Here is a 127,839-nt window from a genome sequence, read left to right on the forward strand (position 1 = left end):
CTGTTGCTATTTGTGGTACCTGAACAGCCCTTTCATACCTCTGCCTCTCCTACCGGTCTCTATGCAGTTTCCACTTTTGATCCTCAGGTATCAGAGTTCTCTTCCATTGATTATTCAGGAAGTTTTTCTGTATTTTAGTTTAATTTCAGTTCTGTATTTTAGTTTAACTTCAGTTTGTTCCTGGGACACTTACTCTGCTGCCATTTTTTAATATCCCAAGGTTTAATTTTTTAATATTAAAAGTTTAAAGTTTATTAACCAATGTTACCCCAATAAATTTAATAAAAAGGTAAAATAAAAAGCCTAATTAAGTCTATAAAAAATGTCAATATCATAAAAAACAAAACAATAACAAAAAATTTTAAACCTGTCAGGCCTATTCCAGATTAAAGGTGACTAAGGAAACAGGACAACAAAATATGATTCTGGATAGAGGGCAGGTAGTGACAAATGTTATTGGGACAATGGGGGAAATTTGAATATAAATATAAATTAGATGAAAGTTTTATATGTTAAATTGATATGGTGGAAAATGTTAAATTGACATTATGATTATACTAAAGGCCCAGTGCATGAGATATGTGCATTGGAGGGGTTGGGTAGGGGTCCCTCAGCCTGGCCTGCACCCTCTTGCAGTCCGGGACCCCTCAGGGGATATCCGCCTGCCAGCTTAGGCCCAATACCCCCCAGGGATCAGGCTAAGCTAGCTGTCAGACATTCCTCTCTCAGTGCAGGGCTCTCGCCAGTCAGGACCCCTCGCTCCTTACTGCTCACCTGCAGCAGAGGCCTCTGGCTGAATAGCACTTCACTTTGTGGGAGCACATTGACCACCAAGGGGCAGCTTCTGCATTGAACATCTGCCCCCCGTGGTCAGTGCGTGTCATAGTGGCCAGTTGTTTTGCTGTTTGGTCAATTTGCATATTAGGCTTTTATTAAATAGGATAGGTTTTATTACATAGAACAGGAAAATCCCCTCTTGTTCTTTATTTTTTTTAAATATATTTTTATTGATTTTTTATTTTATTTTATTTTATTTTTTAGAGAGAGGAAGGGAGAGGTATAGTTAGAAACACTGATCAGTGGCCTCTTGCATGTCTCCTACTGGGGATCACACCTGCAACCAAGGTACATGCCCCTGACGGGAATCAAACCTGGGTCCCTTCAGTCTGTAGACCAATGCTCTATCCACTGAGACAAACTGGCCAGGGCTCCCCTCTTGTTCTTAGAATTTGATTTCTTTCTTTTTTTTAAGTACATTTTTAAAATATATATTTTATTGATTTTTTACAGAGAGGAAGAGAGAGGGATAGAGAGTTAGAAACATCGATGAGAGAGAATCATCTATCAGCTGCCTCTTGCACATCCCCTACTGGGGATATGCCCGCAACCAACGTACATGTCCTTGACCGGAATCAAACCCAGGACCCTTCAGTCTGCAGGCCGATGCTCTATCCACTGAGCCAAATGGGTTTTGGAGAGAAACCAAGATGGCGGCATAGGATAGACACCTGAATGCAGCCTACCACAACAAATTTGAATTTAGAACTGGAAAACAGGGGAAACATCGCCCTGAATCGCCGGATGGCTGGCTGAGAGGAGGCTCTACCATCTGGGAAGGAAAGAGAAGGCATGCTGAACCTCAGGAACTGTGAAGGTGCGGAGAACTGAAAAGGCGGCCACCTGACTTCGCTGCTGGCTTGCTTGTGGAGCGCAGAGAGGGTGGGCTGAGTTCGCTACTGGCTTACTCACGGAGAGGGCACCCTGCACGCGGAGAGGGCGGACAGCTAATGCGAGGCTAGCTTTCTTGTTTGGGAGGAAAACAGAACCACCCTATTGCTCTGATAGACGGCCCCAGACAGGGAGAGCCCAGACTGTCAAGCAGTGGGCAGAGATCTCTCGGAGGTGTGTGAAGCCAGCGGCCATTACTGCAGGACTCAGAAACCAGACCCTCGTAGGGAGGGGCTGAATAAAGCTTGTCTGCACCACCCCGAGACTCTGCCCCATCCATGCAGAAAACAGAAGCCCTTCCTGTGGCTAGCTTTGTTCACCTTGAATAGGACTCTCCTAGGGAGAAACAGAAAGGAATCCAAAGCTTGTCTGTGCCTATACCAAAGAGGTGCATGTGCCTGTAACCAATCTTCTGGGATTCACCAAAGCTTGGCTGTGCCCCCCGAGACTCCACCCCATCCAAGTGGAATACAGAAACCCTCCTAGCTGAGACACTCTGATCCTCATAGCCAATTGGCTTGGAGATCAACGCCTCCCAGTGATACCAACAACAAGCAAGGCTTAACAACAAGATTGCACACACAGCCCACAAAGGGCTATACCAAGACTGTCCACCTCAGGTCACTGGGAGGCTGACTCACTGAACCATATAGGACACCTTAGCACACAAAGACACCCTACCAACTCAGGGAAGCTGTGAAAATGCTGAGACAAGGAAACAGATCACAAAGAAATGGAGGACAAGAAGTGACTGGATATAAAGTTCAAAACCACGCTTATAAGATTTTTCAAGAATTTCCTAGAAAAGGCCGATAAAATAAACTAGACCTATGAGGATATGAAAAGGGGTCAACTAGAAATAAAGAATACATTGTCTGAAATAAAAAATATTATACAGAGTCCTAAAAACAGAATGGAAGATTGCAAGAATCAAGTCAAAGATTTGGAACACAAAGAGCCAGAGGACACTCCTCCACAGAAGCAAGAAGATAAGAGAATCCAGAAAGTTGAAGATAGTGTAAGAAACCTCTGGGACAATTTCAAACGAACCAACATCAGAATTAGGGAGGTCCCAGAAGAAAAGAGAGAGCAAGATACCGAAAACATACTGGAAGAAATTGTGACAGAAAACTTCCCCCACCTGGGAAAAGAAATAGACTTACAAGTCCAGGAAGTGCACAGAACCCCAAACAAAAGGAATCCAGAGGAACACACCAAGACACATCATAATTAAAATTCCAAGAACAGCTGAAACCGGTTTGGCTCAGTGGTAGAGTGTTGGTCTGTGGACTGAAAGGTCCCAGGTTCGATTCCAGTCAAGGGCATGTACATTGGTTGCGGGTATATCCCTGGTAGGGGGTGTGCAAGAGGCAACTGGTCAATGTTTCTCTCTCATCGACGTTTCTAGCTCTCTATCTCTCTCCCTTCCTCTCTGTAAAAAATCAACAAAATATATTTTAAAAAAATTCCAAGAGCAGAAGATAAAGAGAGAATATTAAAAGAAGCAAGAAAAAAGCAGGTAGTTACCTATAAAGGAGCACCCATACGATTGTCAGCTGATTTCTCAACAGAAACCATGCAGGCCAGATGGGAATGGCAAGAAATATTCAAGGTGATGAATAGCAAGAACCTACAGCCAAAAATACTCTACCCAGCAAAGCTATCACTCAGAATCGAAGGCCAGATAAAGAGCTTCACTAATAAAAAAAGAAAAAGAAAAAAGAAAAAAAGAAAAAAAGCTAAAGGAGTTCATCACTGCTGAACAAGAATTATATGAATTGCTGAAGGGGGTTATTTAGGAAGAGGAAGAAGATAAAGATAAAAATTATGAACAACAAATACGTAACTATCAACAAGTGAAACTAAAAACCAAGGAAATTAAAAAACCTGATGAACAATATTAACTGGTGAATATAATAGAATCAGAGGTATGGAAGGGGAGTGGACTGACAGTCCTTGGGGAAAAGGGGAGTGGGGGTGTGGGAAGAGACTGAACAAAAGCTGTGCACCTATGGATGAGGACAATGGGGGGTGGGGAAAGGACAGAGGGTGGAGTGGGAACCTGGTGGAGGGGAGCAATTGAAGAGGAACACATTTGTAATAATTTGAACAATAAAGATTTATTAAAAAAAAAAAAAAGAATTGAACAAAACTTCACATAATAGGGCCTAGCTGGTTTGGCTCAGTGGATAGAGCTTTGGCCTGCAGACTGAAAGGTTCTGGGTTTGTTTCCAGTCAAGGCACATGCCTGAGCTGCAGGCTCAATCCATAGTAGGGGTGTGTATGAGTCAGCTGATCAATGATATTTCTATCTCTCTCTCTCCCTCTCCCTTCCTCTCTGAAATCAATAAAAATATTTTTTTTAAACTTCACACAAAAAGGAAAGCCAAGGAAACAATGAACATTAATAAAGGTACTCAAATAGTAATCAGGGAAATGCAAATTAAGATTACAATGCACACTCATCAGAATGGCTAAAATGAAAAAGAACACCACCAAATGTTGGTGGGGGTGTGAAGGAGAGGGAACTCTCAGACATTAGAAATTTGTCCAAACACCAGGAGAACTCTTGAACATATCCTATGACCCAGCAATTCCACTCCAACCAGATGTGAACATTTATCTGCCAAAAGATAAATTCCCATCAGTAAACAAATGGATAAATAAATTGTAGCATCTTCACACACAGAAAACTATAAGGCAATAAGAATACAGCCCCATGCAACAGAGTGGGTGGATTTCTCACACACACACACACACACACACACACACACACAAAAAAAAAAAAAAAAAACTGGGCAGGCAGCAGACATGAAACAATACCTACTGTGTGGCTTTATTTATATAAAGTACAAAAACAGACAAAATTCACCCATGTTAGAAGTCCAGTTAGTGATTATTCTTGGGGGCATCCTGGAAGAGGCATGAGAGCCATCCTGAGGAGCTGCTCATGTTCTTTTCTTCAGCCGAGTTCTAGTTACCTATTGAATTCAGCGTATAACATTTCATCCAGCTCTTCATTTATGGCTTGTGTACTTTTCTGTACATATATTGTACTTCAAAACAGCTATTTTTATACAGACATACATAAATTCCCAAGATGCATCACTGAATGAAAAAACAAGCTGTAAAAACAGTATGTGCACTCACTTTGGAAAACAGTATGGTAGTTCCTCAAAACTTTAAAAATAGAATTACCATATGACCCAGCAATTCCACTTCTGGGTATTGACCCAAAAAAACTTAAACAGGGTCTTTTTTTTTAAAATATTAAATATTTATTAAATATTTAATATTTATTTTATTGATTTTGTACAGAGAGGAAGGGAGAGAAATAGAGAGCCAGAAACATCGATGAGAGAGAAACATCTATTAGCTGCCTCTTGCACACTCCCCACCTGGGATGCGCCCGCAACCAAGGTACATGCCCTCAACCGGAATCGAACCCGGGACCTTTCAGTCCCCAAGCCGACGCTCTATCCACTGAGCCAAACAGGTCTCGGCTTAAATAGGGTCTTAAGGAGAATTTGTACAACCATATTCACAGCAGCTTTATTCACAATAGCTAAAATGTCAAAGCAGCCGAAACCGGTTTGGCTCAGTGGATAGAGCATCGATCTGCGGACTGAAAGGTCCCAGGTTCGATTCCAGTCAAGGGCATGTACCTGAGTTGCAGGCACATCCCCAGTAGGGGGTGTGCAAGAGGCAACTGGTCGGTGTTTCTCTCTCATCGACGTTTCTAGCTCTCTATATCTCTCCCTTCTTCTCTGTAAAAAATCAATAAAATATATTTTTAAAAAAATGTCAAAGCAATCCATGTGTCTATCAACAGATGAGTGGTAAGACAAAAGGGAATGTATATAAACAATGAAATATTATTCAGCCTTTAAAAGGCAGGAAAATCTGCCTGGCTGTTGTGGCTCTACCTATGAACCAGGAGGTCACAGCTCAATTCGTAGTCGGGGCATTTGCCCAGGCTCAATCCCCATCATGCAGAAGCCAACTGATCAATGATTCTCTCTCGTTATTGATGTTTTTCTCTCTCTCTCTCTCCCTCTTCCTTCCTCTCTGAAATCAGTAAAGATATACTTTTTTAAAATAAAAGCTTAACAATAAAAATAAAAAGCAGGAAAATCTGATATGTGCTAAAACATGGATGATTTTTGAGGACATTATACTAAATGAAATAAGCCAGTCATAAAAGGACAAATACTAAATGACTCTGCTTATATGAGGTACATAGAGTAGGCAAATTCAGAGGAGAAAGTAGAATGGTGGTTGGTTACCAGGGGCTGGGGAGAGTGAAGAAGGGGAGCTGTTTTCTCATGGGTACAGAGTTTCAGTTTTGCAAGATAAAAATAGTTCTAGAGATTAGTTGCACAATTATGTGCAAACACTTAATGCCACTTGATCTGTACACTTAAAAATGGTTAAGATGGTAAATTTTGTTAGGTGTATTTTACTACAAATTTTTAAAAGTTACAAAGTACATAAATAAATATTCAGTGTGATTCTTATAAAAAATGTGTAAAATATGTCATTTCAGTAACAACAAAAATCATCAATAATAGCAAATATTATTGTCCTTCCCATGTGCCAGGCATTTGTCCTAGTAATCTATTGCTGGGTGACAAATTATCTTCCCAAACTTAGTGGTTAAAACAATTATTTATCACTGACATAGTTTCTGCAGGTCAGTAATCTGGCGATGGCTTGGCTGAGTGGTTCTGGCTCAGAGTGTCTCATGAAGTTGCAGTCAGCATGTTGGCAGACGTAATGGTCATCTGAAGATCTGCCTAAGGCTGGAAGATCTGCTTCCAAGATGGTCACTCACATGGTGCTGGTTGATGGCAGGATGCCTCAGTTCCTCCCCATTGACAGCTTTACTGTTGTTACATCATGATGGCTCACCTCTCAACATAAACTATTCAAGAGCGGATGCTTTTTATGGCTTGGTTTTGAAGTCCCTTAGCAGCACTTCTGCCACATTCTATTTGTTAGAAGCAACCTACCTAGTGCAGCCTATACTAAGGGAGACAGGAATTAGGCTCCATCCGGTGAAAGAATGAGAATCAAAGAACCTGTGATCATATTTTAAAACAGCTTCATACATTCATTAACTCCTGACAATAATCCAACAAGGTGGGTACCATCATTCATTCTCAGGTCCCAGATGAGGAAACTGAGGTACTGAAGGTCACACAGAAGGGAAAGAGCCAAGATTGAAATTCAGGCAGTCAAACTGGGAAGTTATTATTAATCACTAATATCAACCAACAGAAAAAAACTAATTGAAGGAAAAAATATTTAAGGCCCTGGCCGTGTAGCTCAGTTGGTTAGAGCATCATTCTAATATGCCAAGGTTGCTTGCGGGTTCTATCCCCATCAGGGCACATATGGAAATCAACCAATGAATGCATAAACAAGTGAACAACAAATCATTATCTGTCTCCCCTCCTCCCCTCCGTTCCTCTCTCTATATAAAGATAAATAAGTAAAATTTTTAGTTAAAAATATTTAAGAGCCGAAATCGGTTTGGCTCAGTGGATAGAGAGCATCAGCCTGCGGACTGAAAGGTCCCAGGTTCGATTCCGGTCAAGGGCATGTACCTTGGTTGTGGGCACATCCCCAGTAGGGGGTGTGCAAGAGGCAGCTGATTGATGTTTCTCTCTCATGGATGTTTCTAACTCTCTATCCCTCTCTCTTCCTCTCTGTAAAAAATCAATAAAATATATTTTTAAAAAAATATTTAAGAAGGAGCATTGACAGGACTTGATAACTGGTTAGATGTGAGAAGATATGGGATACAGGATGCACACATAGCCTGCATATTCCTTTAGCAGAGAGATTAAGAACATAAAATGTAGAGACAGAGTCAGGCAAAACTATGATCAGTTTGCTTAGGGCAAATAATTTTGCTCCAATTTCTTCATTTTAAATAAAGTTGATCATATTACCTACCTGTCAGGATGTCTGTGAGGATGAAAGGCCACTGTACATGCAAAACAATCAGTTTCCGGGGGACTGGTACAAAGAAGTAACTCAATAAATGGTAGCTTTCAAGTGAACTATCCTACTGAATTATTCATTTACTGTAGATAAATCTTATCCTATTGGAATGTTGCCCCTCACCTCCATAACTTTCTGTGGGTGACCAACTTTGGTAGCCGCATCTCTAGGCCCCCTGGCCCCTCGCCTGGGCTGGAGGACAAGGGACTCAGGCACGGCTCCCCGCTACGGGAAATGAGAGGGTGCGAGTGCCGCTGACTCAGTCACCCTCCTTGAGCCCATTACAAGGATGAGAAAACCGAAACCTAGAGCCTTGCAAAGTCACAAGACAGGTTACTGGCAGAGTCCAGGGTTTAGAATCGGATTTTCTGCAGATAAACAGGCCTCAGTTCCTCATTTCTCTTACCCACTCCCCACGCCCCCATCCTTGCTCAGAATCAGCACCGTAAAGAGCTGGGCAGCTTTTCTGAGAAGGAAGTTGGATTATCAGTCCCACGAAGCCTGGGGAACTCTAAAAATAAAGGAAGGAAAACCCCTCCCCAACTTCTTGAGTATCTGCGAATGAGGAAGGATTTTTTTTTTTTTTCTTCTAGTTATGAGGCAAGAAGATGCACTCTGCTGAGAGTCCCTTGGCTCCGTGGTCCACGTTGAGGGAGAGACTTGGGGGTCGGGAGGCACCAATGGGGATTCCTTTGTGAAGAGGCTACCAGGGAGGGACAGTTGGCGCTCAAACTCCCTCAGCCGCTTCAGATGGCGGCGGCCCGGCCACGCCCCAAGTGGCTGCGGAGACCCTTTTCCCAAAATGGAGAGCGGGAAGGGAGAGGACGTCCGCCAGAAGTTAGCCCCGCCCCCGGGGACAGCGAGAGCCAATTAGCAACTCGCAGGGCGGGCACGCGCGAGGCCAGGGGAGGAGGCTGCCGTTGCCCCGGCAACCACCGAAGAGAAGGAAGGCGGTCGCGGCCTGGGAGGGATCGCGGCGCCGCGGGCCTCTCCCTGCCGGAAAGGTCCCTCCCGGGAGAGCGCGAGACAGGCGGGGAGTCAGCGCCCGTGGAGAGCGGGACAGGTCAGGTCCATGAACTCCAATCCCCGAAGCCGCTTTCGCGCCTCCTGTTAGCGGTTCTGAAGTAGGCTTAGCGCATGCGTACGCCTGGAGGCGGGGCTTTGCGCCCAGCTCTTAGGACGCATGCGGCATTGGAACCTTTGCGCTGGTGGGGGCGGAGCCACTGGCCCTGGGCGGGGCTTTTCTCTGTCCTGAGCTGGAAGTTGTGGAGTTAGATGCCTGCCTGCTCTTCTGCCTGGCCCTATTCCCCTCTTTTTATTTCGGGCTCTCCTGGAGAGGTATTTAGGATCCTATTAAAAACCCAGACTTAGGCCGAGACCGGTTTGGCTCAATGGATAGAGCGTCGGCTTGGGGACTGAAAGGTCCCGGGTTCGATTCCGGTCAAGGGCATGTACCTTGGTTGCGGCCATACCCCCGGAGGGGGGTGTGCAAGAGGCAGCTGGTCGATGACTCTCTCATCGATGTTTCTAGCTCTCTATCTCTCTCCCTTCCTCTCTGTACAAAATCAATAAAACATATTTTAAAAAAAAGAAAAAAAAGAACCCAGACTTAGTGGTCTGAAACCGCAATCCTACTACTGTTCCTTATTGCCTCAGTTTACTCATCTGTCAGGTGGAAATAATAGTACACTGACTTCACAGGGTTGTGACTGTTTTTACCCTCTCAGGGCTATGGCTGAAGTGCACGTGATCGGGCAGATCGTAGGGGCCACCGGCTTCTCAGAAAGCAGCCTCTTCTGCAAGTGGGGCGTCCACACAGGTATTCCCGACCTGGCTCCTTCCCCACCGAACTACCAGCCTAGGGGTTCCACCTCCCTCCTGGCCCAGTCCCTGTACCTCATCTCCCATCAGGACTCCTGGACCTGACTGTACTGTGTCCATCTGTCTCATGCTCCTGCCTTATCCCTTTCCATGCCGTCTCTTGGGGCTCTGGCTCCAGCTCTGAACAAACAGCCCCTAAGATTATGGGACTATAGGCTAGACGACCCCCCCCCCCCCACACACACACACACACACTCCCAATCCTCAGAACACTAGACAGTCTTAACCTCATGGTTTGGACTTCATTCACTGTCTTAGGGGTGTCCTGGGTCCCTCCCCTGTCTTAATTTTTTGCTTAACAGTCTCCATTTATTGAGATCTTACTGTAAAATGGAAGTTTACATTCCAGATTTCAGAGGAAGACCACCCCTTGTATGCATAATTCTCTGTGAGAAAGGAGGAACCTGGTAATTATCCAAGCCCATCCGTATGGCCCAGGCAGGACCTCAGAGGCTCAATGTCTCCCATGTGAGGCAGAATAGTGTGGTGGTATGTGTAATGGTTATGGCCACCAGATCTGGGCTCAAATACTAACTCTCCCATCTATTAAAGTGTGGCCTCTGAACTTAACCTCTTTGAGCCCCAGTTTCCTTGTCTGAAAAACTAATAGCGGAGAGGTGTCAGTGTTGAGGTAAAGAGCACAAACTGCCTGGGTTCAAAACCAGTTGTTAATTAAATATGTTGATTTTGGCCACTTGTCTTTGCCTCAGTTTCCCTATCTGTACAATGGTAATAATAATAATAATAATAATAATAATAATACTTATTTCATGGGTGGTTGTGCGAAATAAATGAATAGCAACAGCACTTAGGAGAGGACCTGGCCTAGTAAGTGTGCAGTAAGCGTTTACCCAGCTCATGTGAAAGTTGGATGGGGTCTTGTTTGTAAAGCCCTGGGTATGTTGCCCAACAGATAAATGCGCATGAAACAAGTGTGGCTATTGCTGTCCTTATCTCTTCAGGCCCTGGGTCCTGGGTGGTGGGTGAGATTCTCTGGGAAATTGTGATCCTCCAGCTGAGCACATGAAGAGGCAGCTCTGGAGGCAGACTTGGTTTGCAGTCTGGGCTCCATCTGCCCTGTGACCCTCGGCAGGCGCTGTCCCTTCACAGGGCCTCAGTTTTCTCATCTGTGAAGTGGGTTATATTGTATATGAAGAACTGGACTCAAAGCCTGGTGCTTTCCTTGCCTGAGTCAGAGAGAATAGTCACTCCGCATGTCAGGGGACTGCTGGGGAGGGGCAGTGAGTCCAGCCGAGAGCTCCGAGGCAGATAAAGGGCTTGGACTCTGCATTCTGACCCAGCTCTGTCTGAATCCAGCTTCACAGTGGCACCTGGGTCTGCTGCAGGCCTGCTGTACCCAATGTGAACGGTGCTTGATGCACAGTAATGTTCATTAAGTGTTCATGGAACGAATGGACAAGTGACTTTCCTTCTCAGAGTCTGTTTCTTCACTTGTTTGGGCACTCACCTCCCATGCCCACTTACTTGTCCAACAAACATTTTTGAGCACCTTCTGTATACTAAGATCTGGTTTTGAGTCCTGGAAATTCAATAGTATGTAAATCCCTGCTCTCCTGGGGCTCACAGAAGGGGAGATAAAATAAATAAGCAGATAAAGAAATAAATGAGTGTAATGATTACAGATGGTGGCAGGTACTCAGAACCAATTAGGTGAGATAATGTAACGGGGCTTAGTTTCGGATGGAAGGGTGAGGAGAACCCTCTGTAAAAGTGGCATTTGAGTTGATCCCTGAAAGATGAATAAAAGCCAGGCATGAAGACATCCAGGAGCAGAATTTCCTAGGCAGAGGGAACAGCCAATGTCACAAAGGAAATAAAAATAGGATCAAGGAAGCTAGAGGTAGCGAGGGATGGGGAGAGTGATAGGAGATGAGTGCAGGAAGGGGGACAAAGGCCAGATACAGGGCTTTGGGGAGAGTCTGTAGTCTGGGGGAGGGGTAGGATTAAAAGTCCCAGAGGGTGGATTAAATGAATTCATCACTAAAGTGCTTAGCACAGGGTTTGACATTTGGTAAGCAATCAGTGCCTGTTTGCTATTATGATCACCCTCTGTAGGCCTGGTAATATTATGTGCCTTTCACAGAGTGTTCTTGCTTTTTGTGGAAGGGCATCCTTGGTCCCATCCTAGTCCTTGGACTAGGCCTCTAACTGCAGCGTGAGAAAGTGACAGAGTGATACTCAGCACTTATCCAGCACTTAGTATGCCCCAGGCACTACTCTAAGTGCTTTGTGTGTATTAGCTCTTTTAATCTGCTCACAAAATGACAAGGAATGCGTTATTACACCCACTTGACATATTGGGAGACTGAGGCAGGAAAAGGTAACTTGCCCAAGTGTGTGCAGGCTCTGAACCAGTCCTTTGGCTCCAGAGTCCATGCTTTGTGTCCCCTGTCCCCCAGTGCTGGAAGAAACTGGGCCTTACAGTCGCAATGGCATGCCTTCCTGACGGCTGCCTCTACCCCTCCTTGCCTCATTAGTGTCCTGGCTCTCATTGTAGGGGCGGCATGGAAACTCCTGTCAGGCGTACGGGAGGGCCAGACACAGGTGGACACCCCCCAGATAGGGGACATGGCCTACTGGTCCCACCCCATCGACCTGCACTTCGCCACCAAAGGCCTCCAAGGTGGGTTCCTGGGCTGGGCCCTGAGCCAGGCTGAGGGGATGGGGCTGGGGAGCGGGGTGGAGGGTGAGGGGGTGGGGAGGATGGTTAGCAACACTCTATGAGACTGAGAACACCAACTCCTGTCCCTGCTCCCTCGCCCTTTGGGTCCCTTTCCTGGCCAGGCCTGGCCCTGGAGAGACTGCGCTGAGGCCTCCCGTGGCTGGCTCTAGAGTGTGTCAGAAGCCAGGGGTGAGGGGAAAAGGGGAAGGGGGGACCAAGGGGAGAGGAGGGATGGCTTTCAAAGAGAAAAACCAAGAGACTCTTCAATCAAGAGGAAGCGGGAGGGTTTCTGAGGGAGAGGGAGGAAGGGCTGGTGGCTGTCCTCGGGCAGGGCTCCTCCGCTGTTCAGAGGAAAAAGGAGTCTGCGGGGGAGGAAGGGTATCAGAAAATCTTTTCTGGTGGAAAATGTGGGTCATTGGAGAGGAGTGAATTCCAGGAAGTAGCCTAGGTAAATATGCCATATATTTCAACAATATAAATAATAGTTGCAGCCAAAACCGGTTTGGCTTAGCGGTTTGACTTAGTGGATAGAGCGCCGGCCTGCGGACTGAAAGGTCCCAGGTTCAATTCCCGTCAGGGGCATGTACCTTGGTTGCAGGCACATCCCCAGTAGGGGGTGTGCAGGAGGTAGCTGATTGATGTTTCTCTCTCATCCATGTTTCTAATTCTCTATCCCTCTCCCTTCTTCTCTGTAAAAAATCAATAAAATATATTTTAAAAATAATAATATTTGCTGAGGACATGCCCTATGACGAGAGATGCCAGGGAGATGTCGGTGATTGAGACAGCTCGTGGCCCTGCTCTCACGGGATTTACCATCCCATGGGAAGACAGAGCCATTCCCAGACTGGCAGCCCAGCGTAGGCAGGGATGGGGTGGGGAGGTCTAGAGCTGGCTATTGGAACCAAGGGGAGGCTCCTGACTCTGCCAGGGAGTTCAGGGAGGGCTTCCTGGAGGAGGAGCTGTTGAGCTTTGCTGTGAGGGACCAGTAGGAGCTAATAAGGCAAGAGAAGGAAGAGGGATCAAGGCAGAGAAGTGTGTGGGAAGCCCAAAGGGTAAAGTGAGTGAGGGCATTTGGAAGATGGGGGGAGAGCAGGAGGACTGTGGGGGTGAGGTGACAGGGGATGGGACAGGCCATCCAGGGTCTTGAATCCCAGGCCCCAGAGCTGAGGCTGTCCCCTGAAGGCACCGGAAAGCCACGGCAGGTGACTGACAAGTCAGATTTTGCTTCTAAAAGACCCTCTGGCTGCTGTGGGTGAAGGGTTGGAGGGTGAGGCAGGCAGGCAGCTGTCCTTTTGCTCTTCAGACCCCACATTCTCCGCTGGTCCCCCCAGGCAGCTCCCACCCCAGGGCCTCTCCACCCGTTGTTCCCTCTGCTGGGAATGCTCTTCCCTGGATGTCTCCACGGCCCCCTCCCTTCCCTACTTGAAACATTCACTCCATGTCCCCTGCTCAGTGAAGCCATTCTTGATCATCCCTTTTCTAAAACGGCATCCTACCCCCACCCTACCTAGCTTTATTTTTCTCCAGAGCAGTCATCACCATCTGGCATACCCTATAATTTGCTTATTTACTATGTTCGTTGTCTAGGATGTCAGCTACGCAATGGCAGGAATTTTGATCTGTTCTGTTCACCTCTGTAGAGCAGGGCCAACTGCAGAGGGGCTCAGAAAGGAGAGTTAAATGAGGCTGGGTCTCCAAGGCTTTGCCTGCCAGGCTGAGGCGCTGAGAAAGATGCTTCCAGATGCCAGGAGGAAGGTGAATTGGAGGAGACAAGAAGTCCCTGAACCCGGAGAGGACTGGGTGGTCACAGTGTGGGAATCGGGGAAAGGTCCAGGACAAGGCTCAAGGTGTTTGCTTATCTGTGGACGGGCCTCCCTGAGCTGGGACCATGGACAAGGAGGACACAGAGAGGGAATCAGCAGAGGCTCGATCTAAAGGGCCTTGAGTGTTGAGGTTGGATTTTATTCTGAAGGCACCGGGGAGCCATGGAAGGGTTTTGAGCAGGGGAGGAGAATGGATTCAGAAATAACCATTGGCTGTTGTGTGGGAGCGGGGGGTCCAGAGAGGAGGCTGGGCAGACGCCAGGGAAGAGGACTGAACCCAGAGAGTGACCAGCTATACCATCCCCCTCTCTCCTGTCTTGCAGGCTGGCCCCGGCTCCATTTCCAGGTGTGGTCCCAGGATAGCTTCGGCCGCTGCCAGCTTGCAGGTTACGGCTTTTGTCACGTGCCCAGCAGTCCGGGCACCCACCAGCTGGACTGTCCTACCTGGCGGCCCTTGGGCAGCTGGCGGGAGCAGCTGGCACGGGCCTTCGTGGGTGGTGGGCCTCAGCTGCTGCATGGGGACGCCATCTACAGTGGGGCTGACCGCTATCGCCTGCATACTGCCGCTGGAGGCACCGTGCACCTTGACCTGGGCCTGTTGCTGCGCCATTTTGACCGCTATGGCGTGGAATGCTGAGGCACCCTGCCGCCGCGGCCCCCATCCACATACCTGGACGCCCATAAGGGGCAGGATGGTGCAGTGGTCAGAAACGTGGGCTCTGGAGACTGCCTTACCTGACCCAGCCACAGCATGGGGCAGCTTCTGTCCTGGCCAGCACCGCAAGCACAGAATCTCTCCCTCTGAAGTCCATTTTCCCCACCTGTGAAATGGGGTACCAGGGGTTTGGGGAGAAGAGGCTGCCTCACACATGGACGTGCTAAATAAAGAACAGTTCTGACAGGTGTGGGTGCCTTCCTGAACTCCCGACCTGTCAGCTGGCCTGTGCCCCATCCTCTCACTGACACCCTCCTTTCTCAGACCCCCATCTTCTTCCCCTTTCTCTGCCTTAAACTCTGGGTGACTTGTCTTCCCCTTTCTCTGCCTTAAACTCTGAGTGACTCCTTATGAGCTCCTCTCCTTGGGGGTTTTCCTCCTCTGGGCCCCTGGGCCCCTCTGCCCCAGTCTCCCACCCTCTCCATTCTGGGTCCCCTCTCCTGACATCTTGTATTCTGCCTATCCTCTGACTGAGCCCTCCCCACCAGGGCTCGTTCTCTCCGTCACACCCCCAATCCCCCAACCATCCCCATAGCCATCCAAGCCACCGCATTTGCTTTGGTAGCTGTCAGCCACCAGGAGGCAGCACTCCGCTTGGGGCGGGGCCGGGGTGCCCGCCCCCTCCCGGGCGGTTTAAGAGACCCCCCTCGGAGCCCGCCCACGCGAGCTGAGGACTGTGGCCAGGCCCCCCCTGATTGCCCTCCCCCCCGGGGGCCGCCCCCGCCCCGAGCGCTTCCTGGGTGGGGCCGGGGCGGCTTCAAAACCCCCCGCCCCTCTAGCCGGTCCTCCCGCCGCCGCCCTCCGCGCCCCGGGCCGCCCCGCTCCCTCCTCCCGCGGCGGAGCCTCTAGACAGCCAGGCCCCCGGCCGGGGGCAGGGGGGACGCCCCCTGAGGGGCGCACCCCCCCGGCTCGGAGCCACCCGCCGGGAGCGGAGGAAGGCGCAGCCCGAGGCCCCAGAGTCTGAGACGAGCCGCCCCCGCCGCCGCCGCCGCCGCCGCGGGGAGGGGGGAGGAGGAGCGGGAGGAGGGACGGGCTGGTGGGGAGAAGAGGAAAAAAGTTTTGAGACTTTTCCGCTGCCGCCGGGAGCCGGAGCGCGGGGACCGCCTGCCCAGCACGGAGACAGGACTCGGGGATCCCAGACCGCCTCGCCGCCTCGGACGCTCACTCACTCCCTGCGCCCCTCTCGGCGTCCCCCAGGCACCCCGATTCCGGACCAGCCCTCAGGAAACGCGAACCCGACGACCGACCGCGAAGGCTGGACCCAAGACCTCGGGCGCACCCCCTGCGCGCTCCCCGCCCCCAGCCTCGCTCCGAGCCCCAGCGCGCCCCGGACCTGTCCCCTCAGGGACCGGAGGCAGACCCGTCTCAGCGTCCGCGTTCAAGACCACCCTCCTCCGTTAGCGATCGCTCCCACCTCGGGCTTTTCCTAAGACAACCAGCAGCCGTTCACCAGCACCCCCTCCCTCCTCCCTGAGGACCTCAGCTCTGCCCCCCCCCCCCCACCCATTCACCCGCAGACAATCCCACCTTTCGGCGGGAGACCCCTACCCCCAGCCCCGGCAGGAGCGGGGCCTCCCTGTGCCCACAGCAGCCCGGCCCGCGCTCCCGGCAGAGCCGGGGGGGCGCCGCCTCCCCCATGCCGCCCTCCGGGCTGCGGCTGCTGCTGCCGCTGCTGCTGCCGCTGCTGTGGCTGCTGGTGCTGGCACCCGGCCGGCCGGCCGCCGGACTGTCCACCTGCAAGACCATCGACATGGAGATGGTGAAGCGGAAGCGCATCGAGGCCATCCGCGGCCAGATTCTGTCCAAGCTGCGGCTCGCCAGCCCCCCGAGCCAGGGGGACGTGCCGCCAGGGCCGCTGCCCGAGGCCGTGCTGGCGCTTTACAACAGCACCCGCGACCGAGTGGCCGGGGAGGGCGCGGCGCCCGAGCCCGAGCCCGAGGCGGACTACTACGCCAAGGAGGTCAACCGCGTGCTGACCCTGGACAACAACCACGGTGAGCGCGCCCGGGGGAGCCCCGGGGTGCCGGCGTGCCGGGGTCCGGGAGGGAATCACCGGGGGAGGGAACTGGCTGGAGGAAGTGGACCTCGGGGGGCGCCGGGAGCGCGGGAGGCCCCCCGCCTCCCCAGAGACTGGGTTGAGCTTCCTCCCCGCCAGGTGTCTGGTGCGGAGAGGAGACGGTGAGCGCAGTGACCTCCTCTGGAGGCGACAGGGATATAGGGGGCCGTGGGGTAGCCCCCCAGTGGGAGAGAAACAAGGGCGGGGGGAGCGCCTAGAAAAGGACTTTACCTCCGGGGTGCACCGGGGTGCGGGGGCTGCAGAGAGGGGGCCCAGCTCGCTCTGGGAGAGGCGAGACCCCGGTGTGGAGCGAGGAGAGGCAGCGGGGAACGCTGGTGCGGGCTCAGGGGTCCCGAGATGGGAAAATCCAAGGGCAGAAAAGCCAGATGAGGACGAACTCCCCAGTGCCCTCAGTATGAAGTCCAACCTCGACACAACCTCGACAGGCCCTTTGGAGGCTCAGGAAAATGGAGTGGGCCCGCTTGCAGAGGGTGCAAGGGACGCGGGGTTGGGGGAGCGGTGAGGAGGTGAGACATCCTGGGAGAAAGGGGCCGAGGGAGGGGAAACTAGCGGGAGGAGAGCTGGGACCCCCGGGGGGCGAGGGGGCGCGGTGAGGTGCCCAGAGTGGTTCGCAGATGGACGCGCGAGGGGACAGCCCGCCGAGGAAGCGGGCCCCGGGGAACCGAGAAGACGGGGTCGTGGGAAGGAGCGCTCCGGAGCGAGGGGCGCAGGCGTGGGAAAGGCGGGCTGGGGAGGGGGTGAGGGAGAGGGAGACGGTGCTGCTGGGAGCCGCGAGCCCCGTGCTGCGGGCTGAGTGAGGAGTCCAGCCGCAGGGGGAGCGGCAGGGAGGTGCAATCCACAAGGTTGGGGCGCGGAAGTCCCTCGTGGGTGCCACGCGCGGGGGGAGGAGCTGCGCGTCCCGAAGAAGAGTGGGGGGGACCCCACAGCTACAGGCTGAGAGTCTAGACCCCATAGTGCCAGTTCCTCCCCGCGCAGCTGGGGAAACCCCGGCGTCCGGCCGCCTGGCCCGCCCGCCCTCTTCCCTTCCTCCCCCCCGTGCCCCGGGGGTGGGGACCGCGCGGAGCCTGGGGCGAGATGAGGCAGGTCCGGTCCCCGCCCTCGCGGCGGCCGCCGCGCCTCCCGCCCTCTTCACCCCAGTTCCGGGCGGGACGGCCGTGGGCCCGCCCCGTCGGCGCCCACGCGGGGACCCAGGGGTCCCCAGGGGCCCTGCGCCTTGGGGCGGCCCCCAGCCTTTCACTTTCCCTCGTGGGCGGTGGACTCGCGGGTCCCCAGCCCATTCCTTTGCCCAGTTGTGGCTCCAGCCAAATACCGCCCATCCCCCCCTCACAGGTCCGCCTCACCTTTTCCGTAATCGCTTCACCCTTTTTTTGTAGAGATTTAACGAAGACACCTTCAATGCTCTCCCTCCGGCTCCCAAACCCTGTGTTCCTCTCCGTGTGTGTGTGTGTGTGTGTGTGTGTGTGTGTGTGGTCTTCCTTCCATCTCTGTCTTCCCATCTCTCCCTCCTCTTCATTAGTCTCCATCTCTTTTTTTTCTCTCTCTCTCTCTCTCTCTCTCTCTCAATACCAGGAAGCTATTTATTAACATTTTGGAATGAATGAGGGTACCAGTGGCCAATAGCATGATTGCATTTATTATCTCTTCTAACCCTGAGCAATCACCTTGGTGCCAAACAGCCCAGCTCTCATCCTTAGTAGTCTCCATCTCTTGCCTCTACTCCTCCTCCACACCTCCTCCTTCCTCTCCCCGTCTCTGGTCTCTGTGGTCTCGCCCTCCCTCCCTCTGTGGATCCCTGACCCCTTTCCCTTCCTCCCTTCCTCCCTCCCTGTCTCCCTTCCTCTGGGGGTTGCTGAGTAACCCCTGGACCAAAATAGTGCTTATTTGTAGGAGGCGGGACTGGTCTGGCTGGAGTGGGGATGGTAGAGGATGGGGGCCCACAGAAGAGTTTTCCTCTGACATTTCTCAGAGTCTGTCTCTGTTCTTACCTCCCCACTGCAGAGGCCTAAAGCAGATGTCCCCGTTTATCCAGAGTTCCCTCAACCTCAACCCCAAACTTTTCCTAGTCTAGAAAACACCTGCTAATTTTCTCCCCCACTGCTGAGCTATTCCTACCTAGAATAAACTTTGCCTTTTCTAACCAGCTGAGGGAGGAAGCAATTGCTAATCACAATAATAATAATAATATCGCATTAGCTTAGGGGTTGTCTCTGGAAACTATCTGCTTGAGTTTGAATCTCCATTCTGCAGCTTCCTAGCTATGTGAGGGGGACAAATTACTTGATCTCGTTGTGTCTGTTTTACTACCTGGAGAACGGGTGTAATAATAGTATCTTCCTCATGGGATTATTGTGAAGTTTAAATGCAAAGTGCTTTATCTGCTTCGTCTCACTTCACACTCTCATCTTGCAATCCTCCCTGTTTCACAGGTGAGAATCTGGCACAGGAATTCACTTGCTCAAAGTTACGCCAGCACTTCAGTTAGGAGACCCTGGGTAGGAAGGCAGGGAGCTTGATGTGGTTGCCATTTTCCAAAGAATAGCAGGAAACTGAGGCTTCGAGAAGGAATGTGATTTGCCAAGGTCACAGAGCTCAAAGGCAGCAGAGGCAGGGTCTGCTCCAAATGCCCTTGACCCTACACTGCCACGTGACTTGCATTTGAGGCTCCAAGTACTGGGAAGATCTAGCAAACAGCCACCTTTGGCGCTAGCCTGTATTGAATGGGCATTTGACAGATGATGGGAGAGAAGGGTTTAGAGAGGAGGAAATAAAGCCAGAGAGAACAAGCCACTCATCCACGGAAAGGATCGGACTCCCACCCAGGGCTGTCAGCTCTGGAGCCCAGGCTCCTCACCCTTGGGGTGTATCAGCTCCCCTTCCGCAGCCACACCGCTGACATCCCTCTTCTCTCCTTCTGCCTAGAAATCTATAAGACATACAAGCACAACACACACAGCATATATATGTTCTTCAACACGTCGGATCTCCGGGAAGCAGTGCCTGAACCCCAGTTGCTCTCCCGAGCCGAGCTGCGCCTGCAGAGGCACAAGTTGAAAGTGGAGCAACACGTGGAGCTGTACCAGGTGGGGGCATGGGCCATGCAGACAGACCATGGAATCATAGGGCTCTTTGTTTTTATTTTATTTTATTTTAAAAAATATATTTTATTGATTTTTTTTTTACAGAGAGAAGGGAGAGGGATAGAGAGCTAGAAACATCGATGAGAGAGAAACATCGACCAGCTGCCTCCTGCACACCCCTTACTGGGGATGTGCCTGCAACCAAGGTATATGCCCTTGACTGGAATCGAAACTGGGGCCCTTCAGTCTGCAGGACCCTTCAGTCTCTATCCATAGAGCCCAGACTCCTGCCGAAACCGGTTTGGCTCAGTGGATAGGGCGTCGGCCTGCGGACTGAAAGGTCCCAGGTTCAATTCCAGTCAAGGGCATGTACCTTGGTTGCGGGTACATCCCCAGTAGGGGGTGTGCAAGAGGCAACTGGTTGATGTTTCTAGCTCTGTCCCTCCACCTTCCTCTCTGTAAAAAATCAATAAAATATATTTAAAAACAAAACAACAAAAAAAACTCCAGACTCCTAGCACCCTAGAATGTTAACCACTTAGAAGGCTGGAATCTTAGCAACTGGATTCTAGAACGCAGGTAACGCCGAAACCGGTTTGGCTCAGTGAATAGAGTGTCGGTCTGTGGACTGAAAGGTCCCAGGTTCGATTCCGGTCAAGGGCATGTACATTGGTTGTGGGCACATTCCCAGTGGGGGTTGTGCAAGAGGCAGCTGGTTGATGTTCCTCTCTCATCGATGTTTCTAGCTCTCTATCATTCTCTTTTCCTCTCTGTAAAAAATCAATAAAATTTATTTTAAAAAAAAATAGAACACAGGTAACTTGAAAATTGAAATCTCTAGAACAGTTCAGGGTTCTGGACCTGCTCTGTCCCATAGGGAAACCTCTAGTTACACATGGCCATTTAAGTTTATTACAATTAAAAGCAAAAATTCAATTCCTTAGTCCCACGGGGCCATATTTCAAGCAGCCGTAGTCACATGTGGCTAGCGGCTATATGGGACACCACGGATCCAGAACATTTCCACGTCACAGAGGGGTCTCTTGGATAGCTCTGTTCTAGAACATTTGGAATCTTCAGGGAGATCGGGGCCTCTGGGAGAGTTGGGTTCTCTAGAAGGTCAAGTGGCCTAGAATCCGTGTCACGTGGAACGTTATACGTGACGGTAGATGGTAGACTCATACAACAAGGGAACTTTGTCTCCTGTTAACTTCTTGGCATCTAGAGAACCCAACTTCATGCTGCCACTCCTGGAGCATTCTGTCCAGAACCAGGGATCTCATTCCACAGGAGAGTGGTGCCTGCAGCTTCTAGGCTTATGGCGCGCCAGACTCCCAGACTTGTGGAACATTAACCTCTTAGAACGTCTTGGGCTCATTGACTGTAATTCTTGGGATGCTGTCAAACCCTGGAGTTATAGAATGACTTGGAACATAAGCCCCTAGAAAGTTGTAGACTCAGAACTGAGAGTGTCAAATGTGCAGAAATGTATGCTGAGTGAAGCCCAGGTGTCTGCAGGAAAAGCTGAGCAATGGGCTGTCCAAGCTCACAGGGGCCTGACATCTCACCAGCAAGGAAACTGAAGCCCAGAGAGAGAAAAGAATTTCCTCGGCTCCAAAGAGGATTAGGGTCCGAGGCTGAGCAGCTTGGGTGCCTTGACCCCCAGCCTGGAGCTCGCTGTGGCCCAGGTGGTTCCTGTAGGTCCCCAGGGCATGGATGGCTGGGAGGGGACTGTCAAAGGCCCATTTAGAGGAGCAGCTGGGGTGGGGGTGCAGGCAGTGGATGTGAAGGTGCATGGCAGCATCTACCCACCATCTCTCTCCTCCCATTCCTCATCCCCCAGAAATACAGCAACAACTCTTGGCGCTACCTCAGCAACCAGCTGCTGTCCCCCAGCGACACGCCTGAGTGGCTGTCCTTTGAGGTCACTGGAGTCGTGCGGCAGTGGCTGAGCCTCAAAGGTGAGGACCACTTACCTGCCCCACCCTGTTTTGCAAATGGGGTTGACCCCATTGTCCTGCAGCTACTCTGCCTAGCACACACACACCACCTCTCACCCTCCTGCCCTGTGTTGGTGCCAAAGAGCTGAGACCTGGCCCTCCGCCCAGACACTCAAACCTGAGTGATTAATGGTTTGATCCATTTCCTGAGCACCGGCCCCGTGCTGGGTGATTCTGGGGACACAGTAGTGATAAAAACAACTCCAGCCTTGCCCTCACAGAGCTCATGGCCCATTGTTGGGGTGGGAGAAGAGGATGGAAGTCCTGTAAATCAAGTAGTAATGACCCAGAATGGGTGAGCCTAGAATGGGGATCCCAGAGGAGGTGGCTGCACAGACTGGGATCCAGGAGGGCTTCCAGGAGGGGGGAGGGGACAGCAGAGCCAGCATCTGAGGGATGAGTGGAACCAGCCCAGGGAAGGAGGGCAAGACTGTTGGAGGCAGAGGGACAGGATATTCAAAGGCCTTTATTCCGGGAGAGCCTGGCGCATGCAATCTGTCTGGAAGGAGATGGCCTCTGTCCTGTCCCAGCTGAGCCCACAGCGTCCACCTCTCCCTCCCTAATCTCCCTCTTACTCATGCCGCCATTCAGTAAATGCTGGTAGGTGCCTGCTCTGTGCCTGGCCCTGGGTGGTGGTGCAAGGGAGACAGTGGTAGCCAAGCAGACTTCTAGGCGCTGTTCTCACCATTACTTCCAGGCACATGGGAATTCTTGCCAAAGCCCTAGCAGGCAGTGATACTAGAATGATCAGGGACAGGAGAGGGGAGCCCAGAGCAGATAACCAAACCCATCTGGAGGAGGTGGCCCAGGAGGGCTTCCCGGGATTAAGGGCGAATGTGTTGAGACTCATGGGGTCAGTGGTGGTTTGGCCGGATGAAAAGAGGGGGGTTAGGAAGCAGGTGGGCATTGGGAGGAGTGTCTGGGGCCACTGGACAAAGGTCATTATTTGAGCCTGGAGCCCTCAGTACAGGGTCCAGGACATAACAGGAGCTTAGAAAAAACACTCATTCATTCAAGAAGCTTTCTCTCAGCCCTGCCTTTCCGCACCTGGGACAGGTCACGTCCTCTCTGTGTGCCTGGGCACCCTCTTCTGGGAAACGGTGGCTTTGGTGAGGGTGAAAGGAGATCCTGCTCACAGAGTTTTAGAACATGCCTGGCACTCAGTGTACCCTCCTGCACTCAGTAGAGGTTTGTTTTTATCATTGCAGGCCAGCCCCTGCAGGGAACAAGAAAGCAAGCATCCCTGCCCCCATGCATCCTGCTCTCCACTGAGAACAATGAGGGAAATAAATAGCCAAATACCAGGGACCCGGAGGGTCAGTGCTGTGGGGAAAATAAAGTGGTGTGATAGTGGGAGTGGGGCCCGCATCCCGCAGGGCCTCTTGGAGGAGGTGACATTTGAACTGAGACCTGAAGGTGGAGAGAGAGGCAGCAAGGCAGAGAGCTGCAGCAGGAGGGTCAGTGAGAGGGCAGCTGGCTTGCGCCTTCCTGCCTTCTCCCCCAGGGGCTGGTGAGCCACACCCTCACACTGTGGCTCCCCTCTCCTCATAGATGAAATCAAGGGCTTTCGCCTCAGTGCCCACTGCTCCTGTGACAGCAAAGATGACACACTCCATGTGGAAATCAACGGTGAGGCCCACCCTTCTGTCTCGGTGCTTTGTGCAGTGTGTGTGTGTGTGTGTGTGTGTGTGTGTGTGTGTGTCCCCTCCTCACCCAGCCCATCCCCCATTCACCACCTGAGTGTGTGTATGTCTCCCCACCCCTCACCCCCTGACTCCCAAACTAAAACAGGAATCAGTATTGACCGCCGGGGTGACCTGGCCACCATTCATGGCAGAAACCGGCCCTTCCTGCTTCTCATGGCCACCCCGCTGGAGAGAGCACAGCACATGCACAGCCCCCGGCACCGCCGAGCCCTGGACACCAACTACTGCTTCAGGTGAAAACTGAGGCCTTCCAGCTGGGAGGCCTGACCAGTGCTGCGGGGTGGGCACCTGGATGGTACTATACTCGGGCTAGTATCTCCTTCAGCCTAGAAAACTTAGGGGATGAGGTTTGAGTCTTAGAATGCAGGGATGTGTGACCTGAGAATCCTAGAATGTTGAGATCATGTTGTTTTCTTGCTGGTGTGTGGGAATCAGAGGCTATTAGAATGTTGAACACCAAGAATGTGGGGATTCGGTCTTTGAAATTATTGGCAGGTTGGGATCCTTAGAGCAGAAGTTCTCATCCTTCCTAATGCCGCGACCCTTTAATACAGTTCCTCATGTTGTGGTGATCCCCAACCGTAAAATTATTTTCATTGCTACTTCATAACTGTAATTTTGCTACTGTTATGATTCATAATGTAAATATAAGTGTTTTCCGATGGTCTTAGGATCTACAGCAGCAGTTCTCAACCTGTATAAAGTAGCAACGAAAATAATTTTATGGTTGGGGGTCACCACAACATGAGCAACTGTATTAAAGGGTCACGGCATTAGGAAGGTTGAGAACCACTGTCCTAAAGTGTTCAGGTTCTAGGATGCTAGAATTCAGTGTTAGTTATTGAAATCTGACAGTGTTGGGCTCAAGGAGTGTTGGGATCCTAGAACCTGGGAATTCAGAATTGCCCTTTTGGATTCCTGTCTATTGACAGATTGGCATGTCCAGTGCTGGCAGATTGCAATCCTCAAATCTTGGGCTCGGAGGATAAAATACTGTTAAAATGTTAGCCTTCACAAATGGCATCTGGAGAAAGCCAGAATATTGGTACCCTAGAGTGCTGGGCTTGGTGTCGGCATGTGCATTCTGTGAAGGCCGGGATCTTGGACAGTGGCAGCTTGGCCCTCTTGAGTGATGATGGGCTCAGAACTTTGGAATGTTGGAATGCGGTAGTGAAATATTGGAATTCAAGAATGCCAAGATCCTCGAGAGTTGGAATGTGGAACTCCTAGAAAGTTGGAAGTGCTGTTGGAGTGTGAGTGTCTTGAAGGTGCTGGTGTACTGTAGTCCAAGGAAGTTGAAACTTGGATTTCTAGAATGTTAAAATTTAGAGCTAGAATGTTGTGAAATTAGTATTATAATCTGATCCTGTCCCTCCCTTTAATATAAAATAAATATACTTATTTATTTATATACTGATTTCAGAGGGGAAAGGAGGGGAAACATCAATAATGATAGATAATCATTGATCGGCTGCCTCCTGCATGCCCTGTACTTGGGATCGAGCCTGCAATCCTGACCTCTGGTTCATAGGTAGATGCTCAACCACTGAGCTACCCTGGCCTCTGCTTAATATGTTGATGGTGCCCCTGGGGTTTTGTCATATGCTAGTCCCCCGCTGGAAAGTCAGATCTTCTCTCAAGTTCCTTGCAGATCCTACCCTCAGCCCAGCAACTCAGTGAATGAATGAACAGATTGAGGTCTTGAGTGCCAACAGCTAATAACATTACAAAGAAAGGCAGGCAGCCATGTAAGCCTCCATTGAGAGGGACACAATGTCACCTAGGAAGTCATGAAAAAAAAAAAAAAAATTGAACCTGAAGTTGATCAAGATGGCTACCAACTTCCAATTTTCTAGAAATATAGGGATAGTGGAGCATGTTAAACACCACCACAGTCAGCAACATCTATATTGTGGGAAACCTGACTTAAGTTTCTTCAACACATACAATGCAAAGGTGGGAAATAAGAGATACATCAACCAAGAGCAATGTGTAAACCTTATTTGGATCTTAATTTGTGCAGACTAAAAAAAAAGATGTTTATGAAACAGTTGGGAAAATACGAACTATCACTAGATAATCTGATGATTTCAAGGAATTATTAATTTTTCTTATGTGGTATTATGGTTGTGTTTTAAAATAGTTCTGCATTTCTTGGAGATACGTATAGAAATATTTCTGGGTGGAGTGATATGGGGAGAGGAAGTGGTAGGGGTAGAGATACAATGAAACTGGCCATGACTTGCTAAATATTGAAGCTGGGTGATGGAGACATGAGGGTTCAAAAAAATATTCTCTGCTTTTTGTATGTTTGAGGTTCAAACACCATCTTCTTGTTCTTAGCTCAAATACCATCTCCACGGGGAAGCTTCCCTGACCCTTCCTTCCCCAGCGTCCAGGGTCCGTGTGGGGCCCTGGGTTTCTTTCACTCATCAGGCCCTGTTGGGTCCTGTTGGGCTGACTGAACGGGAGAGCTCTGTAAGGGCCCCGGCTGCGTGTGTAACTGTGTGTGTAACGGGCCCGGAATGCAGCAGGCCCTGAAGTATAAGTGCCTCAGGGCCACCTGGAGGGCTTGCTAAATCTGGCCTGCTACCTCTCATCTCCAACCCCCAGTTTCTGGTTCAGGAGGTGTGGGTGGGGCCTGAGAACTTGCATTCCCCACAAGTTCCTGGTGATACTGCTGCTGATCTGGGACCTCACATGGAGAATGGCTAAGTTGGATAATAGAATCACAGACTCTTCAGATCTTAGCCCTCAGAACACATCAGATTCGGCACACAAAGTAAAGATTATTCTGGACAGATACTCTTCCACTTTTGTGAGCCTAGGACCACACTGAGAAGCCAGAAGCCAGGCACCTTTCCTCCCAGAAGTATGTGCATATATACACATCTCTGTGCATATGGTTTGGGGGGCTCAGGACCCTCCCTGAGCCCACACATAGACTTCCTGATACCTCTTTGGCCCTCAGGTCACCAACACTTTATTTCTCCATCTTTGATGAGGAAACTGAGTCCTAACCAGACTGTGGAGGGACCGGCAGAGCTCAGGATCTCAGCTCCCTGACTCCCTTCTTAGGGCTCTGGGGTTCGCAGAAAGGTCTTGCCCCAGGAGACCCTGTGTCATCACTCCTTTGCCCTCTGCTGAGCTGACATGGTTGTGCTGGGCAGATGAGGCCACAAGCTCTGGGTGGCATAGAGTCAGCTATAAACCTGACCACAAGCTTCACCCCTTACATACTGTATGTGAGCAGGCAGCATTCTTCTCTGAGGCTGGTTTTCATCCTTCAAATGGGAATAATAAAAAAACCTGCCATGCAGTTTTGAAATGAATTGATGAGTTCTTTATTGATTACTATTTGAATACCTACCGGTAGGTAAATACGTGCATATGGACCAAACCGAGAAAGGATCTCAGAGACCCTCCAGCTCTAGTCCCCAACCTCTCGCTGAAGAGGCAGCTACTTTTATTATGTTTGTGTCTCCTTCCAAAGAGTATCTACATGAGGCACTTACAGATAGCCATATATTAATTTATTTTGTCCAAATGATAGTCTTATATTTGAGGGGAGTGAAGGGACTACAGTTTCTTTCCATTTCTTTTCTGATTCTAGAAGTAACACATATCCACTGTTAAGAATTTGGAAAGGATAAAGACTATTGTTCATCATACTAAATATAAATGCCATAGTAAAAATAAAAGATATTACTCATTATACCACATACAAAAGGTCACCATCAACATTTCAATAAATTTCCTTCCAGTTGCTCTATGCCAAACAGAATTTGGATCATACTGTACCTGTAGCTTTGCATAGTGCTTCTCCCACATGTTATGAACATGGAATATAAAGATCCTGTCTGCCCATAAGTCAAGCTTTTTAGCCAAGCTCTCTGTTCATCTCAGCCATGGCCCCAGGGTCTGCACATTTAGTGCCCAGGTCCTTTCATACAAGCAGAAGCCTGAGCCCCAACTTAGGAGGACTGGCCTTTGGATCTGAACATGGGATAGAGATCATGAATCCAGAACAGTAGCTAGCATCTTATTCACCACTATTCTCCAATGTGCTTAAAAATGTTTTTTTTTTTTTTTTTTTTTTTTTTTTTTTTTATTTCAGAGAGGAAGGGAGAGGGAAAGAGAGATAGAAACAATGATGAGAGAGAATCATTGATCGGTTGCCTCCTTCATGTCCCCTACTGGTGATCAAGCCCACAACCCAAGCATGTGCCCTTGACTAGAATCGAACCTGGGATCCTTCAGTCTGCAGGCCAATGTTCTATCCACTGAGCAAAACCAACCAGGGCTCCAATGTGCTTTTTAAAACCTAACACATTGAACAATTAATTTATACATCCAATATTTGCAGAGTGCCTACTGTGTGCCTTGCATTGTAGAGGTACCTTAGGAGATAAAACAGACAAAATGTCCTGTCCTCAGAGGAAGGCAGAAAATGAACAAATAAATCAATATCTAATAAATAAAAGAATTAATAAATAAGTTCTAAGAAGGAAAATAAATCAGATGAAAGGATAGAGATATTTGAGAGTATTTTTCCTATTCTAATTTTTATTATGAAAATTTCAAATGTATATAAAAGCAACCAGGATGGTATAATGAGCTCTTATCCAGCTTCCACAGGTTTTAAGGTTTTGTCTCACTTCAGACACAGGCATTTTCATGTTTTCTTGCATCTCTGCAATGCAGTTGTTATATGGAATGAAACTGTATTTTGTTTTTTTTTATTTTATTGATTTAAAAAATATATTTTATTGATTTTATACAGAGAGGAAGAGAGAGGGATGGAGAGTTAGAAACATCGATGAGAGAGAATCATCGATCAGCTGCCTCTTGCACACCCTCTACTGGGATGTGCCTGCAACCAAGGTACATGCCCTTGACCGGAATCGAACCCAGGACCCTTCAGTCCACAGGCCGACACTCTAACCACTGAGCAAAACCGGTTTTGGCTGGAACTGTATATTGGATTGGTATTTTGGGTAGGAGGGTCCAGCAAGGACTCTTTAAAGAGATGACGTTAGCCATGGCTGGTGCAAGAGGCAGCCGATCAATGATTCTCTCTCATCATTGATGTTTCTATATCTCTCCCCCTCTCCCTTCTTCTCTGAAATCAGTTAAACATAAAAAAATAAAATAAAAAGAGATGATATTAGTTTATTTATTGAGCACCCGCTGCATGCCAGGCAGTGTTCTAGGACTGAGGCTCCCTGAGTGAAGGACATTTAAGCATCAATTAAAGGAAGTGAAGAAATAAGCTGCAGCAGAAATTTGTGTGAATGGCAAGCCAGGCAGAGACAACAGCACGTGCAAAGGCGCTGAGGTAGGACTGTCCGAGGAACAGTGAGGGCGCTAGTATGGCGGGAGTAGAGTGGAAATGGAGAGGGAGTTGAGATTAGCCAAATCCAGTGGTGCCTTGTGGTTCATAGTGAGGGCGTCTGGCATCCGTCCTTAGCGAAGAAGGCCATGTTCAGAGCAGAAGAGCAACGTGACAGTCTGTCTCCAGCATTTGGCCCCAGAAGACAGGGGTTTCTGTCTGTTTTGTTTGCCCTGAATCCCTGTAGATCCCAAGCAGCTCACACTAATTCAGTAAGCAGTAGTTGCACAGGTAGAATGGACCAGTGGACATGGAGCTGCGCCGTTTTATGTTCCAGTGCATGGATGTGCCATGATTTATTAGCTGTCCCCTGTGGATTGGCTTCTTACAGGCTTGTTTTGAGCAGTGCATGAGACACTGCTTATTATGTTGCTCTTAGCACAGTGCTTGGTCAGAGGAAGTGCTTTATCAGTGTTGGCGATTATCAGTATTATAACTGTTGGCTATTGTTATCACAGTGGGTGCAAGACAGACCGAGATGGAGATGGTGCTGGGCAGAGTGAAACACACACACACACACACACACACACACATACACGGAGGGGCATGGCTAGCCTTTGCAGGCCCCTCTGTTGACCTGACTTGGATTCTTCATCCTGTGTCCCTGCCCGCAGTTCCACGGAGAAAAATTGCTGCGTGCGGCAGCTCTACATAGACTTCCGCAAGGATCTGGGCTGGAAATGGATCCACGAGCCCAAGGGCTACCACGCCAACTTCTGCCTGGGGCCCTGCCCGTACATTTGGAGCCTGGACACGCAGTACAGCAAGGTGCCTCGGGCCCTGGGCTGGCGATAGCAGGGACTGGGGGAGGGAGGGAAGGGAGAGGAGGGAGGGTTTCACTCAGAGGTGAAGTGGGGAAAGGAGAAACAGATAGACAGACTGGAGGAGAGGGTGATAAAGAGATGGGAAAGAAGCTAGAGGCCGGGTGGGCACAGCTAAAGACAAGGCATATGGGGAGACCCACCCGGCAGAGTATCTTGGAAGGAGAAAGAGAGACGGAGCGATGAGACAGAATGAAAAAGGCAGGAAGGCGCGGGGTGATACACAGAGACAAGGAGGTGGAAGGAGAAAGAATGATTGAGATACAAATCAAGAGAGGGACACGTGGAGAGGCGGATATCGACCTGCCGGGTGAGCAGAGGTGGAGGGAGGTGGGAGCAGTCTGACCCCTGCGCTGACCCGCCCGCCCGCCCGCCCTCCCGCAGGTCCTGGCCCTGTACAACCAGCACAACCCCGGCGCGTCGGCGGCGCCGTGCTGCGTGCCGCAGGCGCTGGAGCCCCTGCCCATCGTGTACTACGTGGGCCGCAAGCCCAAGGTGGAGCAGCTGTCCAACATGATCGTGCGCTCCTGCAAGTGCAGCTGAGCCCCCGCCCCGCCCGGCCGCCTCCCCGCCTCCCCGAGCCCCGCCGGCTGTATGTATTTAAGGACACCGCCTCCCCGCCCCTCCCGGCCAAGCCCACCTCGGGGGGGCCCCCCATTAAAGGTGGAGAGAGGACTGGGGTCTCAGTGTCTTGGCCTGACCGGGTCTCTCTACCGATGTTCCTGGGCTCCCGCTCCACCTGCCGCTCCAAATCTTCCCTTTTCATTTGCCCTCCTCACCATTTACCAAGCCCTTACGTTCCGTTCCGTGTACTCCTGGTAAGCACTAGACTTATTTATTGAGCACTTTGGGCCTTGTTCTAAGTGCATATGTTAATCAACTCACGCAGTCACCACAACCAAGCTCCGAGATACTGGGGATTCTAATAACGCCCCCTTTAAAGGTGAGGAAACAAGTCCAGAGAGAACAGTTCCTGCCCACCGGGAACCTTCTTCCCAGAAAGAGGGAACCTTCTTCCCAGAAAGAGGCCGGCATGTAAACGGCACGAAGGCAGGAAACAGGATGGAATGAGAGATGGGAGAGGGAGGATTTCTTTTTCTTTCTTTCTTTTTTTTAATATATTTTATTGATTTTTTTTGCCCCCCTCCCTCCCTCCCTCCCATACATACCCTCCCTCCCCAGAGTTTTATGTCCATTGGTTGTACTTATATGCATGTACACAAGTCCTTCAGTTGATCTATTATCTCCCCCAGATCTTCCTCCGAGAGGGAGGATTTCTTGGAGGAGGTAGCTTTTGGGACCTGAAGGCAGCTTAGGGAAGGAAGAGGGAGGACAGAAGGAAAGGCCTGGAAGTGAGGATAAACTGGGGTGAGGGAGGGAGGAACGAGGCCAGTGTGGTTGGAAGGGAGGGGCAAGGGGCAGGGTGTTGGGAGCTGAGTCAGTGGTAACACTCACAGGCCAGAGTGATAATCCTCCACGCCAGGTATGAATCTCCCAGCTCACTGCATTCTCCCCAAGGCGCGGCAGAGCAGGGGTTGGCAAACTACAGCCTGCAGGCAAATTCTGACCTGCTGCCTGTTTCTGTAAATAAAGTTTTATTGGAGCACAGCCATGTCTCTGGCTGTTTTAGTGCTACAAGGGCGAAGTCGAGAAGAAACTGTATGCAAAGTAAAAAATATTTGCTATTGGGCTCTTTGTAGAAAAATCTTGCCAACTCCTGCTATACAGACCACTTACAGATGGGAATAGTGTGGCACAGAGAGGCTGCTAGGCAGCGGGAGTTCAGGGTCTCTGCACCGGTACTGCTTGCCAGAGCACATCAGCCCTGGGGATGTGGGAACCTGTGAGGATCTGTACCCCAGGGGAGGATGGGCGTCATGACAAGATTGTGTATAAAGAGGGGATATGATCTGACTTAGGTGCTTAGAGCCCCTTGGCTGGTGGCTGAGAGGAGGCTGGAAGGAGCCGCAGGTGACTGCAGGGAGAACAGGATTCCGGTGGGAGATGCGGGTGCCTGCACTGGGTGGGTCCCCTCTCGGCCTTGTTTCTTCCCATCTGCTGTGGTTGCTTGTGAATCCTCCCTTGCTTCCTCTTTCTCCGGCATCTTGGTTTCCTCTCCTCCTTCCAGGTTTCAGTTCCCTTATCTGTCCCCTCCCCTTCCCAGGTCCCAGGCCCTGAACTACTGCTTCGCCCAGAGGTACCCGGGGGGAGAGCTGTGTGAGTTCCAGTTTCCTTTGCCCGTGGGCAGCACTAGGTCTGAATGAGCGGGTCCTGGGATTCTACCAGCCCAGCCTAGGCTAGCCATGCGGTCACTCCACCCTCAGGGAGCCGTGAGGGGTGGGTAGCATGGGGGCAGGAGGAGGTCACTATGCAAGGAAATGCAGCCATTGTCACTGGGCTCCTATGAAAGGACACAGTGACATGGAGTCACTGCAGCCTCTGAGGATGTGGCACACGTGTGCACATATTCACACATACAGGAGGTGAAGCCGGACAGCGTCCCACAGCCACACAAATGCATGCCCCTCTCAGAGCCACAATGAACACACCAGAACTCCTGCAGGACACATGGCAGCAGGCACAGCCCACATGTGACATCCCGTTACATAGCCCAGCCTGGAGCCTCACTGGGACCCAGCACAAGCAGAGATGTCAATAGGGACCCAGCAAAACACACCCAGCATCCTGTAGGGTCATGGTCACAAGCACCACACACCAGACACAGATTCAGAGAGACTGTCACACACCTCACAGGATAAGGAAATGAAACAGGCCACCAGCAGTTTACACAAACATCCTCTACGGATGGGGTCATAGTCACAAACGGGCACACGACCTGACTCGTCACAGTCCAGACACACACCATACATGGAGGTCTGACACACCACCATCTCACAGACTGCCCGGTGGTCATGCCCCCACTCAGTTTGACATTTCACGGCCCCACACACTCAGGCCTGGGGAGTCCCACATGGCCCAGCAGACGGCAGTTGACCCGTCATAGCCAGACACACTGTCACAGCCCGGCCTGGTCCCAGACGGAGCAGTCCCACAAACCCAGACACCTTCCCAGGGTTGTGGCCCTCACAAGCCCAGCTCGTGCCTGGGCCTCAGGACAAGTCCTGGCTGCACCCTGGGAATTCACTCACCCCCAGCGCTGAGCCCTGGCCACGCCCTCCGGACACACCCCACCCACCTGCCTGCTGCCAGAAAAACTCTGGGCTCAGCACCTTCTCACCACGTGAGCGCTGCTCCGGCCCCGCCCTCCTCACTGGGGTGGCCAGGCCCCGTAGGGATAAGGCAGCTCAGGCTTCCAGCCAACCGCATGGGCAGGACCCGGGGTTCAGGGTGTCCTCCCCTCCCCCAAAGCCTAGGCTCAGGGAGGGAAGTTGAAGGGGGGTAGCCTGGGTTCCGGCTGGAGCCCCAGCTTCCTATCCAGCCCCCAGAGGGCAGGAAGCTGGGCAAGGGGAGGCCAGCTCAGGCTTTCCTGCCCCCTCCCCCAGACAGGCTTGGGACTGGGGTGAATGGGTAAGAGAGAGAGAGACAAACAGCCCATTGCCCTCTACATCTCTGGACATTCCAAGCATCGGTCTCTTGTGTTTCCATTGTGAATTTGAAGGTGTTCAGGACCTTTGTGTGTGTGTCCCAAGTTTTGTGGTGTGAGTTTTATGTGCTTAGCATGGGGGTCTCCCACATACCAGCTGGGTGCCCACAGGCTGTGTGGGGATTGTCAGTGTGTTCCCAGCACACGTTATGTTCAGTGCTGGGTTCGGCCATGTTCCTGGTGTGTGTGGTTGCTGTACAGGTCGGTGTGCTCTCTGGGCTCTGTGTCCTGACACGTGTGGTTGGGGAGGTCTGTGTTACAACAGGGTCATATGCCTGGAGCGTGTTTTGTGTCTGAAATTTCTTGCTTATCATCTTTGCCACTTTCCTCCGGGTGTGGAAATACAATATTCAGTGTAATTTTGACTTGAAATGTGGATATTTTGTGTATGTTTATGGGCCTGGGAGAAAGATGTGTTTCCAGAGGTGGTATGTCTTGTTTCTTACACGAGCCGTGTTTTCCGTGTGTGTGTGTGTGTGTGTGTGTGTGTGTGCGCGCGCGCGCGCCCATTGTGGGGAGTGGGGTTTTCAGCCCCTGTGGGTGTCTGAGCAGGTGGCGTCCGTGTTGTGAGCAGTTGTGTGGGCTTCTATTTTGCTCGCCTTTAAGGGCATTTTGAGCTCTCAGTGTGTGTGTGTGTGTGTGTGTGTGTGTGCTCATGAGCATTCTGTGCTAACGTTTCCAGGGGAGGGGGGATTGTGCGTCCTCAGTGAAGTTGCTGGCATCCTGGGCAACAAGCCCAGTGGCCTCCGGGCTGAGTGGAGGCTGCATCTGCGGTATGTCCCCTTGCTGGCTGGTGCCACGTTGGCTCGGGGCTGGCTGTGGCGGGCAGGGCAGGGCAGGGGCTGCGGTGGGCACTGGACCCGCGCCCAGCCCTTGGTATAAATATCCCAGGCTGCCGGCGGCAGTGTTTACTCTGTCCCAGCCCGGGGGTGGTGGCAGCCCAGCAGGTCCTGGGGGCCAGTGGAGGGGGGTGGTGACCAGGCCACAGCACAGACACTTCCTTCTGGCCAGACAGGCTGTAACCTCACTGCCCTTCCCACCCCCTTTCTGGGTGGAGGTGACCCCTCATTCTGGGCTCCCAAGAGCCACCAGTAAACTCTAACCTGGATGTCTGCTCTGGGTTTCCAGGGTTTGGGAGCCAGAGAAGAGGACAGAGATTGAGATGATGCGATGGGGGCTGGCCAAGAGACAGGGAGAGGGATAGGAAAACATGAGGGCAAACAGAAGCAGGAGTGACACAGGGAGGGGACGCCCCAACAGAAAGCAGGGGAAACGGGGACATGAGACAGTGAGGGACACTCAGGGAGTGAGGAGGGAGGGAAAAGAGGCCGAGGCCCAGGCCAAAGGAGGAAGAAAGGGTAGACATGACAGCCAGAGAGGGGCAGAGGCAGAACGAAGGGGTGATGGAGAGGAGGGTGGGGGTTAGAGGGAGCGAAGCAGAACAAAGGACAGAGCAGGCAGGCAGGCCTTGGAGGCTCGTGGAGTCCTTGTCAGCTTTGGCAGGACGCAGAGGTGTCAGACGTGGGGGTGGCAGCCAGGACAGACAGGAGACTGGGGGTGGGGGCCGGATGTGCACGGACTCTCCCCCAGCAGGGCCCTCCCTCCCTGACTCAGGCTCTCCACCCACCCCAATCCCAGACCTGGGAGCGAGGGACAGGCCACTGGGGCACCTCCAGGTCTCAGCGCGGAGGCCGTGACCTTTGGGAAGTGTCTCTCCATCCCTCTTGACTAGCTCCACCTCCACCGCAGCTACAGATGCTGGTCACCCCATCTGACTCACCCCAATTCTTACTAACAGTGTTCACCTAAACACAAAATAAAGCAAGTTTATGTACGGCACAGTAACCACACATTTAATGACCGAAGGTGACAAATGTGCAGAGGGCCGATGCCTGGAATAGGAGTTGAGGGCATAAGCCCAGGTTCCAGGACACACGTCTCTCCCGTGAGTCAGCCTGCCGGGACGATGCTGGCCTCCTCCGGGAGGTGGATTATCTATACTGATAGCACCAGACGCACAGCACCCTGTGATGGTTGTGATGCAAACACTGGCTTCTCCGTCGAGATGATTCAGTCAGGTCTGTGTGCAGGACGGTGCCTGGTGCCGAGAGGCCCCCGAAGCTTAGCTGCTATCATCATCAAGAGCTAACTCTCTCGCCTTCCCGTCGGAGGACGTCTGTCTGTCCACTCTGCGTGCCCGATAGCTGACAGCAGGCCAGGAGAGCTCTCTGGGACGTGTGGTTCTTTCTAGACCGGCCTTTTCATCTCTGAAGGCTGCCCTCCTTCCTGGGCCTCCCCTGCCCGGTCTGAGTTGAGTCCCTAGTTCGCAGCGATGTCGGGAGGATTCCGTGCAATGTCGGGCACCTGGCTCGGGCCTGGCACGGGCTAGAACTGCTCAGAAATCAGAACTTTCCTTTTTTAAAGTCTCACTGAACAGCCTGAGAGTCCCTCCGGGCCCATCCAGCTCTCACTTTCTGTGTCTGGCTCTAATTCTGGCTGACCCAGAGGGCAGAGCTGTGGCCTGGGGGTCCAGCCATGGCCCCTGGAGGCCTCAAGGCCTCTGCTCACTAGGGACTACATGCCCCAAGGGGCAGCTTGAGGGGTCCTTTCGGCTTGGCTGTGGAAGGATGCCACTACTCCTGTGCATAGGGCTGAGGCCCCAAGCCCCACCTCCCTGACCCTTGGCCATGCTCTCCTCCAGCAGACGGCCCGTTTCCATGTGTCTACTGGGGGAGCATGAGCTGGGTGTGGGGGCCTGGGAAGGCGGGATGCCTGGGTTCCCACAGGCCGGTGGCTGAGTCACCAGGCGGCCATCTGGCTCCCATTAGCCGGGGAGGCAGGGGGCTCTGTGGGGCGGGCCTGTGGCTGGCTGGGGGCAGAGACGAGGGGCAGCCTGTGTGTGTGGGATGACTCAGGACCCATGATAACAGCCTGTGCGTATTTGGGGAGTGTAAACAAGTGGGAGAGAGAGGCAGAGGAAGTGAAGAAAGGGAAAATTGTGGCTGGGCAGAGGGGGGCTGTGGGCTGGGAGGAGAGAGTACCCCTCCCCCCACTCCTGAGCTGGCAGGCCCACGATACCCAGTGCTTCCCCTGCCCATCCCTCCCAGCCTGGGTCCCAGTGGAGAGGTGATGGCTGTGGCCACCTCTCTGGTCTCCACCTGTCTGCATTGTCTACTAGGGATGACACCGAAACCCAGAAAGGCTGGAAGATGGAAACGGACTGGCAGGAAGAACCACAGGCCCACAAGGCCAAAGGAGAGAAGGGGACTTCCAGAGGCAAGGAGAGCCTGACAAACGGGACAGTGAATAACAGGGTAGGGACCAGGAGGGGAGACAGCTAGCTGCTCTGGGGCCCAGGGATCAGCCTGACCCCAAGTTGGGCACTGGTGTTGACTTGGATGGTTCTAGCTATAAAGGGCCCTGCTGGACTTGGTCAGGGAAGGACATTCACCCTGTTGTGGGGACAGAGGCCAAGGCACAGAATGAGGAGGAGAAACAAAGGCAGAGGAAAGAGATCGAGGTGGAGAGGGAAACACAGAAAGCAGAAGACAGAAAGGCAGGGAGAAAAACAGACCAAAGACAGAAAACCCCAGAGGGACAGCCATGAAGACAGAAGCAGGGTTGGGTTGGGGGGAAGGTTGGGAACCGCAGACACAGCGGGAGGGGCAGTCTGAGATGGGACCAGACCCTATGAGGCAGCTTCGCTGGAGCCCCTGGAGTCTCTGAGCCAGCCTCTGACCAGCCGCCTTGTTTTGGGGGGCAGGGTGGCGGGTGGCTGGGCCGTCAGTCCCCGTCTAGCTCCGGGCTGGGTGCATCCTCAGGCTCCTCCTCATCAAAGTACCTCTCCTCCTCATCCCGGGCCACAATGTCCAGGTTGTCGAAGTCGGGGTTATCATCCACGGCGCTGCAGAGGGAAGGGGGTGTCAGAGGCTGGCTCTGCCTGGCCCAGACCCCTCCCTTTGGGGAAGCTGGGGAAATGGCTCGGCCCCGTGAGGTCAAAGGCCATATGCTGGCAGCTCTAAGATCCAGCCAACGCCCCTGAGGGGGATGCTGGATCTCTCAGGGCTTCAAACAAAGGCAATATTTTACATAAAACTTCTGACTTCTCTTGGAAAGTTGGAAGATTGTGACACCGGGGCCCACATTCCCAAGGCAGTGGTTCTCCACCTGGAAGGCTGTGTCCCCACAGATGACATCTGGTGATAACCGGAAACCTTTGGTTGTCACAACTAGGGAGCTGCTACTGCCGAGTGGGTGGAGCCAGGTGCTACTCACGTCTGGTGCACTAGGATAGGCCCCCTCACAGAGTCATGTTGTCCCAATATCATTAGTTCTGAGGCCCAGAAACTGCATTAAAGTGACAAGGGATCCTAACATGTGAGGAGCCGGACAGCACTGCAAATCCTCCCGCACCTCTCATCACGCTCACTTTGTGCAGAAAGCCCTGTCCATTCTGCCCTCCACTCCGACGGGACCTCCTACTGCTGCTCCCTCCTGCCCCTTGGGCAGCCTTGCTGTTCTTCCTTCTTCCGTGCAGCCTTAGGGCTCTTCCCCAATATCTGTCACCCCTCACTTCCTGCAGGTGTCTCCGCAGAGCCTTCCCTGGCCACCTTGTCTCCCCTCATTCCCTTTCCTCCCTGGCCCATCACCACTGAACACTTGATGCTTGTTTTCCTCACCACAGGGGGACCTCCTTCAGGGCTGGGAGTCCTCTCATCGGTTTTGTTTCCTGCTTTATCCTAAGCCTGGAACTCAGCATGAGGTGGCTGAACACCAGAGGGACCAGGTGGCCCTGCTGCCCAGCAGTGCCCCCCTGGAGAGGGCACAGGCTTTGCCTCCATCATTCCTCATTTCTCACACCAGGCCTGGATTCCTTGTGGGTTTTATGGCGGCAATGGTGCTCTCATTGAGGGCTCCCATGGTCTAGGCGCTCACCCACTTTTTCTGTGGACATTCAGGCTGCAAGGCTGGCCCAGGCTGGAAGTGACCACCTGGATCTGACTCCAGAGCCAGGGAGTCCAGATTGGGCCAGTGGCTGTTCTGATCCCCATTCAGCTGACGTGCCCCCAAGGTCTGCTTGTTCACATCGCATCAGAGTGTGTTTGAAACAGAGCCCTCTGCTGCCACAAGGCGAGACTGCTTCAGTGGACAAACCACTTATCTTTGGTTTTGATAGTTCACTCTCTTGTGTCCTCCCTGATAGCAAAATCCTTTTCAAAGCAGGTGGCCCACGCACGTTGGCCCTGAGGTTATACTGGAGGAGCCACCACAGGTCCCTCCCCGGCAGACATTAACGTTGCCAGGGATTACTTCCGGCAGCATGAAAAGGTGAGGGGGACATTTGGGAGGCCTGGGGTAGTGGCATCCTGCCTGGCCACCCCACTTGCCAAGTGAAAATGTTTCAATACCTTATCAATATTGAGCTGAATGTCAGCCCTGCTCATTCCCTCCTTACATTTGGGGAGAGGACTGAGGCTCTCGGATGGACAAGGCCAGTCCAAGATCACCCACTGATCTTTGCTGATCTGAAACCCTGCGGCTGCCTGACCCCAGGGCCATGGCCTGGAACTGTTCTGGGACCTTCTAGCATTACGAAGGGAGGCCTCCATGGAGAGGCCTGGGACCTGGCAGCGGCTGAGAGCTACAGGCTGCTGGGCTGGGGGCGGGGAGGTAGACGCATGAAGCACCTGTAGTCAAAGTCCCCGTCCTTGCCATCCAGGAAGCGCTGGTGCATCCGGCTGGTGAACTCTTCCCGCAGGATCAGCCTCTCCTCTGAGTCGGGGACCCAGGCCTCCGAGTCTCTGTCAGAGCTCTGGTCTGTGGGGGAGACACCCAGTGTGGGAGAATGAGGGGTGCACTCAGGGAGGTGCTGAACACAGTTCAGAGGGCTGCATCCTTAGTGCTGGGTGGCCCCGGGAACATAACAGTGACCAGAAAGCCCGCAGTCCCTGCCCTCCTGGAACACACACCGAGCATGTGACAACCAGTGCTCCGGGGGCTGCAGGATAGGGTCAGGACCCGACACCTGAGGGTGGTGAAGGGAGGCACTCCCGGCAGAGGGAACGACTGCTTTTGAGGAGTGGGGGCAGAGATGCTGGAGAGGTTGGGAAGGGCTAGGGCACACATGGCTCTTGGGTCAGGCAGGACAGGGACTCGATGTTCACACCTGCAGGTGGGCCCAGCCTGGAGCCATGGACTGAGGAGACACGCAGGCCCAGGACTGCCGAGTCCAATACTGGGGCTCTCCTGCTGCTGGTCCTCACCTTCCTTGTCACTGTCCCCTTCTTCCTCTTCCTCCTCCTCCAGGCAGGCCTCCTCCTCCTCCTGCTGCTGGAGCAGCCGTTGCTGCAGTTCCTGTTCCTGGTAGGATTGCAGCAGCAGGTCGGAGAGTGAGCAAGTGGGTGTGCCGGGGGAACCAGGCTTGGGTGGCTGGTGGGCTGGGGTGCGGGCACTGAGCTCCTCCTGGGTTAAGTACTGCCCTATGTACTGCTCATACAGCAGTGGAGCCCGGAACCGCATCTGCTCGTCACTGAAGTACTCGCCCCCTGCACAGAGGAGACAAGAGTGGGGTCAGGAGCCTAGGGGCAGGGCCAGGAGCTGCGTGCAGGGGGAGGGTATCTGAGCAGACGTGTGTCCATGCGTGTGTGTGTGTGTGTGTGTGTGTGTGTGTTGATGCTGGTAGGAAGACATGAGCACACAGGTGTGAGTGCACACATTCCAATACGTAGATGCCTGAGGTCCTGCGGCCACCAGTATTCACGCATGCATCTGAGCACATTTGTGTGACCAGGCGTCTACTAGTATCTGCATGCTTACTCATGTGTCCAAGCATGTCTGCACAGTAAGGCCCATGAATAGCCTGCCCCTGGGCACTGGTGGCCGGGGCCTGTGGACATATGCCAGGGCAGGACTCACAGTCTCCTGCCCCCGTGGGTGTCCACACACTGCCACAGGTACCTGTGTGCCTGCAGGCAGGCAGCAGGATGTTGCAAGCGGATGTAGCTGCAGCCTATAAGCTGTGCGTGCCTGTCCATTGAGCCCCATTCTGGCTGTTGGTGCACACATCTGGACACCTAAGTGTGTCTGGCATGTGTGAGCACAGGTAGAACATGGTCTCTGCCCAGGTGTGGTTTTCCTGGTGGTCTTCCAGACCCCAGACCCCAGCTCTCCCTAGTGCTCCTCTCTGCAGCCACCCCCCAGGTGGGCCCGGCATCCCTCACCCTAAACCTGGCTCCTCTGCATCTCTCCTGAGTGCCTGTTCGTGCAGGGGCAGTTCTGTCCTTCAGCTGACAGTTAAACCGAGCCTGGTCCCTCATGCCCTACTTTCAGAGCCCGGGGTGGGAATCTGCCGGAATCCTGGCTTCTGGAGCACCTCCCATCTTGTCCTCTCTTACCCCCAGCTTTTGTGTTTCCCACCATATTCTTTCTTTCCCTCTTTTCCTGGCTCTGTCACCCTCTCCTTCTCTGACCTGTTTCTGTCATCCTTCCTCCCCACCCCCCCTCTCCTGTTTTCATCTTGCTCATCTGTTGCTGTCCCCCGCTCTTTCATTTCCTTCAGCTCATGCCTCTTCCCTAACAAGAAACTTCACTCTCTCTCTGCTTCATTTGCTCTCATCTTTTACCTTTAGTTCTGGTGTCTTTGGTCACAAAAACACCCGTCATGTCATGGTAAACAGGTATTGACTGATGTTTTCCTTTACGAGTGTCTTGTTTGGAGGGCCTTTATGTCCCAGGGTCATAAACACACTCCCCGAGATTCCCAGCAATGTCTCTGTGTTCGGAGTGAGGGAGGTTTAATTTTCCTGACAGACAACCAGTTATCACGGTTCTGGGCACTGTGTCCCTGGTTCACAGATCTGAAATGGTACTTCGGTCATTCCCATTCTCTTTCCCTGGGTCCCTATTGTGTAGTCTACCTAATCTCACCCTGTCACTTCACATCTGTCTGTCTCTCCCTGAATCCCTGGCTCAGCACTTATCCCCCAGGATCTGTCTGTGTTTCTGAGTTGCATCCTTCTCATTTGCTCTGCCAGGCTTTCCCTTCCCGTCCAGCCCACCTGCCCCCACACCTTGGATGAGCTCACGCAGGGCAGCATAGCGCCGGTTACGCAGGCGGGTACGCAGGGTGCGGGGCCGGGCGGTGCCCTGCCGGGCTACCTCGGCACAGTAGAAGTCTGCACGGTGATCACCACGTAAGTGGCCGAAGCAGGCCAGGTGCTCCTCGCGGAGGCCTGTACGGAAACGCTCTAGAAACACCAGTGGCTTCTCGTGATACAGCTGGCCCAAGATGGCCACCTTCTCCTGCTCTGTCAGGTCAGGCTCTCCTTGCTGCTGGCTGCATACAGGCAGGTGGCTGGCAGCCACGGCATGCAGCATGGCACTCACTGCTACATTCTCAGCCCCAGAGGCGTCACTGCCCAGGGCCTTTGGTGCTCCCTCTGCTGCTTCCACCTTGTCCAGGGGTCTAGATGGGACTGACATCCAGCTCAGCTCCCCCCAGTGCCCAGAATTGGGCTCTGTGCAGCCTGTGGATAGAGGGGAGATTTCTTAATCCGGGATGGGGGTGAGGGTGAATAGGAGGGACTGGGTGCTCAGTCCCTCACTCCACATTTATTGAGCACCTACTATAATTTGGGCACTGTGTTAGGCCCTAGAGATACCACGATAAACAAGAAATTGACATTTAGTGGGAGACAGATAATAAAAAACATTTACATATAGTGTGTGGTGGTTTGAGAGCTATGCAAAAAAATACAGAGGGATGGAAGAGGGAATAGGGGGCAGGGAGGAGAAAGGTTACAATTTGCTGAAACTGGTTTGGCTCAGTGGATAGAGCATCAGTCTGAGGACTGAAAGGTCCCAGGTTCGATTCCGGTCAAGGGCATGTGCATTGGTTGCGGGCACATCCCCAGTGGGGGGTGTGCGGGAGGCAGGTGGTCGATGTTTCTCTGTCATCGATGTTTCTAGCTCTCTATCCTTCTCCCTTCCTCTCTGTAAAAAAATCAAAAAAAAAAAAAAAAAAAAAAAAAAGGCTGCAATTTTAAGACAGAAAAAGCTTGCCTAAAAAATCACATTTCAGTAGAGACCTGGGATGGTGGGGAACTGAACCATGACATTTCCGGGGGAGAAGAGTTTCAGACGGGGGAACAGCCAGTGAAAGGCCCTGAGGCAGGAGCGCATTTGGGGTAGTTACTTGGTCCTTTACCACTTCGTTCATTGATTCACTCAATTTTTTGCCTTTTCATTTGTTCACAAATGAATTTAACACATTCAAAATTTAATACATTCGCTAACTTGTTCCCTCATTTATTCATTCTCTTCCAAACTATTCATTTTTTATTTTTACATTTATTTTTTATTGATTTTTTACAGATAGGGAGAGAGATAGTTAGAAACATTGATGAGAGTGAAACATCGATCAGCTGCCTCCTGCACATCTCCCACTGGGGATGTGCCCACAACCAAAGTACAAGCCCCTGACCAGAATTGAACCTGAGACCTTCCAGTCCTTCTCAGTGGATGACGCTCCATCCACTGAGCGAAACTGGTCAGGGCTGTTTTTGTTTGTTTAAAAATATATTTTATTGATTTTCCACAGAGAGGAAGGAACAGGGATAGAGAACTAGAAACATCGATGAGAGAGAAACATCGACCAGTTGCCTCCTGCACCCCTCCCCGCCCCCCACCGGGGATGTGCCCGCAACCAATGCACATCTCTAGACCGGAATTGAACCTGGGACCTTTCAGTCCGCAGACCGATGCTCTACCACTGAGCCAAACCAGTTTCGGCAGGGCACAGTTAAAAAAATATATATATTTTTATTGATTTCAGAGAGGAAGAGAGGATAGAGATAGAAACACCAATGATGAGAATCATTAATTGACCCCCACACCGGGGACTGAGCTCAAAACCCAGGCATGTGCCCTGACTGGGAAACGAACTGTGGCCTCCTGGTTCATAAATCCCAGCCAGGCACCGGAAGATTTAAATACACAAAAATATTTTTTAAGGCTGACCGGGGTAGGGGCTATCAAAGAGGGGACAAGAGGAGTGGTGGTGAGAAAGATGTCTGGGCCCGGCTGGCATGGTTCAGTGGCTGAGTGTCTACCTATGAGCCAGGAGGTCAGGGTTCATTCCTGGTCAGGGCACATGCCCAGGTGTGGACTCGATCCCTAGTGTGGGGCGTGCAGGAGGCAGCCGATTAACGACTCTCTCTCACTATTGATGCTTCTCTCTATTCCTCTCCCTTCTTCTCTGAAATTAATTAAAAATATTAAAAAGAAAAATGTATCTGGGAAGCCAAGTACATAAGCCATGGGGCTGAAGGGCTGGAAGGTAAGGGAGGTATCCAATTAAGATCCTGGGCTCTGCCCCCTGAACTAGTCAAACTGTGTCTGAGACAAAGACATGGACAAGCAAGTTTGAGGGAAGATGCTGACTTCAGTTCAGGACATGGAAGGTAAGAGGGAACTAGGGGACACTCAGGGGAAGCATGTAAGAGACCATTAGTACACGGGACTAGAGACTTCTCAGGAGAGAAGTGCTGGGCTGGGGACAGAGTTGCGGGGGTTATAGAGTCAAGACAATTAAAGCTGAAAGAAATTAGAGGTCATGGGGAGGGCAGGGGCAGAGACATAAGTGAGATGAGAAAAGAGGGATTAGGAAAGAGCCCTAACTGGATGGGGAGAAGATATGTCTATGAAAGATTCTAAAAAAATGGTCTCCAGCCGAAACCAGTTTGGCTCAGTGGATAGAGCGTCGACCTGCGGACTCAAGGGTCCCAGGTTCGATTCCGGTCAAGGGCATGTGCCTTGGTTGTGGGCATATCCCCAGTAGGGGGTGTGCAAGAGGCGGTTGATCGATGACTCTCTCATCGATGTTTCTAACTATCTCTCTCCCTTCCTCTCTGTAAAAAATCAATAATATATATATATTTTTAAAAAAAGTCTCCAAAAAGACAACCATGTCTTAGTTCCTGGAACTTGTTAATGTTACCTGGTATAGCCAACGACAATAGCAACAAAAGGGTCTCTGTCGATGTGATTAAGTTGAGCATCTGAGATGGGGAGATTATCCTGCTTTATCCAGGTGGGCTCTAAAAACCATCACACGTGTCCTGTAAGACTTGACATACATGGAGGAGATGGCAATGTGAAGACAGAGGGAAGCAGAGATTGGAGTGATGTGGCCACAACCAAAGAATGCCAGGAACTGCCAAAAGGTGGAAAAGGCAAGGAATGGGTTCTTCTTAGAGGCTGTGAGGTGCCCTCCACTGTCTTGCTGAGGCCTAGATACCAGCCCAGTGATACTGATCTGACTCTGGCCTCCAGAATGGTGAAAATAAACTTCTGTTGTCTAAAGCCATCCCATTTGTGGTAATTTGCGGCAGCAGTCTTGGGAAACAAATAGAGGCTGAGCTCGATAAGAAGGAAATCGGAAAGAAGGGTGTCAGAGAAACCAAGGGAAAACCTTAAAGAAGGACGGAGGGGTCAATAGCACTGTATTCTCCATGTCATCTAATAAGAAAAAAACTGAATGGGGTAACACAGGGAGGTCACTGGAGACCCTAACCAGAGCAGTTCCTGAAGGTAAAAGCCAGATTGCAGTGGGTGGGAGATGGGGAAATGGAAAAAGTATGGATGACTCTTTGGAAAAGGTAGGATGGTTTCTGGAAGGCAGCATGGAATTAAGAGATAGATTTTCTCTTTAGGTTAAAACATTTTTTTTTTTTATTATGGAAAATTTCAAACATGCACAAAAATAGAGAGTACAACCACTCTAACCCCCCAGTAATCCAGCTTCAACAATTATCAATTTCTGGACAGTGATGTTTCAGCCTCCCACCCACACTTCACCCCACATGGGGCTACTTTGAAGCAGGGGGATGGAATTTTGAGATGAGCAAAACAAAAGCATTTTAGACACTTATGGGAAGGCATCAGGAGAAATAGATTTAAAATGCAATGGAGAGAGATCGGGGAGCACAGAAAATGATTAAGCACCCTGAGGTGGCAGATGGGGCTGCGAACTTTGGGGGGAGAATTAGAATGAAATGGAGGAAACCGACAGTCTGAGGTAAGTAGTTTGCATGGGGCAGGAGGAAGGCTAGTCTGGGGAAAGGAAAGCATCAGCTACACAAATGAAGGAGGAAATTTGAGGAACAGGGTTGGCTGAGACACAGGTGAGGTAAGCCAGGGGCAGGGGAGCGGTTAATGTTAGCTGACCTGAGAATTAGCCAGGAGGAACTGGGACACGGAAAAGGCTGGCCTGGAACGAGTTAGAGTTTAATTTCGGGGAAGGGGACCCAGTAAAGGAGGTCAGCCCGCAAAGAGAGGGGTTAATCTGGACAAAGTGGTGAAGGGACAGAGTGGTGAAGGGACAGGTAAGATCGAGGGCAGGTGTCCCTCTATAGAGACCTCCGTCGCGATCTGGGAATCATTTTCCAAAGACACCGCAGCCCCACCCTTCCGCCGCCTCCGCGTCGCCTTGACCTCACCTTCATCAGGTTCCCTTGCCGCTGCCGCCACAGCCTCCATCCAGACTTTCTACGCTTTTTAACCGCCGCGGTAGGCTCAGCACATTTAACTCGGCCCCAATCCCTAAGCGGCCTCTTCCGGTTGAGCACTCCACCTGAGGTCCCGATGCCCCGCTGCACCCAGAATCAAAGTTCCGGGCCGAAGGCGGACCTTCCTATGCGCATGCGTGTCTCGCTTAAGCTCCACTCTCCGAAGCCAGGAAGGAAGCCACCCGGGTCAGAGGCCTAACATTTGGTTCCTCCACCTCCAACCTGAACTTCTACGGACCTGGAATATCTGCAGGAAGATGGACCATTGTTCAACCTGTTCACTGCAGTAATTCCAAACCCGGCATCCTTCACTTTGGGGTGGATGATTGGGTGAATGAGAAACCCTTGAGGGCTTCAAAGGGTTTGTGCTCTAGTTTTAAATGCCAGCCTTTCCTTTTATCTTTTCCACCATTTCAAATATTTACTAAGCCTTGTCTCTGCGCTGTCATCACACCCAGTCCCTGGTTAGCATGAGATGGGTGGTGAGGACTGGGGCAATCTGCGGGCATGGAGAAAAACGTGGCCTTAGAACTTACTAGGTAGTAAGTACACACAAGTCATTAGTGACTGTCCTGAAAGTTCAGGGCTCTAATGTACTGAGGGGGCTAAGGGAGCTGCCATCCATTCTGGAGGACCAGGGAAGGCTTCTTTTGGGAGGATAGGATGTCCCAGTTGAGATTTGAAAGATGATTTGTAAGGTAACCAGACGTCCCGATTTTAAACAATTTGTTCCACAGTGTTTTAAAAAAAAGTCCCGATTTTTTAAAAGAATCTTAAAAAAAATATATATATATTTTATTGATTTTGTACAGAGAGATAGTTAGAAACATCAATGAGAGAGTCATCGATCAGCTGCCTCTTGCACACCCCCTACTGGGGATATGCCCGCAACCAAGGTACATGCCCTTGACCAGAATCGAACCCGGGACCCTTCAGTCCCCAAGCCGATGTTCTATCCATTGAGCCAAACCGGTCTCGGCTAAAAAGAATCTTTCAAAAAATCGGGACATTTTAAAACACCGCGGGACAAATTGTTAGAAATCGTGATTGTGTCTAGTCACCTTAATTTAGGGCTGAAACCAGTTTGGCTCAGTGGATAAAGCGTCGGCCTGCAGACTGAAAGGTCCCAGGTTCGATTCCCGTCAAGGGCATGTACCTTTGTTGCAGGCACATCCCCAGTAGGGGGTGTGCAAGAGGCAGCTGATTGTTTTTCTCTATTCCTCTCCCTTCCTCTGTGAAAAACCAATAAAATATATATATATATATAAAAAAGATTTAAAGCAAGAGGAAGGCTGGTAGGGGTCTCAGGTAGGGGGATGGGCGAAGCCAAATATCTAGAGCACACACATGGATAGTTCTGGTTGCTATAAAGGCTTCATATAGAATGGGAGTAAGTTCTAACTTTAAGGCCTTGATTGGGCGGCAGAGAATTGAAAACCTCATGTATATTTACCCAAGATTTCACATACACATGAATTTGGATCATGGCATTTTTATATTCAAATGACTTGACTCCCCCCAAATCACTGATCCAAAGTGCAAAGAGGGAACAGCAAAAGATGAAGCCAGTGAGGTAATCAGGAGCCAGGTATGAGGCCTCATAAGCCAAATTAAGTAGCTTGAGCTCCTTTATATTTTGTGGGTTTGGGGCAAAGGGTTTCAGGGGGACTGGAGGTAAGGGAGCTCTGTGAGGAGGCAGGTGCAGTTATCTAGACATTGGCCAGGACCAGTTTGCATTCCCAGCACATATCTCACACAGGATAGTAGATGGGTACTACACTTAAATGTATGGAGGCCAGCAGAGGGAGCTATTGCTCAAGGCATAGACCAGAGTTAGTAAGATTTTCCAGGCTAAAGGCACTTACTCTAGCGTCTTTCAGTCCAAGTAGCCACCAACTTCTACCCCTTATGTTTAGATATCCCGCCCTGACCTCAAAACAATTTGCCTTTCTCCTCCTTTTTGTAGTCTGTGTCCTTTCCACACACCGAGATACTTCCTGTGAGGGAAGGGATGCGGCTGAACTGGCTATTCCTGTGCTCGCTCCAGCATTGCCCCTCACAAAGGGCCAGGAACACAGCCTATCCAGAGGGAATGGAGAAATGACTCACATTGCTGGGGATGATGAGCTGTGGGAATGCAATCAGAATTTCCTTTAACTGGCTCACTCTAGGGAAGCCCTCACCATCATCACCACTGTAGGCTCTCATAGCTGACCACTATGTGCTTATCACCATTTGATGACAGGCCATTGTTACTTGTGGACTGGGAGTCCTGGGAGGGCAGGGTCCACCATGATTGCCTTGGTCACGCTGTGCCTCTCAGCGCCATCCAGACCCAGTGAGGAACACAGCAAGTTCCTAACCTAATGGCTGGATAAAGAAGCTCCTGTAATCTCCACGGGACTGGACCCAGACACAGACAGGAACTATCTTACATCCAGCTCACAGACCAGGCCTGAGGTGGATGAGCAGTGATACCCAGTGATGACTCCTCCTATTAGCCTTACACTCCACACCTAGGGATCTGGTTCCATACCTTCCAAACATGTTCTTGGAGACTTGGGACTGAGAATGGACTGGAAAGGGCAGGGACCAGAGAACCACTTCAAAAACGAACTAGTGGGCTTTAAACTAAGGGTCCCAGGTTTAAGGTGGCATCCCCAGCACCAAAAATGGGGCTAGGCATGAATCCTTCAATAAGTGTTTAATGAGTGGTAAATAATGTCCCCTTGAAAAGGCCCTCATCCCAATGAAAGGCCAATTGCACTTCAAGGTTTCAACCCTTCTTCCTTCCTGCTAGGAGGTGCCATGTCATTTATTGAAAGAAAAAACAAAACAAAACAAAACAAAACAGGGAAACACATTTCTTAATAAGTGCAGTCTGTTAAAATCCTGTTAAAACATATGGGTCAAGGGCAAGTAAAAATAATCAGAGGTCACTGTAGGAAAAAGCTTTAGGTCTGCCACCTGGGAGATCTCTGGAGAGGAAGCATATTCTGAAGGGGACACCCCTCCCCCATTTCCTTCTTGCCGGCTTAATCCCACCAGAAACTACCAAGACACCTGGAATAAAAGGTTTCAAGTTCAATAGTCACACTCTCTCCAAATACAAAAAGCAGTTACAATTCAACTCAACACAGAAGCTCATGTGCAAAGTTACGGGAAACTGAGACATTGTATAAAAAGTTAGGTTAAAGATGATTTTGTGGTTTTGTTTTGAAGGTGTGGTTCTTCATTGGTTGCCTGAACTCAGCAAAGAAATGGTTATCCTGATGAAGTATCAACAGCCAACCCACAGTAAAAACAGACAAATTCTAAAAATTAAAAAAAAGCATAATTACCAAAAAAATATCTGTCACTGCTTCCTCCCTCCATATTTTGTTTTTAAACTTTTTTTTTTTTAATTTTTTGATTTTTTTTTTAAATCCTGAAAAGTAGACAGTTAAAACAGCTCCTGAAGAATTTACAACCAACTGCATGAGGGTCTGGGAAGCTGAGGGTCTGGAGCAGGGCTGGGAAGAATGGACAGAAAGGGGTCCTGCGCTCAGTCATTCTAGCATCACTGCATGACCAAGGAGGGGGGGGTATTTAGTCAAGAAGGACGGAAAGAGGGAGAGGAAGAAGGCAGGGAGAGAAAGAGAAAATAAGAGTTCATTGTTGCCTGTTTGAATCCAGAGAAAAAGGCCCAGCCCTGTGGTTGAAGAAGCCCCTCAGAGGGGAGGCAGTGGGCTGGAGGGAGGCAGCCCTGGGATGACCTGTCCCCAGCACCACAGGACCCGGCGGGGGCAGATGAGGGGCCATGGTGGGCGCTGGTGGAGGAAGCCGGTAGGGGCCTCCGGGGTACACTGGCTACTGAGTGCTTGTGCCCCCCTGTGTGTTCCCGGTGTAGCTCCCGTAGTCGTAGTTCCCGTAGTATGGCGGCCACTGGCCCTGGTTCTGATAGTACTGGTTCCACTGCTGAGCATACTAGGGAGAAAACAAAAGTACAGAGTTGGCCCTCATCTAGACCTCCATTTGGTTCCTCCCCTCACCCCACTTTCACCCAGGGGAGAGATGGGTGCAGTGACAACAGCTGACACATGGGTCCCCTGACAGAGAAATCAAGGCACTCAGGGAGGACAAGGGACTGACCTGATGCCACATGGATGGGCAACGAGGGACTGAAGCCCAGGTCGCCTGGCTTGCCAACCTAAGGCCCTTTCTAGATATAGGTTAAGTACCACATTCAAAATACTTAATCACGGGTATGGTGACCTAGCACCACACTGGCCATGCTGCTGAGGCAGGATCTGGAGGCTACTGCTATACCCTTGCCTTGCTGCACTGGGGAGAGGAGCTAGGATATCAGTTGTTGAGCAGCCAGAACAGAGGTGTTCACCTAAATGGACTGGCTACATCAGGTGAATTCCTTACAGGCTGCTCATCTTCATGGGATAAGGACTCTGGGAATACACACTGCAAGGGGACCTGAGAGTCTCTCCATTCCATTGCCCCCAGCCTCCCTAACCCATGCCCTCATTTGATACCTACCTGCTGATACTGGTTATAGCTGGGCTGAGGGTAGGTCTGTGCAGTAGGGGGTGGTGGTGGGGTGTAAGGGGCTGGGGTGTAGCCGCCGTAGCTCCCATAGTTGTAGGCAGGTGGTGGTGGAGGTGGAGGTGGTGGGGCTGTATAGCCCTGGCTGTAACCTCCCTGGTTGTAGGGTGGCTGGTTGTAACTCGGCTAGAAAGTAGGGGGAAAAACCAGGGCTCTGTGAAATAGCCAGTTCAGCTGGGATGAAGGAAAGGCTTTTGTAAGCAGTGGGCCCATAAGGGAACTTCCTAGGTGGAGGTGGAGGCGGAGGGGGAGGTGGGTTAACATCATGGCAGGAAAGGCAGGGTGGGATACAGAGCTGTTATAGACTCTGAGACCTTGGGGAGCAAAGTACAAGGCATCTCTTGAAATCCCAAGTTTTCCTGCCCTGTAAAACAAAACTTACAACAACTCTTTGATTATCTTGTGTATTCAATAAGCTTGCAAACACAAACCAATGGGTATTCAGTAAATTGTGAGTCATTACGGAAAAAGTTACTGAGAAAAAGAGTAGGTTTGGCTCAGTGGATAGAGCATTGGCCCGCAGACTGAAGGGTCCTGGGTTCAATTCTGGTCAAGGACACATATCTTGATTACAGGCTCAATCCTTGGCTCTGGTCAGTGTGTGTGAGGAGGCAACCATTCGATGTATCTTTCTCACATTGATGTTTCTCTCTCTCCCCCTCCTTCTACTCTCTCTTAAAGTAAATAAAAAATATCCTATGGTGAGGATTAACAAAAAAATAATTAAAAAAGCTTATTTATATAAAGAAAAATAATAGTGGTAATTTCTAAAGTGCTTCCCATGTCCAGGCTATCTCATTAACTAACCCAGTCCCTCCCACCAGCTCTGAGAGGTATACTCCATCAGCCTCGTTTTATTGATAAGGAAGTACACACTCGGGGAGGTTAAATCATTGATTGTACCCAAGAGGCAGAGAGCCAGGACTTGACCCCAGAACTGTGGTCCCATGAAGCTATAATGCCACCAACCATCTCCCACAACAAGCCTTGGGATGTGAATTCTATGAACAACTCTAGTACTCTATGAGAAAAATGAGGTCCAAAGAGGTAAGGCAGTCCAAGATCACAAAACCAGGATGTTTTAGGGTGGGGTCTGAATCTTTGCCTGCTCAATTACTGTTCTAGAAAATATTCTTGTTAGACCAGGAGTGGGAACCATTCATCTGTCTCTTGGCAGCTGTTCCCAGGCCTGGCATGTGAAAGGTATTCAGGAAACGGCTGCACAATAAAAGGAGACATCCTCTGGTTGACAGGGGCCTGTGCATTCCAGAGTCGGAGCACTGGCTTTCAGAGAACTGGAACTGAGTCTGGAGCTGCTCTGTTTGAAGGTCTCGGAGCAGAGGCCAAGTCCTTATCAAGCTTAGGGCTTGTTTCCACATCCTGAAAACAATAGCATCAGCCCCTTCCAGCGTGGGCAAGGGGCAACTCTGAGTGCTTTCTTGGGGATTCAGTGAGCCAGTGACACAGCCAAGAGAAATACACTTGCTGGATGGACCTGGAGTTGGCCATCCTTGTCAAAAGCAATGTCTGAGAGAAAGAAGAGTAGGATTGGGGGAAGGAGTGGAGATGGGCTGAAGCAGGTGTTGGAAATTTCCCTGATCCCACCTCCTCTCACCTGTGGAGGGCTGTAGCTGCTGACAGTGGGGGTGCTGGTACTGACGCTCGAGCCAGGGATGTTGCTGTTCTTGCTATAGCTGCCGATCCCTGGTGGATTCCGAGCTGGGCTGTAGCTGGGTGGTGGCGGGGGCTGCTGTGGTGGTGGCTGTGGTGGTGGTGGCTGCTGAGGGGGTGGTTGCTGTTGGGGAGCTCGATTGTAGCTGCCTCGGTTATTGGAGTTGTTGTTATCCCGGCTATTGTTACCCCAGCGGTTCTGGTTGTAGCTACCACCTCCACTGCGGTTGAAACCTGCATTGGAGAAACCAGATGAGAGGCCTGTCCTTCTCAACTTGGGCCCCTCAAGAGCTGGGCTGACTTGGTGACTGCTGCAGCCCAGTGTGGGTCAGCTCAGTCAAGTAAATAGAGTACCCTCTCTGAGATTCCCCAGACCCCTAGGTGCACTCTGCCATGCAGCCCTGATAACACTTGGTTATCACTGTTGGCTGACAGGATTGTCTTGGTTTCAACTGTGTCCTCAGCACCTTGATAGCTGTTGAATAAATCATAAGAGATAATCTGGAAGAGGGGATGCCAAGCACTGGGGACAGTCCTCATTAGTGTTGTCCAAATGGGCCAGTCTCTCCCAAACCCTCATGCAGTTGTTTCCTGAGCATGAGACTCTTCCCTCTTCCAACTCCTACTGGTCTCTAGACCTTAACTTAGGCTCTCAGGAAGCCTTCCCGCTCCCCTACAGATTGTGCCATCTAAAGTCACAGTTCCGCTGGGCTTTCCTATTAAGCTCAGAATCCTTCTGGACTGTCACTACAGGGTAATGCGTCTGTCAGGGTCCGGCTGTGTCCCCAAACTTTGCAGCATAGGACCAAAACATAGTAGGGCATGCCAGCTAAATTATGATCATGCACTTTATTGCAGACAGCAGAACTTAGTGACTAAGAACTTGGAATTTGGGTCACTTGATCCCAACTCTAGATTTAGTTGGGCAAATTCTGGGTAAATTAACCTTTCTAAGCCCACTTTCCCATTCATTTTAAAATATAAAACACAAAGCAGTTCTAACATTTCGCTTACACCAGGTCCTGAGCTGGGACCCAGGACTGACAGTAACTTGGTCTGGCTCATCTTCTCAAGCTGAAGGCCAGATGAGGAAGATGCACAAAAATGACAGCAATGTGACATACAAATGGGCAAGTGCCCTGGGGGAACAGGATAGTGAAAGCATTTCCCTGAGGCCCCCAGACTTCACCTACTGACTGAATAAACAGTTACAAAGCCCAACCCTGACCCAGAAACCAGAAAGAAGTGTGAGAGCTCACCTCCTCGGTAGTTGCCTCCTCCACCACTGCCTCCTCCTCGGTTCTGGAAGCCTCCTCGGTTGCCCCCAGGGGGGCCTCGGTTGTCATAGCGCTGGAAAGTGCCACCACCCCCACGGCCCCGGAAGCCACCACCGCCTCGGTTGTCAAAGCGCTTTTCAGGGGGTGGCCCGGCTTTACGGCCTTCCTCGTTGTATTGTCTCACCAACTTGTCTGCTTCTTCTCGCTGCAGCTCAATGAACAGTACCTCATCCAGGAAGTCCCCAACATCTGGCAACGTGAAGTTGGCTAGAAGGGAGGTCCCCAGAGGGAACAAATAGGTCAGTACTTTTTGAGGTGTGGTCCCCTCCACACCATGACACTGGAGTAGTAAGCAAGAGACCAGACAGGATCCTAACCTTAGATTCTGACAATGGCCAGTGGCTAATGGAGACCTCTTCTCATATCCTAAATAGGTAGCTAAGACCCAACAAACCAGTGTTGATAAATGCTCCCTGCAGGAGCAGGCGAGGCAGGTAGAATCAGGGAGGCAGATTGAGGCTTGCTCACAGTCAGCTCACTCAATGAGGGCCATAGGCAGGTGAGCATGCAGGTTGCTAGCATTTGTTCCCACACATTATCTCCATCACACCCCATTCCCACTTGTCTGAAAACCTTGCAAAAGAGATACGGGCAGCTTTTCCATTCACAGCTGTACTAGACAGGGAAGAAACAAAGCAGAAGCAAAGAAAGAACAAGATTAAAAAAAAAAAAAAAGGAGCTAGAGGAGATGTTTCTGATTGAGATGATCCTTTGGGAATCATTCATTTCCTACCTTTCATTTCCAAGACAGCATGATCTGGGACATCCTTCCCTTCTTCGTCGGTTCGTTTTATTGTTCGGTCTTTTAAGTCCTCATCAGTGGGACAAATGACAATAGCTTTGCGCTGGAAGCCTTCAAATGGTCTCATTTTTCGTCTCTGAGCTGACCCATAAACATTTGTCTAGGGTAGGTGACAGAAGAGGCAAGAGATGGCATATTACAAAATGGTTTTCTCATCTGTGGGGCACTATGTCAGCCAAGGACTGAGAAAAGGGCACTAGTTCTTATAAGCAGAGAAACACAAGAAACTGCTCTTCTTCACTTTTAAGATTTTTGAATTCACCCTCAGAAAATGAACTGACTCGGAAAAGCAATTGCTGACACTCACAGGACAAGGGATTTCAATGGTTGGGCTTCGCACTTTAATCCTCTTTGTTCTCGTTCTTTGCTTTACAACTGCCCCCCTCCCCACAAGTAATATAGGCCTCGTTTTATTTAGCTTCACAGATGTTGTGTGTTTTACAAATTGAAGGCAAGACTCTCCCACCAGATCATGACTCTATTGCAGTGGTGGTCTAGAACAGAACACACAATATCTCAGAGAAATGCCCGTACATGTTCATCATAAAAAATTCAGAGTAGCCGAGACCAGTTTGGCTCAATGGATAGTAGGGGTGTCGAACTCAATCAGAGAAGGGGCCAAAATCTAAAATCCAGCCTAAATCGCGGGCCGAATGGTTTACTGAACAGTCATAAACTGTCATTGTGATGGAAACGCAGCGGAGTGCAGTGATGACAGCGAGGTGCGGGCCACATTGCAAGGCCTGGTGGGACGGATTTGGCCCGCGGGCCTTGTGTTTGACACATGTAGGATAGAGCATCGGCTTGGGGACTGAAGGGACCCAGGTTCGATTCCGGTCAAGGGCATGTACCTTGGTTGCGGGCATATCCCCAGTAGGGGGTGTGCAAGAGGCAGCTGATCGATGACTCTCTCTCATCGATGTTTCTGACTCTCTATCTCTCTCCCTTCCTCTCTGTACAAAATCAATAAAATATATTTTAAAAAAAAATTCAGAGTACAAGTTGTAAAGTTTAGAGTAAGAATCCCTTCATCCACTACTTCCAATCTTATTTCCTAGAGATGATTAAATTTGTCTTTTTAAAAAAAATTTATAGCTCTAACCAGTTTGGCTCAGTGGATAGAGCATCAGCCTACGGACTCAAGGGTCCCAGTTTCGATTCTGGTCAAGGGCATGTACCTTGGTTGTGGGCACATGCCCAGTAGGGAGTGTGCAAGAGGCAACTGATTGTGATGTTTCTCTCTCAGCAATGCTTCTAGCTCTCTATCCCTCTCCCTTCTGCTCTGTAAAAATCAATATGTATATTATTAATTATATAAATTATTAATTTCAGAGAAGGGAGAGGGAGAGAGAGATAGAAATATCAATGAGATAATAATTGATCGGTTGTCTCCTGCATGTCTGTCCCCATTGGGGATCGAGCCCCCAACCTAGGCATGTGCCCTTAACTGGAATCAAACCGAGTACCCTTCAGTCCGAAGGCCGTCACTCTATCAGCTGAGCTAAAACAGCTAGGCAAATTTATGTCTTTCTAAAAACATATGTGTGGCCCAGCCAGTTGTAGCTCAGTGGTTGGGCGTCAACCTATGAACCAGGTCTATTCCTGGTCAGGGCATATGCCCAGGTGGCAGGATCAATCCCCAGTGTGGGGCATACAAGAGGCAGTGGATCTATCTCTGTGTCCCTCTCCCTTCCTCTCTGAAATTAAAAAAATATATATTTAAAACAAATTAAAAAATATACTTAATAAAAACATCTGTGTGATTTTTTTAACATGAATGAAATCATACTATACATTCTTCTGAAGCTTTTTTTCACTTAACGTTTCTGTAATGTTTTTCTGTCCCAGTGTTTTCATTTAATGACTGCATAACATATATAGAATGAATATCATAATGAACCACCTCTTCTGACAGTTGCGTAAATTGTTTTCATCAGCACTGATTCTTTCATTCCCTCAGTCCTTCTCTGAAAAATCAGCCTCACCCAGGAGAATCCAAGTTGGCTGCACAGGTAAACACCCAGCTGCAGCCGCACACAACAATTTCAATAAAATACAACTAAAATATAAAATGGACATTACCCAGAATTACAGGAAAGTCGACTGACTGGAAATTCTACAATGAGAAGCAAGGAGAAAACCAGAAGGAAGCGCCCAAGGTACGGAAACAGGCGAGGAGCGCAGAGAGGACAGAGCCGGAGAGGAGGGAGGCTGAGTGCCTGGCTGGCGTTCCCTAGCAGGAAGGAGATAAAAGTTCTGACTATGCTGGGCCCCAGTTCCGACTGCTCTGAACCCCAGTTCTAGGCCAGACCCCGGGGACCCAGGCTCACACAGAGGGAGCTGGGCTGTAAGGCAGAACCCCGGGGGAGCGGAGAAAGGAGGTCCCGGAGGCGCGCACATGCGTGCAGAGAAGGGCTGTGCTTGTGGGATTGCCCTGGTGGGAAGGAGACAGGGGCTCCAGACTGCTCTGAACGCCACCTCTAACTCCACTTCCAGCTGAACTGAACCCCAGTTCCGGGCTCATTGGGGGAGAGCCTAGACTGTTTGGTAGCAGGTGAAAATCCAGGGCACCTTTCTCTCGGAGGTGCTTGCAGCGAGTACTGAAGGACCCTGAGGAATACTGAGACTCAGGAGTCTCATAGGCATAGGGCAGTGCTGACAGAAGCCAAGGCTGTAGGCTCCACCCTGAAACTCCACCCCATCAGGGAAGCTGCGAAAATGGGACAACGAAATAGATCACAAACAAAAGAAATGGAGGACAAAAAGCAACTGAATATAGAGTTCAAATCTACGATTATAAGGTTTTTCAAGAATTTCCTAGAAAAGATCAATAAGACCTATGAGGATATGAAAAGAGATCAACTAGAATTAATAAGGAATCAATGAGAAATGATAAGGGATCAACAAGAAATAAAGAATACATTGTCTGAAATAAAAAATATTACACAGAGTCCTAAAAACAGAATGGAAGATCGCAAGAATCAAGTCAAAGATTTGGAACATAAAGAGCCAGAAGACACTCCTCTGCAGAAGCTAGAAGGCAAGAGAATCCAGAAAATTGAAGATAATGTAAGAAACCTCTGGGACAACTTCAAGCGAACCAACATCAGAATTAATGGGGGTCCCAGAAGATGAGAGAGAGCAAGATATCAAAAACATACTGAAAGAAATAGTGACAGAAAACTTCCCCAACCTGGTTAAAGAATTAGACTTACAAGTCCAGGAAGCGCACAGAACTCCAAATAAAAGAAATCCAAAGAGGACCACACCAAGACAAATCATAATTAAAATTCCAAGAGGAAAAGACAAAGAGAATATTAAAAGCAGCAAGAGCAAAGCAGGTAGTTACCTATAAAGGAGCACCTATATGATTGTCAGCTGATTTCTCAACAGAAACCATGCAGGCCAGACGTGAATGGCAAGAAATATTCAAGGTGATGAATAGTAAGAACCTACAGCCAAAGATAATCTACCCAGCAAAGCTATCACTCAGAATCGAAGGCCAGATAAAGAGCTTCACTAATAAAAAAAAAAAGCTAAAGGAGTTCATCACCACCAAAACAGAATTATATGAATTGCTGAAGGGGGTTCTTTCGGAAAAGAAAGTAAATAAAGATAAAAATTATGAACAACAAATACGTAACTATCAACAAGTGAATCTAAAAACTAAGGAAATTAAAAAAAAAATCTGATGAACAATATTAACTGGTGAATATAATAGAATCAGAGGTATGGAAGGGGAGTGAACTGAAGATTCTTAGGGAAAAGGGGAGAGGGGGATGTGGGAAGAGACTGAACATAAACTGTGCACCTATGGATGAGGACAGTGGGGGGTGGGGAAAGGGCAGAGGGTGGGATGGGAACCTGGTGGAGGAGAGCAATGGAGGGGGGTGGGGGTGGGGGGAAAGGAACATTTGTAGTAATACGAACAATAAAAATTTATTTAAAAAAAAAATCAGCCTCATCCAAAAGTTTCTAACTAGGAAGCATGACAAGGTGCAGATTTGCTACTAAAGTTCTCTTCCCTGCCTCTAGGTCATGGATGGGAACCTTTTTTCTCTGCCAAGGGCCATTTGGATATTTAGAACATCATTCTCGGGCCATATGAAATTATCAACTTAAAAACTGGCCTGCTATATTTGGTCAAACATTTAATTAACTCACCCCCAATGCTGTGGCAGGGCCAGAACAAATGATCTTGTGGGCCTTAAATGGCCCACAGGCTGGAAATTCCCCACCCTTGCTCTAGGTGAGGAGCAGGTGTGTTCTAGGCTGGTGCTGGCACAGACCAGTGCCCTAGGACACATCTGAGCAGTAGTAACAACAGCTTCCCTTTACTGATTATTTCCGATGTGCTAGGCCCTGTGGGACTGGGGAACAGATCTGTCGGACCCCAGGGCTCCAGACTCAGCCTGTGCACCTGTGTCACCTGGACACCATTGAAAGAGAGAGCAGCCCAACCCCTCAAGACTTCCTGAACCCCAATCCCTGGAGGTGGGACCCAGGCTACTATTGGAGAACTGCCCTATCCAAATTCACTGAAAAGAACTGGAATGATGAGGAATACATTCATTTAAACAATTTTTGGTGGCTTGATGGCACTGGGAGAAGTTGCAGAGAAGTTTTAAAAGGGCATGAACAAACGGACACAAAGTGTGCATTTTTAAGACTCAGCCTGGCATAGTGAAAAAAGCCCAGGAAAAATCACTGGTGTGACCATAAACTCACTCTGGGCAGTCCCTACAGTTGATTCACCTGTAAAATAGGAACAAAAAGCTTCCCTAAGCCTCCCCGCTGGGCTGGTGAGGACTGAGCAGGAAGACCACAAAGCACTGACTTGGCATGAGGACTCCTTGAGTGGGGGCTATGAGGAGGCCTCCAGAGTGGGAAACACCTTGATCAAAGGAGGCCTCTCAGAGGGACAGCCTGGAACACCCCAGCTGTTACCTGACTTGGCCACATAACACCTGTGTGGCCCTGGGTGAGTGACTTCCACTTAAAAGCTTCACTCTCCTCGTCTGTAAAGTCAACTTATTGTGTATTTACTGAGTCTTAAGTCGTAGATGGGGAAAACAGTAGGAATGTCTATTATTTGCTCGCTATTAAGACTGAAGGAGTTCAGGTAAGTAAAAGCTCTTGGTTAGTCCAGGGCCTGGTTCACAGCCAACACTCAACAACTAATAGCCACTGTTGATATGGCCATCACTGGGTGGGGTGCACCCAGTGATGGCCATATATTTTAAAATATATTTTATTGATTTTTTACAGAGAGGAAGGGAGATAGAGAGTTAGAAACATCACCAATCAGCCACCTCCTGCACACCCCCTACTGGGGATGTGCCTGCAACCAAAGTACATGCCCCTGACCTGACTCGAACCTGGGACCTGAGTCCACAGGCCGACGCTCTATCCACTGAACCAAACCGGTTAGGGCTGGATATCCTTTTTTTTTTTTTTTTTTTAAATATATTTTATTGATTTTGTACAGAGAGGAAGGGAGAGAGATAGAAAGCTAGAAACATCGATGAGAGAGTCATCTATCAGCTGCCTCTTGCACACCCCCTACTGGGGATATGCCCGCAACCTAGGTACATGCCCTTGACCGGAATCGAACCCGGGTCCCTTCAGTCCCCAAGCCGATGCTCTATCCATTGAGCCAAACCGGTCTTAGCAGGGCTGGATATTCTTATTGTAAGGTTCACTCGAAGCAACTTAGACCAAGGGAAGGTCAAGCTATAGTGTCTTTTCATCAGAAGGCAGGAACTGTGCGACAGGGTAAAAAAACAAAAAAAACAAAAACAGTTTTGTTTTTTTTGTTTGTTTTTTTGGTGTGCGTGCTTAAATTGATTTCAGAGACGAAGAGAGAGACAGAAATATTAATGATGAGTATCATTGATTGGCTGCCTCCTGCATGACCCACACTGGAGATTGAATCTGCAACCAGGGCATATGCCCTGATTGGGAATGGAACTGTGACCTCCTGGTTCATAGGTTGATACTCAACCACTGAGACATGCTTAGCTGTTTTTATTGAGAGGGGAAGGGGAAAGAGAAATGTTGATGTGAGAGGACAACATTGATGGATTGCACCCCCCACAGGGATTGATGTGCGGGATGATGCTCCAGCTATCGGAGCCACCCTGCCAGGGTAAAAGAACACAGATTTTGGTGAAGAAGCTTGAGGCTGAAATCCAAGCTATGTTCTTTACTATCCGTGAGACAAGTCACCTAACTAACTCACCTAATCAAATTTCTTCATCTAAAAGACAGGGATTTATATCACCTTTCTCCTAGCTCTGGTGAGGATCGATGTGAAAATGTCTGGTACGTGCCAGGGAAACAAGTCAACACATAGAGGGTAGATCTGAAAATATGGCCAACAAGATTGACACTGTTCTAGGAGAGGACCAAGGAAAGTGAAATTTGAGGAAAAGATGAGGCACAAAAAGAACAGGAAGTTGGGTTGTGGGTCAGCCAGAGACCCCAGTGCAGTGAGTATAGCTACTCTCTAAATCAGGGTTGGGAAACTTCTGGCTGGGGGGCCATATAAGGCCTGAGAAATAATTTGATCTGGCTCTGCCAAAGCATTAGGGGTGAGTTAATTAAACGTTTGACCAAATATAGCAGGCTAATTTTTAAGTTAAAGATTTGTATGGCCTGAGAATGATGTTCTAAATATCCAAATGGCCCTTGGCAGGAAAAAGGTCCCCCACCCCTGCTCTAAACCAATATCCAAGTGACACTGACTCATACAACAAAGATTTCTTCCCTACTCCCCAGGGAGTGTCCCCACTTTCATTAAGGGGAGGGAGAGAAGTGTGTGGTGGGCACACAAATGCTGTGATTGGGGCTCTCAGCACTGGCCTAAATGGTTAAAAAACACATCAGGTTAGAGGGAATAGTCAAGTCCCTCGCCCCACTGCTGTTCCTGGACTCTATGCCTAAAAAACAGAGGAGAAAGTGGCATCTGGTCATAGGAAGATGAAATTTGGCTTTCTCTAGCTAAATAATAAGGTTTTCTCTTGGCACAAAAGCCAGAGTGGATGAGTGCCAGAAAGAATGTGCCCCCAGACCATTCTATGGACAACCCATTCCATGGTTTATTTGCCCATAAGTGATCCTATTTTGACTCCTTTGAACCCTGCCGACAGAGATAAAACCTCCTGGAAGGATTCTACAATATAAGGCAGACCTGCTGGGTCAATGTCCTAATGTGGAGACAGCAGAGAAGCAATACTGCCAGGAGGGCTACTCCCTAGTTTCACAGGATGGCATGAATGGGGGCGAAGCAGGCTGGACTCCTAAAGAGTTGGCCTCCGTTCTGAGAAGTGGTTAGACTCTGAGCAATGCCTCGTCAGACACTCTAGAACCGAGGTGCAGAGAACCATCTTGGTGACCATTTATTAGATGGCACCTTCCTTGCCATACCTCATGGTTTGGGGAAGAGCGTCTAAATCACACCAGCAGACATACAAATACTTGCCTTTTCTGGAAAAAAGGGAGTTAGCTGCCAGTGACTGTTGCCACAGCAAACACAGTGAGGTCAGAGACCCTAGGTTGGCCCAGGACTGTCGTGGTCACTGGGGGGCTGCTAGTGTCTGTTGCTAAGAGAGACTAGCACAACAGCTGGATCAGCTTTCCCCAGCTGTGTGAGCTCCTTCTGCCTAGTTCCACTTCTTCCAGTCCCACCCTGCTTGAAGCTGCTAACTCTCAGGTCTGCTGGGACTGTGTTCCCTAACCCTGGGCCACCCCCAATTTCCAGCAATTTTGGCCAAAGGACAGGAGTTAGCTTTCTCAGAGGTGCTGGACGGGCAGTTTTGGTGCGTGATAGCCTGGGGGAGTAAGGGAGGAACTCAGCATGCTGCTCACTGACCAGATTCTGTAAGTCCCACTGACCCATGTACACTTTCATCTGTCCTCCATCCATAGCTCAGTGGGGTCAGGTGGCAGTGGGAGAAACCTGGCTGGATCCCAGAGGAACAAATGTAAATCTGGTGACAAAAAGAGTTCACTCTGGGCTCACAGTAAGGTAAACCTAATGGAAGGAACCCACATATAGAGTGACAAACAGCTGGAATGTTACTATGGAACTGGCTGAGGTCCTGGGGACAGGAAGGGTGAAGGAAAGAAACACCCCTTTTCCCCAATGCCTGCCAATAAGAGGAGGTCTGGGCCTCTGCTCTACCCCTGGATTTGTTTCAGACAAAAATATGGCAAGGTCAACAGGGATGCAAAGCAGGACTAGAACCATAAATTCTGATGGTTGAGGTGAGGGCAGGGATCACTGATTGGCCTGGCTCTGGACTGATAGAGACCTAAGGGAGCTCCCTAGCCTGCAGCCCTCAACTCTGCCCCCCAGAGACTTTCTCAGAAGCCTCAAGGAGGGCAACTCTGTTGCCTCAGAGGGCCAATTCCTGCTCTATACCAACTCTTTAAAAAAAAAAAATGTTTAAAAAAATATGTATTTTATTGATTTTTTTTCAGAGAAAGGGACAGGGATACCGAGTTAGAAACATCAATCAGCTGCCTCCTGCACACTCCCCGCTGAGGATGTGCCTACAACCAAGGTACATGCCCTTGACTGGAACCGAACCCAGGACCTCCTCAGTCCACAGGCTGACATTTTATCCACTGAGCCAAACCGGTTAGGGCTGCGCCAACTCTTGTGGGACCTTGGTAGGCTAGGGATAGACCAGGCAAATGCAAATCTCATTCTTGAGGTTTTTTCACCAGCAACAGAGCCACTTGAAGCAATGTGGCCTACTTCCCCTTTCTCAAGTCTTTTAGTAGGCAGGCAAATTTAACATATCCCTCCCTGATGAAAACATGGTCATGGCTCCTCACTGCCCACAGGAAAAGCCTCAATTCTTTTTATCATCCTCCATGTCCTGGCCTAGACATCCCACCTCCCAATTTCCCACCATGACTCCAACTATTCTGGGCTGTGGCCATCTGGGAAGTTAGCAGAGACATGTTCTATCAGTAAATCAACAGCATGACTTTGAACAGGTGTCTTTTCTGAGGCCTGTTTGCCCTGTGATCCATCTCTTCTTTTTCTCCTCAGATGTTCCACAGCTGTAACACACATGATCTGAAGAAGATACTCAGGTCATCATGGAATGTATGTCAGAGCTCAATAAAACCAAGAGCTTGTGCCCAATGAAACATAGCCTGGGGTAGACACTGGGGCCCTAACCATACATAGGCCAAGTCCTGGCTCTCACAGCCTCACCTGCCTTCTGCAGGCACATTCTGCTTTCCTCTCAATAATGGGCATTACCGAATCCAACCTATGTAATAGGAGATTCAGAGGAGCCAAATGCATAGATGTCTAATCACCTGGGAAGAACCAGAGAAGGGAAAAGATGAGCTCCAGAACTGCAGGGAATTCTATCTAGCTCAGGAGACAGTTACTCATCAACTTATCCCTCATAGCCAAAGCTAGTGAGTGGGAAGAGGTGCTCTGAATCTTTTACAGCACCCCCCCTCCTAACCCCCCTGCGCCCCAAGGATTTCTTAGAAGCCACATTTGGGGCTTAAGCCCAAACATTTAAAATCACTGGCTTCAGACCTCTTCCCAGACTTGCGTAATTTGAGTTTGAGGCCCCAAGTCAATCCTCCAATCTATGGTTAACCAGAGAACCCTCCTCCCCCACCTTCAGAGTTTAGGTAGTTTTGCCTCACTGGCCTGGATCACTTGGCCCAACCGGCGTATCTTTCCATCAGGACAGCCCTGAAGACCACTGTATACCTGATAAAGCCCTGGACCCCTCCCATTAACAAGCCAGCATATACTCAAAAGACCAATAGTGTGTTGTTTACAGAGCCAGCTCTACTGGGCCTGGCTGAGGAGCTGGAGCCTGACCTCCAGAGAAGACCCACTTTTAAATGTTGGACAAAAATGTTAAGATGATCTATCCCTAATACTGTAATCCTTCGCCACTGAGCTACACATTTGAAATGGGTTTCACAGCTAATTTAATCGACAAAATGACAGGCAGGGAATACTTACTGGGTTAAAAAACGAAGTCTTCGAAGAAAGAAAAGGCTGGCTATATGCATTACTGATGGGGCTGAGCTGGGGCAATAGCCCTGGTTGGCTTTTGGACTATCCTGTGCTCAACAGTCCCATCCAGTCCCCAGAAATAAATATTTGAAAGATTAGCTGTTTGCATTAAAATTTAGTATTAGGGGATCATGTACTGTTTTCTTCACAAATGTGAGAGTCTTTAAGGACCAATCCAATCGCTGCAGAACCCAGAGCAAATCTCTCATGTCCACCATCACAGATGAGGGCCACGGTAGGGCCCAGCCTTAGTCAACTTTCAGTTTTCTTAGCTTGGCTGTTCCATCAGCACACAGCACATGTAAACTCCTAACACCTGTCTGGCAAGACCATTTAAATTAAATTGTCTAGCCCTGGCCGGTGTAGCTTAGTTGGTTGGAGCTATTGTCCCGTACACCAAAAGCTTGTGGGTTTGATTTCCAGTCAGGGCACATACCTAGGCTATGGGTTTGATCCCTGGTCAGAACATGTGTGGGAGGCAACCCATCTATGTTTCTCATATCAATGTTTCTCTCTCTCAAATCAACAAACACATGTAATAAGTTCAACAATAAAGATTTTTAAAAAATCAAATATATCCCTGCATGAGGATTTAAAAAACTGTAAATTTGCCTATCAAGAACTATCACCAGCCCATAGCCTTTTTACTTTCTGTCTTTAAGAACAAAGTTCTTACTATGTGCTTCTTTCAGATGTTGGATGTAAGGCATCATTTCTTCACTGTAAACATAGATCACTAGTTTATTATGAAAGGATGCATTCAGGACCAGCCAGATGGAAGAGATGCATAGGGCAAAGTTATGTGAGAAGGGCGCAGAGCTTCCACACTCTCCGAGTGCACATACCGCTCTCCCACATCTCCACATGTTCATGACCCCAAGCTCCTGCTCAGTTGTTTCGCATAAGATGCCAACTCCCATGCACGGGCAACTTGGTCCCCTGGAGTTTCCAACTCCATTCTCACCAGGAGGCCTCAGAACCCCGTAATCAAGTACCGGCACACTGGGAAGGCACACCAGCAAGGCGGCCAGGGTAAGGGTGCTACTCACCTTACGTATTTGCACATTTACAGGTTTTTAAGAAAATCATGAATGCAAGGCTTAGGGAAACAGAGGCTTGTTCACAGATCCCCAAATATAGGATTTGATTCCCTCAGGACACATGTCCAGAATGTCGTCTCATAGTTGGTAAACACAAGAAACTCATTACCCTGAGACAGGGATCCTTAACTATGTTTGGGTCAATTATACTTTTGGGAATGTTGAAAGCCAAGGACGATCTTCCCATTCTAAATTGAAACTGTCTAACTTTTTCGTTTTTTAAAATAACATGCTTGCACCTGCATACAAAATTGTATTTAATTTCAAAGGCTCCAGGAGGAACCAAGATGGTGGCATAGGTAAACACCTGAAACTGCTGTCTTGTACAACCACATCAAAACTATAACTAAAAGAAAAGCGGTTATCATCCAGAACCATGGGAAAGCTGGCTGTGTGGAAGCTATACAACAAGAAGGAAAGAGAAAAGCACATCTAGACTGGTAGAAGGTTTGGAGGTGCGTGCGGAAACATGCTGGCAACTGGGTATGCTGTGGTCTTTTTTAATCGGGAGGGAGATACAAATTCCCAACTGCTCTGAACTCGTTTCCAGCCAGTCTCTGGGGACCCAGACTCATATGGAGAGAAACTGGACTGTCTGGCATTGGGACAGGAATATGAGGGTGGCTTTCTCTCAGAGGTGGTCACAGAGTTCATTCTTCTTGCACGGGGCTGTGGGACACAAGATACCCAGGGACCTACTGGGGCAGGGCCATCACTGGTTGCACCATCCTGTGATTCCCCGAAACCACGCCCCACCCAATTTAAAACCCCACACAAGCTGTGTGCAGAGACGTTTGCATATGAATGGCATGGCCTTTTGCAGCCTAATCTAACAAACTGCAGCTGGGTCAAAGAACCCCAGAGCTTTCTTTCTTTCTTTCTTTCTTTTTTTTTTTTTTAATATATTTTATTGATTTTGTACAGAGAGGTAGGGAGAGAGATAGAAAGTTAGAAACATCGATGAGAGAGGGTCATCGATCAGCTGCCTCTTGCACACCCCCTATTGGGGACATGCCCGCAACCAATGCACATGCCCTTGACCGGAATCGAACCCGGGACCTCTCAGTCCCCAAGCCGACGCTCTAGCCATTGAGCCAAACCAGTCTTGGCAGAACCCCAGAGCTTTCAAAAGATCAAAGGCTTGTCAGCAGCCTGCATAGCTTCAAAGCTGCGCCTCATCTGAGCACCTCTAAACCCCAAACCAAGAGGAGGAATCTGCAGATTTCTCTGTAGCTCCTGCTGGATGGCCTCAGGCAGCGACTGACTTTGCACCTCCTTGGAGATCCAAGAGCCAGTGCACCCAGTGGTCAAAGCAAGACTACATCAGATTACAATTCTTCAGATCCAGTAAGAGATACACTCAGGGGGCAGACTCAATGAGCACCAAAGCCCCACTGAAGCAAGTCCTGCCCCATAAGGGTGTTTCCAGCCAAGCAGTCCTCCCATTGTAGACACAACTGGTCCTCACAGCCAATTGGTCTGGAGGTCAATTCTGCCCAGTGATACCAACAGCAATAAAGGTTACAAGACTGTGCACACAGCCCACAAAGGGGTGCACCAAGAATGTCCACCTAGGTGACTGGGGAGGCTGAGCCACTGGGCCCTATAGGACACCTAGCACACAAAGCTGCTCTATTAATACAGGGAAGCAGCCAAAATGCAGAGACAAAGATACAGGTCACAAATGAAAGAAATGGAGGGAAGCAAACGACTGGATATAGAGTTCAAAACCACAGTTATAAGGTTACTCAAGAATCTTCTAGATACCTCTGAGAAATTTAGTGAGGCCATCGAGGATATGCAAAAGGATCCACTAGAACTTACTAAGCATAACTGACTGAAATAAAGAATAACATACAGAGATCCAAAAGCAGACGAGAGAATCCCAAGTATCAAGTCAAAGATTTGAAATATGAAGAAGCAAAAAACACCCAATTGGAAAAGCAAAAAGCAAAGAGAATCCAAAAATATGAACATAGTTTAAGGAGCCTCTGGGACAACTTCAAGCGTATCAACATCAGAATTATGTTGAAGAAGAGAGAAAGATACTGAAAACCTATTTGAAGAAATAATGACATTAAACTTCCCAACCTGGTGAAAGAATAGACTTACAAGTCCAGGAAGCTAAAGAAAAACCAAACAAGAGAAATCCAAAGAGGACTACACCAAGACACATTTCTAACTCTCTATCCTTTCCCTCCTCTCTGTAAAAAAATCAATAAAATATATTTAAAAAAATAAATAAAATGCCAAGGGCAAAAGACAAAAAGAATATTAAAAGCAGCAAAAGAAAAACAGTTACCTACAAGGGAGTACCCATATGACTGTCAGCTATTTCTCAACAGAAACTAAGCAGGCCAGAAGGGAATGGCAAGAAATATTCTAAGTGATGAATAGCAAGAACCTACAACCAAGATTACTCTACCCAGCAAACTATCATTTAGAATTGAAGGTTAGATAAAGAGCTTCACAGATTAAGAACAAGCTAAAGGAGTTCATCACTGCCAAACCAGGATTATATAAAATGCTGAAGGGTATTTTTTTAAGAAGAAGAAAAAGATAAAGATAAAAATTATGAGCTGAAACCGGTTTGGCTCAGTGGAAAGAGCAGTGGCCTGCGGACTGAGGGGTCCCGGGTTCGATTCCGGTCAAGAGCATGTACATTGGTTGCGGGCACGTCCCTGGTGGGGGGGTGTGCAGGAGGCAGCTAGTCTATGTTTCTCTCTCATCAACGTTTCTAGCTCTCTATCTCTCTCCCTTCCTCTCTGTAAAAAATTAATAAAATATATTTAAAAAATAGCCACTTATTAAAAAAAATTATGAATAACAAAGTGACAACAAATACATATCTATCAACAAGTGAATCTAAAAATTGAGTGAATAAAAAAATCTGAGAAACAGAATAAATTGTTATGAATATAATAGAATCAGATGCATAGAAAGGGAGTGGACTGACAATTCTCGGGGGGAAGTGAGTGTGGAGGGTACGGGAAGAGATTGGACAAAAATCGAACACCTATGGACGAGGACAATGACAGGTGATGGTGGTAAGGGCATGAGGTAGGGTGGGAACGGAGGGCTATAGGAAGAAAAAAAGAGATACAACTGTAATAATCTGAACAATAAAGACTTATTAAAAAAAAAAAAAAAGTTCCCAGATTACCTGATATGAAGAACCCTGCTCTTAAACAGGTACAAAATACATTTAGATATATACCTGACAGTCATCAAACATGCTAGGAGAAACTGGGACATACTTATTCTGTAGAGTAATAAATAGTAATTTCCAGTTACTACGGTATGTGCCAGGCCCTGTGTTAGGGATGTGGGCACCATTATAATCTCCATTTTATAGACAAGATTTCAGATTTGAAATATGAAGCCAGCTGTCTGTAGACACTCAGCTAGTAGAAGAGTTGGGATTTAGGCCAAGTCTATCCAGCTCAGAAACCCAAGCCCGTCTCACTAAATGGCTCTTACCTGATAATGTTCTCTTGGACTGCTAAGAACATGAGTGAAGTCTGGATTACGGCCCCAAACCCCACCTACATACAGGGCTCAGAGAGCTGTGCTAAGAGCCTGGGACTGTGCTGTCATGTATGGCTGACCCCCTTACTAGCACTGCAGTCCATGAGCATTATGGTGAAAAATAAGAGGACAAAAGGGTAATATCCAGGCACCCAATAGGCTTCTTCCCTCTCTAGGAGCATGATGGTCACCGGTAAGTACCTGGTCTAGGATATAGTTGCGTTTCTTGCGGGCAGCAATCTGGATGAGGCGGTTGAGGCACTGGGTGGCCTGCTGGATCAAGACGTCCCAGCGGCCGGCATAGTTCCGCTGCCGACGTAGGCCCATCACCTATGGGAAGGGGGTGGTGAGGGGTGTATGGTCCCAGTTGTAGGACAGCACAGCAGGGGAGGATGAGGGAAGTGGCTAAGGAGAGACCAGGTGCTGCCCTTACCCGCATCTTATCCATGATGGCATTGGTACCCAGTATGTTGTACTTCTTGGAGGGGTTGGAGGCTGCATGTTTGATGGCCCATGTGGTCTTACCAGCAGCGGGAAGGCCCACCATCATCAGAATCTGTAAGAACATGATGGAGAGTCACTGATGCAGCAGCAGACACCACCCTGATTCGCTGAAGACCATGAGGGTGACTCTAAATTTCATGGTCATCTCTAGGAAATGAAAGCAATAGCTTCTACCTCAGTGTTGTTGGGATTCAAAGAGATGAAGCTCATCAAATCCTCTTAGGCCTGGTATGGGATGAATATAAAACCAAGAGCTATTATGACCATTTACATTTTTTGCTTAGCAGAATTCAGTGGCCTCTGACAGGGAAGGCCGTGCATTGGGAATGGTACACAGAGTGGTCACAGAAAGTGGTACAACCTTCCCGGAGTTTGAGATGGGGACAAACATCGTATCTAATCAGTGCATTTAAAATTTGCAGAAACCAGCTGAGACTGGTTTGGTTCAATGGATAGAGCGTCGGCTTGGGGACTGAAGGGTCCCGGGTTCGATTCCGGTCAAGGGCATATACCTTGGTTGCGGGCATATCCCCAGTAGAGGGTGTGCAAGAGGCAGCTGATCAATGACTCTCTCTCATCGATGTTTCTAACTCTCTATCCCTCTCCCTTCCTCTCTGTACAAAATCAATAAAAATATACTAAAAAAAAAAAAAAATATTTGCAGAAACCAGTCACAACCTAATGCCCAATAAGAGGGAAATGGTAAACATAGGTATTTACAAAATAATGTTAAGTGAAAAGGGTCGAATATCAAAATGCTTATAACCATAAGATCTCAAATATAAATGTGTTGGTGTATGAAATGAGCACTTAGTATGGCAAAAAGAACAGGATAGAATTTAAAACTTTGGCCCTAACTGGTGAAATGAGTTTCTGCAGCTAAATCATCCCCAAGGCCAGTAGTCATTTTTGTTCTTAGACAGCTTCGAGTGAGTGTGAGAAGCTGCACAATCTCCTTGAAGAACACACTCACCAGGAAGTGCCTTCATATCCTCTTGTCCTGTTCTAAGATTCTGACCTCACCCAAGGAGCCGTGTGGCAATTTCCCTCTGGGAACCTTTCCAAGATTTAAGTCTCTTATCATATCCCCTCCTTCTTTGGCCTAAACCACACCCACAGCCCTCACGTCACTCTCACAGCAGCTTTAAACTTGGTCCAGCCCTGAGGAGTTAGGAGGAAGATTACGCATGCAGGAAGGTGGTTTGCTTTCACCATACCCAGCTGCCATGTCTCCCCTCTGCCTTAGCAGTAAGGTGGCCCAGGAGAGACAGCCATTAACTTGTCTTCCAGGCCCACTCACCTCACACTCTGACTTGGTCTTTGGTCCGACAGTGCCCCGGATCCGTTCACTCAGGGGAAGGTGCTGGATGAATGTAAAGCCAGGAAGGACAGAACAGTAGGGCTCTGCCCTCTGCCCGAAGTTGAACTCCACAGCACAATTCTTCACCAGGACATGAGGATAGAGGGCCTGGCCCCCCAAAGCTTCTTTCTGAATTCGGAAAGCAATGCCCATCCACTTCCCATTCTTGGTGAAGGAGAGTTCCACGTCATTTCCACATTCAAAGTCCTAGAAGAAAAAGCCAAAGGAAGAGAACCTTAAGCCAATGCTCAGCTGAAGGCACTGAGAACCAGTTGGAGAGAGCAGATGCAGAGAGAAGAAATACAGCCAGCTTCCCTGATTTAGCTGTAACCCCACCACTCAACATACAGATACAATGGGCAGCACCAGGGAACCGCTCAGAGAATGTACCCCCAAACCCTCTTTTTAAGACTCAAAGGCTGGTGGCTATGAAGCATATAATCTTTTTAAAAAAATACATTTTGTTGATTTTTTACAGAGAGGAAAGAAGAGGGATAGAGAGTTAGAAACATCGATGAGAGAGAAACATGGATCAGCTGCCTCCTACACACCCCGTACTGGGGATGTGCCTGCAACCAAGGTACAAGCCCTTGACCAGAATAGAACCCGGAACCTCTCAGTCCGCAGGCTGATGCTCTACCCACTGAGCCAAACTGGTTTCGGCGAAGCATATAATATTAGGAAGGCCCAATTATTTAAGCCTTGTGCCTAGCCTGAGACGAAAATGAAGGAATAGACAATCCTGTGAATCCTTAACTCAAGAGCAGGCTGTGAAGAAAACAGATGGAAAGAAAGCTACGTCAGTCAAGTCCAGCTCCACAAATGAAATTCACTGCTACTCTGACACATGTTCTCCAAGTTCCTGCTCTTCCTGGTGCGTATGTCTATGGTGATCTGGGCCTAACAAAGGTCAGGGCCTAGTGGGGAACAGATAAGGACACTATCTTAATTGAGTAAGAGTGCCTACAGAGGAGCAAGATTCTCTGAAAGGTAGGGACTTATAAATCAAGTCCTAAACAAAATGAAATGAGCCAAGTTTGGGGAAGGAGGAGAGAGCCATAAAGAGAAGTGTTATAAGAGAACACAGGGTCAGGCTGTCTGAAGCATAAAGGATGAGGGGGAAGTGATTTCAGTAGCTGGAGAGCCAGGCAGTGACCAAATATATTCAGTAATTATTCACTGAGTCCCTACTGAGCAGCTGAAGTTTAGTGGTTAAGATCCTGTTTTATAAGGCAGGTTATTTCAGTTCTACCATTTACTATCAAAAAGGGAAGGCCATGGTAAGATACTCCAGTGCACAGGATTGTTCTGAGGAATAAGTGGGTTAGTGTGTTTATTCCACAGCGAGCACATAATGAATAGGGGTTCTCACTCCAAGATGCTAGGCACTATGCTGGGCTGGAGTGTGAGAAGAAGACATGGCTCCTGCCCTTGGCATGTGAGGATCTCTCTGTCACCTTAGGAGTTAGAGCTTCATGCTGATGGCAGAGCAGAGCCCCTGACCTGTTTCAAATATAGAAGTGGCCTGGTTTTCAAAAGTGTTTCAGAAAGATCACTTTGGGTACAGGCTAGAGGTTTACGATTAAGCTCAAATCCTGGAATTAGACAGCAGAGTGTACCAAAGTAAAGCTCAGGTTCCTGATTTAAAGTATAATATAAGATGTGGTATTCTTTTCTCGTGACCTGCCCTTTAACGAAGTGAAAGCCCGTTCTCCCAAGGAGTTTTCTCACCACCCTCTTCCATGCTCACAGGGCATAGTTCTAACAGTCCTTCCTATCTGTCACCTCAAAGTGCCTACACAGCTCAAGACCATGCAAGGCAGACATGTAAACATTTGCTAGACTAAATCCTGCACCAATCCCTACGTGGCAGTGAAAGCCCGTTCTCCCCAAGCTGATGCTCTATCCATTGAGCCAAACCAGTTTCGGCTAAGTGTGCCATTTTTGTAGCCTCATCTGTCACATCTCCTGTTGTCATCCTAAAGGCCCCACCTATTGTTTGAAATGGACTATACTGTTCTCTCTATCTGCACATTTTGTGAATGTTGAGAACTCAAGAACTGACAAAAGTTTCCTCCCCTAGGTTCCTTCAGGTCACGGATTTTTACACCTCCTCCAACTTTTCACCCTGAGCCTTTTAAAAATTCATGGCATCCTTTGAACAGAGGAAATTGCACATGGAATCTTAAAAACAGAAGTAGAGATGATGTGGTTGAAGCAAGAGTCAAGGCCTGGAGTTCCATATTGCCACACACGGACAGAACCTCATGCTCAGATGGGACAGAGTCTAGGGAATAATGTCACAGATAATGACAGGTTAAATTGCTGCAACCTCTTTGGAGTGCACTCTTGGTGGTAGATATAAAAATTTAAAAATATATCTTTGATTCAGAAGTTATGCTTTTAGAAATAAACACAACTACATTCCCACAAAAACATATAGATATGCAAACTGCTCACTCCAGCACTGCTAAAAGTGCTCCAATGGGGAAGTGGGCCACACAGGAGGCCCTGGGTGAGAATACAAAAAGATCTTGAAAATACTGTAGTAAGTGGGAAATACTGCAGCATCAACCACTCCAGCAAATAACTTTCAGATTCACCAACAGAATGGACACTTGCATCAGAATACTATACAGACCAGGCAAGAAACTAATCTAATGTCCACTAATAGAAGAATGATTATATAACATAATTGATCTACATAATGATTACAGAATATTCAAAGAACAAAGAAGTCCTCTAGAAAGTGACATAAAAAGATCTCTAGGATATATATTTAAGAAAAAAAAGATGTAGAACATGTATACGCTAAGCTGCTTTAGATGAAGATCTGAAGAAGACTTTACATTGTGTACCTTTTTCTATTTCTTGGTGTTTTAGCAAACCATGTGAATTTATTCAAAATTTTCTTTTAACTCATTTACATCTATATTATCTGTATAGATAAGGAGAAATAACCAAGATTTACTGTTAAATGGAAAAAAAATTCCAGGTTTAGAATAAATATAAACATGGTTTTATTAAAAATACAATGAGGTTATAAAAGATAAAGACTGAGAAACTGTTTCAGACTAAAACGACATGACAGGAGAATGCAGTAAGTGATCCTGGATTAGATCCTGAACCAGAAACAAAATTGCTCCAAAGAATATTGTCAAGACAACTGACAAAATTTAAATGTAAACTGAGGAGTAGATAATAGCATTACATTAATGTTAAATTTAATAACTACTGTGTGGTTAAATGCTTGCTGAAGTATCTAGAAATAAAGATATGATATAGGGATCACATTCTCAAATAGGTTAGACAAAAATCATATATTTGAGAAAATGGTAAAGCAGATGTTAGAATTGGGACAAGACTCTATGAGAATTCTTAGGGCTTTTCTTTAAGTTTAAAATTATTTCAAAGTAAGGAGGGGGGGTGGGGAGAAGAAAAACAACCCCCCAAAAAGGAGCATATGTGTACAAATCTGAGGGAGGGAGAAAACAAGACTAAGAGGAAGCATCCACCTGGGCAGCCACCCCTTGTCAGGTTCTTGTGGCACATTTCACAAACATCTATAAATCCTAAAGGTAACAGTACTAAGTAGGATTTACTGAGAACACACCATGTGCCAGGCAATATTGTCAGTGCTTCTGAAAGATTAATTTAATGATCCCACATGAGATTCTGAAGTAGGTGCAAAGATTCTCATTTAAGGAAGAGTGAAATATAGGGAGAGTAAGTTGACCATGGCTGTGAGTGGAAGAGCAGGGACTGGGGTTAGGGAGTCTGGTCCCTGAGCAGATAGCCAGAGTCTACAGCACTGTGTGGGTCACTGCTCTTGGAGACTGAAGTTCGGCAGCAGCTCAGGCACCCTCTACCTTATTCTGTTTTATATCCACTCCTGCTGTCCTATGAGGCAGTGCACTGTAGGAAGCCTGCTTCAACCAATGTGAGGTGAAAGAAGAGAGAAGTTTAGGGATGAGATTATGCCAAAGTGGGCAATCACCAACACCACTATCTTTGAGAGCAGCAGGCTATTTGGCAGCAAAGAAAAGCAAGAAATTCCTGGGTTTAGAAAATGTCACTCTGGTATCTAGGAATGGAGGAAGGGTGTGCAAATCAACAACCCCAAAGTTCTTCAAGGTGCTGTCTTATAGGTTTGTACAAAAGATCAGGCAAGTAGAATGGTAGATTTATGCACAAAATGACAGCAAACATTCCAGTCTGTCAAAGAGAGACAAAGAGGTATGGCGAGAGTGGCTGGACATGGTGCAGACAATGGACAGAGTATTCTGAGGGGGGGAAAGTCTGCAGGTCCACCTAATAGGACCAACATTTGGTTCTGCCAACTCCCACAGGCTGCTGGCACTCACCGCAAAGCAGCCAATCACATCATTCTCTGCAAACTTGTCTCCGTAGTTTTCAAATCGGCTATTGGTGGACTTCTTCCCAGTGCCTCCATAGCCATAGGAGAAAGGCTCTTCGCCTGATGAAAGAAATAGGCAAAGGCAGGTTAAACCTGCGATGGTCACAACAGCCTTTATGATTGTCACACACTTTAAAAAAGAAAAAAATATTTTTATTGATTTCAGAGAATAAAGGGGGGGAAAGGAAGGGAGAGAAACAGAGAAACATCAATGATGAGAGAGAATCCTAATTGGCTGCCTCCTGCACACCAGGGATCAAGCCCACAAGCTGGGCAATGTGCCCTGACCTAGAATTGAACCGTGACCTCTTAGAACCACTGAGCCATGCCACCCGGGCTGTCACACACTTTTAAGGAAAACAAACAAACAAACAACTTTCTTTACTATTTTACTCATCAGATACTTTTTGGGGGACAGGGGAGAGGGAAGGTGAGGAAGATTCCATTGATAGGAAGCCCTTCATTGCATATGCAGAACACCTGAGGGCTTGATGGGTTTAAAGTCTGCGAACAGGAGCAGAACTGAATTGTTCTGCGCAGAAAGAGAGAATCTGGAAAGAAAGGGAGGGGAAGAAAGGAGCTGGGATTGAGGAAGGCCGTGTGCTGAGATGCAACCCTTCTCTGTGACACTCAATATTCAGTAAATCTAATGGCATCAATTTTTTGTGCCAGGGGATTTGGGCAGCAAAAAGCCAAGAAGCTGGATTTTGCTTCTGGAAACCATGAAGTCTAACTCATTGGAAAGACACTGGATTTCCTTAGGCTACAGAACTGGAGGCTGAAGTATTCCGACTGAGATCCCAAGAGCCCTGGATGACACCTGGATTATACAGAGATCCTTGGCCAGGAACCCAAGGAGCATCCTGCCAGAAAAGCAGGAGCCAACAAGCTTAGTTCCTCTATGAACCAGCTGCTTGACCATACTGATCTTTGAATCTTCATCTGTATCAACAACCCACCACTCACACATTAAACCTTAGACAAAAATAAAATGAGATATGCAAAAAACATTAATATATATCTGAATAAAAACTGTACACTCCTTCTGACCTAACATTTTCACTTTCAAGAATCAGTCTTAAGTGAACAGTCAGAACAATTATGTCTCTCAGGTTTAGGTTTTTTATTTTCCTTTATTTGTATGGCCTAAATTTTCAGCAGCAGCATATATTACTTTTGTAATCAGATGATTATGACCAAGGCAGAAGGTCTCAGCATTGGTTACTGAAATCAGTTACTTGGGGCAGACAGCCTAAAGCCTGGGGTCCTAGGAAAATTCAAAACCTCTCACAGGGTAGCCCCTGCCTCTGCCAACCAGTCCTGCAGGGATCCACTGTTCTTTGTTTCCTCTTTTACTCCGAGTTAGGCTCTGGACAGAAAACCCTAGACAGAACTTAACGGGGCTTGAGAAACTTATTTTTATTTCCAATAAAGTTTGAGGACAGGAGACAACTGATCTTTTTTAAAGAGAACTTCGAACCTTCTCCTAAAAGACGGATAAATTTTTCATAGAAAAGTTGTTATATAACTGTGGTTGGATCTTGTTTGCCCACACAGGCAATGGCATATACCTAATCCTTAAGTATGTTCCACCCCAGGATAGTTCTGTTGATTTCAACACTAGGAAGAGATTTTTAGGAAGCACAAGAATCCAGGGATAGAGGCAACTGCTCTTCTCTGGATTGCTTGGCTGCCCTCCCCTTACCTAGCTGGGTGCTGCAGGAGTCAAGGGACCAGCCGATACGGACAACATGTGGGTCAGGCTCTGTGGATGGAAGGTGCTTCACGGAGATTTCCTCATTGATCTAGGGACAGAGAACAAGAGGGCTCAGACTGATTCATTCTCTGGAGGCAGGTGGTTTATGAGGTAATATAGGAAGAAAGTACATAACACATTGAAAACAGTGATGACTTGCCTGGCCAGTGTGGCTCAGTGGTTGAGCATCAAACCATGAACCTGGAGGTCAGGATTCATATGCCCGGGTTGCAGGCTCAGTCTCCAGTTGGGGGTATACAGGAGGCAGCTGATCAGTGATTCTCTCTCACCACTGATGTTTCTCTCTCCTTCTCCCTTACTCTCTGAAATCAATTAAAACATATTATAAAAAACAAAACAAAAAAAAACAGGAATGGCTTTTGTTGTTGGGAAAAAGGTCTAAGCTGCTCTGAAGTTAGGTCCTCTGAAGGGCTCAGGGAAGTGCAGAACCACAGATATGGGTTTTTCAAAAACAGTTATTTCTATTTACTTAAATACTTTATTGATTTTTAAAGAGGAAGAAAGAGAAACATCAATGTGAGCACGAACCATCGATAGGCTGCCTCTGCCACACCTACCAGGGATTGAGCCTGAAACTTGGGCATGTGCCCTGACCAGGAATTGAACTGGCCCGACCAACTGAGTCATACCAGTCAGGGCTCAAAAAACAGTTATTTTTAGTTCTAACACTTGCTGCAGGGAAACAAGTGCTCATAATATTTGGTATAGAAGGATAAATTGGTTCAACGTGTTTGGAGGACAATTTGGCAGTCTCCATTTAAAATTGCAAATGTACAAGGCTGTCCAACCCAGCAATTTAGCGTGGCACTGTTTATATTACCAGAAACAAATAGAAAAAAAAAATCCACAAGGCTCTGGTCACATTATGGCACATCCAATGAATATGGCACACCACAGATTATGAGAATATGATGCAGCAGTAAAAAACAAAAAACAAAACAAAAAACATAAGCCCTAGCTGGTTTGGCTCAATGGAGAGAGCATCAGCCTGCAGATTGAAGAGTCTAGGTTTGATTCTGGTCAAGGGCACATGCCCAGATTTTGGGCTCCATCACCAGTAGGGGGGATATAGGAGGCAGCTGATCAATGATTCGCTCTCATTGATATTTCTCTCTCTTAGTCTCTGAAATCTATTAAAAAAAAAAAAAAAAAAGATAGGAAGGTGTGGTTCAGTGGTTGAGCATTGACCTATAACCAGGAGGTCACAGGTTCTGTTCCTGGTTGGGACACATGCCTGGGTTGCATGCTCGATCCTCAGTAGGGGGCATATAGGAGGCAACCAATAAATTCAATTATTCCCTCTCACCACTGATGTTTCTCTCTCTCTTTCCCTTGCTCTCTGAAATCCCTAAAAATATATTTAAAATTGATGGGATAAAAGGGAACTTTGTTCATTTCATTGGCTGTGTTGCTCTATGAGCAGCACACAAAATGGGTAACTTACAATCAACAGTATCTACCGTCAATGAAAACAATAACCCTAGGTCTCAGCTTCTACCTCTAAAAAAATGGATATAATAGTTCCTATTTCATGATAGCACTGTGAGAATTAACGGAGATATCTGTGTAGAGCTTTGCACCATATCTTATGCATGCAGTGTTCCATTAATATTAACTATCATGTTTTGATACATAAAGGCAGATACTCAAGAAATTGTTGCCCTAGCCAGTTTGGCTCAGCAGATAGAGCATCAATTCAGGTCAAAGGTACATAATGTAGTTGCAGGCTCAATCTGTGGTCCAAGTTGGGATGCATGCAGGAAGCAACCAATCGATGTGTCCCCCTCATATCAATGTTTCTGTCTCTCCCCTTCCCTCCCACTCTCTCTAAAAATCGATGGGAAAATAACCTTGGGTAAGAATTAACCAAACAAAAAAGGAAACAAAACCAACAAAAAATTGTTAATACAAGTTACCTCTGGAGTGTGCAAAGGGCACCGGGAGGATGTGAGCACAAATTTTGCTTTTCCCGCCCTAACCAGTTTGGCTCAATGGATAGAGTGTTGGCCTGTGGACTCAAGGGTCCCAGGTTCTATTCTGGTCAAGGGCATGTACCTTGGTTGCCGGCACACACCCAGTGGGGAGTAAGAGGCAGCTGATGGATGTTTCTAACTCTCTCTCTTTCTCCCTTCCTCCCTGTAAAAAAACAATATATTTTTTTTTTAAATGCAGGCAAATAAAAAATTTTTTGTTTTGCTTTTCCCTCTATACTGTTCTGTGCCACCTGAAGCCTGATGACAAAACCTTTTTTGTCCTACTCTCCCTTGAAAATCCCTCTAACTGGTGCTGCTTAAGTTCATTCTTTCTAGCTCAGTTTTTTCCCAAACTACTCCTTTTCTCAATTCTACAAACATGTCACCTCTAGAATGGTTGGCTGTATAATATCTGGGTCAAATCCCAACAAGGAAAAAACAGCTTAATGAAGAAATGTATGGTAGGCCTGCTGATATAGTGTTTAGCAATGGTATAGTTCTCTAAGTTCACTGTACTTTTTTAGCATGGACACAAAGTCTATGCTCAATCAAATCTCTTAAAATTGTGCTCTGGCCAGGGAGGCTGATGGCAGGCTATTCCAAAGGATGAACCTACTTTCTGCCCCCAACCCCTCTGTTGTTTCCACTCACCTTCATCTCAAAGCACACACGGCCCCTTCTGACCCCATAGCTGGCACGGGCTCCTGACCACAGGTATGCAAAACCCTCAATTGTAAGTGGGTAGCCACTACTCCGGTCTCGGGCCACCTTGAAGTGGAGGTCACAGTTATCTGTGGAGGAAAAAGCCTGGAGTTTGGTTGACGTTTCAAAGGTCCCAGAGAGACATGCACAGGCAAAAATTAAGGTCCTTCAGAACGTTAACGAGGAGTACACAAGCTGACACATTGTGGGGACAGGCTCATGAGAAATCGACCACACTGCCTAGCCAATCTCCCTTTCAGTCGAAAGAGTACAAACTACTGCAAACTGGCCTGCACAGGATCAAAGCAGCCACTTCACATAGACACTGGGGTCCTTCACCTGGATGGATCCAAAGATAGTCTTTGGGAGGCACCTTTGGAAATTGCACACGAATGTCTTTTACAAAGATGGACACTTGTTAGGGCTAGGGTCCATATCCTCACCAATTTCAAAGGCTTTTATAATGATAAAAAAGACCAATCCCCACTGCCATTCACTTCAACCATCTCCCTGTGCTAACACTATCAGTAAGGAAGTCAGACTCCCACCACCAACAGCTGCACAAATATCTGACCCTGACACACATGACAAGGCACATAGGCTCCCACCTCCTCCTGTAGGCCTAGGACTAGCCTGCTGTAGCTCAGGACTAGCCTGCTGTAGCTCAGACTCTTCCCACTCAAGAAGCCAGCCATGCCTCTAAGTATCTTTCCTGACCCCATCCAGCTGCTCTCTCTTTTCTCTAAAGGCTAAATGCCATGGTCTGCACATACAGCATTTGATCAGATGCTGCTTCATGGACCACTGCCACCCAATACTTTGACAGGACTTCTATAATCATTTCTCTAAGTGTTTAGATACGTAGTCAAGGGGAAAGCCACTTATCCAGTGGAAAGAAAACTGAACTGGAGGACAAAGAGCAGGGCCGGCCAGGTTAATGCCTCAGAAGACAAAGTGGCATTGGTTTCACCAGGAACATGAGCAGCTAATGGAAACTGGTTGCCAAAGAGTTAAGTTTCCCTAGAAGCACTCAGGTTCCCTTCCTGATTAGATTATAACCTCCACTGTGTACAGGGTGTTGCAGGGGTTTCCAAACCGCTCTCACATCCTTCCTCTGCAGTGTCACTGGAAGTTCTTTGAGGTATTAGGGTAGGATTACTCCTCCATGAAGAGAAGCTCCGAGAAGTAGAATGACTTGCTCAGGATTCCACAGTTTGAGCCGGGAGCAGATCTTGTCTCCAAACCAGCACTCTATCTGGACTTACACTGCCTCTGGATGGTGCTGGGCAGAGATCCTGTGAAGGTCAAGGCAGTTTCCAAATAGTAACTGGAAGGCAGAATCAGATAGGCACACAAAGACTCACATGTGTCGATGGCAACAAGGGTGTCATCAAAATCATCTTCATCCTCTTCAGCAGGAGGCTGAGGAGACCGGCCCCTGTGCCAGAAATAGGGGTTAAGTCACATGAAAACAGTTGAATGAGCGCAGAGGAAGAGAAATGAAGGTTCTGCTGGAATGTACAAGTGGCCTTCCTGCATTTAAATTTGTTCCCACAGAGATCAGCGAAAAACAAACAAACAAAAAAACCCCAACCCTCTATTAATCCTACATCCTTGCAATGAGAGCAATGATTGTTAACTCCTAGGGTGGGGACGGGGATCAGAGAGGGCATGCTCTGCTAAAGAGGGCCATCAAGAGTCATTTAGAGAACTTTTCCAAAGGAGATCTTCTCTCACAACCCAAGATTCTGACCCATAACCTTGGCATGCCTTCATATTGAACTACTACTGAAGAGAGGTTGTAGTAGCTCAAAGGGTACTGGTCAAGGAAGGGAAATGTGCAAAGGCTTGGATAAACCTCAGTAAATACAATGTATTTACATATCAGGCTTCCTAAAACTTAGTATCTGAAAGGATATGAAATGACCCATATTTTGTCTGTCTTTCAAAAATGTCCTAAATTATGAACAACATTCATCTTCCTAGCAAAACACAAAAGGGGACTATATTAAAATACTGCTAGTTTCTAACATGTAGGGAAGTGGTAGAAGGGTGAGTCTAATGTCCAGGGTCCTGCCTGGGACAGTCTGGATGACCTTAGTGCACTGTATGCCCAAATCAGGCACCCCATGCCCATCTGGCTACTGGCACTCCCTCAGCAGCAGGCTTTCCTCAGGCCTTCCAGCCTGCCAGTACAGAGCCTGATCAAAGAAAGCTCATCACACGGTGAGTCCACTCTATTATGCTTTCCCTGCCAGCCTGGCCCAGACCGAGCACTCCTCCTCTGCTCTGTGGGGCAATGGAAGAAACTCAGGAGAGTTCCATGTCCTAATTTTAGTCATAGCCCATGAGACCCGGGCCCTGTTTTAAAGAGAATCGTAGCTACTTAGAAGATGGTTCAGTGGATAGAGCGTCAGGCTGAGGAGTGAAAAGTCCTGGGTTCAATTCCAGTCAAGGGCACATGCCCAGGTTATGGGCTTGATCCCCAATAGGGGGGTGTGCAGGAGGCAGCCAATCAATAATTCTTCTCATCATTGATGTTTCTATCCCCCCCCCTTCCTTTCTGGAAAAAAAAAAATAGTTTAAAAAAAGAAGATTGACTCCCCCAGGTAGAAAACAAAATGTCATATGACTAGTCCAGATGAATAGAGGAATGGTCATTCCTACTTTCTGTGATTAGAAAAGGCTTCATACAGGAGCTGAAGGAGGGTAGGAAGAAGTAGGACTGGACTTAGGGTGAATGAGGGCGGGGGGTGGGAGGGCCTTATCTGAAAAGGGAAAAAGCAAATGATCAGGACAGAGAAGCCCTGCCCTCCTGTGAACTTCTAACACTCACACTCACCCCGACTACTGAGGCTCACTTGTACATGTGTCTGCCTGAGTCCCTTCATTAGCAGCAACAGAAAGACAAATCCACTGTCCAAATAATCTCTTTCCCCAGTGTCCAACCCAGAGGTGAAAGCACTATGAGCACTGACAATGAATGAATGAGTAAATGGATGAAGGGAATGTTTTTAAGAGAAGGGTGAGGAAATAGATCCCCCCTCCCCCAATCAAGGGATACTGAGCAGCCGTTATGAATAGGACACTATGAGGACTGCAGGGCAATGGGGCAAAGACTGAAAGGTAAGCTGTTATCTTACTCGTGAAAGGCTAAGATGTTTGGACTTGACCCTGTAGTTACAGAAAGGACCAAAGTTTTGGGAAGTTGAATTTGACAGTGAGTGCAGGAAGAAAGGGGGAGAAGGGGTACAAGGGCAGCGAGAACCCTGCTCTGCCTGCTCCTCTTGGTTAGTACAAAGGCCCTAGGAGGCACTGGACTACAGACATAGAGACCTACTGGAACAAGGATGACTATTGCATCACTCTCACCTCCTATCCTCTCGGTGCTCAAAGTACCCCCTTCCCCGGTTTTCTTCATAAGGCCTCTTGCGACTCTGGAATTGCTGTCTGTCTGGCTTGAATTGAGATGCTTCAGGCGGGAGGAAGCTGGTGGGTGGTTCTTGCTTCATCTCTGTCTTCCCTTCCACTGTCAGGACAATTCCAGATGGTTAAGACACTCAGAAATTCCTCAGTTATCAGTTTTCTGGTCCCCTTTACCTTAGAAGATACTGGCAGGATCCTGACTGCATTGATAAAGAGCTGGGCCCAGGCAGCTTGCTGAGTTCAATGGAAGCCTGCTAAGGGAGCCGGAAGGCTACTGAAGAACAGGGTTAGGACAAAGGGAGGCCGGGGATGGCTGCCAGGCACATCAGCACTGGCAGTTGATGAAATGACAGTTGCCAGATAACTCTTAAGCTTCATGAGGAGGTAGAGGGGACTTTAACACTAAATAAGAATTGCTCTCTAAAGACCTACCTAAAGCTGGCATGGTTGCTTGCCTTTGGCTAATCTGCTAAAGGGCCTAAGACAGTTGGCAACCACCTTGGCCTGCACCCTAAGATCCCTTTAACCTGAGATTTCACAAGTCCATTCAATTTCTCCTCCCAAAGAATTTCTCCATCTCAGTTCTTATAAAGCTCCTTCAATCTTACAAGGAAGGGGGGAAAGGTCCATTCAATAGCGTATTGTCATTCTGCAGCTAACTCCACTGGCTTTAACCACTCCAGAAGGGAGGGTCTTCACTTAACACATTGCAGATGGATTATGAGAATTGTCGCTTCATATTACATAGTGTTTTACAAAGTATCATACTTTAAATAACTTGAAAATGCAATGGGTATTTAATTTTAAAACATGCCTTTAACATTTATGTAAAACGTCTTTTGTACTGATTCAATAGAAACTTATCTGGTCACTGGGTAAAACTAGCAATAAAACTACTGGTCCGCAATGTGTTAAGCCAGCCCATCAATGTGATGGCCTCAGTGAATCTTCCAGAGTAAAAAGTCAGGATGAGATAACCTGCTGCGGACCACAGGAATGTCCCAATCTTAGGCAGACTCCAAGAATCAGTTCCTAATCAAGAGCAAACCCTGGATTCAACCTAACTTTACTTTTTTCCACAGCATCTATACCTCATGCTGTAGATCACTTACATCTACTTGTCTCAGCACGCAACCCAAGACCACCTTGGATCATGCCCTAGTTTTGGCATGCAGACCAAATTCCTCAGAGAAGTTCTCCAGGACAGGGATGGTGTTCACCCATCTGAAGAGGGCCTCCCTGGTTCCCAGCACAACACTGAGCTCACAGGAGGCCCTGATGTCTACTGATAATAATACAAAAAATACTCTCCTTGGGCCAAATGACACCACAAGTCTCACAGAGCCTGAATAAATCTGCAGTTTAACCCACAATTATTAAAATCTTGACCCACCCACAAGAAATTTCTGGGGATTTTACTTTGTGGATGAACCAGGATGGAATTACATAGTCAACTAGATTCACTATGGCACAGGGGCCACAAAATAGTGAAAGGAGCACACAAGTAGGAGTCAGTCCAGGCTCTGTCATTACTCAAGAGTAGGACTCAGTTTTCCAAACAGTAGGACACAAATGCAGTGTTCCAGAAGCCAGTTTCCTAGGTTCTAACCCAAGCTCTACCATCAGACATGTCACATCCCCAATGTATAAAACAGGGAAAGAACTGGATTACATGTGTTTTCCAAACTGGCATAATGATAATCTTTGTTCTGCAAAGATATATTTACATGTTTAGGAAATCCTGGGCTTAAACCACGATAGAACTTTTTTCAAACCAGGACTTCTCAGAGCTTTTAATGCTCTAATGAGCAGTGACTCTCCCAGAGGCGATAAAGTATATGCATATTTCCAGGTATGTTTAGCCAAGAAACCCTTTCTGAGAAGGCCCTAATGACAGCTCTTGGAACAATATTCTTCAGAGCTTGGGAAATACCTGACTAGATTTAGAAGGTGCTTTCTGGCTTCCACATTCGAAGATTCTAAATACGACCTAAGTATCTGCTTCCAGGTCTAAATTGTCCAAGGTGCTGACACTAACATCTAAAAACATAACCATGAAGACTCCCGTCTTCTAACACCTGGAAGCGGGATTATGTTCTTTCTTTTAAAAGAATCTTGCCGGAGTGACAAAGCCCGAATGGAAGATGCAGTCTCTCTGGAAAGATGGGATCTATGTAGAGGGTAAGGGCCACGCACGTATACAGGGTGGCAAAAGTAAGTTTACAGTTGTGAGCATGCAAAGTACAGAGTTTATCCTTATATTATTTATTAATTATTGTATTTGCCATACAAAAAATTGTAAACCCACTTTCCCCCTACCCTATAGATTCTATTTCCCTCAAAAGAGATGCACCATGTGTACTTTCCTACCTGGGCGATAGGCCTGCTGCTGCTCCATTTCCAATGGTCTTCTCTCATAGCTTGACTCGTTCTCCTGTTTGATGGCCTGAGTCTCATAGAATTGGTTCTGCCTGGTAATATTGTCCATGACATCTTAAAACAAAAAACAGACATTTAGAAGGGTTCTTCTTGGGACTAGAGGTGGCTTTTTTATGCTACCTTGGGGACAGTGTCTGCCAGAGGCTAAAATGTGTGACAACATCTTCCGATGGAAACCTATCCTGGCAGTCAGCAGTCCCAGCTGCCTGAGGACATGCTCTCTTGCCCCACAAAAGATTGAACATCAATCTGTGTGACTGGGTTCTACAGAATCCCAATACAGAAAACCAATGGAAGCAGAACTGCTCTGGTTGAAGCAAGGAGACAAGAGGATCAGAGAAGGGGCCCAACTTGCCTTGTAAGACTCTACTCCAGGGTGGAAGGCAACTCAACAGACACATAGTAAGTACCCTGTAGAGCACAGCTGAAAAACCAAAGGCCTACTGGGGCAGGGAGAGGGGGTCAAGGCAGGGTGGAGGGGGCCAATGGGGGATTAAAGGGGACATCCATAATACTTTCAACAATAAAGAATTAAAAAAAAAAAAAAAAGTAGGCCTACTGTTCTGTGACAAGTTATAGTGCTTAGGGAGCTACCTTCAGGGAACAACCTTTAAGTTTAGAGCACAGGCACAGGACCTAAACAGACAATTATCCAAAGAGGACAAATGGCCAAGATACATATGAAAAAATGGCCGAAACCGGTTTGGCTCAGCGGTAGAGCGTTGGTCTGCGGACTGAAAGGTCCCAGGTTCGATTCCGGTTAAGGGCATGTACGTTGGTGTGGGCACGTCCCTGGTGGGGGAGGGGTGGTGGTGGTGGTGGTGGTGGTGCAAGAGGTAGCTGGTACTAGATGTTTCTCTCTCATCGACCTTTCTAGCTCTCTCTCTCCCTTCCTCTCTGTAAAAAATCAATATATTTAAAAAAAGAAAAGAAAAAATGTTCAATGTCACTGATCATCAGATGCAAATTAAAATGACAATGAGGTACCTGTCAGAATGGCTACCATTAACAAAACAACAAACAAGTGCTGGTGAGGTTGTGGAGAAAAGGAACCCTAGTACACCGATGGTGGGAATGCAGACAATCACTATAGAACACAGTGTGGAATTTCCTCAGAAAAGTAAATATGGAACTATCATTTGACCCAGTAATCTCACTTTTAGGAAAACATCCTAAGAATCCTGAAACACTAATCAGAAAGAATATATGCACCCTATGTTCATAGCAGCATTTTTAAAAATAGCTAAGATCTGGAAACAGCCCAAGTGCCCTGCCCCTCAGTAGATGAGTAGATAAAAAAGATGGTACATTTACAGCATGGAATACTGTGCAGCTGCAAAAAAGAAGGATCTCTTATTCTTTGAGACAGCATGGAGGGACCTGGAAACTACTACACCAAGTGAAATAAGCCAGTCAGAGAAAGACAAATATCACATGATCTCATTTATATGTGGAATCTAATGAACAAAATAAACTGATAAACAAAATAGATCCAGAGTCATGGAAGCATACTACAGACTAATGATTTTTGGGGGGGATGGAGGGAGGTGGGGAGATTAATCAAAGAACTTATAAGCAAAACTCATGGACTCAGACAACAGTGTGATGAATACCTGGGGAGGGGAAGGGAGTGGAGAGGAGGGAGGTCAATAGGGGGTGGGGGGTGGGAGAGAGAAAAGGGGACATTGTAATACTTTCAATAATAAAGATAAATTTTAAAAATGAAATAAAAAAGATTTAGAGCACAAATCAGTTCTCAGCCCAATTTAATATTCCCACCTGCACAACTAACCCCCCTAAGACTGTCCTCCACCTTGCCAATACGGTAGCTGCAAAGATAAGGGGTAACCGTCTCAGCTGAAAGGGGAATGGGGAGAGGGGAAAGGAATTGTTAAGAAAACAGGAATCATGTCCTGAAATATTTGGAGTTAGGTAGGAAGATTCTGGGAAAGTGTCTTGTGGGTCCAGCAGCTTAGATGAAGGGTGGTAAGAATAACAATATTAACTATTCATGGAGTGCATACAACACACCAGACCCTGGGATACAGATGAGAATAAACTTGTTCCACTGAAGCCTCTAGTTTAAGACATACCGACATTAAACACACACACACACACACACACACAAAGTAATTATGGCTGTGTTAAGGGCTACAGAGAAGTACCGGGAGCTAAGACTGGGATTAGACAAGTAAAGGTAAGTAATGAGGATGGAGAAAACATTCCTGGGATTGGGATAACACTGTGGTCGGCAAATTGTGGCTCGCGAGCCACATGTGGCTCTTTGGCCTCTTGAGTGTGGCTCTTCCACAAAATACCAAGGCATGGGCGAGTCTATTTTGAAGAAGTGGCGTTAGAAGAAGTTTTAGTTTAAAAAATTTGGCCCTCAAAAGAAATTTCAATCGTTGTACAGTTGATATTTGGCTCTGTTGACTAATGAGTTTGCCAACCAATGGGGTAACACATGTGAAAGCTCACAGGTGAGACTAAAACCAGAGTACTAAGCCCGAAATTCCCTCAAGAACCTTGCAGTCAAACTCAGAAAGAAGTTTGGAAACCTAGGATGAGCAGCCACCAGGCTCTCCACTCCAGGGGCAAGCTTGGCTAGGTGCCTCTAGGGCCCTATAAGTGACTGCCGGGACTGTGAGGCACAACCACAGCGAAGGAGACTCTTCTGCCATTTGCTAACTGACTGGATTCTTTCTCAGAGGACAAACACCTCTGGGCACAAACCAGGTGCAGCTCGAAGGGAGGGAAGCCACAGACAACATGGCTTGTAACAGGTCTGCTTACCAGAACTGAAGAATGCTTGGAGGGAGGCATGAAGAGGGCTCAAAGGGTTTTGTTGCAGGGGATGGGAGAGAAAGAGTCTATCTACTTAACTGGAACACTGGATGCCCCTTCAAACCATTCTGTTTCCCTCAGACTCCAAGCATAGTGCTCTTCCTACAGCCTTCCATCTCTTTCAGAGAATCTCTTCTGGGCCACAGAGGCAGCCTTGTGAGAGGCGCTGTGATTCTGGGGTCCTTCTCCCCTCTCTAAGACATCCAGCTCCTAGTAACAGGCAGGCCCAGGGCTAAGCTCCTTAAACATGTGATCTCGTTCCTAGCTACCCAGGGGGCACTATTATTATCCCTATCTTACACACAGGAAACCAGGACTCACGGAGGTGAAGTCACTTGTTCGTCATGGAGCCGTATCTGAAACAAAGCCTGTCTTGAATCTAGAAGCACCTAATTCACTTTCCTGAGGCACCACTGGCCACTGGCTCTTCCCAGGCATCCCTGCCAGGGGCTCTCCTGCCCCAGACCTGCATGCTGGGCCACTCCCTCCTTTCTTCACAGAGCTCTTCAATGGAGCATTCTTCCCAGCATTTGGGTGCTGGACAACCCTCAGGCCACCTTCCACTCAAATCTACACTCAAGCTGCCCCCTCCAGGAGATCCCATCTCTCAGGAACAAGTAAGTACCCAATACTAACCCCATCTTTTCTCTCCCATGACCTCCTTCTTCTCTTTCTCTTAGCCTCAAGGCCCAGGGTGCCCTCTTTTCAAAGAAATAACCACAAACCCTGGATGCGAGTCCTTACTTACTCCTTAACCTCTCTGATCCCCGTTCCCCAGTCCTGCTAGAAAGCCACCCTTTTCTAACCCCCGATTTACTCCCTCCCACCCCAAGCTTCCCTCTCTTCAGACAATCACAGATGTGTCCTATCCCTCACTCCCAGCCATACCTTCCGATGCTGCAGAGGTCCCCTGCTACCTCTTCAGCCACACACAAACCCTCAATCCCCAGGCACACAGGTAACCACTTCGGGGACCAAGACCTCTTTGGGACACACTCAGTCCTAGAAACACTCCTCCACTCCACCCTAAGCACCCATCACCCCACCCACTTTTCCTCCTCCTTCCACATCATATACACACTCCCTTTCCCAGATTTACTAGATCAGCTACACACTCCTATACTGGACACAAGGATCCTGTCCCCCAGATGCTCCTACGAGTTCAAATTCCTACTTGTTATCTGCCCCACCCCAACCACCATGTTTTCCATTCCGTTAATCTCCAAGACCATTTGGCGCTGGCCACTGAGTGGTCTGTCCTCAGAGCCTTGTCAGCTCTAGACCTTCAGGTCCTGGGTCCAGTGAAGTATCCTTTCCTCCCCTGCCAGCTTCTGGACACCAGGACTCCCTGTTCCTCCTCTAGAATCAGCCAGGGCTCCAGGTTTCCCAACACCAAAAGCCCCTGCCTCAAGGTTAGCCTTCGCTCTGGATCTCACAGTCCCCAGGCTCTCTTCACTCAGATGTGGGTCCCCCACAGCCCCCAAATGCTCACCAGCTTATGCCAGAGCAATCTCCCCGGCCAGACATCACCCTCACCCCCATCTCCCCAACCCTCCTAGGAAATGAGACTTCCCGCTACCCCATCCAGCAGCAAACTCCAGGATCCTCCATCCTGAAGACACTCCCAGCCCCGGACACTGGTCATTCCGTCCCCAGCCCCGAAAACACGGCTCCCGGGTCCAACCCACACCTGGGCCAGCTCAGCCCCCGAGCCCACCCAGCTCCACACGGCAGGATCACCATCTCCAAGACCCTCCTGGTCCCCAAGAGACAACCTCTTGTTCTCCCGACGCCCCTTCCCAGAAACCACGGCTTCGGGTCTCCGAGCCCCAGGCTCCAGAATCCTCCACCACCGCCCTCACCCCCCGACCGTCCTCATCTCCGGAACTGAGAGCCCCCGCTCCCAGTCTCTCTCAGGACCCACCCTTCGGTTGTCCCGAGGCCCCGGTCCCCAGATCCTTCTCGGCGGCGGGTAGCGAGATCCCACAGCCCTTCCTCGGCCCGGACACGAGACTCCCCGGCCCCCCGCCCCACGCACTCTCACAATGTCCGTCCGGCCCCGAGTAGCCGCCAGGTTCCGGATGCGGCTGCAGCCCCGGCGGCGGTGGCTGCGAGGTCCCTTCCAGCTGGGAGCCCCCCTCGGTCTCGACCTCCTCGTTATTGTGCCCAGGTATCTCCGGTTCCTCCTCGGCCTCGAGCTCCGGCTCGTCTTCGGGCTCCTCGGCCTCCAGCGCCGCCTGCAGCCGCTCCGCAAGCTCGGCCTTGAGGCCCCGAGTGTCCAGGCCGCGGCGCTGCAACTCCTCCCGAAGTTCGTTCACCTTCAGACGGCGCACATCCATGGCCCGGGCCCCCGGGGTGGCCCCCGAGCCCGGCCCGGCCTCCCAGGGTTCTGTCCCCCTTAAACCTTTACTGTCAGGAGACGAGGGGGAGAGGGGGGGCTCACTCCAATGGCGGCAGCAACTCAAAATGGCCGCCGCCACCTCCCCCTCCTCCCTGGTTCCATGCTGTGCAACACGGGTGCCAATTGGCCACAGTCTGGGAGCAACGGGCGCGGGCCCGAGACTCGGCCAATCAGAAAGCGCCTTTCAAAAGCTGGTCGATGAAAGAGCGCAGGAGCTGCCGGGGAGGAAGCGTTGGCCTACGTCGATTCAGCGACCCCAGTGGAGGGCGGGAAGAGACGGGAGGCGGAGCGCGCGGTGATTGGGTAGCGACCCTGCACTCATTCCCGTAGGGCCGAATGAGGGGAAGGGAGTAAGAATTTAGGCCAATCAGCGATGAGATCTCAGAATGAGCGCGCCTCACAGCCTTTCCTGCGCAGCCCCAGCATCAAACTAAGGTCTCTGTAAAACATATCCTGATTGGTCTACATCTCCCGCCCCTAGAGGAGTCCAAGCGGGTAAATTCACTAGAACCAATGAAATGAAGGGTCAACAGACACCTCCCCTCTCTTTCACTATTGCCTTTAAGAAACAGGAAGGAGATGAATTCACGAGGGACCCGCCCCTTACCGTTAGGGCGGTTTCAAAACAATCTGTCCACCAATCGCAATTATTTTCTTATCTCACTAAAGCTCATACAGTTGGGTCGCTTTAGGAAAAGCTAACCAGATTGGCTATTCTTCAAGCCTCACAAATTTCATGTGGAGGGAGGTATATGAAATAGTGATTAAGTAAATAGCGATTAAGTTATTCTTTTATTTAAAAAATATGTTTTTATTGATTTCAGAGAGGAAGGGAGAGGGAGAGAAAGAAACATCAAAGATGAGAGAGATTCATTAATCGCTGCCTCCTGCATTCTCCACATTGGGGATCGAGGGGGCAACTTGGGCCTGTGCCCTGAGCGGGACTCCAACCGTGACTTCCTGGTTCATAGGTAGATGCTCACCCACTGAGTCACTATGGCTGGGCTAGATAAGTTATTCTTGATCTGGAAGGTACTAGTTGACTTCAGTGAGTCCTGAAGATTTGATAATAGAGGCTAGACTAACACCGTGAGAAAAGTAAAGAAAATCACACCCTCTCCCCTTGAAAGTAAATCTCAGGGCGCCTCCTCCCACGATTATAGCTTCGCTGCCGTCTCCCTCTATGGCTGTATCCTATGTGGAATGGGTGCTCTGCATGTGACCATAGAGCCCCCCCCCCCCCCCCCCCCAGGGAAGCCCTCCAGAAATTCTCGGGTCTCTACCCCAAATCCTTTAAATTGCTGTTCAGTATATCTGGGTGTTTAGTGTCTGTACTGACAAGCTCAAACACACAGGTCGGTGGTAGCTAAGCCTGTGTGTTTTGAGCTAAATATACCGTTTTACAGTATCTAACCCTGCACCACCTGTCGCCTGGAACTGAATGGACACAAAATTTCTGTAAGATATACAACTGAGATACACATGTAAGCGCTGGCTGCCCACTGGGTCTCACCTTAAACCCACAAAAGCCACACACAACCTCTGTGGACACACACAACACAGATAAACACATCACGGTGAGGTCCGATCACATGCATCAATTCAAGGGACAACACACCAAACTGCAGTCCGCTCGGACAGGGGGTATTACAATACAAGCTTACACGACAGCAACCTAGACACACAGCACCCACTCAGAAGCGGGACAGACACTCACGTGGGCGCGGAGGTTCCAATCCAGACACCCCGCCCCTGGCCAGCGTCTGACTTCCTCTCTCCTCCCAGCTTCCCACAGATTTATCCTAAAAAAGTTTGTGGCCCGGATTGAACTGTTGTCAGTGTCCAGGAGCTGCCACCGGGGGGCGTCCGGGCACTGCCAGTTGCTCCTCCATTTGCGGTGGGACACACCCAGGAACTTGTGTCTGCCCTGCATGCAAAACACAGTGTGGGTTTGTCTTGGCAGAAGTTCCTTTGTGGGCTGGAGATTGTTGGCGATATTCTGTGCCTGTGTTGCTATGTGAATCTGAATGTTTGGGTCTGTGAGTACCTGTTGTACTCTATGTCTCTGTGTAACTTTACTCTTTGTATTACTTTAGTTTCTTCCTAATGTTGATATCTGCCTGTGATTCATGTTTATTTGTATCTATAATTTTGTCTGTTACTCTGTGTCTGAATTTCAGTATCTCTGTATTTGTGACCAGGTGTATGCCCATTAATGGGTGTCTCTATGTGACCTTGTATTTATGTGCCTATTCCTCAGTAGGGGTTTTGGAGACTCTGCTTTTCTTTGTGTGACTTTTTGTCTATGTGTATGTTCATTTCTATCTTCTTTAAAGGGGAGAACTTCTGGATCCCATCAAACACTTCCTTTTATGATGGGGAAACTGAGTTCCAGGAAAACCACATGACTGTGGAGAGAGACAAGAGATAGAAGTGTGGTTACAAAATTTTATATGATATAAGCCCCTTTGAAGGTTTCAGAGTCCACAATCTGTACAGGGGGATACGAGGGACTGGCTCAGGGGGGCAGCATGGCCCAAAAGGAGGAAGATTGTCCTCTGGGGAAAGAGGCATCCCTAATGCATTGCACAGGCTTAAGGGAGGTAAACCCCCACATGAGGGGGGGAGAAAGCTGAGGTGGCTCGGGAGGGTCACACAGAAGAATACTATAAAGTTAGAACCTCAGAATCTTGGAGTTCAAGACCTATAGATCTTTAAAACCTTACATTTGAATTTTAGAACTTCAGTGCTTAGAATCTTAAGATTTAGAATCATGGATTTTTGGACCCTTAACTAAAATCCTAGAAAGGCAGAATGCAACATAGAGCCTAAAGGTGTCCAACATTAGAAATTATTAGAACTTTGGTCTCTAGTTAATCACAACTAACTGTAGAGTCTTATACCCTTGATGCTGAGGACCTAGAATCTTGGACCAATAGAATCTAGAGTGCCTTGAAATACAGAACTGAAAATTAGAATCTTAGATTTTAATAATCTAGGACCTTGAAACATATGATCTTGAGTCTTAGACACAGAAAATTTAGGTTCTTAGACTAAATCTTAGAATATCACATCTGAGAACATTAGATTTTAGAAAATCCCAAAGATTCTTTGAACTTTTGAATTGCAGAATCTAGAATCTTAGATCTTTAGGATCCAGAATCTCATAACAAGAGCTTCATGGATCATAAAGCCTTAGAAACTAATTGACCATCATTAAAATCTTACAACTGAAAGGATAAACTCTTGAAGCCCTATGCTAGAGTCAGCTAGGGGATTTATACTCTAAGAGGCTTAGAACATCAAATTTTAGAACATTAGGCCTTAAAACCTCCATATCTAGAATTCCAGAATTCTACGTAGAATGTAGAGTCTTATACCCTAAGGACAATGAAATCTAGCATCTTCAAGTCTTAATTCCTATGCCTAGAATAATAGAACTTTAGAGCCCCAAAAGTTACAGGTTTTATCGAGATTCTTAAAAGTAGGAAACTCTAGTACTGTAGAATCTCAGAACTTTCAAATATAAACCTTAAAGTCTGGCACTTTAAAATTAGATAATTTGGAATTACAGGTCCTTAGAATCTAAGACTCATAACATCTTTGAAACCTAGAACCTAGACTCTTTAAACATTAGAATCAAAATCTTGAAATGTTAGACTTAGGAGAACCCTTAGGGATTGCAGTCCAACCCATCCCATATAACCCCTCCTCACACGGGGGACGCTAAGATGTGGAAAGGGAGAGGATTTGTGCGAGATGGAAGTGGAATTGGTAGGAAGAGAGAGCTTCAGTTGGGGGTAAGGTCTGGAATGGGAACATAGGTGGCAGTGCCTAGCTTGGGTCCTGAGAGGAAGTCCCATGTAGAGGGTTGTCTCAGGCTCCATCCTCCTGCCCTGGTGGTGTTGGGGAGCCCCTGTCAGCAGGTAGGGTGGGGCCAGGGGCTGTAGAAGGGCAGAGGACATAGCGCCCAGCAGGATGGACCTCAGCCGCGGTGAGGCAGCTGCAGGAATCCTTAGGATCAGGCTGGGTTGGGGGGTCAGCTCCTCCAGCAGCTCCAAGTGGTTCAGCATGACTCCCACCCTCATCCATGTTGACATAGAGGATTTCATCAGGCTCTTGGGCAGGTGGCAGGGTCTTCAGTGTATTCTCCAGATCTTCCCGTAGCTGTGAAAAACTTGGCCGGTCCTGGGGGTTTAGCTCCCAGCACTGAGACATCAGGGCATACCTAGGACAGCAGAGGGGTGGGAGACTGAGCAGAGATTTAGAAGGGGGACATTCTGAGAGTTTGGGGGAAATTGAGGACACTCAGGGGACCAACGACATTTCATGGGGCTCGAGGGAACTATCACAGTTGGGGGCATCTATGGGGACTGAAGAATTCTCAAGAGTTCCTGAAGGATTTCTGGGATAGTCGGGAGCTGGAAAGGGTATTGGAAAACCTCTCCACATATGGGATGGTATTCTAGTGATAGTTTGCTACAGCAGAGCTTTCGAGGGTGGCTCCCCAGAACACATTGGCATAAAAAACTTGCAAGCTGTGTTGATTTAAAATGTGTTCAAATTCTTTGACATTCTTTTTTTTCAAAAGCTAATTTCTCTTTCCATTTAGTGTGGACTGGACTTCTTGACTTGATTCTGACTTACAGCTGTGATGTTGTGTGTGACTTTTGAGACTAGCCTGTAAAAGGCATTGTGGTTTCCTCCTTGCTTTTTCCCATAGGATGCCCATCTGGGGGAGGCCAGCCACCATGTTGTGAGGAAGCTCAAGCAGCACTATGGCAGGGTCTGCGTTGAAATGAACTGTGGCCTCCTGCCATAGCCATGTGATTGAGCTACCTTGAAAACAATCTTCTAGTCCCAATCATCAGATGGCTGCAATCCCATCTTGACAGCAATCTCATTAGAAACCCTAACTCAAAATCATCCTGAATCTTGGCTGTAACTTCAGGATCACTCTGCCAAGCTGTTCTCAGACTTTGACCTTCAGAAACTAAAGGTAATAAATGCTTCTTGTTTTAAGCTACTGAATTTGGGGTTATAGGTAACTAATACACCAGTTATGCAGCCTTTGGGAAGTGATTTACCATCTCTAGGCCCCAGTTTCTTCTCCTCCAAATAGAAATAATAATACTTAATTTGGCCATTTTAAGGACCAAATGAGTTAACATATGCAAAGCACCTAAAACAGTGCCTTCTAGTAAGTTCTATAGAAACACTAGCTATTATTCTTGCTCCCCTTGGCTCCGGGACACCCAAGGAGGAGCTGGGGAGTCTGCAGCCCCAGGCTATCCTCTCCTGACCCAGCAACATCATGATGGATAAATGTTCTGCTCTTCTGGGTGTCAATGGGCAACAACGTTTGATAAGTGCTCTTCTAAAGAAGCCTGAGAACATCTCAGAGGAGACTTGAAAGTTTGGGAAAGCTCAATAGAACAATCTGAAGAATTTTGCAGAGGATCCTGGGTGTTGAAGAGCATCTGATGAAAGCATGGGTGCTCAGGAGTCTGAGATGGATTAGGATTCGTTGAGAGTTGGGGAGTTTCAGAGTCAGAGCCCCCAGGGAAGGTTGTGTAGTTATTCACTGCTTATGGATAACTGAGGAAACTGATCCAGCCTGCATCCATGCACAAGGCAAAGGAGGAAAGGGCACCTTTTGCTAATTCACACTCCTGTGGAGCAGTGGTGAGGAGGGCAGGTGGCCTCCTCAACAGTCTGAGGGATTCTGTACAGGTTTTATAGGGTCCTGGGTATGTTTTGGAATGAAATCTGGAATTAAGTAGGGAAGGGTCCTCACAGTCCATCCAGACAGTCCACAGGCTGCTTCAGGCGGTTTCCTTGACGCAGGTAGTCGTAAATCTCACTGTTCTCCACTCCTGGATATGGGGTTTGGCCCCGAGTGGCAATTTCCCACATTGTCACCCCGAAGGACCACTGTGGAGGGCAGAGGGGAGAGAATTAGAGTGTTCCTCCTGCACAAAGACACCCCCAAACACACATTTATGTGCACATAGCTATTTTTGTGGATGCATCACAGCTATTCACAGAACCACTTTGGCACAGGTACACTTTCATAGAGGTAACTTTTGTGCACACAGACATGCTCACCCATGCACACATTTACCCACTTAATGGACACATGGTCTCTTGTGTCACTCTCCACAACCTGCTGATACACATGTAAATATACTTACCACCACCTCTTCTAACCTTAACTGTCTACATGTCCCATGTAGAAACTGCCACCATGCATACATGGACCTGTCCACATCCCTTGCATGTCCACAAGACTGTTCATAGTCACCCACCATAACCCAGACATGTGTAGCCCACGTGGACAGGTCCCTGTGAGCCTAGGTGCAGTGTGAGATGATCAGGCCACACCCTCCTGTTATTACTCATTCCTATCAGAGGTGCACATACCACATCACTCTTGCTGGTGTAGACACGGTCAGCCAGGCTCTCGATGGCGATCCACTTGACTGGCATCTTGGCAATACGTCCCTGGCGGTAGTAGTCTCCATTGTAGATCTTCTTGGAGAGCCCAAAGTCCGCCACACACACGGACATGTTCTCATTCAGCCTGCGAGGATTGGGGAGAGGAACAGGGTCAGGACATGGACTCCCTCCACCAGGAAGCCTACCCTCTCTCAGACACATCTCTATCTCCAGCCTGGCTCTCCTGTTTGTGATTAGGGCCTATCTCTCCTCCTTGCCCCAGATTTGGAAGGGACTGTGTTACTTCTTGTTTCTTCCATAAAATGAGAGTGGGACAAAAGCTACCAAGGACCTTCCCAGCTCTGGCTTTTTTTTTTTTTTTTTTTGCCAGATTCTAAAGTCCTTCCTAAGCTCTTTGAGTTTGATTATCTGTTTTGAAAACAAAACTGTTTTCTTGATGTATCATATATATGCACAAATCTGAATTTTCACAAACACACCCATGGAATCAGCACACAGATTAAGAAACAGAATATTATGAGGCATCCATATAAGGAATATTATACAGGGGGGGAAAAGAACAAACCACTGAAACACACACACACACACACACACTTCCATTAATGGCGGGGGGGGGGGGGGGGGGAGGTTTCTAGTCTCCTTATCCACTTTGGCCCCGCCCCAAGCCCAGCCCCAGACAAGACACTCAACATAGAGAGGGACAGAGATAAAGTTTAAATGTCACCACCCTCATCGGTCACCTCTGTCTCTTTGCTCACTCATGCTGCCCACTTAGCCCACCCTCTTGCCTCTTCTCTCTCCACATTCAAATACTCCTTTAAGATTTCAGTTCTGCCGAAACCGGTTTGACTCAGTGGTAGAGCGTCGGTCTGCAGACTGAAAGGTCCCGGGTTCTGGTCAAGGGCATGTACATTGGTTGGGGCACATCCCCGGTAGGGGGTGTGCAAGAGGCAGCTGGTCGATGTTTCTCTCTCATCGACGTTTCTAGCTCTCTATCTCTCTCCCTTTCTCTCTGTTAAAAAATCAATAAAATATATTAAAAAAAAGAAAAAAGATTTCAGTTCATGGCCCATCTCCTCCAGGAAGTCTTCCAATCCCCTTGCTGACTCTCTATCCCAGTCCTGAATTCTGACCTGTGCAAGGGATGTGTGTGTGTGTGTCTAGCCCCCTCTTTTATCCTGAGAAAAAGGAAATGAGCTCCCTATAGGGCTTAGGGTGTCCCTAGAAGACTCAATGCTCACATGCAGTTCCTGGCGGCCAGGTCCCGATGTATGAATCTCTTGGTACTCAAATACTCCATGCCACTGGCAATGTCTGCCATAAACTTCACCAGCATCTGAGTGGGCAGGAACTAGGGGACCAGGGCAGGAGAGAGGTCAGTTGAGTTTCTGAGACCCATCCCTCCTACCTTCCCCCTTTCCTTCCTGTGTGTGCCTAGCTCTACCCTGCAATGATTTCCCATGGCTACAAGAATTAAATCTAACCCTTTCTAACAAGGCCCTATATAATCCCATCCTGCCTTCCTCTGGGACTTAATCTCCTACTGTTCTTGCCCTTGACATACACTCTTTCCAGGGGCCTCCTTTCTATTCTTCAAACAAGCCATGCTTGTTCCTACCTCAAGCCTTTACCCATGTTCCCTTCAGGATTGCTTCCTCCCAGATTTCCCCACCTCCCACCAGTAAGCTCCTCTCCTTGGTGAGACCTATTTGTCTATCCAAACTAATTGCCTGCATCCTCTCATCTTACTCTATAATTCCTTTCTTGTACTCACATTATCTTGCCTATTTATTTGTTAACTTGTTTACTGCTGTCCCCCCACTGGCAGACAGTTCCATGAGAGCCAGTTCTTGGTCACCATGGTCTGCCCAATGTCTGAGTAGCACCAGGTACCTGGTAGGTGCTCAATTAATACTTGTAGACTAGTAAGACTTGTATATGATTAAATGCCCTCACCACTGGCTGGTCCCCAAGTCGAGAATAGAGAAGGAAGCTGTGTAGATCTCCATGTTTCATGAAAGGTAAGATGACCACTGGTGCAGGGAAGCCATCTAGTTCGGAACCCTGGAAACAGACGCCTGAGTGCCCCAGGCAACCCTATCACTCCAGCTGGACAGAAAGAGAAACCACCCCCTCTCCCAGCTCAGTCTGCCCCTCTCCCTCAAATCTGGCCTCCAAATTGTTTTAGGGGTGGCAAGGACCAAGCTTCAGAGAAGACATTTCCAGCACTGTTCCCAAGGATATTTCCCCAGTCCTCCTGGGGACCTCAGCTATTTCTGGGAAAGGTCACAGGTCACATTCCAAGCTGAGGGAGAGAAGGAGGGGGGAGTTTGCTGACTCTAAGGGAGGGGGAAACGGAGCTTAGAGCTTTGATCTTCCCGATGCCCGAGGGATCTTCCCTCTAGTTTTGCTCCCACAAAGCCTGTAGGCCCCCTAAATCTGCTGCCCCTCACCGATGAGCCTCATGACATTTGGGTGGTCAAATTCCTTCATGCAGACAGCTTCACTCAGGAAATCCTCCAGCTCCGACCTTGTGCAGATGGTAACTTGGGGGAGAGAGGAAGGGTGGTAAGAGGGAACGGATGAGAGGGGAAGAAGGGGAGAGTATTCCCCCTCTTCCACATCATTATCATCATCATCTTCCTCACTAAACACGACTGCTAAGTGTCAGGTGCTATACCCAGCATTTTACATATATTAACTCATTTAATCCTTTGAGATGTTCCTATTATTTTCTCTATTTTAAAGGGGGGAAACCAAAGCACAAAATGGTTAAGGAACCTGTCTGATGGCATACCCAGCTTTCAAAAGGAATAGGCAGAATTCAAAGTCAGGCTCCGGGTCCACATGCACACACCACAGAAGGCTATGTCCAACACATTCCAATTGCAGTGGGAGTCTATGTGATTTTTCCTATTTCACAGCTCAGGATAGTGGCTCACAGAGGCAAAGTGCTCAAGGCCACACAGTTGGTATTAAAACGCAGTTCAAGCCAAAACTGTCAGCCTGTGGACTCAAGGGTCCCAGGATCAATTCCAGTCAAGGGCACATTCCTGGGTTGTGGGCTTGATCCGCAGTGGGGAGCATGCAGAAGGTTGCCATTCAATGATTCTCTCTCATCATTGATGTTTCTATCTCTCTCTCCCTCTCCCTTCCTCTCTGAAGTCAATAAAAATATATTTTAACCGAAACCGATTTGGCTCAGTGGTAGAAGGGTCCCAGGTTCGATTCCGGTCAAGGGCATGTACCTTGTTTGTGGGCACATTCCCAGTGGGGGGTGTGCAGGAGGCAGCTAGTTGATGTTTCTCTCTCATCAATGTTTCTGGCTCTCTATCTCTCTCCCTTCATCTCTATAAAAATAAATAAATAAATAAATAAAAATATATATATATTAAAGAACATAGATGTTAAAAAATGACTGAGTGAGTGACTAAGTGATGACTACATAACCCAAGCTTTTGGCCTCAGTGATTCAGAAAGGATTGTTCCTCCGTCACCCCTAGCCCCAGCCTGACCCTCTATGCTTTTTCCCTGGATGGAAATGATTTCCTGCCATGGACTTCCTGTGCTGTGTGTCGTTGACCTGGCTCCCACCTTCTCTGACAATGTAAATAGTATAGTCACAGTCCACATCACCTACATGTACTATGATCCACATCTAGCATTAAGTGCTTTGCCTCACAACATCCTAGGAGGTAGGGCCATTATGATCCTTTTTTTCCACATGAGGAATGGGAGGCTCAGAGAGGGATAGTCACTTGCCTGAGACAACACTGCTGGTAAATGATGAAGCCAGGTGTACCTCATTTCAGATCTTTCCTGCTCTGCTATGTATCACAGGGGGCTGGCTCTTGAAAACTACATTTCCCAGGCTCCCTTTCCTACTGGTTTCTTGTTGGACTTTGCCAATGGGAAGCACTAATGGGAGACTGGCAGATGGGCAGGAAGGAGGAGGGGAGAAGCCAGGGTATTTCACCCTATCTTGTAAGGCTCCCAGTATTTCCTTGGTGGTGGCTGTGTCTTTTTTGTGTTTCAAGCTCTCACGAGGTTTCCTCTAACTCTGTGATTCCCAAACCATGACAGGCATCCCTGGCCATGGGCTTTGGTAATCCTGGTCATTCCTCCCTCTGCCCTTCAGGCCTAGAGGTGGGAGTGACTATTGCTGCTGCTAATCTCCAGGTTGTGTCACTGCTCCCAGGTGTTCCTTCAGTCCTTTCTATACCTTTGTAGTAATCTCACCATATTAAATTTCTCCGGTTGAAGTATCTAGCATAAATTTCATTTCCTGTCTGGAAACTCTGAGGTTCTGTGGTAAAGCCAATTTTCTGTTAGTTCTTTTGCTCTCCTGCCTCCTTTGGGGCATTGGAAAGGAGAGGCTAGGGGATGGGGGTCCCACATGTGTGCACAGACTCACTCTTCATTGTCTTCACAGCCACCTTGAGGATGGAGTCATCCTGGTTGAGCTGGCCCTCCATCACAGCTCCAAACTCTCCTGTAGAGGACCAGAGGGAGACACTGACCTTGTGGGGAATCATAGGGATTTCATTTTCTTGTGGTTGGGTGGACGTGGGGAAATGAAGGACTCTGTAGTTCAGCGGGATACATACATGTTCCAGGGGACTCACCTTCTCCCAGGGTCTTCCCCAGGGCCACCTTATGCCGGTCCACCATCACATCCCGCAGCTTCTCCTTCAGCTCTTCGCTGATTCCCAGGCTGTTCACTGCATGGGGAGTGGGGATGACAAAGCTATAAAGCTGGGCTGACACTTACATGCCCATTGTTAAAATACTGAGATACGTCTGCATTCATTCAGAAATAGCTACTGTCTTGAGCACCCTCCATTCCCACCCTAGCTCCTCTTCTTGACCCCTTGAATATTCCCCAAGAAGGGAGCCTAAAAGGTTGGAGCCGCTGAGGCTGATTTGGCTCAGTGAATAGAGCGTCGTCGGCCTGTGGACTGAAAGGTCCCAGGTTCGATTCTGGTCAAGGGCATGTACCTTGGTTGCGGGTTGTGGGCATGAGCGGGAGGCAGCTCATCGATGTAAAAGGTTGGAGCCTGACACATAATCTCACATCAGTGGGCACACTGATTGGTTAGCATTCTGCCATACCAGTTGTTCAAAATATTTATTAATGTTTTATTGAGGTATATTATCTGTAGAAATCATAAATGAACAGCTCAATGAATTTTCACAAACCAACCCAGAAGTCTAAATAGCACCCAGGTCAAGAACAGACCATGTCCTGCCCTCTCAGGGGTGGCCACTTTTCTGACCTCTCTTACCACAGATTTACCTTCTCTGTTTAGGGATGTTATAAACATAGAATCATATATTGTATTCTCTTTTGTGTCTGACTTCTTTCACTCAACCCGATGTCTATGACAGACACAGTTGTAGTATAACTGGTTAATTTTTATTGTTGTATAGAAAGAGTTCGCAAGCTTATTGGCTCTAGGACCCCTTTATATTCTTAAAATTATGGAGAACTGCAAAGAGCTCTCATTTATGTGGGCTGTGTAGAGAGTGTCCCCAAAAATGTATACACACTTTAACTGCTGATAGCTCAATTGATGCTTCTTTCTTTTCAGATTTAACCCATTGGAAAAAAATAATTATTCAACGTGTGTATAGCCCTAGATGGATTGGCTCAGTGGATAGGTAGAATAGATCTTGGCCTGCAGACTGAAGGGTCCTAGATTCCATTTCGGTTAAGAACATGTACCTGGGTAGCAGGCTCCTGGCCCTGGTCAGTCAATGTGTTTCTCTCCATTAGTGTTTCTCTCTGTCTGTACCTATCCTTTCTACTCTCTCTAAAAATCAATGGAAAAAAATATCCTTGGGTAAGGATTAAAAAAACCACACACACGCAAAACACAACAAAGTGTGTATACATTTTTGAGATACCCTGTATATTGATATTTACTGTGTTCAAAATTAAAGTGAATAGATTTTTAAAATACAAGAATACATAAGCACGCATTCTGTCAACCAACAGAGTGATGACATCATCATACATTAGAAAGTTTCTGGAAAACTCCATGGAATCCTTGTGAGAAAGTGAGCGTGCAAAAGGGCAAAACATATCTTGATATTATTATGAAAATAGTTTTGACCTTATGGACCTCCTACAAAGATCTCAGTGTCCCCCAGGGACTGGATCATACTTTGAGAATTGCTGCTGCATGTGATTCCATTAGATGAGTGTGACCTGCTCACTTCCTTTTCCTTCTCCTCTTAAATTAATGGCTTTTCCAGCCCCTTCCGAAGTCTCTTTGGGGCCTGGCAGCCTTCTCACTTGTGTGCTAGGAAGAGACCTAACTCTGCCCCCCTCTTTTTTCTCTCCTGGATTTAGGTTTCCCCAAATGGAAAGATGAAGAGATTTGACTGGGTGGCTTCTGAGCTTTTCTGTAGCTGGGACCTTCCATAATTCTACAATCCTCTAATAGAGAGCCTATAGTTTTAAGATTCTATAATTTTCAAGATCCTAAGAGTCTATAGTACTGTGCCTATAATTTTTTAAGCCAAGATCTATTCCACCTCTCTCACATCCTATAATTCTGAGACAGTAAAGAAGATGGACTTCAGAGCCAATACTACCTGGGTTACAATCCCAGCTCTCCAACTGACAAGCTGTGTGGCCTTGAGCAAGTGTCTTAACCACTCTATGCTACAGTTTCCTCTTCTGTGAAGTGAAGGGTGAATAACATACCTACCTCACTGGATTGCTCTGAGGATTAAATTAAGTGACATGTGTAGAGCACTTAAAACAGTGCCTGTCACATAGGAAATGTTAGGTTTGGCTGTCATTATCAGCATCATAATCATATCATCATTGTCATTATAAGCATCAACATATTGTTCTAATATCCTATGGCTCTGAGGTTTGGTCTCTCAATATTTATCGTGTCTAAGATTCTATTGTTCTAAGGTTTTTCTGTGTGATTCTATATTTCTGTTGTTCTTAAAGTCTGTGGTGCTAACATTCTAGTATTCCAAGGTCTTTGTTTGGTTCATGTATATGGAAGACTGAATCTCTACACTTGTTATCCCCAAACCAGGGCAGGAAGGCATGGAGTTCACTTACAGGTGGCTTCAGTGGTCCGGCGACTGTAGGACTTGCGAACGCGATACCTGACCACCAGCTCGCCCCTCTCCACTGTTGGTTCAAACACCTCACTGGGGGAAATGGGGAGAAGGTGAGGGTAGAGCCATGTGGAACCCCCTCCTTCCACTAGCGGTGAAAGCAAGTACCGTCCCAACCCAAGTCCTACCTTTCCTCTCCTCCAGCGTTTGCTGATATTTTGGACTGCTACCTTCTTCTTTCCATTCATTCCCCAGACCCTCACCCTAATTCCAGTTCTTGGTAATCTCTCCTTCTGCACTAGCCTCTCCATGGCCTCCCTGCTTCCAAGTTCTCCATCCTAGTCCATGTGAGCCTCCCTACTCACAAAGTTCCAACTCACCCATAGCGGGTCTCCTTCTTCCGCCGGTGGATGAGGAACAGGGCCAAGATGAAGACACAGGCAGCAGCCACAACTGCTCCCAGCAGTACATACCACCAGGGCCATGAGAAGGAGGGGGCTGGAGGTTCACTCACTGTCAGGGCATGGGGGACAGGTCATGGCTAAGGCCCTGCGTCCATCTCCCTGGGACCCAAGGGGGTGATGTTGGAGGGAGCAGATGTGGATATATTTGATTAGGCCTATCATAGGTGCATTCACACATATGAGGAGACTGGGATGGGCAAGGCATGCAATGAATGTGATATGAGCGAGTGTTAAAGTAGGAGAATGAGACTTGTAGGATGGGTGAGGTGACTTAAGAGTGGGATGGACAGTTGAGGACAGTTGAGGAGTGTGTGATGAGTGTGAAAGGAGTGTGGGATGGGAGTGAGAGAGTTGTGTGGAATTAGTTATAATAATGCAAGGAGGGCCCTGGCCAGTGTTGCTAAGTGGTTAAAGTATTAGCCTGTGTACCAAAAAGTCACACTTCAATTCTTGGTCAAGAGCACATACCTAGGTTATAGGCTTGATACCTGGCCCAAGTGAGGGTGTGTGCAGAAAGCAACCAGTCAATGTCTTTCTCACATCAATGTTTCTCTTTCTCTTCCCCCTCCCTCCCTTCTTCTCTCTCTAAAAATCAATGGGAAAAAATATCCTCTGGTGAGGATTAACAACAACAACAAAAATAATGCAAGGAGGGCTGATGAGCATGAGATGGGTGTGAGTAAATTGCTAGTAGAAGGGTATGAGATATATGATAATTGTGCAAGAAGGGAGAACTTGGGTGTGGAAAAACAGGCGAGTGGGGGAGAGAATGCATGAGTGGAGGGTGGTGTATGAGGCATGTGCAATAAGTATGCAAGAGCAGTAAGGCTCCTGGGATAAATGACCAAGGAATACTTTTGAGGACTGTGTGATGGCTGTGGAAGGGTTTTCACTAAGCGAGGATGAGAGTGAAGTAAATGTGCAAAGGGGTGTAGTGTGCAAAGGAATGTGTACAGGGTGTGGATGGGTGTTGAAGGAATTGAGGGATGTGTGAGTGAGGATTATTCAAGGAGTTTTAGATTCAAGGAGTGAGCAATGATTTGTAAGAATTAACTTTGGTGTGAGAAGAGTGTAAAATATGTGGAAAGGACAGATGAGCCAGGGATGAATAAAAGGGGTGTGCAAATAGGGTGGGAGTGAGTGTGTAAGAAATTGAGAATGGGAATGTGCTAAGTGTGCCAGGAATTTGTGTGGGTGTGTGTAGAGAATGGGAATGGGTTAGGATTGCCTAGTGGTGAGGGAATAACATGGAAGGAGTATTGGATGAGTATACAAGGAGAGTTGTAGAGTGTGGGATAATGTGGACTGAAAAATTTTCAGTATTTGCAATGTGGGATGTATGGTGAGTGTGTAAAAAGTGTGCACAGAATTTGTGAATGAGAGGTGTGAGCAGTATTAGGTTCTGGAGGCATGTGTCAGGAATGAAGAATTATAATGGAATGAATATGAAAAGAGGGTGGGTTAGTGTGGAAGGGTATTCAAAGAAATGCAGGAAGACATGAAAAATATTTAAGGATAGTGGGATGAGTTATAAGAGGTGGAATGGAATAGTGCTAGGAGGATATAAAGGGTGTAGGAGGAATGTTTGAGTATTGTTAAGAAATATCTGAGAAGGATGAATGTGAAGGGGATAACTCATCCACTGTTCTGTCCTTCCTTCCTACCCACCCCATTCATCCATCCATCCATCCATCCATCCATCATCCACCCACCCATCTACTGAGTACCTATTCCAGGCATCTCCATTAAGGACCACACAAACCCAAGAAATAGAGGATTAAAGTGATGAGTTTGAGAAACATGAAAGGGATGTGTAAAGCGTATGGGTGTGATGATAGGGTCCTCACTGGGCATTGAGGGAAGGGAGGGAGGTGATGGGATGCAAAAGCCCTTACCCAGCAGGTGCACTGGCTGTCTTTGCCCTGTGAGGAGAAAGGACAGAGGGAGGACATGCTCAAGGAGGGCAAGACTGGTGTGACGCAGGTGAGGGTGTGAGGCTCAGTAAGATTCTGAGTAGGAACAGAGCCTAAATTGGTGTAACACTGAAAGTTGCAGAGAGCAAGTCAGGAACATCTAGGGGAGATAAGGTTCTTGTAGGCACTTTGAAAGCTGCTGACTTGTCTTTGGAGTTACCTGGGCGCCAAGGCTTTAGGGGCACGGGGAGGCTCCAGGGTCCATCCCCAGAGGCGGTGTACGCTGCCACACACACTGTCAGGTTGGGCACAGTCCTGTCCTCCCGCAGCTCCAGAGTCACCTCTTGCTTTAGTCCTATGTCCATTAGCACCTAGGACATCCAGACATCAGGATAGAGCCCCAGGTTCCTAACCCTTAGGCCTCAACTCCCCAACCTTCTGGAAACCATCTCCTCATCTCCAATACCTTCTTCCCTTCCTCTTCCTACCTTTTCATCCTCACTCCTTTATCTCCATTCTCCATCCCTGTGCCCACTAAAATATCAGTTCCACTAGGACAGGACTTTGTCTCATTCTTTGTCTTGTCCTCAAGTCTACAACAGTGCCTGGCACACAGTACTTATGCTGAAAACTGAATTTTCATCTTTCACTCTCATCTCTCCATCCTCTTCTAAATCCCACCCTCTTTTTCCCACCCTACTTCTCCACCCCAGGGATGCTGTTGGCATAGTTAATAACTTTGTGCAAATTAGAAAAGGCATCCCTTCCTCAAGATGCTATACAACTGTCTGCTGTAACGTTGTTGTGGTAAAACATGGAGGCTCCTGGGATAAATGACCAAGGAAACATGTCTAAAAAATACCACTTTTTACAATGATTCATAAATAGCCATTCCCCGCCCTCCCCCCCTCCCCCCGGACCTCTTTAACCTTCCCACAATATGCTCTGATATGCACTATGCACGACCCAACCTGCTTCTCCTCCGCATTTCCCTCCTCAGCTCCTCCGCCCCACCCCAGCCAGCAGCACCCACCTCAGGAGTGTCCTGGCCTCGATAGGCTAGCCGGTACCCTAACAGAGTGCCCTGCAGGGGTGCCATTGGCTCCTGCCAACGCACGATGGCTTGGGTCCCATTCCGTATGGCGGTAACGTTCTTAGGGGGCCCCAGAGGCACTGGAGGACAGGGAAGAGGGGAAGCTGGCACCCCTACCTCGTCCTGACTTCTCCCTGACCCCAGGAAGTGAAGGCAGGGTGCAAAGAGCATGCGTGTGGGCAACTCATGCAGGCCTCCTAGGAGCGAAGCATAGGAAGGAGGTCCAGGAGAGATGCCAGTGCTGTGCTGAGGAGTGGGGACTAAACAGGAATGAGGTGGAGGCCACCTGGGGTAAATGGGTGAGAGCAGATGCTGGGGGTGGCACTAATGTGAGCGAGGTCCAGAGGGCAGAGGGCAATGTCTCCCCCACCAGCCCCTTCTTACCTCCTTCAGGCGTCTCCACGGGAAGCCAGTGGGTCCAGGGTGAGGGGCCCTGGCTACTGGCACATGCCACCCTGATGTGGTAGGGACTGTGAGGACGGAGGTTGTCCAGCTGTAGTTGGTGAGGAGGGACAGATACTTGCACGGTGAGGGGCTCCTCTGGGGGATCTGGCTCTCCCAGCCTGATGCCTACCCCCTCATCTGACAGCACAGCCTGGGGGCAGAAAAGGAGTCTGAGGACAGGATGGCCATGCAATCACAGGAGCAGTCAGACAACGCTTGATGGTGGTCCTTGTTATTACACAACTTTGAGAAGGTGTGTGTGTGTGTGTGTGTGTGTGTGTGTGTGTGTGTGTGATAGCTTCATTCTAGTGCTCCCTGGGCACCTGCATTTGCAAAGTGAGGAGACCATCCAGCTGCACAATGTGGTTCTGTCATCACTTGCAAAAGCTACCTCTGGCAAGACATTCTCTCTCTGAACCTGATTCTTCATCTGTAAAATGAGGTATAACACCTCCCTGCTTCGCAGGGTTGACTGAAATCCTGCTGCTAGGCATTTAGAAGAGTGCCTGTGTGCATTGAGTGTTTGCCACTATTATATTGTGTGTGTTTGTGTGAGGCTGCCTTAGCAACAAATGTCCAATTTCACACCTTGCACAGCAGCATAGGCTGTCACACCCACCTGGTCCCCAGCAACGGCCAGGTCAGGATGGCAGGTCTACAGCTGGGGAATACCCCTGGGCAACACGTAAACTGGTTTGAACACCACATCAACAGCTAACATTTCTGGAGTGTTAACTATGTGTCAAGCGCCCTGATTAGTGCATGTTTGGGGAACTCAGTGACTTCTTACCACCTCCTATGGACTCAGTTTCTTTTTTTATTCCTATTTTACAGATGAGGAGACAGAAGCCCAGAGAGGCTCAGCCACTTGCTCAAAGTCACAGGGCTCCCACATGTGGAGATAATACCACCCAGAGGCCTGGGGCGGAGGCGGGCAGAGGGTGGGTAGCAGGATGAGGGGAGGCTGTCCCCTTGCCTGCTCTTTGGCCCACAGTGACAGCCGGGAAGAGGAACCTCTGCTGGGACAAAGGGGACAAGGATGCAGACATGCCAGCTCCCACTTCTCTTTTCCCTGGGATGCCTGTGACCCTCCCATTCAACCCTTCAGCCCCAGCCTATGCACAGCAGGAAGTGAGACCTGCAGAGGGAAGAGGACACACTTCTGCTTTCCTGCGGACACTGGATGGGTGTGGGGTGGGGGTATAGCTGACACCTGACCTGGCATTTGAGGTCTCCCAAATTGGACTGGCCTCTGGGATTGAATCAGTTTCATCCTCTAGCCTGTGGGCAGGACTGGTCATTTCCTCTCCCTGGGCCTCAGTTCCTTACCTTGAAAATGGGAAGATTAACAACCACTACCTTTAACGTTATAATAACAAGTGAATAAGGTTATGTCCAAGGTACACAATCGTAAGAAAGACAGCTGCTTTTTAATCAAGTACTGGCTCTAAAGGGTCTCTAAGGAGGTAAGGAGATCCTTTGGGTTTGATGAAACAAGGGTTCGAGTCCCACCTCTCCACTTGGGCAAGTTTCTTAACTACTCTGAGCTTTAGTTTCTTCATCTGAAAAAAGGTTATAAACACAAACTATATTTCACAAACACACAAGGGTGTGTGTGTAAAGCTGTAACACAAGGCCCCCCACACAGTTGGCACTCAGTGAAAGTGGGCCATTATTAATTATCATCTCCTATCATGGGCAATGACCTACCAACTTCCGAATCACAGAGATCCTCAGGCCAGAATTGGATCTTGTACTCACATGTCTGTGTGTTTGTTTTTTTTACACTAGAGGAGGAGCAACTTGCAGAAGGCTGGTCTGGCCCTTCTCAGCTGTCAGGTAGTCTTCTTCTGATTGGCCCTGAGCCAGGCAATAATGAGGATTGAGTGGTGACTGAGACAGCCTGGCTGTACCCTCTCAGAGCTCTGTCCAGTGGGGAGACAGACTCATCCCCAGCCAGTGACAGCCCAGAATGGTCAGGGCTGAGGTGTGAGAAGCAGGGTTGGGAGTAGCCAGTGGTGACCAAGATGGCTGTCTCAGGGTTCCCATTCTGACTAGTCAATATCACTGGTACTAAAAATACACCCTGAAAACAGCTAATAGTTTATTGCACATTTCCACTTGCATTTACTATTGAATTCCCACAACAAGCCTTTCCAGTAGTACTACCATTATTCCCATTTTATAGACGAGATAACTGAGTCACAGTCACCTACCTGAGCTTATGCAGCCAGCAGCTGATGGAGTTAGGATCTGAACTCAATACAGCTGCCTTAACCCAATGCTACTGCCTCTCAACCCACAAAGCTGGGAAGGGCTGGTTACCCAGGGAGATGCTGAGGGCTTGTGGGTGTGGGTGGAGAGGCATCTGAGGTTAGTAAAGTCTGAGTCTCACCTGCAGGGTACAGTGGGTGAGGGGATAGATGCCGCTCAGGCCTGGTGTCCAAACCACTTCCAGCTTTGTGGGCAGACTGGAAACCAAGTGGAGATCATGGGGCCGCTGAGGAAGCACTGTGGAGATGAGAGGAAGTACTGACCCAGGGGGCCTTTGCCCAAAGGTCCTCACCCAGCTCTGATCTTTGACCCCAGCCCCACACACATATGACACCCAGATCCCCAGATCCTTTTTCTGTCACCTGTGATGATGGCCGTGCGGGATGTGGTGACCCCCTTGGCATTATGGGCTTCGCAGGAGAAAGAAGACGTCTTGTTCAGGCCTGGGGAGTCATATGAGGGCAGGACCCAGTGTCAGAGAGGTGCCCCTACCATGTCCCACCTGACAGGGCCAGGCTAACCTAAAGGGGCACCTGCTTGAAGGGAGACTATGGAAAGGGAGGTAATGTGTTGGGAACACAGGCCTCCATCCCAAACACTGAGACAGGCCTGGGGCCTCAGCCCTAATGCTCCACCACATGGACACACATATATGCAGACACAGGCACACACATGGATAGACTCACATATATACACAGAAACATATAGAGACACACACACACTCTTGTACACACACTTATGCACAGACAGAGATACATATTGTACTCACACATCACATAGGCACACTTAGAAACACATTCACACAGCAAGACACACAGATACAGTTATACAAAGGCACACATAGAAACACATAATTATACACAAGTCACCTACACCAATACACACAGTTATACCCATGAACACACATAGAAACACATTCTCATACAGAAACACACATACTTACAGCTAGACACACAGACACACTCACTTAGATGCAGAAACACACACACAATCACACTGAGTCACACAGACACACATAGAGGCATATACATCTAATAAGCACACACCTAAGAAACAGGTTCTCATGGGTGTGTGTAAATGTAGAGGCATTTACTTCTATATATAAAAGCCCAAGTGACTGTTATGGTGGAACAGCCAGTCACTATGATGCGCACTGAGCAGGCTGGCAGGTGAGTGGTTAGGAGCAGGCAGGCAGGCAGGCAAGCAGTTAGGGGAGAGTGGTGCTGGATTGTGAGAAGGATGTTCAACTGCTGAATGTCCGACACAGGGATGAGCCTAAACCGGCAGTCAGACATTCCTCGAGGGGTCCCAGATTGCGAGGGCGCAGGCTGGCTGAGAGACACCCGTGCACAAATTTTGTGCACTGGGCCTCTAGTTTGTTTATAAGCTCGGTTCCTACCAAGTCCACTCCCCCTCACTCACACACACCTCACTCTCCTGGGCCCTGGCCACATGCCTCCTAGTGTTTCTGGGAGGCACACATCAAGCACTTTCCCACCTCAGGAACTTGGTACTTCTGTCCCTTCTTCTTGGAACAGTCTTCCCACTGAAGTCCAAGTGGTTCGCTCCCACCCCTTCACATTGTTACTCAGATCCCACCTTCTCAGTCCTTGTGTCCCTGACCACCTTGATTAAAATCAGAACTGTGTGGCTGGTGTGGCTCAGGGATTGAACCAGGAGGTCAAGGTCCGGTCCCCAGTGGGGGGCATTCAGTAGGCAGACGGTCGAATTCTCTCATCATTGATATTTCTGTCTTTCTCTCTCTCCCCTCTTCTCTCTGAAATGAATGGGAGCATATTAAAAATGTTAAAAAGAAACACATTTGGAACCTCCCTCCATATCTAGCCTTTTCCCTGCTTTATTATTTTCCTTTTGGCTATTCTCATCACAATGTCAACTCCACTAGCATGTCAGCTCCGTGGGCAGGGGTTTCTGTCGTCCCCTGCTGTATTGCCTGTGTCTAAGATGGCCTGGCACCCAGTAGGCGCTCTATAAGTGCTTGTCCAATGAGTAATTGACTTTGTGTGTATACATTTGTGTACTTATGGGTGTTTCTGGCTGTGTATACAGAAATGTGAGCATGGGTACTTCTGAGGGTGAGTTAACCTATGTGTCATGAGTAACTGTTTTTGAGTGTCTTGGATGGATTGACTCTCCTCCCTGGTGTGATGATGGTGGGGACACAGGCAGACACACACACACACACACACACACACACACACACACACAATCTGGGTGACAGGATGTAAGGAGGACGAAGTCTTAAGTCTGCATGTATAACTGTAGTTTGTGCCCATTTGCCTATGCTTGTACCAGTGTGCTAGTGGACCAGTGAGTGTGGCTGTTGGGTGCTTGCGTGCGCTTCTTGGGTTTGTTCTGTGCCTGTGTGCCTGTTCTCATCACCATCTACTGCAGACACAAAGTTTCCTTTTCTTAGTCAGCAGAGGGAGTGGAAGGAGGGAAAGCCGGCTGGCCACCCGCCCAAAGGGGTGGGCAGGGAAGCTCCTCAGTTCCGCTGCCTAGGCACTAGTTCCCAGCCAAGGTCAGGTGCCTGCCTGCCCCCGCAGCCCCCGCAGCCAGCCGCTATTACTGGGGGAGGGACAGGACAGCCCTGGGCAGTTGGGCAGCCGGTGAGGGGTGAAAAGCCTGGGTTACTTCCAGCCACCTGGCATGTGGGGGCCGCCAGGGTCACTGTGTGGGAGCTGGCACTGTCCTCCGGAGGAGCCCTGGGGCAGGATGGGGGTTCTGGGGCAGGATGGGGTTCTGGAGCCAGGTCCTGTTCCAACCACAGCATTCCTGCCCTGTCTGAGTGAGTCACCAGGCCCCACCCTCTGTACTTCCGGCGGGCCTTGTGCGGAGGGGCCCAGGATCCCCCTTTCCAGGCTCAGACACCAACACCTTGAGGGAGGGGAGAGCAGGGATGAAGGGGCCTGGGTCCCCTTCCCTGCAGTGGGTTCTCTCTCACAAGCTAGAGCAGGCCCACTCCAGATGTGCTTTCCAGATGCATGTCCACCATGCATGTCTGCTCCTGCTCCTCCCCCCAACCCTGTGTTTTTTCCGAGGGAAAGAGAGGGATGGAAGGAGAGAGGGGGCACGCCCTGATCAAGGGACAGATGCACACAAATGGGAACATTTCTTAACACAGTCCCCGCCTCCCCCAATGAATCACACTTAACACACAGGGACCGTTATTGGCACAAAAAATGAGAATGTGGCACTCAATAAGCTACGCACAAGGCTGATGCTGGGGAAAACACGCAGTGACACAAATACACACTCAGTGACTTACATACACAAGGGCTGATACAAATAAAGGAAGAGAGCAAACATAAACACAATCAAACGTGCACACATTAACTGCAAACACCTAGCAAGACCACATACACCTAGGTTGCAGCTGACAGACACACAAACCTCCCTGCATCTTGAGAGGCACACCCCAAGGGACAATCACAAATTGAAATTGAAGTGGACAAATAATACACACCGGAACCCGTAGAAGTTAATATGGACTTGCTCACACAAAAATACAGCCAAGATTTCAAAACACAGCTGGACATACTCAGGATGCTGAAGACATTCATCGAGAAGCAGACTGATACAACAGTACTGGCTTGCATGGACACGAGGGTTGCAGCAGACACACAAGAGGGGAGATGTGTGCACACAGGCGGCGCAGACACATCTACACTCTGGCTGCTAAGCACCCCATGTTCATCCACCTGGAGGGCACTGGGGCCCGGCTGGTACTCAGGGAGAGCAGAGGGAGAAGGGTGTTACTGTTGTCTGCTGTGAGTCACACGTGCATACAAACACACACACACACACACACACACACACATTCACACGGTGTCCATGGGACATAGTCACATACCAACATGCTCACCCTGTGACAAATACACAGATACCACAGATATCCATGAACACAGATATGTATACACACAGACAACCACAATCAGTGGAAACACACTAAGTTGTCCACAGACACAATCTAATTCCATGGCAATAAAAGTCCACTCCATGATACTCACACCCATAGGCGCACACCTGTGAGCTGACATTGTTTTCTCTGTATAGGGAGGTATGGGAAATAGCCACAAAACGCACTGCGATCTCTCCCCCAACACACATACACACTCTACCCTCACACAGTGCGTCACAGTTGTGAGCACACAAACACAAAGGCAGACACAGGATGACACTGGTATACTTAGTCACACACACACACACACACACACACACACATATGTGCGCGCACACCCCTCCCCCCACTCACTGAGACAGCTACAGAAGCTGGCCCTTGCTAATTACCCCCCTCTCCCCATCCAAAGAAGTTGATACAAAGGGACATGGATGCACACTCAGAACCTCCTCCACCTCCCAAACTAATACACACACACAGATTGCTTTCACAGCTGTACCAAATACTGATACATGCATAGTCCCTCTCCCACCTATGGTCCCCCCATTTTTCCTTCTTCCTGGGATGGAGTTGGGGAGCCAGCCTCCTCTCCCTCCTTCTCTCTGGGGTCCTGCCAAGCTGACTCAGTCCCCAGAGCCACTGGCCTGAGTCAGCCCTCTGGGGGGCTGGCATACTCACCACCTTTCCCTTGCACACTCAGGGTCCCTAGAATGCTGGGAATGTAGGCCCCTCCCACCACCCTGGGAGACACTCAGTCAGGAGTCCCCTCCCCATCCCAGCAGATGGAGGAGCAAGTTGGGGTGCTGGAAACTGATACCCTACAAGTTCAGCCACCTCCCTCTGACTAATTGAGCCTCCCCCTTCTGTATTCCTGTCTCTCCTTTCTCAGTGAAGGGGAACCCCCTGTGTCCATGGTCCCCTAGCAATGCCATGGACTGCTGTGTGACCCCAAGCTTGGTCCTGCCCCATCTTGAGTTACCTCTCTGTGATCTGCCCTCTTTGTCTTTGATTCTCTCTCTCTTTAATTCTCTCTCTCTCTCTCTTTCTCTCTCTCTCTCTCTCTCTCTCTCTCTCTCTCTGTCATTCTCTGTCTCCCACTTTCACCCTCTCTCTTTGCTTCACATTCTATCCCCACCAGTGGGGTTCCTCAGTGACGGGGTGGACAGGTTGGGAGAAGTGGAGGAGAGGAGGGCACGGTTGATTCCGGTGCCTTGCTTGGGGTCAAGGGCTGACAAAGGGCCATCAGGCCTACACACACTTGGGCTATGGAACAGCTCAGAGGAAACCCAGGACAAAGAATTCTATTCAGAGTCAGGCTGGAGTAGTTGGAGGGAGAAAAAGCAGGGAGTCAGGACACAGAGAAACAGAGAGAGATGGCGAACAAAGACAGAAGGAAATGGAGAAAGTGAATGGAGAGAAGTGAGGAGGTAGACAGGGTCAAAGATGCAGAGGTGGACTCAGAGGCAGAGACACAGGAACAGAGAGAGACAGACAGAGAAGGACAGAGGGACAGGCAGACACTCACATAGGGGCATGAAGGGCACGCTTCTCCCACTTCCAAACTGCCAGGGCTGCTACAGTGAACTGGCCACATCCCTGGACTCACCTGGAACACGAAGTATGTGCTGGGGGGTGTGGCCCATGGTCAGAGACAGGGGGACAGCATCCTGGAGCCAGAGCAGGTTCACGGGCTCTGGGGGACCCTGGGCTCGGCAGCTCAGGTTGAAGGGGGTGTTGGCAGTAACAGTCCTGTCCTCAGGTTCCTCCAAGAAGTAGGGCAGGCCTGGGTGGGGGGTGATGGTAGAGGCTGGGTCTCTCAGCCCCCAGGTGTCTGACTCACTGTCAGGTTGTTGGAGGCTGCAGGCCCCTTAACCCCTCAGGCCTCTACCCCCAGGGCACATCGTTCCAATACCTGTTTCTCCCAAACAGTGTTCGACCCCCCAGGACATATAAGCCCCTCATTCTTTTCCAGAATGCCTGACTTCTCATCCCATTCTACCAATGAGGAAGGGAGGCTCCTGAGGATGGGAAGAGGGTTAAGTCATGCCTCTGACTCCTTGTCTATCCAAAAAATGTCCTAACCCAACCATGGCTGACCCCAGGATAGCCAACAACTCCCCACCCCAAGATGTCTTCTTCCGCAGAACATACACTGGCCAGGTTATTATGATCTCTGAAAGCATAATAATCTGGCCACTCAGTGTATATCCTATATAATAAAAAGCTAATATGCAAATTGTCCCCTCAACCAGGAATTCAACCTGCAGGCAGGCAGGCCAACCGCCTATTTCCCCTAGCCCTGGCCAGGCTGGCTGGACCCCACCCATACATGAATTCATGCACCAGGCCTCTAATATATATGTATATATATAATGATCTCTGAATGCATAATAATCTGGCCACTTAGTGTATAAATCCCAATAATTTATGGATCCAAGTTTCCTGATCCTTAAGATCTCTGACATTCTTAGTATGTATGTCCCTGGGAGACATCCTGAATCTTCCAGCACCCTCTGATCCTGGGGTTCCTGACCTCCCATGATGTCTGAGCCCAGGGCTCACCTTCCAGTCCAATGTAGCCTGGCTGTGACACAAAGGTTTTTTCTCCTAGGACCACTGCACACCGGTACGATCCCACGTCCGAGAGCTGCAGGGACAAGATCCTGACAGAGACAGAGAGGTTTGGGATCAGAGCTGGACACTGGGAGGGAAGCATCAGAACTGAAAGATGGGGGTCTGGACTGGAAACACGTATGAGCTAAGAGGTGGGCACTATTATTAACTCCTTTTACAAAAGAGGAAAGTGAAACCCAGGGCTACATCACATGCTCACGGCCACACAGCCAGCCAGTGGCCAAGCTGGGTTCCAACCCCAGAGGAGCTCCTGCTGGTGACTCTTTCACCCACCATGTGATGGAAGTGGTGGGGGGCAGGGGGCAGGGGGCAGGGGGATGTGGGGTTGTGGCTGATCAGGGAGAGGCTGGTCACCTGAGTTTGCTGACCACTTTCCAGTCATCCTGCTCGTCTTCGCCCAGTGGCACCAGGATCTGGGTGCTGTCTGCCAGCTCTAGGGTCTGCTCATTCCGAAGCCAGGTCACCTCAGGGGGCTCCCCATGAACCAGAAGCTCACACTGAAGGGTCCCCGTGAGTTCCCGGGCACCAGTGATGTTCCCTGGGCTCCTCACAAAGGGGTCCTTCTGAGCCTGTGAGCCTGCAGGGAAATGGGGAAGGGTTGGCTTAGGAAACTCCACTTCCCTCCAATTCCTCAGTTCCACCCTGGGCCTGCCTATGGCAGCCACGACCTTGCCAGGCCTTTAGGCCCACATAGTTGTAGTGTGACCTCAGCGGGGGCTGGAGGGAGGCGCCTTGAGGGGAGGATGGGCGCCTTCCCAGGGGATTTGGGTCCAGCCTCCATCCCTCAACTTTGGGAAGAAGGCCCGGGATCTGGCAGCCTCCCACGTCCAGGCTGGTGGGCAGGGCCAGCTCTGGCCCCACTGCCCTCCCTTAGGGTCTCCAGAGACTTGACAGGTCAGGCTGGTGGATGTCGGGGAAGAAAAGGGAGGGAAGGAGAGGAAGAGGGGAAGGGAGGCAGAGAGAGGAGAGATGGCAGGGAGAGAAGCCAGAGAAAAGTTGAGCAGAGGGAGTCAGAGATAGAAAGGAACAGAGACCCGAGAGAGACAGAGGATGAGAGATGAAGAGCCACCCTGGGGGTGGGGGTGTGGGAGTGGTGGCAGTGACTGTGATAGAGACAGGGAGAGATAAAGGCAGAGACTGGGAGAGGGAGAGGAAGTGAGAGGCACCGAGATGGTAGAGCTGGAGCCTGAGACAGAGCCTTGTCCCAGAGATGGAGCAGACAGACAATGGTGGGGCAGGGACAAGTGTGTGTGTGGGGGGGGGGGGGGGGAAGGGGGGGTGTTCCCAAGCCCTCGCCATCCCACTGCCGCTCTGAGTACTCCTTTCTGGAACATTTCTTCCCTGGAAGCCCCCGTCTCAGCCTCTCCCCAGAGCCCCAACTCAAGCCCAGCCCCAACCCCTGCCTTTAGCTTCTCCTTGGTGTCTGTCTCTCAGGGTGTGCATCTCTTCCGTCTCTGACCCTCCTAGTTTCTATTTCTTGTCCCGCTGTTCCTCTCTCAGAGCCCCGCTCTGTCCTGGGGCCTCTCTCGGTGTGTCTCTGTGTCTCCCAGTCTCCCTGTCTCCCTCTCTGTTGTTCCAAGAAAATTCCCTGAGCCAACTCGGGACCACCTGCCATCCACCCCTCCTCTCTCGCCTCCCCCAGCCCCTCCACAGGTGGTCTTGCCCCTCAGGCCCCATCACTCACCGTTGGGGGCCAAGCTGCCCCAGCAGCACAGAGCCAGCCACCAGGCCAGCGGGACCCTGCCCATCCTCGGGCTCCGCGCGATCTCTGCCAAACTTTGCTCAGAAGTTGCTGGGCACACGGAGGGGGAGGGGGCAGGGCCGGGCTGTCCCCGGCCCTCCCCCCAGCTCCGGGCTCCCGTCTTTGGCTCTGTCCGCCTGGCACAGGAAGGGCTCCTCACCGGCTCCACTCCACTTCGTGGCCGCCTTCCCTGCTCCTGGTCTTCTTCTCCCTCCCAGACCTCCGAACCCTCTCCCCTGCCCCTGGCTCCCCCGCCTCCTCCACCCACCGGGCTGGGAGCCGAGGGGGCCACTGGGATTTCGAGGGGTTAACTTCGGAGAGGAGAGGACCAGCCCTGTCTTAAAGGGACCCTGGAGGGAGGCTGAGAAGGGCAAGGAGCCCTGGTGGCTTCACCCCTAAGCCTGGGCCAGAGAGGCAGGGAGGCTGTGAGTTTCTCTGCCCGGCTCAGGGCGCTGTCGCCCTGGGCTCTCTGGATGTCCCGTAAACATTCTTCCAGAACTCCACTCTCCGCTCAGCCCCTGCGATGCCTCCCCGGCCTCCACCCCCAGCCCAGCCCCAGTCAGGCACTCCTCTCACACTCACAGCTCCTCCTCCCCCTCCCTCTTCTCCTCCTCTCCCCTCCTCTCCCTCCCCTCCTCCCCCTTTCCTCCTTCTCTCTCTCCTCCTCCTCCTCCCCCCCTCCAAGGACACACACACACACACACACACACACACACACACACACACGCGCAGTCAGATGTCATCAACACACAGAGGCTGGGGCAGGAGGAGACTTGCAGGGGCTCGCTGCCAGCCCATGGGACATACTCAGAAGACAAGCCAGGTCAGGAACTCCATTCCTGGAGAAATCTCAGAAGCCAGAACCTGAAGAACACCTGCTGGGTGGCATCTCAGGGAGATGTGGAGCCTCCTGCTCAAGAGACCCACCTGGGCACAGGAACAGGACCCGTCCTGGCCGGTGTGGCTCCGTTGGTTGCAGCATCTGCATCATCTTGTACCAAAAGGTGGTGGGTTCTATTTCTGGTCAAGGCACATGCTTAGGTCATGGCACGTGGAGTCAGTCAATCAATGTTTTCCTCACATCGGTGTTTCTCTCTGTGTGTCTGTCTCTCTCACTTCCTCTCTCTAAAAATCAATAATTTTTTTTAAAAAAAAGAATCTGTTTTTAAAAAAGGAGCGAGAACCCAGGGTATCCTGTGAGAACACCTCAGGGATGGTGTCTGAAGAGTTGGGCTGGAGTCCCAGCCCTACCAGGAACTGGTAATCTTAGAAGTGACTGGCCCCTCTAGGCCTGTTTGTCCATCTGTAAGATGGGAATAAGAGGCTAGAGGGAGGATATCCTGGTCCAGCGCATGTGCAGTTCTTCTTTGCACATGATGAGGACGGCTGACCAGGTGCCCTTGATTTTTGGCATGCCATCTGTTCGTTTCTCTGTGCACTTGCACTATGGTCCTTGCAGACCTGGTACCTGTGTGTGGGTTCTGCTGCCTGTCCATCTCTATGCCCCTATGTATTTTGCACATGGAGGTCTCTGTAAGCCTGCATTTCTGGAGGGTAAGGGAGGTAGGGAAGGGGGATGGAGCTGGGCAGCCATCTCTCTGCCCTTAAAGCTCCTGTGTGTTGTCATCCCTACAGCTCATCTCCAAGTCCTGTCCTTCCAGCCTCCTGATGTTTCCCACCTGCCCCTCCTCCCGATTGAATACAGCTCCATCCTTTCTCACCGAGCCCCTGGCCTGGCCTCCTCCCTGGCCTCCTGGCCTCCATTCTTGCTCTCTCCAAACCATCTCCCATTCAGCAACCAGAGAGATGTTTTAGAAATTCTCATCCGACCCTGTCCCTCCCCTGCTTGACCTTAGCTCCTTACTGCCCTCAGGTCTCTTCACCATCAGCTTCCCTGAGCTGTCTCATTTGTGTCCTATTTCAGTGATGGCCTTAACATCCATCCTGCCACCCAAGCCTGACTTTCAGGGTTCTCTCTTTAAAATAAATAAATAAATAAATAAATAAATAAATAAATAAATAAATATTAATTTTTTACAGAGAGGTAGGGAGAGGGATAGAGAGTTAGAAACATCAATGAATCAATGACAGAGAAACATTGATTAGCTGCCTCCTACACATCCCCCACCAGGGATGTACCCACAACCAAGGCACATGCCCTTAATGGGAATCAAACCTGGGACCTTTCAGTCCCCAGACTGACGCTCTATCCACTGAGCCAAACCAGTTTCTGCTATCCTTTTCTGTAACAACACCACATGGGTTGCCATGACACAGTAGTCCTCCATTGTCCACAGTTCCACTTTCCTAGCCTCAGTTACACGTAGTCAACCACAGCCTGAAAATATTAATGGAAAATTCTAGAAATGAACAATTAACACGTTTTAAATTGCATGCTATTGTGAGTGGATTGATGAAATCTGGTGTGGTCCCTGGGATGTGAATCATTTCTTTGTCTAGCATATCCATGTATGTATATTCCCCAGCCAGTAGACAATAGCTGTGGGTTATCAGATCTGTTAGAGAGCTAGCTAAAGTATTCACATAATTTTTATCACACTACAGTGTTATGATTGCTCTATTTTATTACTACTTACTGTTGTTAATCTCTTACACTGCCTAATTTATCAATTAAACTTTGTTATAGCTATGTATAGGAAAAAACACAGTCTATTCAGGGATCAGTACTATTGGTGGTTCTAAGTATCTACTGAAGGTCTTGGAACATATCCCTTGTGGGTAAGGGGGGGACTGCTGTATATTTATTTTATATATTTATTAGTGTGACTGTGTCTCATATCTGTCTCCTCCTACTGGTCTGTGGGCTCTGGGGGAGCAGGGACTGGATCTATCCTGGTGACCACTGCACCTCCACTACCCTGTACAAGTCCTGTCATAAAGTGGCCAAGTCATTATTGTGGCATTTTGGGGATGCGAATATGTGTAAAGGTCAACCCACCTTTTAGAATATGGTCAGAAGACCTACATATGTAGGGCTCAGTGGATCTGGCTGTGTGCATGACCAACTCAAATATCTGTTTGTTCACTCAAGAACTGTTAGGGGCAAAGATAGAATATTGGGGACTCGCTATGGTTATGGGAAATAGTATCATGCTCTGTTAACCAGGAATGCCTTGTGTTGTTTAAAGAAAGGTCATTGTGACCTGGCTGGGAGTTGTAAGCTCCCAGGACCTGGGAGTCAACCTTGGACCTGGGGATCAACCTAATCTTTGTCCTACCCTACAAAAGCAGTTGGCTTATAAGGGGCTGCAGAGCAATTTTTGTGGATGACCTGCTGCTCTCCCATACTGCCAGGCAATATTGGAATAAACGCTCATATATGATTCAACCCTGACTCTGCTTAATTGGCTCCAGTAGTGACCTGCAGCATGGATCCATTGATTGTCCAGTTACAGAACTTTTTGCTGAGCACTTACCATGTGCTTGCAATTTATTTTCTTTGCTTTTTGTTTTGTTTAGTTTTTTAAATCCCCATTCAAGGATATTTTTCCATTGATTGTTAGAGAATGGAATAGAGGGTGCTAGAGGAGACACAGAGAGAAACATCCATGTAAGAGACATATTGATTAGTTGCCTCCCACACATACCCTGACTGGGCCAGGAATTGAGCCTGGAATTGAGGTACATGTCCTTGACTGGAATTGAACCCTCAACTCTCCAGTCTGTGTGCCGACACTCTCTCCACTGAGCCAAACTGCCTTAAAAATGAAATGGATAAGCAGATAGAAATGTTCCCTGTGCCAGGGGCTAGGGATTCCACAGTAAGCTCATATCTCAAGAAGAAGAGAAACAACAACCAGATAAGCACTTATCAGGATGCACCAAGGGGAGTGAAAAATAGCCCAGGAGGGTGAGGATCTACAGCAAAAAAAGTTATACCAGGATTTTCTTTCTTCTTCTTCTTCTTTTTGTTGTTGTTGTTTTTTTGTTAATCTTCTGTAGCAGAGGTCACCTACTGGGTCCGTGAGGTCCCAAAGGTTGGTAACCGCTGCTCTGGAGGATATTTCTTCCACTGATTTTTAGAGAGAGTGGAAGGGTGTGGGAGAGACAGGGAGAGAAACATCAATGTGAGAGTGACGCATCGATTGGTTGCCTCCCACATGTGCCCCAACCTAGGTATGTGCCGTTGACCTGTATAGGACTGGACCCTTCAGTCTATAGGCAGAAACTCTTACCACTGAGCCAAACCAGCCAGGGCTCTGTGAGGATTTTTTACTGTGTGTGTGTGTGTGTGTGTGTGTGTGTGTGTGTGGCACACTTAACCCCTGTATTGTTCAAGAGTCAAGTGTATATCACATTCTCTTTATCCATTCACAGAGCAACATTTAGGTTGTGAATATGCTGCCATGAACATGGGGGTCCAGATATCTCTTTGAGATACTGATTTCTTTTAGGTATATACCCAAAAGTGGGATTCTGGGTCATATGATAATTCTGTATTTAATTGTTTTGAAGAAATTCGTACTGTGTTTCATAGTGTCTGTACCCATTTAGATCCTCCAGCAACGAAGCTCCAGGCTTCCCAACTGGTTGGCTCTGAGTAAGGAGATTTGATTCGATTTTTAAAAAAAATATATATGTATTTATTGATTTCAGAGAGGAAGGGAGAGGGTGTATGTGTCCTGATCAGGAATTGAACTCATGACCTCCTGGTTTATATGTCACGCGCTATCACTGAGCCATGCCAGCCAGCTGGGCTCCATTTGGTTTTAAAGGGTCCCTCAGCCAAGGCCAGTAAGTGAAAGATTGACAGAAAACTTTCTTCCAGAGATCAGGTCCTGGATGCACTACGAGGATGCTCCAAGAATGGGTCAGCACCTCCAGTAAGAAGCTCTTGACAGAATGAGCCAGAATCTGACCTGATTCCCAGTTTATAGGGGATTCCTGGGAATGGAAGGATATCTTGAGTAGCACCACAAAAATGCCACCCGACAAATCTAGGATATGAAAAGTTGTACAGCCTTGGCCAGTGTGGCCAGGTGGGTTGGAGCATCGTCCTGTGCACTGAAAGGTTGTAGGTTCGACTCCTGGTTAGGGCACATACCCAGGTTGTGGGTTCTTTCCTCGGTCAGGACACCTATGGGAGGCAAAACAAATTAATGTTTCATTCTCACATCATGTTTCTTTCTCTCTCTCTTTCCCTCTCCCTCTTTTCTTCTTTCTCTCTCTCTAAAAAAAAAAAAAAAAAAAAAAAAAGAAAGAAAGAAAGAAAGAAAAAGAAAAAGAAAAATTGTACAGGGCAAAGGACACATTTCTTCAAGAAATAAGTGGTGAGTGGCAGGTGTGGCTTACTAATAGTGGTTGAGTGTCGACCTGCGAATCATGAGGTCAGGGTTCGATTCCTGGCTAGGGCACATGCCTGGATTTTAGGCTCAATTCCCAGTAGAAAGCAGGCAGGAGGCAGCTGATCAATGATTCTCTTTCATCATTGATGTTTCTATCTCTCCCTTCCTCTCTGAAACAAACAAACAAAAAGTGGCACAGAAGCCCTAACAGCTTTGGCTAAGTGGATAGAGCGTCAGCCTGCAGACTGAAAGGCCCCAGGTTCGATTCCGGTCAAGAGCATATACCTTGGTTGTGGGCACATCCCCAGTGGGGGATGTGTAGGAGGCAGCTAATCAATGTTTCTCTCTCATTGATGTTTCTGGCTCTTTATCCCTCTCCCTTCCTCTCTGTAAAAAAATCAATAATATATATATATTTTTAAAAAGTGGCACACAAAATGTTAGAGAATGGTTGCAGATTTCAAAGATATAAGAGCTTTAAACAAAGATGTGAGAGGGTTTAAACAAAGGCACTGTATCGTGAGGCTTTGGGTCTTGGTTTGAACAAACCCAGTTATAAATTACGTCTAGGAAACTGTCAGGAAACATGAGCACCAACACTGAAGAGCTGCTAACAGTGAGGGGTGCAAGACTAGGCATTGTGGTTGTAATTTTTTCTTTTCTTTCTTTTTTTTTTTTTTTTTTTTTTTTGTAGAAAAGCAAGTAAGATGGCAGCAAAATCATACTTAGGACAGTGGAACAAGAAAGGGAGTGGAAGAAGCAACAGGAGAGCTAGGCTGGGCTGTGTTGACACACTGGGGAGTCAGAGCAAAGGGGCCTTGGAGACAGGTTTGGGGGTGAGCCCTGGAAGAAATGCTGCTGCCCACTGCTCCCCTGGTTGCAGGCCTCACTTCTGTGAGGTCCCTTAGAGGCTGGGGGAGGGGATTGTGGGGGGAGGAGAGAGGGAAAGGAATGGGGATCCGGGCACGTGTCCTGAGGGAGAGCACCTGTGGTTGTAACCTTTGAAAAGCAAATTTTAAAGGGGGGAGTTATTGTTTTAAAAAGTTAAGCCTCTTTGTTGCAGATGAAATTTTGGATACAGATACATTATAAATGTATATAATGCTCTGAATTGTACACCAATGGCTAAAATGATATTGTGATGAATACTTTACCACACACGCCCAAACTAAAACCATCATAACGCATGACACCTTTCACACTGATGGAGTCCAATTCCATCCTTCCTTGCAGAAAGAAGTTTGCTAGTATTCCTGACCCCATGCTTCGCTGGATGTGAATTTTGAGCGCAAAAGAAAGCCAGCCATCGCTTTAATTTAAAAGGAGGAAACCTTAAACATCACTCATTCCTTTTCACGTCACACTGTTGATGTGAGGCATGTCCAAACCTGTGAAGAATGTTTATGAGAGTATTTGAGCTAACCTGATGGCAATTGCAGGGAATCAAAATCTCAATGGATCAAGAAGAGCTCCAGAGAATGGCAGTTTTGCAGCTTATTTTGTACCTCAGAACCAGAGGAGGGGGGTAGGGTGGGTTACAGAAAATCTATTGGTGGTGGGTTTATGGGATGGGAGAAAGCAAAGGCGGAAGTAGGGGTGGCAGGGCGGAGCCGGGGGAATCTCTGAGATTGGATGAAGAGTAAAACAGGATGCGTGCTCCTTTTACAGGACGGTGAGCAGTTACAGCACATAGAGATGGTATGTGGAGGAACAAGATAACAGGGGCTTCTGTGTGCTCAGCTCTGGTTCCTTGGGTGTGCCCTGAGGGGTCTGGGAAAGATTACTCTAACATTTCAAAGGAATGCTGCCTAAGATGCAAAAAGACAGGCTCACTTAGGAAAGGTTGACCTTTGTCAAGGAAGCTCCAGGCCCAGGACGGGCTACGGGCCATGACCTGCTTTTAGTTAGAAATTATGTTCGCACTGTCCTATGTGGTTACTTTCCGTCTGTGTTTACAAGGCGTCGTGCAGGCCTCCCCTGAGCTTATCAGGTTTAGTATGTGGTCCCTTTTATTGCCAGAGCACTGACATACTAACACGTAGTAATAGTACTAGTACATCCCAGAACTTAGCTGGTATTTTGTTTCTATTAAGTCCCAAAATTTTTCACATTTCTTTTTTGAAAGTTAGTAGATCTCTCAGATGCTACATCCTCAGTTAGGCTGTGATGAGCTGGAAGTGGCAAAGTTAGGATCCGATCCCAGTCTCATCATATCACTGTACTGGGCTACCTCTACAGAACATAAGCCAAAAATAAAGTGATCACATGGTGGGGGGTGGGGCAAACACAAAACTTTAGGCCCTGGCTGGGCAGCTCAGTCAGTTAAGAGTGTTGTCTCAATACACTGAGGTTGCAGGTTTGATGCCAGGTCAGAGCACATCCAAGAATTAATCAATGAATGCATGGATAAGTAGAACAACAAGTCCATGTCCTCTCTTGCTTTAAAATCAATAAATTAAAAAAAATTAATGATACATGCATTGCTAACGCATTCAGGGGTCAGATAAACTGTTGGCAAATTACTTTGAAATTCCTAGAAAAAGGAGCTGGATGGACAGGTGGAGAGAAACGTACTAAAGCAAACTGAACCCAGGGGCTCATGGCAGCTCCCCAATAACTCCCTCAGCTTTACTGGAATTTGGAATTTTGAAAATTGTCATAAAACTAGCAGAAAAGTGGATGAAATAAAAAGCAGGAAGGTGATGGTTATTAAATGGGATTGGTGATCATACTTGGTCTACTTTTGTATTTGAAAACTTCTTTGCTAACTGACAAATAGAACGATGCTTCTGGCTTCTTAAAGGGGAGGAAAAGGGTTTAAAAAAGCGGAAGTAGAGTTAGGGTTTGTTTCAGAATCCGCTTTTAGATGGGAGTTCCCAGGGATTGGATGGGCCATTTTCAGGCTTTCCCTGGCTGAGGCCCACCCTGTGCAAGGTCCAGGCCAGCTGTTCGGAGGTTACCTTCTCCCCACCCCCCTCAGCCTCCGGGAAGTAAGCCCAGCACAGGCCCCTCCTCCCACATCTGGTACTGATGTCAACAGCCAGGGTGGGCGGGGGCCGTGTTTTTCAGCTCCCGCCCAGCCTCCAGGGAGGGGTGGACGCCCCCATCCCCGCCCCTTACTCACAATGTCAGACACTGTCACACACACCAGGCTCTGCCACGGGGCTGGATCACAGGCCAGAAACAAACTTTTATTACAAAACAGGGACCTTCGAGTCACAAGGCCAGCAGATCTGGTCTCTTCCCTGACACAGGGAGTTGAAATCTGTTCCCTACTCGTCCCTCTAGCCCCTTCCCCCGTTTCTACGTGGGACTTTGAGTAGGGACGGTGGGTCAGTATGTGTTGAGGGGGTAGGAGAGCCTTCCAATATGGTTATATAACCTGGTCCGAGGGTCCCCATGTGTCCTAGTTTACTTGGTTCCAGCTCTGTGTGTGTGACTGCACAATGGGGGTATGTTCGTATTTGGGAGAATT

The 127,839-nt window shown here is 48.7% G+C and overlaps 5 protein-coding genes and 1 long non-coding RNA gene across 16 annotated transcripts; 3 read left to right on the plus strand and 3 right to left on the minus strand.

Moving 5' to 3' along the window:
* The first annotated feature begins 8,419 nt into the window (after positions 1 to 8,419).
* Positions 8,420 to 15,028, plus strand: B9D2 (B9 domain containing 2). Of its 4 annotated transcripts, none has more exons than XM_036408175.2 (4): positions 8,630 to 8,861; positions 9,465 to 9,556; positions 12,137 to 12,262; positions 14,451 to 15,028. In XM_036408175.2, the coding sequence occupies exons 2-4, from the start codon at positions 9,469 to 9,471 to the stop codon at positions 14,762 to 14,764; spliced, it is 528 nt and encodes a 175-aa protein (XP_036264068.2). In that variant the 5' UTR covers positions 8,630 to 8,861; positions 9,465 to 9,468; the 3' UTR covers positions 14,765 to 15,028. The 4 variants fall into 4 exon arrangements, with proteins under 4 accessions (XP_036264069.1, XP_036264068.2, XP_045426799.1 ...); XM_045570843.1 differs by having other exon boundaries at positions 8,630 to 8,846; XM_036408178.2 differs by having other exon boundaries at positions 8,665 to 8,800.
* A 1,309-nt stretch (positions 15,029 to 16,337) lies between these two features.
* Positions 16,338 to 30,590, plus strand: TGFB1 (transforming growth factor beta 1). The gene is made up of 7 exons (XM_036408165.2): positions 16,338 to 16,836; positions 19,839 to 19,999; positions 21,840 to 21,957; positions 23,548 to 23,625; positions 23,788 to 23,935; positions 29,709 to 29,862; positions 30,300 to 30,590. Exons 1-7 carry the CDS (start codon positions 16,479 to 16,481, stop codon positions 30,456 to 30,458), a joined length of 1,176 nt encoding a protein of 391 aa, XP_036264058.1. The 5' UTR covers positions 16,338 to 16,478; the 3' UTR covers positions 30,459 to 30,590.
* Positions 30,591 to 32,162: 1,572 nt separating this feature from the next.
* Positions 32,163 to 33,243, plus strand: LOC118702345. The gene is made up of 2 exons (XR_004982700.2): positions 32,163 to 32,413; positions 32,450 to 33,243. It is a non-coding gene; the product is annotated as an uncharacterized LOC118702345 (long non-coding RNA).
* A 582-nt stretch (positions 33,244 to 33,825) lies between these two features.
* CCDC97 (coiled-coil domain containing 97) lies at positions 33,826 to 46,777 on the minus strand. Of its 2 annotated transcripts, XM_036408161.2 has the most exons (6): positions 46,017 to 46,777; positions 41,589 to 42,044; positions 39,783 to 40,064; positions 39,207 to 39,336; positions 37,361 to 37,423; positions 33,826 to 35,894 (listed from the first exon to the last, which is right to left on the minus strand). In XM_036408161.2, the coding sequence occupies exons 1-6, from the start codon at positions 46,054 to 46,056 to the stop codon at positions 35,642 to 35,644; spliced, it is 1,224 nt and encodes a 407-aa protein (XP_036264054.1). In that variant the 5' UTR covers positions 46,057 to 46,777; the 3' UTR covers positions 33,826 to 35,641. The 2 variants fall into 2 exon arrangements, with proteins under 2 accessions (XP_036264054.1, XP_036264056.1); XM_036408163.2 differs by lacking the exon at positions 33,826 to 35,894 and having other exon boundaries at positions 35,944 to 37,423.
* A 2,377-nt stretch (positions 46,778 to 49,154) lies between these two features.
* Positions 49,155 to 91,109, minus strand: HNRNPUL1 (heterogeneous nuclear ribonucleoprotein U like 1). 4 transcript variants are annotated; one of them, XM_045570840.1, is made up of 15 exons: positions 90,552 to 91,109; positions 85,715 to 85,837; positions 83,291 to 83,447; positions 81,283 to 81,356; positions 79,868 to 80,007; positions 77,172 to 77,271; positions 75,414 to 75,526; positions 70,990 to 71,256; positions 69,619 to 69,741; positions 69,387 to 69,515; positions 54,423 to 54,591; positions 53,612 to 53,896; positions 52,297 to 52,586; positions 50,616 to 50,807; positions 49,155 to 50,051 (listed from the first exon to the last, which is right to left on the minus strand). In XM_045570840.1, exons 1-15 carry the CDS (start codon positions 90,964 to 90,966, stop codon positions 49,935 to 49,937), a joined length of 2,694 nt encoding a protein of 897 aa, XP_045426796.1. In that variant the 5' UTR covers positions 90,967 to 91,109; the 3' UTR covers positions 49,155 to 49,934. The 4 variants fall into 4 exon arrangements, with proteins under 4 accessions (XP_045426796.1, XP_045426797.1, XP_036264022.1 ...); XM_045570841.1 differs by having other exon boundaries at positions 90,666 to 91,108; XM_036408129.2 differs by having other exon boundaries at positions 90,672 to 91,107.
* A 2,353-nt stretch (positions 91,110 to 93,462) lies between these two features.
* Positions 93,463 to 119,348, minus strand: AXL (AXL receptor tyrosine kinase). Of its 4 annotated transcripts, XM_036408136.2 has the most exons (20): positions 119,002 to 119,348; positions 117,672 to 117,894; positions 117,246 to 117,346; positions 116,290 to 116,466; positions 111,124 to 111,204; positions 110,883 to 110,998; positions 108,428 to 108,638; positions 107,984 to 108,123; positions 107,171 to 107,321; positions 106,933 to 106,959; positions 104,954 to 105,086; positions 104,575 to 104,666; positions 102,113 to 102,208; positions 101,902 to 101,979; positions 99,941 to 100,033; positions 99,444 to 99,565; positions 98,729 to 98,838; positions 97,452 to 97,611; positions 96,826 to 96,962; positions 93,463 to 95,256 (listed from the first exon to the last, which is right to left on the minus strand). In XM_036408136.2, the coding sequence occupies exons 1-20, from the start codon at positions 119,063 to 119,065 to the stop codon at positions 94,905 to 94,907; spliced, it is 2,664 nt and encodes an 887-aa protein (XP_036264029.1). In that variant the 5' UTR covers positions 119,066 to 119,348; the 3' UTR covers positions 93,463 to 94,904. The 4 variants fall into 4 exon arrangements, with proteins under 4 accessions (XP_036264029.1, XP_036264031.1, XP_036264028.1 ...); XM_036408138.2 differs by lacking the exon at positions 106,933 to 106,959; XM_036408135.2 differs by lacking the exons at positions 107,171 to 107,321; positions 107,984 to 108,123 and having other exon boundaries at positions 119,002 to 119,205.
* Positions 119,349 to 127,839: the final 8,491 nt, after the last annotated feature.

Source organism: Pipistrellus kuhlii, unplaced genomic scaffold, assembly GCF_014108245.1.
Source record: "Pipistrellus kuhlii isolate mPipKuh1 unplaced genomic scaffold, mPipKuh1.p scaffold_m20_p_38, whole genome shotgun sequence".
Classification (NCBI taxonomy): domain Eukaryota; kingdom Metazoa; phylum Chordata; class Mammalia; order Chiroptera; family Vespertilionidae; genus Pipistrellus; species Pipistrellus kuhlii.

Bases quoted from the DNA above. Each gene is read 5' to 3' on its own strand.
- B9D2 (XM_036408176.2), top strand. From the start codon at position 8,488: ATGGCGGCGGCCCGGCCACGCCCCAAGTGGCTGCGGAGACCCTTTTCC. The intron at 8,862-9,464 runs GTAGGCTTAGCG...TTACCCTCTCAG, and splicing joins CTCCTGTTAGCGGTTCTGAA to GGCTATGGCTGAAGTGCACG. The intron at 9,557-14,450 runs GTATTCCCGACC...CCTGTCTTGCAG, and splicing joins CAAGTGGGGCGTCCACACAG to GCTGGCCCCGGCTCCATTTC.
- TGFB1 (XM_036408165.2), top strand. From the start codon at position 16,479: ATGCCGCCCTCCGGGCTGCGGCTGCTGCTGCCGCTGCTGCTGCCGCTG. The intron at 23,626-23,787 runs GTGAGGCCCACC...AAACTAAAACAG, and splicing joins ACTCCATGTGGAAATCAACG to GAATCAGTATTGACCGCCGG. The intron at 23,936-29,708 runs GTGAAAACTGAG...CCCTGCCCGCAG, and splicing joins GACACCAACTACTGCTTCAG to TTCCACGGAGAAAAATTGCT.
- CCDC97 (XM_036408161.2), bottom strand. From the start codon at position 46,056: ATGGAGGCTGTGGCGGCAGCGGCAAGGGAACCTGATGAAG. The intron at 40,065-41,588 runs GTGTGGGGGCAG...TCCTCTGTGCAG, and splicing joins CCTGCGTGAGCTCATCCAAG to GGGGCGAGTACTTCAGTGAC. The intron at 39,337-39,782 runs GTGAGGACCAGC...TCTCCCCCACAG, and splicing joins AGGGGACAGTGACAAGGAAG to ACCAGAGCTCTGACAGAGAC.
- HNRNPUL1 (XM_045570840.1), bottom strand. From the start codon at position 90,966: ATGGATGTGCGCCGTCTGAAGGTGAACGAACTTCGGGAGGAGTTGCAG. The intron at 77,272-79,867 runs GTGAGTGGAAAC...CTCTGTCCCTAG, and splicing joins GTGTGTGCTTTGAGATGAAG to ATCAATGAGGAAATCTCCGT. The intron at 53,897-54,422 runs GTAGGAAATGAA...CCTCCCTTCTAG, and splicing joins TGCTGTCTTGGAAATGAAAG to CCAACTTCACGTTGCCAGAT.
- AXL (XM_036408136.2), bottom strand. From the start codon at position 119,065: ATGGGCAGGGTCCCGCTGGCCTGGTGGCTGGCTCTGTGCTGCTGGGGC. The intron at 111,205-116,289 runs GTGAGTCCAGGG...ATGACTCCCCAG, and splicing joins GCACATACTTCGTGTTCCAG to GCCTGAACAAGACGTCTTCT. The intron at 108,124-108,427 runs GTAAGAAGGGGC...CCTGTCCTCCAG, and splicing joins CGTGGAGACGCCTGAAGGAG to TGCCTCTGGGGCCCCCTAAG.